Here is a 144,179-nt window from a genome sequence, read left to right as displayed (position 1 = left end):
GATATGCCGACGGATCTGGGGGTGTCATTAACATAACATTGACACCCCCAGCCGTCCGCATAGGGCAGTGTGAACTGCCGGCGGGAGGTATGCGATGCGGGAAAACGCCGCGGATTCGCGGCGTTCCCGCATCGCAGCAATGTGAACCTAGCCTTAATGTGTTTATTAATGTTTAAACAAAGCAGAAGCAAGTTCAGGCACAGTAAATGACAATGTCAATAAAATACAGTGCCAGATAAGTAGAAAAAAAAAAAAAAGAAAAGGAAAATGAAAAGATCACAGAAATGCAATGAAAAAAAAAAAAAGTATGCCAAGTAACAAGCAACAGTACGTGAGTGAGCAGGTACAGCATATTCTCAATAATAGCCAAGAGAGGCTATAATAAAATATTGTTTTTATTTTATTTCATATACAGGTTAGTAGACACTTTAGTATCAGCTGTCAGAAAGCAGACAGGATTTTGGCAGAATCTCACTGCTGTACAAAATCAGTTACAACATATCCACCATCTTTTTTAGATGGGAATGAGGTATAACTACTAGCAAAAGCATGAAGGCATAGGACATTCCCCCTTAAAGGAGAATTAACCTAAAAAGAAGATTAGTTAAACCCACAAGGGCTTTTTTTACCACTACTTTTCCTTTATATTGGCTGTTGAAATTTACAAATGAAGCAATTTAGATTTTGGATAAAATTTTTTAGCACTGGGAAACACTTTTTGAAAGATAAAAAGTGCATTTTATATACAACTATATAGATCAGACCAAGCGGAGTGACACATGAGGAGGAAAGAGGGACAGAGCTCCAAACCAGGGACAGTTGGGAGCTATGTTACAGTATAAGCCACTTGACACACAAATTTGCTTTGACATAGAAGAGCAGGTAACATAATCCATGTACTCCACTGCCAAGCAGTATTATTTCAGCACCGTCAATTTATGTAGTGCTTTACATATGCATTGTACATTCACATCAGTCCCTGCTATCAAGGAGCTTACAATCTAAGGTCCCTAACTCACATTCATACATACACATACTAGGGCCAGTTTAGACAGGATCCAATTAACCTCCGAGCATGTCTTTGGAGTGTGGGAGGAAACCCACACAGGTACAGGGAGAACATGCAAACTCCAGGCAGGTAATGCCATGGTTGGGTTTTGAACCAGCAACCCAAATGCTGCATCGTTGAAAGTGCTAACCACTACACCACTGTGCATTAAGCACAGACTGCTTATATAATGACCGAGTCTTTGTGTACAGAATACAGAAACAAGCTTTGTAATATAGCATAGCACACCATTATTGCATATTATATTTTATTCTGTATTTTGAAAATCGAAACCACTTTTTTTCTGTGCATATAAATTACTGGGGGTCTATTTTTAAAAATCGTAGAAAAGAAAAATAGAATTTAGGAATTTAAGTCCATGGTAACCTTTTTTTTTTTTTTTTTTTTTACTTTTTTTTCCTCTAGCTCTTGTTCTCGTTTCTCAAGGTTTAGAAATAGATTCCTTCCTGTTTATTTGGCTTCTAAGACCCCATACACTATTAGATTTTATGCAGATTTTTGTCTTCAGATTTACTAAAACCATGTAGTGCAAGGGCCTGCCTGATTGCATACAAATTGAAACTCTTAAGGTTAGACCTTATATTATATAGTTTTGGTAAATCTGAAGACAACAATCTGCAGAAAATCCAATAGTGTGTATGAGGCGTTAGAAGAGTTAAATAAAATTAGCATCTATTAGCATCATATTTCTGGGATGATTTACTAAAGGCATTATGAATCTTCACTAAATAAGTTGTGTGATTAATCATTTTAATTCAACAATATGAAAAGCAAATATATGTTTACTTATTCCATCTGCACATTATTGGGTATTCAAAGAAAACACAGGAATTAGCTTTTTACTTAATTAGATGATTGAAGTGAATTTTCATACAATTTAAAGTGAAGGTTCTCAACTCCTTCAGCTTCATGATCTCAACACATGATTGCAGTCAGTGGAGGGGGAAACATAGCTCCAAATGACTATTAATAATATAAAACCATACCACCAAACTTTTAAACTTGACAGAGAGGGACACCTTGGAAACTTGGTGGGGTGTAGCAGGGCAAACCTGAGGTTCTCAGGACTGAAAACGTGGGTCAGTCTTGCACAATTTGGGAATGTTTGAGAGGTTTGTTAAAGTAGAATTGTGCCAGGCTATGGCCATTTGGATATTTATATATTCTTAATAACCAGGAAAATCATTGTAAATCAAGCCATCACTGACCTCTGTAGCTGCAGCCACTGTGGAGTAAATTATCCTCCAAATTTGCAGTGGAAGCATCTCAGTTTTACTTTCACTTTCTCTAGGCGGCATAGCTCCCCATTCTCAGTAGTAAATCTGCAGCCTCTCAGCTTTATAATTTGCAATGTAAACACAGAGCTGGTGTACAGGAAAAGGGGAGAGAGAAAAGCATACAGTACCTGGAGGGACTCTTTTCATGGCAAATTGTTCTGTCCCTCCTTGCTCCACAGTTGTTCCTATTTTTCTTCTGAAGTTTAGACCTAAGTATTAATGAAAAAAGCACTTGTGGGTTGAATCAATCATATGAAGTATTCTTCATGGTCCATGGGTTGGGAGGCATTCTTTCCTACATACTTTGTAATCTTAGAACGTTGGGAGGCATGAGAAAGATTCATGGTCTGTATTGTTATGAATAGCTCCAAGGTTTCTGTAGATACAAAGGTAAATGAGGGCTTGTTTGAAAACATATTCTCTGCTTGTTAATCCCTTCCTGTCAACGCCTCCTGGCATGTAGAAGGCAGGTATTCGGGTCATGCGACTGCTATGATTGGCTGTCACAGAGGTCACATGATCGGAGAACTCCTGATTGCTGGTATGCAACGGGAGCTTTCTGGTACCTGCCAATGACTGTATTGGAAGTGTACAGGGCACACACTCTCAGTACAGAGGTGTGTTTACATAGGGCCACATATATGCTGCCTTTCAGCGTTAAAGCTCACCCACTAAGAGGGTGCATATATACTCCACGTCGGCAGGAAGAGGTTAAGAGTATGTAAATATCTGAATGCCCATAGCTTGACCAAAGTTCTAATTTAAAGGTAAACTATCATGGGTTTTGGGTCAATTTATATATACATACAGTATCTCACAAAAGTGAGTACACCACTCACATTTTTGTAAATATTTTAATATATATTTTCATGTGACAACACTGAAGAAATGACACTCTGCTATAATGTAAAGTAGTGAGTGTACAGCTTGTATATCAATGTAAATTTGCTGTCCCCTCAAAATTAATAAAACACACAGCCATAAATGTCTAAACCACTGCCAACAAAAGTGAGTACACCCAGTGAAAATGTCCAAATTGGGCCCAAACTGTCAATATTTTGTGTGGCCACCATTAGTTTCTAGCACTGCCTTAACCCTCCTGGGCAGGGAGTTCACCAGAACTTCACAGGTTGCCACTGGAGTCCTCTTACACTCCTCCATGACAACATCACAAAGCTGATGGAAGTTAGAGACCTTGCTGTTGTGCTTATTAAGGACAGTTTTCCCACGCAGTATTTATTATTAAGTCATTTTTAACGAGGATATTTTTAAGATACAAAATCAATCTATATGACACCGTCTATACAAATGAAACGTATTCATGGAGACATGGGATCATACAAAAATAGTTACATTTATTGGTTGACAAAAAAACTAATATTTACATGAAATTAAAATACGGATTGCGTCACATGAACATCTTGAAAATTAATGGAATGATCCGCAAAAATGGGAGTGTAGTACCTTTGACGTAATATCATCATGAAAACTTCTCGGTAGACTCAATAACCTTGTAAAATTGACAGTTAAACAGAATGTCTGTATTTCCAACGTCCAATCATTACTATATTGCAAGTAAGTAAGTAGATAACAATGTGAAATAAATTAGACGTTTGTTTTGTCAATAAAAGTGGCAACTATGCAAAAAGAAAAATATAATGAAAAATGTAATCTTTAGAGAAAAAATCTAAAAGGCGGTTATTGATTCGGGAGAATGATTATCAATAGTAGAATATTCAATACATCAATATTTGAGAGAACATACAAGATAAAATCAACATGACATAATTACTAGGGCTGTTACTGATTAAAATGTTTGCGTTCGATTAATCTTTTTTAATTTTTTTAATCGATTCATCGACTCATTTCGGTTAATTATAACGCACATACAGATCCAACTACTTTTAGCTGATCTCCTTGCATTGCAACTCTGCATTAGTCAGTGGTAAATGTGGTATACACTATATGCAATCACCCGACACTAGTTAGTTTCCACAATCCATGACTTAACTTCACAGTTCACACAAATACGTTTTAAATTCAAACTATAGCACTGATGTAAGTCTTTTTTTCCACAGTAGCATGACAATCCCTCCACCTCCAGTCTAACTAATCACTCTCACCTTATGGTATGGACCCCTGTGCAAACAGGTGGTCATGCAAGCGGGTATCAAAAGGGTTAACACGGACCATAAACTTCTCTCACATCTCCTTAGATCTCAGCAAGGACGCCAGGTCATGAGTAGAAAGAAAAGATCTAAGTGCTCACAGCTTAAGTATAAGATTACATTTTTGTGTTCAAACACAAATTACTCGCATAAAGATGAAAAAAACACCGCATGTAAAGCCGTAAATGTAAATTAATCTTTAATTTCCACAGCCCTAATAATTACCCATTCCAAGATGGCTACTGTTCCTAATGGCTGGTTACCAGAGTTAAGATGGCTGCTGGGGCTTTCCAAAATGGATACTCTTAAAGAGGATTTACTTCCTGCGACCTCCGAGTTCCAAGGATCAGGGTTCAGGAATATTCATGAATGTAAAAATATGTATTTGTGCATGGTGCATGAGCGTCAGTCTGTCTGGGAGTGTGTGTATCTCACAGTGTCCCCCTGAGCCTTCATCTTCTGGGTGAGTCCCTGAGCCTCTTCAGGATGGGTCCCTGATCCGCTCTCTCATGGCATCTTACTTTTTCTAAATAACCTCTTAGACAATAAGATCATAAAACGTATAATATGCTCAGCCCAAAAGGTATGTGTTCCTTTTTCATTGGTAGGCAAGACTTAATAATTAACCTTTTCCAGGAGCCCAATGATTTTAAGGTAATATCACCTTCAACAACCAGGTGTCTTACATGTGTCTGGAGCTTATCTCTTTAACCACTTTCAGACTGGACCATTTTGCTGGTCAATGACCAGAGGTCTTTTTACAATTTGGCACTGCGCTGCTTTAACTGGTAATTGCGCGGGCATGCAATGTTGTACCCAAACAAAATTTGCGTCCTTTTTTTCCCACAAATAGAGCTTTCTTTTAAAGGTATTTGACTGACTCTGCGATTTTTATTTTTTGCGATATAAACGTAAAAAGACCGCAAATTTTAAAAAAAAATTATATTTTCTACTTTTTGTTATTAGAAAAATCCAATAAACTCAATTTTAGTCATACATTTAGGCCAAAATGTATTCAGCCACATGTCTTTGGTAAAAAAAAAGTCAATAACTGTATATTTATTGGTTTGCGCAAAAGTTGTCACATCTACAAACTAAGGTACGTTTTCTGGAATTTACGCAGCTTTTAGTTTATGACTGCCTATCTCATTTCTTGAGGTGCTAAAATGGCAGGGCAGTACAAAACCCCCCCAAATGACCCATTTTGGAAAGTAGATACCCTAAGGAAATTGATAAGAGGCATGTTGAGCCCATTGAATATTTTATTTTTTTGCCTCAAGCGATTGAATAATGACAAAAAAAAATATTTTTTTTTTTTTTACACAAAGTTGTCACTAAATGATATATTGCTCACACATGCCATGGTTATATGTGGAATTGTACCCCAAAATACATTCTGCTGCTTCTCCTGAGTACGGGGATACCACATGTGGTCGACTTTTTGGAAGCATAGCCGCGTACGGGGCCCCGAAAGCCAAGCACCGCCTTCAGGATTTCTAAGGGCATACATTTGTAATTTCACTCCTCACTACCTATCACAGTTTTGAAGGCCATAAAATGCCAATATGGCACAAAACCCCCACAAATGACCCCATTTTAGAAAGTAGACACCCCAAGCTATTTGCTGAGAGGCATGTTGAGTCCATGGAATATTTTATATTTGGCACAATTTGCGGGAAAATTACAAACTTTTATTTATTTTTATTTTTTTTTCACAAAGTTGTCACTAAATGATATATTGCTCACACATGCTATGGGCATATGTGAAATGACACCCCAAAATAAGTTCTGCTGCTTGTCCTGAGTACGGGGATACCACATATGTGGGACTTTTTGGGAGCCTAGCCGCGTACGGGGCCCCGAAAACCAAGCACCGCCTTCAGGCTTTCTAAGGGCGTAAATTTTTGACTTCACTCCTCACTACCTATTACAGTTTTGAAGGCCATAAAATGCCAAGATGGCACAAAACCCCCACAAATGACCCCATTTTAGAAAGTAGACACCCCAAGCTATTTGCTGAGAGGCATGTTGAGTCCATGGAATATTTTATATTTGGCACAATTTGCGGGAAAATTACAAACTTTTATTTATTATTTTTTTTTTTTCACAAAGTTGTCACTAAATGATATATTGCTCACACATGCTATGGGCATATGTGAAATGACACCCCAAAATAAGTTCTGCTGCTTCTTCTGAGTACGGGGATACCACATATGTGGGACTTTTTGGGAGCCTAGCCGCGTACGGGGCCCCGAAAACCAAGCACCGCCTTCAGGCTTTCTAAGGGCGTAAATTTTTGACTTCACTCCTCACTACCTATTACAGTTTTGAAGGCCATAAAATGCCAAGATGGCACAAAACCCCCACAAATGACCCCATTTTAGAAAGTAGACACCCCAAGCTATTTGCTGAGAGGCATGTTGAGTCCATGGAATATTTTATATTTTGCCACAAGTTGCGGGAAAATTACAAACTTTTTTATTTTATTTTATTTTTTCACAAAGTTGTCACTAAATGATATATTGCTCACGCATGCCATGGGCATATGTGAAATGACACCCCAAAATAAATTCTGCTGCTTCTCCTGAGTACGGGGATACCACATATGTAGGACTTTTTGAGAGCCTAGCCACGTACGGGGCCCCGAAAACCAAGCACCGCCTTCAGGCTTTCTAAGGGCGTTACAGTTTTGAAGGCCATAAAATGCCAAGATGGCACAAACCCCCCCCCAAATGACCCCATTTTGGAAAGTAGACACCCCTAAATTTAGGGGTACACTAGTGAGACTAGGTAATAAATGGCGGGTGCCCTGAAACTATAAAAAAATAACTAACCAACCAGCGTCACCTGTAACAGTTATATGGTGATCACTGGTGAAAGGGTTAACTAGGGGGCAATCAGGGGGCTTTATGCGGTAGTATATGGGGGTCCCTGGCGCTATAAAAAGCTGCGGCGAACCTAAATACCTACTTGCCTAACTAGCGTCACCTGTGACACTAATACAGCGATCAGAAAAACGATCGCTTATTAGGCTGGGTTCACACTGGAGCGATGCGGGAACGCCACAAATCCGCGGAGGGTTCCCGCATCGCATGCCTCCCGGTGGCAGTTCACACTGCCCTATGCGAACTGCTGGGAGTGTCAGTGAAATGTTAATGACACCCCCAGATCAGTTCGCATATCGCAGTGCGATCTGCAAACTCGGATTGCATGGTGTGAACACCCATGCGATCCGATTCTGCTGCGGACCAAAAAAAGGGTCCCGTGCGAGTTTGCGGCGGGTGCGGCGCGAATTCAGCCATACTATCTGTATGGCTGAACTCGAATCGCACAGAGATCGGATGTGATTTGCACTGCAGTGCGGTGCGAATCACATCCGTTCTCATAAACCGCTGCAATGTGAACCCAGCCTTAGTGACACTGGCGACAGGGGGTGATCACGGGGTTAAACCTTTATTGGGGGGGTTAGGGGGGTACATTAGAACTAAAGGGGGTTAACTAGGGGGCAATCAGGGGGCTTTATGCGGTAGTATATGGGGGTCCCTGGCGCTATAAAAAGCTGCGGCGAACCTAAATACCTACCTGCCTAACTAGCGTCACCTGTGACACTAATACAGCGATCAGAAAAATGATCGCTTATTAGGCTGGGTTCACACTGGAGCGATGCGGGAACGCCACGAATCCGCGGCGGGTTCCCGCATCGCATGCCTCCCGGTGGCAGTTCACACTGCCCTATGCGAACTGCTGGGAGTGTCAGTGAAATGTTAATGACACCCTCAGATCAGTTCGCATATCGCAGTGCGATCTGCAAACTCGGATCGCATGGTGTGAACACCCATGCGATCCGATTCTGTTGCGGACCAAAAAAAGGGTCCCGTGCGAATTTGCGGCGGGTGCGGCGTGAATTCAGCCATACTATCTGTATGGCTGAACTCGAATCGCACAGAGATCGGATGTGATTTGCACTGCAGTGCGGTGCGAATCACATCCATTCTCATAAACCACTGCAATGTGAACCCAGCCTTAGTGACACTGGCGATGGGGGGTGATCACGGGGTTAAACCTTTATTGGGGGGGTTAGGGGGTACATTAGAACTAAAGGGGGCTAACCCTAATTGCCCTAACAGTTATTACAGTCACAAATGACACCAATGCAAAAAAAAAATGCAATTGGTGTCACTGTGACTGGGGGGGGCAGGGGTAATTGGGGGGGTGATCGGGGGGTGAAGGGGGGGTGTGAGTGTGCCTGGCATGTTCTACTGTGTAGTGTCGTGTTGGTGCAACTCACCGATCATCTCTCCTCGGTGCCGGAACGAAAAATACCGACACGGAGGAGAGATTACATCACTTCCTCTGCCTGTGTTTACATTACAGGAGAGGAAGTGATGCAATGCTTCACTTCCATTCGTCAGGAGCGATCGCGAGGGGGTGGCTATGAATGAATGGCCGCCCCCTCATCCCGGATCGCTCCTACACGGATACCGACCGCCGCTGGCACCGGGGGGGCCCGATCGGGCCCCCCACCCGCGGGAAGGCAGGGACGTACAGGTATGCCCATATGCCTGCCCGTGCCATTCTGTCGACGTATATCGTCGTGCGGCGGTCGGCAAGTGGTTAAATTAATATTTTCTATTTTTATAATGTGTATTAGTTTTTATATTTGTTCTAACGAATATATACATCTAGTATTCAGGGATTCTAGGAACCGACATAATATAAAATACGCTTAGCATAATTTTGATTAATCCCTATTACATTAAATGGTTATATATATATATATATATATATATATATATATATATATATATATATATATATATATCTATAAATGTATATCTATAAAAACTGGTCTATCTATGAAAGACACATGTTGTTATTTGTATCAATCAATATCACACCGAATGATTATCTATATGGATACATGTATAATTCTGGTATATCTGATTAATAATTGTTTATCTAAACATAGTTTAAACTCTTATATAGTTATACTCACGATTATATGTTTTTCATAATGCTGCTTAGTTTCTTAAAACATTTCTACTTATAAAATCACACTTTCATATATATTTTCTTTATAACAAAGTAATTAGATCATCAGATACTAAAATTATAATTATCTTTTGTGACCTACAAATATCATAGATAATCTAAATGATTTATCAAAGATATGGATGGTATACCTTCTTTGATTCTTATAACATCCATTGCAACATATGGACACATGCACATATGCACATGTAAAATAACATATTATATGTCCATATCATATAAAGATAAATGTATTTGTCATTTCACTTTGGTTTTTGTGACTGTTGTCATCCTGGCGTATAATTAACTGGAGTCTCCTGCCATTGTTTTGGGGAACAAGCTGGTGTCAACATCGTGGTTTGACTAGGAAAGCAATATCATCCTCTGATACAATAGGACATATTTACCCAAATTCTCCTTGAATTAAAGGTTTTGTAGTTTTTATTTACCCCCCACAGATAGGTACCCATCTTCTTTGTTTTGTGAAATGGGACCTTATTGTTCCTGCAAGTCTGTTTCAACATGAGTTCTTGTTTCTTGCATCCCAGCTTTTCAATGGTTCATATAAATTAGTCACCTCATTCTGATGGGAAGGGAAGTGTTCTTTTGGGAGCAAAATGTATTATTTCTTCATAAATTCACAACATTGCACTCCTCCACGTTTCGCTTGAGGATGCCCCACAGATGCTCAATAGGGTTTAGGTCTGGAGACATGCTTTGCCAGTCCATCACCTTTATCCTCAGCTTCTTTAGCAAGGCAGTGGTAGTCTTGGAGGTGTGTTTGAGGTCGTTAATATGTTGGAATACTGCTTTGTGGCACATTCCCTGAAGTGAGGGGATCATGCTCTGCTTCAGTATATCACAGTACACGTTGGCATTTATGGTTCCTTCGATGAACTGTAGCTCCCCAGTGCCGGCATCACTCATGCAGCCCCAGACCATGACACTCCCACCACCATGCTTGACTGTAGGCAAGACACACTTGTCTTTGTACTCCTCACCTCGTTGCCACCACACGCTTGACACCATCTGAATCAAATAAATTTAACTTGGTCTCATCAGACCACAGGACATGGTTCCAGTAATCTATGTCTTTAGTTTGCAACAATTCTTTTTTTCAGATCCTCAGACATTTTTTTGCCATGAGGTGCCATGTTGAACTTTCAGTGACCAGTATGAGAGAGTGAGAGCGATAACACCGAATTTAGCATACCTGCTCCCCATTCACACCTGAGATCTTGTAACACTAACACGTCACATGACACCAGGGAGAGAAAATGAGTAATTGGGCCCAATTTGGACATTTTCCCTTAGGGGTGTACCCACTTTTGTTGCCAGCGGTTTAGACATTAATGGCTGCGTGTTGAGTTATTTTGGAGGGAACAACAAATTTACACTGTTATACACTCACCACTTTACATTGTAGCAAAGTGTAATTTCTTCAGTGTTATCACATGAAAAGATATAATAAAATATTTACAAAAATGTGTGGGGTGTACTCACTTTTGTGAGATACTGTGTGTGTGTATATATATATATATATATATATATATATATATATATATATATACACACACACTCCAGATACACTGTTATATTATTTGTTCTCTTAATATTAGTTGCTGTGTTTGATTGCATTGTATCCTAATTGAAGTGATTCAGGCCGCGTACACACGGGCGGACTGTTCGCCCAACTTTGTCCGCTGAACAGTGTTTCAGCGGACAGTCCGCTCGTGTGTGGGCTTCAGCGGACTGTTTCAGCGGACAGTCTGACGAACAAAGTTTTTCGGAATTTCCGTAAGACTGTCCGCCCAAACTTGGTTTCAGCGGACAGTCCGCTCGTGTGTAGGCTCGTTCGACAGACTAAGTTTCGCGCATGCTCAGAAAGGATTTACACGGCGAAGGTTGCATTGCAGTGTATTGGACGTCGAATTTCTCGTCCCATCGTACGTGCCGTTCACGTCATCGCTTTCAGCGGACTGTCTGCTCATCGTGTGTGGTCAAGTCCGTTCATGCAAATTTTGAGCGGACTGTTTGTCGGATTGTCTGACGAACTAAGTTGGGCGAACAGTCCGCCCGTGTGTACGCGGCCTCAGGTGTTGCCAATTTCTAGTCCATAAGAAATTTGTAATATAAAGAATATATTTGAGTTTGACTTTCATGCTTTTTATATCCGATGAGGAATCCTGATTCCTGACAAATCTGAAACTGTTGTAAGTGTATGAGTTTTTAAATCTCTTAATAAATCTACAATGTGCTGCAGATTGGACTTTTTTGTTTATATACAATATATATGTATGCATATATCACTTTATTAGGTACACCTGTTCAATTACTTGGTAACGCAAATTGCTAATCAGCCAATCACATGGCAGCAACTTCATGCATTTAGGCATCTTGACGTGGTGAAGAGGATTTTCTGAAGTTCAAACCGAACATCAGAATGGGGAAGAAAGGGGATTTAAGTGACTTTGAACGTGGCATGGTTGTTGGTGCCAGATGGGCTGGTCTGAGTATTTTAAAAACTGACGATCTACTGAGAAAGTCATCTTTAGGGTTTACAGAGAATGGTGAGAAAAAGACCCACGGTGAGAAAAAAAATCGCAAACCATTCATTATGATATAAAAGAGAAAGGTTCCATATGGGTCGAATAAGGATCTCCATATAGTGTAACATTATTAATATTGTTCATTAACCGCTTAAGGACCGCCTCACGCTGATACACATCAGCAGAATAGCAGGGCACAAGCACGTAGAGGTAGTGTAACATTATTAATATTGTTCATTAACCGCTTAAGGACCGCCTCACGCTGATACACATCAGCAGAATAGCAGGGCACAAGCACGTAGAGGTACGTTGCCCTGTAAGCCCTTGTACACACGGTCGGAGATTCAGACGGAATGTGTCCGATCGGACCGTTTTGTTGGATATTCTGACTGTGTGGGGTCTACATCGGACTGTTTCCGTCAGAGTATCCGACGGACCAAGTTTTCCAACTTGTTGGTAAAATTTTCCGACAAAATGCTCCGATCGGACATACTCCGATCATGTGTAGAGAATTCCGATCGGACAAAGTGCCACGCATGCTCAGATCAAATTCCTACACCAAAGCTATTGGCTACTAGCATGAACGTAGTCCCGCTAACGAAAGTAACGAAATAATGCTATCACGTCGGATTTTCCGACAACTTTGTCCGACCGTGTATATGCAACAGTTTCGGACAAAATCTGTCGGACAAAATCTGTCGGACAAAATACGGCGGACAAAATCCGACTGATTTGGTTGTCCAATCGATCTCCGACCGTGTGTACAAGGGCTAAGAACCCAACCGTGCCATTCTGCTGACGTGTAACGGCGTGAGGCGGTCCTTAAGTGGTTAATGAACAATATTAATAATTTTACACTATATGGAGATCCTTATCCGACCCATATGGAACCTTTCTCTTTTATATTATTATAATGAATTATAATCACTTACCACATATCACTTTTAAAGTGGCAGCCATACCTGAATTAATGTCTTATGGATGCATAATGTCCTACAAATTTTTAGGTCAATAGGTAATCCTATATACTAATTTTGTTTTTTTCTTCAATAACCTTTAGTGCTGCGACTCCATAAAATCCCAGGCCCTCCACAGGTATTTGTATTTATTACGTCTAATCAAACAAAAAAACTTTACTTTAAAAGTGAAAATCTGTCCATCCTTCTATATATACGCTATTGATAATTTATTTTACTCTATAGGGCTCTCCCCTCAGTTTCTGACCCCAGTGTGTCCTCTGGCTCTCCTCAGTGTGCATGCATCCCTCCTGTGTGGAGGAGGGGGACGTGCCACTCAGACACCCGGCCGATCCTCTAGCAGTTGACTGGTATAGATTGTTTACCATCTGTGCACGCTCTCTGGTGATCCCTGAAGTGAAGACTCGGGAGCACCTGTATCCTAGCACATGGTTTTAAAATTTCCAATTATTGAAGTGTCTCTGTACACACCGTTTAAGCATCTGTAAGTTCTGTTTACATTTAATGTCATTGTATATCCTTATGTACTATGATTTGTATCTTGATATATTGTTTCACTATTTCCCAAAATAGGGTTTCTCTTTCATTCTCACCCCTGAAGAAGGAGGGAATTACAGTCTCCAAAATGTGTCGTGTGTGAGAAACCATATAATTGTAGTTCATATCTACATGCCACACTTCATGTATTTTGTTTTTAATGCATACACTCTTATGTTTCTATCTTTTGAAATAAATAACTTATATTTGTTAATATATACCTTCTAAATTTCTTTTGTAAAAACTTTGTGCCTTAAAAGTCCACCAAATAGGGGATCCTTTGTCTTTTTCATCATGGATGTGCAGCCAACAAATCTGCAGCAACTGTGATGCTATCATGTCAATATGGACCAAAATCTCTGAGGAATGTCTCCAACACCTTGTTGAATCTATGCCACAAAGAATGAAGGCAATTCTGAAGGCAAAAGGGGGCCCAACCCGGTACTAGCAAGGTGTACATAATAAAGTGGCCGGTGAGTGTATATACAATGGATATATAAAATATGAAAGAAAGCAGTACAATGAGCCAAGTATCATGGGAATATTTTATTTGGTAGCAGAGTGGGAAGCATTTAATAAATATATGGTTGTAATAAACTGTATGTGGCGTGTGTGGTGAAGTTTCACTTTGCAAAGAATGCAAAAAAAAAACAAAAAAACACGAAATATGAAGTAGATTATGATTTGTTCATCTAATCATTAGTGGGGTCTAATCGACTTTAATTTATTACCACATTAACGAGAAAATTTGAAGCAGCGGGATGGAAAATTTCTATTTGACGCACAAATTTCTAACAGTGTAAAGTCCATTCATTGCAAAATTAAACTGAAAGTAAACAACATCTTTTAAATTACATTTGAATGTTTTGAGAATTTTCAAAGACGTTTTATTTGAAATTCTATCCATCTATGGCCAGCTTTAGAAAGGTAGTGGATGTTACTAAGGAAGGGTATTTTCTTTGAATAAATGCATGGTCAGTTTGAACTATTGCAAACATATTACAAACATTAGGGGTAATTTTACTATATGCTTGCACACTTAAATGTTGAGACATTTGCAGGGCAATGTTTTTGTAAACAGACCCATATAGTATATTAAATACTGTGACTAGAAAGTTTCATGGGTAGGGAATTTACTGTAGTTCATGTATTTTGCATTAATTTTATACAATGTTGGGAACTTTAGAAAGCAAGATTAATATAAGGCTGCTCCAGTTAACCCTTGGTGGATCAAATTTTTTTTTGTTCACATCTATTTTATAGACGATAAATAATTAAAACTTTTTTTTGTTTGCTTTGTTAGTTAATATTTTTACATATTTAACATATATTTACACATTTCACATTTAAAAAAAAAAAATCGATTTATTTAATTTGTAAATAACTTTTAAATGCTTTGTACCATTGCTGACAGCTGAAGTGAAAACAACAGTTGTGGTAGGTATCAGTAACTGGTATCAGCGAGTACTTTAAAAAAAGCATCGGCACTCGTAAATAAAATGGTATCGGGGCATCCCTAATAATAATTCTAGCATATGAATATATATATATATATATATATATATATATATATATATATATATATATGGTAGTTTTTTTCTTTTTGTGTAATGATATTTATTCAAATGCATGATATTTTGATATGCACATTATTGTCGTTGTATAATGGTATTTAGTGATGATGCTTTCAATGATATATGATATTTATTCTGATGCTCAAATATATTTACACACTAATGGCATTTATCATATTTACATAGCTTATATTTTTCACTTGGCTTTTAAATCTTTCACTTGGCTTTAAACTCTTTGGCTGATTGGGTTGGGGTAGTCATTGACGCTGGGTTCACATATGCTGCGCCTCTATTCACCAATTCAGGTACGAATCAAGTCTGAATTTTTGCCTGTATTCGCACCTGAATCAGAACCAAAGGCGCACAGGACCCTTTTTAACTGCAGACCTTGGCTGCCCCAGAGCTGTGTGAAACGTCTCCATTGAGAGCGGGTCACGCTCTCCTGTAGTGCAAATTGGATGCAGGGAAAACAGCATCCAATTCACATGTGTATGAACCTGGCCTAAAAGGATATAAGTATTTAATTAAAGTCCTGTTCTCCCATTCACTAATTTATTTAAATGATGGATTTTTTTTTTTGAAAAAAAAGGTCTTTTGACCACTTTGTTTAATGCTGGTTCCTCCTTTTGATAAAAAAAACCCTGTCTATTATAAAAAAAACTAGTGGACCTCCTTTACTGTTAGGTTTATAGCTCCTATCTGATTGAATCTCCTATATGAATAAATCTCCTACTGTAGATTCTCTTCACATGGTGACTACAGCATATGATTCTTAAACCATCAAGCTTATTTACTTAACTACAATAGGAAAGTTTCAAGGGTCCAGAGGCAAGTATTTTCCACATAACTTTCCATGCACCACCATTTTGAGGGCTCTAGCAGTGCTAAAGAGCCCAGTGCCTGGTTACAATTAACTACTGCTAAAAGATGGGGATCACCTCCTGTAGTACCCACACAATATAAAATGGCATGCAGGTACCAGCACACCAAGGAGTCCAAATTTTAGTGGCAATTTTGTAACATGGATACAAAAATTTATGGCTAACACTGTATACTGGGTTTGTATTGCTTAAGAAAAGGCCCTATTTTTGGAAAATAAATAAAGGTAAAAAAATCTGACATACTGTATATCAATAAGGGAACACTCCAGTAGACGCTTCCAAAGGGACAATCCAATGGCAACTTCCGGGGGCAACAGCTCCACCATTACAGCCGGGTCACCTCTCTTTTAGTTGCATAAACATGGTCACTTATCCAAAAAAGACAAAACATCTCCACATAGTGTAAAACCATAACAATAAGGGTTTAGTTAAAGTTCGGAACACTTACATTCAACAAGTAGTAAAGCGTTTATCAATACATATAATTAGTGCAATGGTGAAGAATATGTAGTATGCAATGGCCTGGACAGGACTCGTGCCTATATTTTCTTTGTTGCTCTTGCACATGAGAATTGAAGCCATATTTCAGGAAAAAAAATATTCAATAAATTTTGTGAAAATGTGTGCTTGCTATTTGTCAAATATCTTTGCCTAAAACAGCCTATTTCCTTTTCTTAACAGCATCAGTAAATAAATCCTGCAAAGTGATTCACTTCCCTTGTTGTATATGGAACCTACAAAAAAAAACAACCTGTCTAGTATAACTAAAGGGAACTGATCTACCAAAATAATATTTTTCACACTTTTTTCTCATGAAATACCTAATCAGGAAATGTCTATTTTTTAAATTGAATATCTGAAGTAGTAAATCGTCTCCAACAAGTTACAATGAGCCAGTATGTGTAACGAGTATTTTGAATCCTTCAGTATTCTCGCACATTTACTTCTTTGAATTCTTTGAAACGTATTCACTATGCCTTGTGCCACACATTTTACAGAGCCTGCCTTCTGAGTTGTTGAGTGAAGACGTTTCAAGTGGTGGAGTCAATAGAACTCTAAAGCAAACAAAAGGAATGAGTAGAGGAGAAACCGCAAAGCATGCAGGAGGTCGTTGAGAGAATCGTTGTCAAGGGAAGAGAAGGCAGTGATGCTTTCCCTTCCTGGTCTCACAGGAGACCTTAGCCCATTGGCTCTTGTTGCTGTCAGTCAAATCCCCTGAGGAGGGAGCGAGTTGTGCGGCTGAGTTGTGCTGTGTGTGTCTATCGATGAACACAGCCTGGCTCAGGAGTAGGGATGAGCCGAACACCCCCCTGTTCGGTTCGCACCAGAACCTGCAAACAGACCTAAACTTCGTGTGAACTTTAGAATCCTATTAAAGTCTATGGGACTCGAACGTTCACAATCTAAAGTGCTCATTTTAAAGGGTAATATGCAGGTTACTGTCCTAAAAAATGTTTGGGGACCTGGGTCCTGCCCCAGGGGACATGGATCAATGCAAAAAGAAGTTTTAAAAACGGCAGTTTTTTCAGGAGCAGTGATTTTAATAATGATTAAAGTGAAACAATAAAAGTGTAATATTCCTTTAAATTTCGTAGCTGGGGGGTATCTATAGTATGCCTGTGAAGGGGCGCATGTTTCTGTTGCTTAGAACTGTCCCTGCACAAAGTGTCATTTGTGCAGGAAAAAAAGTCTTTTAAAATCACTTGCGGCTAAATTGTCGGCTCCCGTATTACAGAGAACACTCAATGAGTGTTCTCTGTATTAGCCGACAATTCATTCATTCATTGATAAAAAAAAAAAAAAGCGTGGGGGTTCCCCTAAATTCAATTACCAGGCCCTTCAGGTCTGACATGGATATTAAGGGGAACCCCGTGTCAAATTTTTAAAAAAATTGACGTGGGGGTCCCCCTAAATATCCATACCAGACCCTTCAGGTCTGATATGGATATTAAGGGGAACCCCGCATCAAATAAAAAAAAAAATTGATGTGGGGGTCCCCCTAAAAATCCATATCAGACCCTTTATCCGAGCACGCAACCTGGCAGGCCACAGGAAAAGAGGGGGGACGAGAGAGCGGCCCCCCTCCCTCCTGAACCGTACCAGGCCACATACCCTCAACATTGGGAGGATGCTTTGGGGGTCTGTGACCCCTCAAAGCACCTTGTCCCCATGTTGATGAGGACAAGGGCCTCATCCTCACAACCCTGGCCGTTGGTTGTGAGGGTCTGCGGGCGGGGGGCTTATCAGAATCTGGAAGCCCCCTTTAACAAGGGGACCCTCATATCCAGCGACGGGGGATCTCTCAGTCCAGCGCTGTCCATGCATCCGTCTTCTGTCTCCACTGCGGAGACACTGCAGAGATCCCAGCGCTGACGTTTCTTATATTAGGAGGGCGGGGCCACCCGTCACCTGACCCCGCCCCTCTGATGCTGGAGTGGGAAGCCAGGGGTTCCCCAGTGATGTGTGGGTGACCCCGCCCCCCTCTGATGTAACGCAGGTTTCCGTTACATCAGAGGGGGCGGGGTCACCCATACGTCACTGGGGAACCCCTGGCTCCCTTCACCAGCGTCAGAGGGGGCGGGGTCAGGTGACGGGTGGCCCTGCCCTCCTAATATAAGAAACGTCAGCGCTGGGATCTCTGCAGTGTCTCCGCAATGGAGACAGAAGAAGAATGTATGGACAGCACTGGACTGAGAGATCCCCCATCGCTGGATATGATCATCCATCGCTGGACCCCGGAGATTCGTCGCTGGATAGCAAGAGTGGATTATCACCGATGGAATCTTTTTTTAATTTTTTTTATTTTTAATAAAGGAATTTTTCAAAAGTGTGTTTGTCTTATTTAACCATTTTGACACTTTCTTTGTGAAATGGTAGGGGTACTTTTGTACCCCCTTACCATTTCAAACAGGGGGGGGCGGGATCTGGGGGTCCCCTTGTTAAAGGGGGCTTCCAGATTCTGATAAGCCCCCTGCCCGCAGACCCTCACAACCAACGGCCAGGGTTGTGAGGATGAGGCCCTTGTCCTCATCAACATGGGGACAAGGTGCTTTGAGGGGTCACAGACCCCCAAAGCATCCTCCCAATGTTGAGGGTATGTGGCCTGGTACGGGTTCAGGAGGGAGGGGGGGCCGCTCTCTCGTCCCCCCCTCTTTTCCTGCGGCCTGCCAGGTTGCGTGCTCGGATAAAGGGTCTGACTCTGCCAAAGAAAGCCAAGCAGCTACAATTTCAAATGGAGTTCATGATTACAGCTAGAGATGGGCCGAACAACCCCTGTTTGGTTCGCACCAGAACTTTCGAACATCACGAAAGTTTGGAACCGAACCCCAGTCTATGGGACCCAAATGTGAAAAATCAAAAGTCACCATTTTGAAGGCTTATATGCAAGTAATTGGCCATACAATGGTTATGGGTGTCTCCGGGAACTGCCCTGGGGGACATGTATCAATGAAAAAAAGTTTGCAAAAAACAATTTTTAAATAAGCAGTGATTTACTTATGGTTAAACGGAAAAGCATAAAAATGAACAAATCCTTTTAATATTTTTTGATATATTGCCGGGGGGGGGTCCCTTAGTCCACCTGTAAAGTGGCACATCTGTACTGTGTATAGAAGCTTCTGCAGCAATAATTGCTTTCTTTATTTTTTAGGCAACAGCTTGGGGGACCTTGGGTATGATGAGGCCACAAAGTAGTGCACTGGAACAAGATTAGAGATTTTTTGGATAAATTCTGGTGTGTCTACCACAGACTTTGGATAGAAGTAATGGGTTGTCGGTGGCACCTTCACACCATAACCCTATAGAGGCACTCTTGATGAAAGCGAGAATTGGCCTTGCTGTCAAAAATTGCAATGATGTGCACCTGTCAAACAAACAGGGGCAGAGAAATCTGCTGTTCTTTCTCCCTGACTCTGTTCCAGGATCAGGCCGCCCTGTAACCCTGTGCTGTCTGTTAGTCCAGGAAGGGGCCCCTCCCAACAGGAACTCCAAAGAGAACTGTTCTTCTTGTGCTGTTTTTTTTTCTTCCTCTGTTTGTCTCTGTCAGCAGGCCATTACGCTCCCTCCTGACAGAACAAAAGAAAGAAATGTATTTTGAAGTGATGCATAGGTTCTTGACATTGGTGTTTCTGTGAGCAGGCCATGACCCTCTTCTGAAAGAAAATTTTGTAAAGTATGTTGTTGTGTTTTTGATTTCACAGGACCCCTTCGGATGGGACGGCTGTCCATCTATCTACGACTGGAACTTGCTGGTAGAGTATTTCTATTGAGGGGGAAGTGCTCTGGCTCAAAATGTGATGTTGTGTTATGTTGCTGTTAGCTACAGGGACCTGTAGTTAGGTGTATAGTAAAATGTATATGCTGTAAATACTGGAAAAAAATATATCATTTTATTTTTGTACATATTTATTTGTGAATAGCCCTGTCCCAGTTTGTTCTCTTTTCCCCTTCCAAAATTGTATTGTTTTATGCGATGCCCTTGCTGGGCCCAGGAGCCTATTTTTGTAAATTTCTAGCTAAGGCACTAGCTGCATGTTGGGGGTAGGAGTGTAGCACCCTCTAGTGTGCTAAAAGGATAGTGTATGTTTTTTTTCTGAGAGTAGGTAAATTTACAGGCTTGTCTGGCAGCCAAGCCTGGGTATGTTTTAATCTGAGTTGGGAGTGACTCAGAGTAGAGCTGGGTGACTAACAGGCAGCATCACCAAGACCTCCCACTTCTTTCCAGAATGTTCTAGTGTTTTCTGGAAAGGAAGGAGGAGAAGGGAGGTGGTGCTGTCTGGGGTGATCTAAGGAGCCCTGACCAATCCCCAATCTGGATTGGCAGGGGACAAGCCTCCTTAAATACCAAGGGTCAGCCCAGCTGGGGAGAAGTTGTTTGAGTGGAAGCTGGAGATTGAGTGTTAGGCTTTAGGCTTTCAGGGCCTTTGAGGGAGCTCCCTAGTCTGGGGGCGAGGGGGGTGACCTTGGGCCTGGGGCTCGGGTGTGGACAGGACCCTTCTTACGACACACAGATGTGCCCCGGACATGTGACATGGGAGCAAGAGAGGACAGCAGGAGAGCACTGCTAGGCAAAGTCTCAAGGAGAGGAACATCAGGTCGCATCCAAGAGGGCTGGTGAGTGACCCACAGTTGAGAGAGGCCTGGGAGGCACACCTGAGAGGACTAGGAGAGTGCAGTCTGGGATTAGCGCAGAGGAGTGGACTGAGGTGTCATGGGCAGTGGAGAGAGGCAGCTGCAGCCATGAGGGCTAGCAGGGCCTGAAGATGTGGTACAGGGCTCAGTAGCCATGTGAACTGCTAGCACTACAGACTACCACTGTCCCTGCCTGCAAAAGGCATCCACCTTAGACCTGACTGCGTCAGTGTCAGGCCTACTAATCAGTGATAGCTGGTCCGGGAAGTATTCCTTTAAATATCGTGACTGTGGGGTGTCCTTAGTATGCCTGTAAAGTAGCGTATCTTTCCCGTGTTTAGAACAGTACCACAGCAAAATGGAAAAGACGTCATTTAAAACTGCTCACGGCTGTGATGAATTGTCGGACCCTAGCAATATAGATAAAATCATTGAAAAAAAATGGCATGGTCCCCCCAGTCCATTACGAGGCCCTTTAGGTCTGGTATGGATATTAAGGGGAACCCTGCACCAAAATAAAATAAAAAATAGCGTAGGGGTCCCCCCAAAATCCATACCAGGCCCTTCAGGTCTGATGTGGATTTTAAGGAAAACCCAGAGCCAGATTTAAAAAAATAATGGTGTAGGGGTCCCCCCAAAATCCATACCAGACCCTTATCTGAACACACAACCTGGCAGACCACAGGAAAAGAGGGGGTGAGAGAGCACCCCCCCTCCTGAACCGTACCAGGCCACATGCCCTCAACATGGGGAGGATGTTTTGATGGGGACAAGGGCCTCATACCCACAACCCTTGCCCAGTGGTTGTAGGGGTCTGTGGGCGAGTGGACCCCCTGATCCCGGCCCCCCTATGTGAATGTGGATCGGGTACATTGTACCCCTACACATGCACCAAAAAAAGTGTCAAAATGGTAAAAATGAGAGTAGACCGATGGACCGAGAAAAAAAAAAACTGAAAAAATTCTGCTTCCATGGGAGGCTTCCTCTGACTTCAGGCTTTCTGCATTGACAGCTGTTATATAGCGGAGGACGGGGCCACCCAGTGATGTAAATGTGTGACTTTGCCCCCTTCTGACATTATGTGATGTCAAGTAACGTCAGAGGGGGTGGGGTCACCCATTTACATCACCAGGTGGCCCCACCCTCAGGCCCCGCCCTCCGCTATATAACAGCTGTCATTGCAGAAAGCCTGCAGTCAGTGGGAGCCTCCCATGGAGGCAGAGTTTTTCCAATTTTTTTTCCCGTCAGATGCTGTGAAGATAAATTGGCATCATAAGACACTGTTTTTTTTAATAAAGACTTGTCCCAAACTGTCTCCTGTCATTTTTACAATTTTTACACTTTTTTTTGGTGAATGGGTAAAGGTAAAATGTATGTTTCCGATACCCATTCACATGGGGGGGGGGCGGATTTGTGGGGGTGAGGCTCTTGTCCCCATCAACATGGGGACAAGGTGTTTTGGGGGGACCCCAAAGCACCCTCCTCATGTTGAGGGCATGTGGCCTGGTCAGTAGGGGGGGTGCTCCCTCGTCCCTTTTTCAGATAAGGGTCTGGTATTTTTTTATTTTGGCTCGAGATTTTTTGGCACAGGGTTCCCCTTAATATCCATGCCAGACCCAAAGGGCCTGGTAAAGAACTGGTAAAGGGGAACCCATACCATTTTTTATAATGATTTTTATCTATATTGCAGGGATCCGACAATACATTACAGCCGCAAGCAGTTTTAAATGACATTGTTTCCTTTACAAATTAAATTTTGCTGCTCTCATTCATAAAACTGCCGTATAAGCAGCCTTACATAGTGTGGGGCGTGGACTCAGCCCTCTGAGCCATGATTGGCCAAAGGCTCCCTGCCTTTGGCCAATCATGTCTCTCACAGCAGAGCACGCTGTGATTGGCCAACGCATGCAGGTCAGGTGCATGCTTTGGCCAATCAGCAGCCGTCAATGCACTGCGATCTTGCAGGGCATTGATGGCCTCAACGTTCAATATGGTCCTTTCCAGGGGCGCTCGAATTTTCTCCAACTCGACTTGAACATCGGGCTCATCCCTACTGAGCCCGATGACAGACGGACTACAACACTCAGCAGCCCTCAAGAGGTTACTGCTACAATTTCATGAACAATTGTATACATTAATTTAAATACTTCAGTTTTTCTTGGACGTAGAAAAGAGTGTGTGGTATTCTCAAAAGGTGCAATCGGTTTGATGGGGATGCCCAAAGGTTACTGTTCAGGTATCTTCAATTTCAATTTTTAATATGTTTATGTTTTTTCCAGTACTGTCATTATAGATATTCTCTACTAAAATGAAAGCCATTAGAAGAAAAGCACGATTTCACAATTTCCCATTTGTCTTCATCATTGTGTTCTGTATTCTACGATCTGCAATTTGCTTTATCTGTCCCTTATTGCGGTCTGTCAGAAGGACAGAAGAGTACATTATTTGTGCCTCCGCAGACATGCTGGATACTCTGTAATTGATTATCTTTCCATTATGTTTCTGCACTACTATCTCTCTGGAATGAAGTAAGATCCAATTGCTTATTAGAAACATTATCCCTATGACTAGGCTCTAATTTCATTGATATAGGGGCATATACATACTACACTAAAGTTCATATAAGGGCTTGCATAAGAACATCTTGCACCTACAATATTTTCAGAACAAAAATAGTAATACAAAAACAAATAATTTCATAATATTACCAATTGTGCACGACCATTGGCATTCATCAGTTATCTTGGAACAGGCACATACATTTTTTTTTAAAACACAGCTGCTGTAAAAAAAAAAAAAAAAAAAAAGGATGACATACAGGGTTAACATAAACTTACCACTTGAAATGGACCTGAAAGTGTGCCTTGGTCTAACGTACCGTATACCAAAATAAGGGGGCATACCCTAGATAAGAAATGAGAAATTAAATGAAATGAATATGAAATGAAGTGAAATGAGTACTTTTGTGAGGAGTATGAATACTCTGAGAAATGCCCTAAAAAGGGGATGGGAGGGTGGGTATCGCACACAGGAACTGACAAGGAACACAGCCGAATGGGCTGATTAAATACCCCTCCAGGCTCCTCCCATAAATTCAGGCCACCATACTGGCCTTCTTATTTATGGTTTAGAGCCCTACGGCCGATACGGAAAAGGATGACATACAGGGTTAACATAAACTTACCACTTGAAATGGACCTGAAAGTGTGCCTTGGTCTAACGTACGGTATACCAAAATAAGGGGGCAAAAACATTCCGGTAGGGGATAGTTCTTAATTAATTGAGTTTGAGCATTGAGTGAGTTTAATAAATGCCTGAGCTATTTCCACTTGCAGATTGTGGCTATACCGGGCGAAGCAGGCAGACTCCCACCTGCCTAGCCTTTCAATGACATGGTCTGGGACCCCGTGGCGGGATGCTGCTGAGGCTGCCCCAATGCGGAAGGAGTGATGGGAGTACCGGATAGGGTTTAGGTGAAAGTTGCGTAGAAGTACCCTTATGTGTTTCATAAACTGACCAGTACTCAAGGGCTTTGACGAGAAAGGAAGAAGGGGACTGGAGTCCGACTGTTGAGGGAGTAATGTCGACAGTTGGTTGAGTGTGGCAACTGGACACCCGCTATTTTCGGTTCTGTAAAGTGGATGTCTACCCTGGAGCCTACTTGCTGCTCTTTAGAAACTGCTAGGTGAAGTACGAAGTGATCTTTGTAGCGGACTAAGTGGTGTCTACGTAGCTCTTGGCCTGCTGGATTGCTGCAGGTGAACTTTCCAGGTCGCAGGGACCCGTAGTAGGCCAAACACCTGGCTGCTTGTAGGACCATGCTAGGGGGGAGACCAAACGAAGAGGTAGTCAGGATGGTCGGTATACCCTTAAGGATGTCACCCGTTTGGGTAAGCATTTGGCACTGACCACCGGTTGGAGTTCCTGGACTTCACGTAGCAAGGCTCAAATAGCGTGGGGCATGAATAAGGAAGGTTTGCGGGGTCCCACAAGGACAAGAAATGTTGCATGCCGGCTAGGTAGAGCCGAATGGTGTTATGGGATAGGGCTAGCTGGGTATGACAGTATGAGATAAAGGCCAGTATCTGCTTGATGTTAGAAGTTTCACAGGAGTGGTGTGTCAGGAATTTTTGAAGGTCCTCCAGGCCGTCTGGTAGGCTTGAGGGTGTTGCTAGAAAGTGAGACGTTGATGAGCTTGGTCGCTGTTTGCAGATCTTGTGCTAAACAGGGGTTTAGCTGAGACCGACCAAGGATAATGGCTGATACTGGATTGGCTCCTGGCACCTGTGCAAAGAAGGTGTAGTTAAACACGACAGCGCATCTGCTGCGAGATTGCTCTTGCCCGGGAACAATGTACAGTCAACTTTAAACTGAATTTATAATGACAGCTGTACCAGCCTACACAGGAAGGACATGTCTTCTTATGCCGCGTACACACGATCAAACAATCGGGTGGAAAAGTCCGGCAAACTCAAGTCCACCGGACAATCCTCTCGTTTGTAGCCTCCGGCAGACTTTTTTTACCCGAAAGTACGACGGACTTAGAAAGTAGTTTTGCACTTCAATCTTCCCGCCAGACTTGCATTTTTTGAATACTTTTGAAATACTTCTGAAGAGAAGAAGAGAAGAACAGAAGAACAGAAGGCGGCGACGACGACAGCGGCGACAGAAGACCGAAGGCGCGGTGGCCCGGCAAGAAGAACTGAAGAGGGGGGCAAGACCCCCAAAGAGGGGGACAAACCCCCGAAGTCGGAAGAAGAGGGCGGCGGCGAGGAAGAAAGCCGGGCTCCTCCGCTAGTAAAAGAGCTAGAAGAAGATAGCTGAGGAGTCCGGCGAGAAGACCCCCGAAGACGGAAGACCCCCGGAGCTGTGCAATAAACTATTTTAACCCTTGTGTGTTGTTTTTTTTTACAGGTGAATGGGTAGGGGTACATTGTACCCCATACTCCTTCACATAGGGTGGGGGGCCGGGATCCGGGGGCCCCCTTATTAAAGGGGGCTCCCGGATTCCGATAAGCCCCCCGCCCGCAGACCCCTACAACCAACGGCCAGGGTTGTCGGGAAGAGGCCCTTGTCCTCATCAACATGGGGACAAGGTGCTTTGGGGTGGGTGGGCCGCGCAGCCCCCCCTTCCCCAAGGCCCCCCCCATGTTGAGGGCACGCGGCCTGGTACGGGCTCGCTCGTCCCCTCCCTTTCCTGGCAGGCCGGGTAGCGTGCTCGGACAAGGGTCTGATGTGGACCTGGGGGGGACCCCCACGCCGATTTTTTTCAGTGTTGGGTTCCTCTTTAAGTCTATACCAGGTGGCAGGGCCAGCGACGTCTCCTTCGCAGGCCCCGCCTACCTGGAGACGTGCTCAAAATGAGCGGACTTTCCTCCGCGTGTGTGGGCGAGTCAGTTCATTTCAAAAGTACGGCGGATAGTACGGCTGAAAAAGTGCCGTGTGTGGGCAAGTAGCCCGTTCGGTAAGTCCAGCGGACAGTCTGGCGGGAAGTCCGCCGGACTAAGTCCGCCGGATAGTCGGCTATGTGTGTACACGGCATTAGGGATTTAGACCTGTCTTTGCAATAATCTCTGCTGGTTGTCGGTGGTGAAGGCCATAGTTTGCCCTGTTCAGCAACGACCCCAGAGCTGCGCGGCTGTTACTATGGGACAGAGCTGCCATGACGGGGTGTAGCTAAAGAGGGAGGAAATCCGGGTAAAGCCGGGGTTTAGGAATATTTCTGGAGGCCATGGTCCTGTATACCAATGGTGGCCAAAAATTGCAGCGAAGCCTGTGATGGTCGCTACATCTGTCACTACCTGGGGTGATAGGGGCGAGATAGACGGTATGAACATTGATATACCGATCTACGTAGTACGGAACCTCTGACATTGAAAGGTCCGCGGCTTCCAGATTAAGGATCTGACAGGGGTCCTGTGTCTGGGAGGGAAGGCCAGGAAGTATGACATAAAGATCAACCTTAGGGAATGACCATATTGCAGAACTGAGCATTCTCAAAACAGACTGAAGCTGCTTCCTGGTACACTCCTGTGTATGGGTGAAGTGTTGAAAAACTGATCTGATAAGGTCAGCTTGTCAAGGGGGAGGCTGGCGTGCGAGGATATTTTACATGTCCCTAAAGATGGCAGTTGTGATGGGCAAGCATTTGGTGTTAGCTACGGGCTGATGCTTCTGGATGCCAGGTAGAGGGGATCTTACTGTATAGGCCGTAAACAGAGATGGCTCACTGGGGTCCTGTAAGGATAGAAATGCTGGATGCTGGCTAGATATAGCCTGATAGTGTTACGAGAAGAAGCCAGCTGCGTGTGGCAACTTGACCGTCAGGAACGGCGAGTGGCCCGTATGAAAATGCCACTGGGGCCAAGTGGCAAAATGAGTACCGCTGAAAATGATGTGTGGCTGTCTGAGTGCCACCGAAAGTGCTTGCAACGATTATAAGTTATGCTAAGTTGCGCGCCTAGCTATGATAGCAAGTGTTGTGCTTAAATGTGTGCTTGCAACGATTGCAAGGGAGTTAATGTCACTGGAGATTTGATTGTAGTGGCTGTGAGCAGTATGACTGCATGTGCTTGCGAAGACTGAAGAAGTTATGCCAGGATGCGTGCTTGCTACGATTGCAAGAAGTTATGCTAGGATGCATAGTTAGCTAGGTCAAAAAAGACAAAAGTCCACCCAGCCCACGACAATAAATCAATGATTAAACAAACAATACATTGCACAACCCGACATACCCAATGCTACACCCACAGCTGATCCAGAGGAAGGCAAAAAAAAACAGCAGAGCATGCTCCAATTAGCTACAGCAGGGGGAAAAATTCCTTCCTGATCCCCCAAGAGGCAATCAGATTTCTCCTTGGATCAACCTACCTATAATATAGTACCCCGTTATATTACGTACGTTAGGAAAGTATCCAGGCCTTACCCAGAGCAATGCTCTGAGTCAGCCAGAACTGCTTGCCAGCAAGGAAGCAATAAGTTTGTGCCTGGGGCTTGCTAGCGACAACTGCAAAGTTTATGCTAGGATGTGTGCTAGCAACCATTGCAAGAAGTCTATGCTTGGATGCGTGCTTGCAACGGTTGCAAGAAGTTATGCTTCATGATTTCTTGCACCAGGGCACTGAAGGTTCTAGTTAGGCCTCTGCATACTAGCACATTATGCCTTTACTTTGCAAGCAAGGGGGGAACTTTTTTATTTTACTTTACCAAGCTATGCTTGAGTTCTTTAAATTGTGGTGCTAGGGTACATGTACCTAGTATGTGATCACAGATCTGTAAACCTCAAAAAAAGTTTAAGGCTGGGCTCACAGCAGTGCATGCAGCTCACAGCAGGAGTCCGGTGCATCTCCATTCACCGTTTCAGGTCTGATTTCAGCACGAATTTTGGGCTGAATTTGGACCTGAAACAGACCCCTGCGCAATTCACCCGAGAGCTGGTCACAATCTCCTGCTATGCGAATTGGATGAGGTAAAAACCCTGCATCCAATTCGCATAGATGTTAACCCATAGGTTTGTTAACCCATATATATAAAACTATGCCAGCCCCTCTATTAGAGGCTGACATAGCACACTGTGTCATTAGTTTTACAAAACGAGTGTTGCAAATACCTAATTTGAGCTGTCTTCAGGCCGGTAACATGACTCACAGCCGCTTTCCAGCTCTGATGAATGGCTTCTGTGGGAGGGGCCATGATCTCCCCCTGACGTCAGCTGGAGAGATCCCGTGGCCACTCATCTCCTCCACAGAAGCTGTGTATCGGAGCTGGAAAGCCACGAGTCACGTGACTGGCCTGAAGACAGCTCAAATTAGGTATTTACAACACTTGTTTTGTAAAACTAATGACATAGTGTGCTATGCCAGCCTTTAACAGAGAGTGAAAATGTCATGATTTTATTTTACAGTATAAGCAATGGTGGCAGGGGGCGGAGTTGGACTGGGCACAGACATGGAGAGAGATGACAAGGAGGAAGGAGAGGAGGGAGGGGGGGAGAGAGGAGAGCAGAGGGGACAGAGTGTGATGGAAGGACGTACTATGACTATGGTGATCAGGGAGGAGCAGCCATGGTCATCGTGGTTTATTTAACCACTTAAGCCCAGGACCATTTTCCAGCTAAAGGACCAGGCCCCTTTTTGCAATTCGGCACTGCGTTGCTTTAACTGACAATTGCGCGGTCGTGCAACATGGCTTTGATCACCTCTGCGGTTTTTATTTTTTGCGCTATAAACAAAAATAGAGGGACAATTTTGAGAAAAATTCAATAAAAAATGCAATATATTTTCCTCAGTTTAGGCCGATACGTATTTTTCTGCATATTTTTGGTAAAAAAAAAAAAAAAATCGCAATAAGCATTTATTGATTGGTTTGCGCAAAAGTTATAGCATCTACAAAATAGGGGACAGTTTTATGGCATTTTTATTAGTTTTTTTATTACTAGTAATGGCGGTGATCAGCGATTTTTATTGTGACTGCGACATTATGGCGGACACGTCGGACAATTTTGACACATTTTTGGGACCATTGGCATTAATACAGCGATCAGTGCAATTAAAAATGCACTGATTACTGTAAAAATCTCACTGGCAGTGAATGGGGTTAACCACTAGGGGGCAGTGTAGGGGTTAAGTGTGAGTGTGTGTTTTTTTACTGTAGGGGGGCGTGGCTTGGCGCGTGACATCGCTGATCGTCTTTCCCTATGACAGGGAACAGACGATCAGTGACAGGCTCACTAGGAAGAATGGGGAGAGGTTTGTTTACACTTACCTCTCCCTGTTCTTCAGCTCTGTGACCTGATCGCGGGACACCGGCGACAATCGGTCCCGTGGGCACGGTCAACAAGGGCAACATACCTGCACTTGCCTGTGCCCAGCCGTGCCTTTCTGTCGACTTATATCGGCATGAGGCGGTCCTTAAGTGGTTAAAGAGGGCATGCAGGAAGTGCAATGTTCATGTTTTTTTTTTACAGTTTAGAGGGGGGCAGATTACACAGTACAAGCACTGTGTAATCTGCTTTAAGCGACCAGAATCTACATATTTTTACACTTTAAAGTGTTACTAAATCCACAACAGTAAAATCAGTTTGTATATGCAGCATAGCATGCTTGTTATACTCACTGTGGAATCTAAGGAATTAATCCTCTGCATTGTGTAAAAAGGTTGTTTTAACCTGTATACACAGATCTTCCCCTCCCTGAACTGTCTATCTGGGAAAGGCAGCTAACAGAGGCAGGGTAGCCAACCTGGAAATGCTCTGTTGTGTCTTTTATGCTGGAGAGAACATTTACTTGTTCGCAGAGCTAGCCAGGTCACATGACATTGCCATCACACATGTGAGTGCGTATACAGGCTGTAGTGGAAATCTCCTCCTACCTGAACTCTCAGCACTGAAGAAATTGCACAGTTTATCATGTAACTGTGGTATAAAGATCATCCAAAAAGGTACAGTATATAGTGGCAATATTTTAATGTAAAAGATTTATAAGCTGTGGGGTGTGTAAAAACATGTGCACCCTAAACACTGCACATCCTTTCTCCAGATGCACCACCACCTCCCATCGTATCTCCACATACCCCATACAACCAATAATATCAGAGCTATATCCCTTAGGAATGGTTTTGTAAAATTGGCAAGCAGTATTACAGTATGTATAAGAACAGATTGAATATGCTAAAATGGGTAAACACGAACAATTTCTACACTAGAATTTCCCTTAGATCATCTCAAGGACACAGAGGGAAAAAAACTGACTGGCAGCAGGGCAACAATGTCTGAATACTTTATAATCATGTGCTGCCACAAAATTAAGGGTTTCTAAGTTCAGTTGGGCGTAACTTTTTTAAACTTTTTTTCCACTAAAACTTTATTTAAATCCCATAGGGAACAAAAAGTTCCTTTGTGATTTAAACGTTTGGTGATAGATTCTCTTTCATTAGACATTAGGGATCTTTCAGGCCAATTATATTTCACCTGCCTTCCACTGAAACTGAGGCTGGATTCACACCTATGCAGTTTTAGTGCTTTTTGCATTTTGCAGATTTGCACTACAGTCCATTTAACATGGTTTCCTATGGAACAATTTCTGTAGTGCAAATCTGCAAAATGCAAAAAGCACTAAAAATGCATAGGTGTGAATCCAGCCTAAAAGAGTGCAGATTGTACTCCATTCGCTTCAACAGAAACTGGAAGTGATGCTATACGCGTTCTTTGTAGCTAGGGGAGACCAGCGAATGGATGTTTGTTGGTCTTCCTCCCCTACACCCAGCGACAACCACCATGTGGGTCCTAGGCCCACAGATGGGTCAGCAGATCCTGGGAAGCATGATAGATGGCCACAAAAAGCAATCGGGTGGCTGCACAACCACCAGATCACTTTCCTCCGAAAGCCCATAGTCAACTTGTGGAATGGACACACAGCTGACTGTGCTCTGTCACATTCTCTGGCTGTCCACCACATTTTTGTCACTGCCTCACCTCTGCATTCTTTCTAATTGGACTATTTGTTATCAATATGTAATTTTCTATGGCTGCTTGGCATGAAGTGGAGATCTGGTCAACATGCTACCAAATGTTTGAATGTTAGTGCAGTCTGACATATCATTGGCATACATCTTACTAGGTCCAGCTTGCAGATATCACTGGCTGCTGGACTTTCGATGCATGGCACTTCTGCATGGCTGCTGTCCTGCTTGCAGCGTGGACTCTTCAAGAGCGATGACAGACTCTAATCTCACCCTCTCTTGCTATGCTCTTTCAATCAATTTGTGACTGCAAGTACTGCTCTGTAGAACAAAAAAGAGATATGCATGGCACCACATGCAACAAGGATGAAATAGTGGGCTCAATCAATTATATCTTCTTCTGCTGTTTTCTCCAGTGTTGGTGGTGATTAAACACAGTGGCATTGCAGTTGGGAGAACATCAGGATCTATGGTTTTCTGGGTTACTGGGAAGATGATTGGAAGCTGCCAACCCATGCTACTCTGTCAGCCATCTTGAGTCAGGCAGAGCCTATTTAAGGCCCTGGCTCCCAGGTTTGGTGGGCATTTCACATGTGGGTAGTGTAGGGACAGGTCACCCTTCTGACTTGGACAGCAATTAAGGCCAGGGAGAGGTTCCAGGTGAATAGGGAAAGGATAGGGATACACCCTCCTTCCTGGAGACCTCCCCATTGAGGTATAGACTGCCCAAGCCACATTCCGCCCCTCAAGACACCACTGATACATTCTGTGAGTGTTCCTGGTTGGACTCATTCCTGCCAGGCTTGTTGTGAATTATTGAACTCTGACATTAGCACAATTTATGCTCTCTGCAACCAGACTATGATTGTTAACTGCCGCAGCACTACTCTGCACTTCCCCACATGTGGATAGTTTGAGGGGGCTGGCTGGATAAAGGCATAGTGCCTTCAGTTTCTGGGGAGGTACCATAAACTACATTTCCCCAAACTTTTAGGGGAATTCATCGATGAGCTGGGCATGCATCTGGACAGTTGATATGTTGACATCTAGTGGCAGTTTCGGACCACTGTAAATCCTTCATTTGATTTTGGTAACTTCCTCTGCCCTCCCTCACTGTTTAGTTATAGTCAGTTTAATCCTAGCTAGACCCTCCCCACTTCTTTCATGTTCCCTCAATCAGTGTTAGTAATACACAGAGACAGCCAAATCAGCAGGCGACCATACAGGTAAGTATCCACATAATCAGCCAAATAATAATTGTGGGTGATTCACAACTGAATGCTGTGCAGATCGGACCCACCCACAATAACAAGTGTGATGTAAGCACATCACCTGTTCATTCTACAAACTAATGTAAGGCCGCGTACACACGGGCGGACTGTTCGCCCAACCTTGTCCGCTGAACAGTGTTTGGGCGGACAGTCCGCTCGTGTGTGGGCTTTCAGCGGACAGTTTCAGCAGACAGTTGGACGGACAAAGTCTTTCGGAAATTCCGAAAAACTGTCCGCTGAAACTGTGTTTGAGCGAACAGTCCGCCCGTGTGTGGGCTTGTCCGCTGTACTTTCGAAATGAGCGGACTGTTCCCGCTCGGAAAGTCCGCCCATTTCGAGCGCGTGTACAGGTAGGCGGGGCCCGCGAAGGAGACGTCGCGGGCTCCGCCGCCTGGAATGGGCTTAAAGGGGAACCCCAACGCCGAAAAAAATCGGCGTGGGGGTTCCCCCCAAGTCCACACCAGACCCTTGTCCGAGCACGCTACCCGGCCGGCCAGGAAAGGGGGGCGAGCGAGCGCGCCCCCCCTCCTGAGCCGTACCAGGCCGCGTGCCCTCAACATGGGGGGTGCCTTGGGGAAGGGGGGGGCCGCGCGGCCCCCCCACCCCAAAGCACCTTGTCCCCATGTTGATGAGGACAAGGGCCTCTTCCCGACAACCCTGGCCGTTGGTTGTCGGGGTCTGCGGGCGGGGGGCTTATCGGAATCCGGGAGCCCCCTTTAAGAAGGGGGCCCCCGGATACCGGCCCCCCACCCTATGTGAATGAGTATGGGGTACAATGTACCCCTACCCATTCACCTGTGAAATAAAGTACAAATAAAAACACAACACAGGGGGAAAAAATATTTTATTGCACAGCCGGGGGTCTTCCGTCTTTGGGGGTCTTCTCGCCGGACTCCTCCGCTATGTGTGTGTAGCTCTTTTGCCAGCGGAGGAGTCCGGCTTTCTTCCTCCCCGCCGCCGGCCTCTTCTCCCGACTTCGGGGGTCTTGTCCCCCTCTTCGGTTCTTCTGCCGGGCCACCGCGCCTCCACCGCGCCTGGTCCGGTGGCCCGGTCTTCTGTCGCCGTCTTCCGTTCTTCTGTCGCCGCCTTCGGTTCTTCTGCCGGGCCACCGCGCCTTCTTGTAGCTCTTTTACAGGCGGTGGCCCGGTCTTCTGTCGCCGTCGCCGCCTTCCGTTCGTGTTCTTCTTCTTGTTCTTCTTGTTCTTCTCCTGGAGATGTTGACTCGACGAGCTCTCCGGCCGGAATGCCGGGGACGCGCTGTGCGGTCACTTATATAGTGACAATGGGGCGGGGTCACATGGTATATGTCACATGGGTTGGTCACATGGGTTGATGTCACATGGGGACTATGACATCGTAAGGGGGCGGGGTCACCATGTGACATCAACCCATGTGACATATACCATGTGACCCCGCCCCATTGTCACTATATAAGTCACAGCGCAGGGCGGCTCTGGCATTCCGGCCGGAGGGAGCGACGTGTCAACATCGCCTGGAGAAGAACAAGAAGAACAAGAAGAAGAACACGAACGGAAGGCGGCGACGGCGACAGAAGACCGGGCCACCGCCTGTAAAAGAGCTACAAGAAGGCGCGGTGGCCCGGCAGAAGAACCGAAGGCGGCGACAGAAGAACGGAAGACGGCGACAGAAGACCGGGCCACCGGACCAGGCGCGGTGGAGGCGCGGTGGCCCGGCAGAAGAACCGAAGAGGGGGACAAGACCCCCGAAGTCGGGAGAAGAGGCCGGCGGCGGGGAGGAAGAAAGCCGGACTCCTCCGCTGGCAAAAGAGCTACACACACATAGCGGAGGAGTCCGGCGAGAAGACCCCCGAAGACGGAAGACCCCCGGCTGTGCAATAAAATATTTTTTCCCCCTGTGTTGTGTTTTTATTTGTACTTTATTTCACAGGTGAATGGGTAGGGGTACATTGTACCCCATACTCATTCACATAGGGTGGGGGGCCGGTATCCGGGGGCCCCCTTCTTAAAGGGGGCTCCCGGATTCCGATAAGCCCCCCGCCCGCAGACCCCGACAACCAACGGCCAGGGTTGTCGGGAAGAGGCCCTTGTCCTCATCAACATGGGGACAAGGTGCTTTGGGGTGGGGGGGCCGCGCGGCCCCCCCCTTCCCCAAGGCACCCCCCATGTTGAGGGCACGCGGCCTGGTACGGCTCAGGAGGGGGGGCGCGCTCGCTCGCCCCCCTTTCCTGGCCGGCCGGGTAGCGTGCTCGGACAAGGGTCTGGTGTGGACTTGGGGGGAACCCCCACGCCGATTTTTTTCGGCGTTGGGGTTCCCCTTTAAGCCCATTCCAGGCGGCGGAGCCCGCGACGTCTCCTTCGCGGGCCCCGCCTACCTGTACACGCGCTCGAAATGGGCGGATTTGCCTCCTCCTTACGTGGGCGAGTCCGTTCATTTCAAAAGTTGAGCGAACTGTTTGCCCAACCTTGTTCGTCAAACAGTCCGCTCGTGTGTGGGCAAGTCCGCTCATGCAAATTTTGAGCGGACTGTTTGACAAACTGTTTGCCGAACAAGGTTGGGCGAACAGTCCGCGCGTGTGTACGCGGCCTAAGTGATCACAATGTATTTCTTTAAAGAGAGAAAACAGCATTGCCCGGATGTACAAACATGAAAAGCAAAGAAACAATAGGCAAAAGGGAGCATTCTTGGGTGGGCACAAAAGAGAGAAAGAATGAACTTTAAAAGTAAATGAAAAGCATTTTTTTACAAATCAAGGAAGAACCTTATTAATGATATAATCTTCCTCCTAGCTGGAGTTCAACTTAAATATCAAGTAAACAGATTGCTTGCCTGTAACAAATTGGTTTACTCTACTACAGCAATCCACTCATTTCTGCACGGCTTAGTATACCCACTGCTACATCACATGGCTATAATATAAATAAAAATGACAACTTTTCTAATTTCATTGATCCAGTTGTAATATATTGATGATCTATCTATAATGACGGTCAAAAGAGGAGAGTGAACAATGTGCTTTACTAAGTCCTGAACAGTGTGACCTTTCCCACAAGTCCAGCTATGGTTATGATATTTATTTTTTACTTTCATGACATAATTTTCTTGTTCTCAGCATGACAGATATCAGTGTGGCAGCAGCTCTCAATAAAATGTATTTTGGTATAAGCTACTTGATTCTTGCAACTAAATCGATAGGTTTCATTTTTACGATATCTCACTATAATGTCTAATGTTTTTTTAACCACTTGCCGACTGCTGCACGCCGATATACGTCGGCACAATGGCAGTGGTGGGCAAATGGGCGTTCCTGTACATCCCCTTTAATTTGTGGGGCTAGTGGGCAGGCGTGCCGCATACTGCGTGACCGTGTCCTCCGGTGTCCCGCGATTGTGTCATAGAGCGGCAGAACGGGGAGATACCTATGTAAACAAGGCATTTCCTTGTTCTGCCTAGCAACATGACAGACATCTACTGCTCCCTGTCATTGGGAGCAGTGATCTCTGTCATGTTGTAGTGAGCCCACCCCCCCACAGTTAGAATCATTCCCTAGGACACACTTAACCCCTTGATTGCCTCCTAGTGTTTAACCCCTTCCCTGCCAGTGTCATTTACACAGTAATCATTGCATTTTCATAGCAGTGATCGCTGTATAAATGACAATGGTCTCAAAATAGTGTCAAAGTTGTCCGATGTGTCCGCCGCAATGTCGCAGTCATGATAAAAATTTGCAGATTGCCGCCATTACTAATTTAAAAAAAAATAATAATAAAAATGCCATAAATCTATCCCCTATTTTGTAGACGCTATCAATATACCAATCAATATACGCTTATTGAGATTTTTTACCAAAAATATGTAGAAGAATACATATTGGCCTAAACTAAGGGAAAAAATTAGTTTTTTTATATATTTTTTCGAGATATTTATTATAGCAAAAAGTTAAAAATATTGCTCTTTTTTCAAAATTGTCACTCTTTTTTTGTTTATAGAGAAAAAAATAAAAAACACAGAGGTGATAAAATACCACCAAAAGAAAGCTCTATTTGTGGGGAAAAAAGGGAAGTTTTTGCTTTGGTGTAACGCCACACAACCGCACCATTGTCAGTAAAAGCGACGCAGTGCCGAATCGCAAAAGTAGCTCTGGTCAGGAAGGGGGTAAATCCTTCTGGGGCTGAAGTGGTTAAATTAAATTGTCATTCTAGCAACATGGCGATGACAATAAAAATTAGAAAGGGGGTTTACAGTTGAAAATAAAATCGCTTTCATAAAAATAAGAACCAATTAATTAAATTCAGCATAAGGGTGAATATTAATACAGAATAAACATCAGTATTGTGCATTACAGCCCTTTAAATGCAACTCTAAAGCCTGAATTCCTGAAATAAATGGAAGGAGTATCCAAAAATAGATTGTGATCCAAATCCTGCTGTGTAAAATCAGTCACATGAATCCATGAAGATAATGGAGCTGAGCAGGCTTAATGATACGAACTTCACTATTGTGGGAATGCGGGTTGACACCTGTTTCTTTTTTTGAAATATAAGAGCTGAAAAACAAATCTTTAATTTAAACAGTGTGTCATGGCCAAAACCGGGTATTGCAACTTGGAGCACTTATTATGGAAGAAAAAAAGAGTGGCAATTGGTGGCATGGTTGATGTCAGGGGTGGGGTAGGGGTAGGTAGGGTAGCAAAATTGTGAGACAAGTAGTGGCAGTGTTGGACTAAGGTACTTGCGGCCCACCAGAGAAAATTAGGCCGGACAGCCTGCAAAAGATCCATGCAATGATGGAGACTGGGTGTCACTTACTTTAAATAGCCATTGTTTAACTGAAATGTTTTATTGTTAGCACAGAAATTTTTTTTTTCAGAAGGAGGATGACTGAGTCTACCTGCTATCCATTGTAACTGTGCCTGCCAGGATCTTTGGAGCCCTGCAGGAGTCTCCTCTATATGAGTTCTCCCATTACAAACTCCAATGTTACCTGTAGCCATAAACAAATGCTAAACACACAAGCAGTGTGAGAAGAACAGAGAGCCAAAGCTACACATCTCGTTCTCCTCCACAGCATTTGTTGACAGTGGCTCCCGAGCAGTCCCTCATTGATGTGGAGGAGGCAAGGAGGCTTTGGTTCTCTGTTGCTCTCATGCTGCCTGTGAACAGCTACATGTAACGTAGTTCCAAACAGGAAACATAGAGGAGACTCCTGCAGGATGCTTTAAGTCCTGGCAGGCACAAGGGCACCAACAAAGCAAGAGTCTGGCAGAGAAGCTGGGGAAGAGGAGTTCTAAAAAGCTCAGAAGAGAAGAATTAAAAAAAACTGTAAATGTGTGTATGTTCTCATTTATCAAAAAATTACTTTAATATCACTTTAAAGTTGTACAAAAGATTATAACACTGCCAACGATTTATATGTGTGACAACTAACCTGACCGAACCGCAGTTTTAGCGATATTGATGTAAATCAATAAGGGTTGGATGAGAGTTGAGATTAGCGCAGGTTCACAGTATTCTACAACATATATGTAATCTTATAAATAATTATATACCTTATTGTGTAAATACTACTAATTAAAAAAACATTATACAAACAAAACCCTAATAGCTAAAGTGCAACAAAATGTGAAAATCAATACTGTATGATTTATGAAAAATCTAAATTTAATAAATAATATTAGCCTACTAAATAAATGGCAAATAAAGTGCAAAAATGCAACAATTTTCAAAACACCATATTATATATGGATACAAAATTGTGCAAATAAGCTAATAAAAAAGTGCTAAAATTGCAATGTGATCATCAAAATTGTAGAATTACTGCAAAAAAATAAAATAAAAATATAATCACAAATATATAAACATTGTGAGTGATACGGCTCCCATATGTATCACACCAGATTTATAAAGTGACAATGTGCATCCAGGGCCTTCTTTAATATTGATTGGACCCTGGGCAAATATTTTCTTGGGGGGCCCCCCATGCAATTCTGCTCTCCACCTGCTCTGAGACATACAATAAATAGCAGCTAGACTTAAAATCAGTTTACTGTATCAGATCAGGCAGCAATTGCGATTGGTTGCCAGTGGTTACAGCATATCATTACTGCTTAATGACTGGTTTCTAGAGGTTACAGCACACATTACGGCTCACTGATTAGTTGCTAGAGGTTACAGCAAATGATTTCTGCTTGTTAATTGGTTGCTAGAGATTACTGTTAAGTAATACTGCTCACTGATTGGTTTCTAGAGATTACAGCACATCATCTCCTCACTGCAGGGGAGCATGATACATATATGAATGCCACCTTTATTTACACATCAATGCTGCCAGCCGCATCTATTTACTTATTAATGCTGCCAATATTTACATATGAATGTCGGTTATTTACATGTAAACACAGGGTCTGCAGGTAAGTCATCTGTAGACAACAATAAGGCAGAGCTGGGCAGCATTAGTACAATCACTTCACACTGAGATATCAGGACACAGTACAGGACTAAAACTTCAAGGGACAAGGGAATTTACACTGGGATAGTTGGCAAGTATGAGGCAGCTGCTTTGGGCCCCTCAACAATGACAGGCCCCTTTTGCCCTGCCTTAAAGACGGCCCTGTGTGCATCAACCCATTATATATATATATATATATATATATATATATATATATATATATATATATATATATATGTGTCTGATGTAAAAATATGCATGCAATATTTAAAAAATGCAAGCAATATTAAAAGATTTAATACTGCTGCCACATTTTTTTCATAATATCCATGACTATATATATAAGCATATATATATGCTTTTTCCATGAAAGTTTGTCACAAAGTTGAACTTCTTTAACCTTCTTTAGATTTAATCTGCTTTGGCAGTGTAAATGACAGTATACGTCAGTTTATCCTGTAACAATCTTTTTAGAATCTCCACCAATCTCATTTGCTATCTCTGGATTACCTAAAATCCTCCAACCTCACTTTAGTGTGCTTCTAACAAATGGTCTGTCATTAAACAACAAAGTAAATTGGTAAATCTATAGGTTTCGTATGGAGATATACACAGATATATGTGTGTTTGATCAAATGTCTACGCATGAGAGGCCCTCATTTGTTGATGTGACGTTTTGCAAAAACACAGTATCACATTTGAGAAGTACCGATACACTAATGTGCATTTGAGCGTATATATAGCCAAAAAAATGAAATCAACGCCACAAAAATTAAAAACTAAGCAAAGGTTGTAAAAGAGTATATGACAGACCCCCAAACATTTGTCAAAAATATTACTAGCAAAAAAGATAGAAAAAAAGAAACCATGAAATCAGACCGAGACAAAAGTACAGTTAAATCACACTTGTTTAATAATAAAAATAAATAGAACAAACATAGTCAAAACATAGCCAGAGTTCAGGAACCGCAATAGATAGTCAGACAAGCCAAACGTCAGGGAGCCGGAGATGAGTGTAGTAAAACAGCAAGCAGGATCTGGAAACAGAAGGAATGTCAGCCAAGCAAGTCTTTTAACAGGAATGCAGGAGAGTGTCTCTGTGATGTTGACTAACGCTGGCCATACACGGTTAGAAAATTGTTTCGAAAAAACTTTTGCAATTAAAAAAATCTGTCGAACGTGCATACAAGAACGCCATCATTGTATCAATAGATGCTGCCCAATATTCAATATATTATCTATTGATAACAACATAAACAGTACATTTTTCCTTGATCGATTATATGATCAGCGGAAATGATGTAACAAAGATGCGACCTTTGAGAATCCTCACGCTGAAACCCGTCAGATATTGTTGCTGTGCACGACACATCTGTCGTTGGAGGTGTCGTTATAGTAGTGTCGGCATAGTCGTGGATTGTGGTCCAGCTATGGATGCTCAGAAGAAGAGAAAGCTAGCAATTGCTATGCTGGCAATAATGCCATTGGATAAGGAGGCAACAAAAAAGAAGCAAAGAAAAGCAAGATTTTGGAGCAAGAGCAAGGCTTCTGAGGAGGGAAGAATTTTCCCATATGTCCTTGCTAACCAACTTGCGGGAAAGTTGTCCTGACAACTACCGTAACTATCTCAGAATGTCCGAAGAAGCTTTCAACTTTCTACTTGAACAGGTCCTCACATACAAAGACAGATTCCTTAATGAGGAAAGCAATCAGCCTAGAGCAAAGACTTATAGCAACTCTGCACTTCTTAGCAACAGGAAGAACGCTTGAAGATCTTAAGTTCACAAAAGGGATATCAGCACAGGCACTGGCCTGATTATTCGAGAAACATGCTAGGCTATCACAAGTGTCTTAAAAAGAGAGTATTTGAAGGTAGGTTAATTTGTCAAAACTATTTTATTTTTTAATTGTAACCATAAACCTTACAGAAAAGATAACCTCACCAGGTTGTTTATTGTGCAAAATATAATGAACAAACAAGCAGACACAAAACTATAGGTTTGTGAAACTTGGATCCTGTGTCATGGAACTATTTTCTTATTTCTGTCCTGGCATTTTTCTTTGCCATGTGTTTTCTGTCTGTGAGTGGGAGGGTATGTTCAGATTGCGTTGCCATGTGGGTTGTGGTTGCAATTGGGAGTGCATACTGTGTTGGCATATATTCGTTTGCCAAATGCTTTCAGGTGGTGAAGGGGTGTGCATATGTCATTGCCATGTTGGTTCCGCCAATGATCTGTTTTGATTTAGCACTGGCCAGTTAATTACATGCTGAGATGCAGGAGAATTAATACCTGCAATATGGGTCTTAAATGTAGCTTGCTTTATCTATTATTTCAGATTTTTGGTGCTGAAAGCGGTACAATTATTTTGCATGGAAATTTGGCATTTTATATGGTAAGCCTGTAATTCTTAGGAATAACTCACTTAAATCTGTCCAAACCAGAGTCTAGTAGACATCCTGGTTATGATAAAGTTTGAAAAATGAAACATACATTATAATATAATAAATAACTATAAATAATTATAACAAATAATAATATAATAATAATAATAAAAATCATTCAATTATGTAATCAAAAACAATGAAATTTGCTTAGTTGCAGAATTGTCGCTGTCATTAGATTTAGTATTTGATGACGAATTTCTCCACAAATCGCTATCGCTCAATTCTGCAAGTGATTCTAATTTATTATCACTGTTTTCTAGCTGGTCTAAAACCACTTTTGAAATAAAGGGACACTTTTTGGTTGTTATGGACAATCTCCAAATTCCAGGCAGAAAAAACAGTATTTATAATATAAAAGTGCATGCAGGGCACTGGACATGCAGGGCACCACTAGAGACAAAGGGGATGTGTAATTTTTTTATACAGTACTGTAATCTGTAAGATATGTACTGTGTTTTTACTTTTTTGAATTTGGCGCCGGTCTCTATCTCCGTGCGTCGCAACGTTCGCAGGGAACGGAGCCCGGCAGAACTCGGCACTGTGTGAATTGAACGAGGAGAACAGCTCGCACACACAGCGGGGAGACATCGCAGGATCCAGGGGACAAGATAAGTAAGTTTCCCTGTATCCTGTGATGCGAGGATACCGCTAATGGTACTGAAACTCCTCCCCGAGCCAGACTCGAGAATACCACCAGGGAGGTTAAAGGCTCAATAATTTGTCGCTGCTGGGGAGACACCATGCAAAGTCTTGCAGCAACCAGATTTCCAAACATATCGCAGTCATCTGCTTCTTTACCAGGTTCTTCAGATGCTACCCTGAGAAACCTTTTGGTATCATACTCATCTGCTTTCTCCTTTTGCCACATTGGGGTGGTCTGGCCTGTTGTGTTTGGGATGTTTCAGGAGTATTATGTTCCTAGGGGAATAGAAAATCATGATGAATGCAGAAACGACACATGAATAATTACATAGCTTAACCGTAATTTTATATATATTTTTTAGTTTACAACTTGCCCTGAGGATTGGCATGGAATAACAAAAGATTTTATGGATATGTGGAACATTCCTAATTGCGGCAGAGCCATTGATAGTAAACACATCTAGGATTATGCTGCCAGCACACTCAGGTTCATTTTATTATAATTATAAAGGCTACTTCAGCATCATACTCCTGGCAATTTGCAATGCCAAATATGAGTTTATCTATTTGGACATTGGGAGGAATGGCCGGAATTCCGATGGTGGAGTTTTTGAAAGAACAGAATTCCGAGGACGTCTTGCAAATGCAGAATTACATTTACCACCTGAAGAAGAGAATGCAGACGGGCTAAAATTTGTTTTTGTGGCAGATGATGCATTCCCACTGCTGCATAATATTCTAAATCCATACCCTATGCAGAACCTAACCCAAGAACAAAAAATATATAATTACAGAGTCTCGAGAGCCAGATGTGTTGTGGAAAATGTCAATGTCAAATAGGTTCCACATATTTCACACAGCCATCCATTTGAGTTTGCCCAAGATTGATGCGATAGTGGAATGCTGTTGTGTGCTTCACAACTTCCTGCCTTGGCAAACCAGCAACTACATGCCTTCATCTTCCACTGACAGAGAGGACCTATTGACAGGAACCCTAATCCCTGGAGAGTGGAAATCAGAGAGCGGTGCACTGCCAAACCTAGCACCTGAACGGCCCCGTTTGCCAACAGCTTCAGCTCTCCAAAATAGGGAGAGTTACATGGATTTTTGGGAAGAGGGGCTGTTTCATGGCAAAACAATATATAGGGGCCTGTTTCCTGCTCAATATGTTCTGCCAATTAATTTTAATTAGCATAAATGTTTTTGCACAAATGACACATGTATCCTTGCTAAAGATATAATTTAATAAACAGTTTGTGTATTATTTTACCTGTGCATCAATGTTTTATTCATGGTAAAATATTTCAGGTGATATGTGTGACTCAGGGGAAATAGGGTCCAAGGAGCAGCGATTAGTTCTTGGGGTCTCCAGACATGAGAGAAAACGTAGGTGTCATGGTTATGCAATAGAGTTCGTCTGCTTACCTGTCTGCATGTGTTCATTTCTAGAGACCAGCCGAGCTTCACCTGACTGCTTTTATATCCTTCCTCTGGCATGGCTCCACCCTAGCTCCTATCAGACAACTCTATATTAACCTGTGCACTGCTAGCCTATCCTGCTGATCAACCTTTGTGTGTTAGCTTCCTGTTTCCTGCCGCGTGCTCTGCTACTTTTTTCCGTTACCGACTTTGGCTTGTCTTGACTATCCCCATTTGCCTGTGACCCTGACCTTTTGGCGTGTACCCGACTATTCTTGTCTGCTTGTGGCCCCGACCTTGGCTTTGTCCCTCACCATCCCTATCCTCCTGTTGCCTACTGCGGGAGTGAGCTGGGGGACCCTGGGGGTCGCGACCTGGAGCCAGTTGCAGCCAAGTCCATCCTCACCACTCAAGGCTCTGGTGAACACCTGCTGGCTCTTAGACTCCGCGCCCTGGGGAATCTTACGCTCTAACCCCAGTGGGATCTGTCCCCCGTCTGCAGCAGTCAGCTGTAGGGTCCACAACCTTGCGGTGCTCCCCTAAACCTTACGGTGTGCATCTGTCACCTGGGCTCTAGGTGACCTGACAGTAGGCTCTCAAAATACCACAATCGAGGTACATAGACATCATCAGCTCCAGCACCAGATCTTTTGCCTTTGACATCTAACACAGAAGCATGTGGATTATGGTTTTCAATAAGTCAGCTAATTTTGGTATACCTCATCTTGCAACTGTCTATTGGAATAGTCCTTTGATGTCACATTTCAGAGGCATGAATTTTCCCGGTACAGATCAATAACTTGTGGGAGGAAATTTGGGGAGGTAAATTTGGTTGCCATTGCAGTAGGGAAATGTAAAAACATGATACTAGTCATGAAATATAACAGCATAACACCAAAACACTATATGACAGAATGCAAAGTCAAACAATATGTATTTTTATGCAACACAACTAAATGTAGAGCAGGTGGTTAATAGTGTTTAATCTTGTTTGTGTATTCACTTAAAATAAGCTTCTATTAAACTGAGCATCATTATTGCAAAATATCTACCAACTATTCCCGGAATTCCAACACCACCACAAACATTACCAACATCACAAACGTTTCTGTGAAATTACAGTTTCTTTCTAATGCAGGGGCGTACAGCTGCGATCTATGACCCACCCCGTCTCTTTTCTGGCATGTGCAGAAGGAAGATGGCAGAGATGGATGAGGACAGACATGTGCCCGTCGGCAGCAGCAGCAGCAAAAGCTCTGAGAGGAAGTTTAGTCAGCCTACCTGTCCTAGTAAGTCTACAAAAGGCAACAAACATGTCCTTTGATGAGATGGTGGAGATGGCAGATATCCTAATCCACAAGGATTACGATGGGAGAAAGGGATCCTAACTGAGGCCTAATGCCAGAAAAGATAAGATCATGGAGAAGGTGGCCCGTGCCCTGCAAATTAAGTTTGGGGTGAGGAGGACAAAGGAACAACTTCGCAAACATTGGTCGGATCTAAAACTGAAAGGGGGAATCAGTTTGCGAAAATCAATATATATATATATATATATATATATATATATATATATATTTATATTTATATAATATATATATATATATATATATATAATTATGTGCTGTACGTTCTGCCTACCTTCTGTGTCATGTGTGTTCTGTGTCAGAAAGAAGGCCCTGCTCTGTGCAGAAATCCCTGCAGTGACCCATTTTTAAAAACAGTGACTAAGAGTTTGCAAAAAGCTTTACCAACATATATACATGTTGTTAGGCACTTGATTGCATTTCATTCCATACCCTGGGTGCTAAGATGTTTCTTATTGATTTTGGAACAGGAGAAAAAAGAAGAGCTGCTCAGCAAGTGACTGAGACGAATGTCACAGCAACTGATGACACACAAAGCAGCCAGACGGAGAATCCTCAAGAACAGGAGGTGATTTTGGAGTTTTTGGGAAATGTCGGACCACTTGTAAGTTGGTAATACCATTAATGTTTTGGAATTATGCATGCCTGGATCACTAATGTTTTTGTTTTTTGTTTCTGTAGGAGAAATGGAGATCTATGGAAAAGACCATTTTACCAGTGCCAGTACACGAGTACTCATCAATAAGCTTATCACTTGCAAGGCTGTGCTTCAGAAAATTACCGACCAATGCCAAGTTGTACAGACCAGGATCAATGGTGTTATTGATATGTTGGGGAAGGTGTAATTTTTTGTGCATATTCTAAATTATACATGTTAAAGAGGAATTTCCATTTGAAAAAAATAAAAGTCAGCAGCTACAAATACTGCAGCTGCTGACTTTTAATAATCGAACACTTACCTGTTCCAGGGTTCAGCGATGTGGGGTCGAAGCTCTGCTCGTCCCCCCCTCTGCTCGGCGGCGCCGGCAGTGCAACTGTGGGCACCTGGCTGTAGCTTCACAGCCGGGTACCCACTGCGCATGCGCGAGCAGCGTTGTACCGTGATTTGCGCAGTCATCTGGGACCTGCCACGTGTCCCAGATGACTGACAGGAGGGAGGGAGCAGAGCACTTCCTGTGCCGAGGGGAAGTGATGTCACCAGCCCAGGCACTGAAGGAGGCAGACTATGAGGGACGCCCTAGCAACAGGCATTTAGAGGTAAGTTAAAAATGATGTGAAATTATTACATACAGCAATGTAATCTGTAAGATTACATTATACTGTATGTATACTGTGTGTTTCACTTTTTGAATTTGGCGCCGATATCCGTCCCCGTGAGTCGCAACGCTCGCAGGGAACGGAGATCGGCTCCATGATGAATCAAGCGGAGGACGAGCCGCTCGTACAGCGCGGGGACATCGCTGGATCCAAGGGAGAAGGTAAGTAAACCTCCTCCTGCATACAGCGATGCGGTCCCGAGTCTGACTCGGGGTTACCGCTTTTGGTGTAAAACTTCCACCCCCGAGCCAAACTCAGGAATATCGCCAGGGGGGTTAATAGGGATAGAGCTACTTTGAGGAGTTGTAAAGGTAAAATGATGATAAAACCTTCTGTGTGTAGCAGCCTCCCCATCGCCCCCTAATTACTTAACCTCAATTTCTATGTACCGTGTAGGTGCATCTTAGGTTACAAATACAGCAGATTATGGGTATGATTTAATAAAAATGCACACAGAATCCGGGCCAGCTGTGCATAGCAACCAGCCTGCTTATATGTTTTTTTTGTTATCACAGCCTAATAGAAAAAGTTGAACAGAAGCTGATTTAGTATGCCCAGCTGCACCACATTCAGAGTGCTTCAGTTCAAGTAAATTTACCATCTATATTTTCAAATAGGTAAAGTGTATACTGTAGTATAGTGTTTATGGCACCATGTCTCTCTGCAAATGTGACAATCGTTTGAGCACAGAAAAGACATATCTAATGGCCAAACGTTGTGTCTCAACCCATTTGTTGCCTGGTCTGCGAATATGGCAAAAAATGTTTTTAACAGGTGTTGCCTCATGTGTTTTTTAACCAGTTCCCAACCAGCGCACGCCAATGTACGTCGGCAGAATGGCACGGGCAGGCAAATGGGCGTACCTGTACATCCCTTTAAATTTGCCGCCCTGCCATCGGGAGCCGCGCGCTCCCGTGTTGGTCGGGACCCCCATGAGTCCGGTTGCGGGGCCCGCGGACTCGACCGCCGCGGGCATACCCACGATTGTCTCATGGGGCGGCCGAATGAAGAAATGCCATTGCAAACAGCATTTCTCCATTCTGCCTAGCAACTAGTGACGCTGATCTCTGCTCCATGTGATTGGAGCAGAGATCAGTGTTCACTAAATGAAAGCCCAGCCCCCAACAGATAGTAACACACCCCTAGGAACACTTAACCCCTACACTGCCACCCACTGGTTAACCCCTTCACTGCCAGTGTCATTTACACAGGAATCACTGCATTTATATAGCAGTGATTGCGGTATAAATGACAATGGTCCCAAAAATGTGTCAAAAATGTCCGATGTGTCCGCCATAATGTCGCAGTCACAATAAAAATCGCTGATCGCCATTACTAGTAAAAAAAAAAATTATTAATAAAAATGCCATAAAACTATCCCCTATATTGTAAACGCTATAACTTTTGCACAAACCAATCAATAATCGCTTATTGCGATTTTTTTTACCAAAAATATGTAGAAGAATACGTATCGGCCTAAACTGAGGGAAAAAAATGTTTTTTTTTATATATTTTTGGGGGATATTTATTATAACAAAAAGTAAAAAATAATGCGTTTTTTTCAAAATTGTCGCTTTATTTTTGTTTATAGCGCAAAAAATAAAAACCGCAGAGGTGATCAAATACCACCAAAAGAAAGCTCTATTTGTGGGGAAAAAAAGGATGTCGATTTTGTTTGGGAGCCATATCGCACGACCGCGCAATTGTCAGTTAAAGCGACGCAAAAAGTGGTTTGGTCTTTGACCAGCAAAATGGTCCAGTCTGTAAGTGGTTAAAATGCATTTTGAAATTCAGACAATGTAATGGGTACAATATTTTCTATTTGCCAATGTGAATGAAATGTCAACTAGAAAGATCTTTCTGTTCGTTGCTTGTCGGATTGACTTCCGGGGTTAAATTATAGCATGCTCCTGCGCTGTCGATTTTTAAAACTATTTTCGATCGATTAAACCATTTGAAAATCAATAGTTTTTATGAAAAAAATCCAACATGTTTGGTTTGTTTTTTGGGCACAAAATTTGCATTTCGAGAATCAAAATGTAGCCACTAACATTTTGATCATCGAACGATCGAGCGTATCAAACGTTTTTCCAAACGATTTTCTAACCGTGTATGGCCAGCATTAGGTGAAGGCAGAGATCCTCTGGGCTGGACGGCTTAAGTAGGCAGGACTGATGAGCAGGATATCATCAGCAGCTGGGTACCTGTGGAGAGATAGGAGCTGGCAAATTAGCCGACAGCTGAGCGGCCAGCTCAGAGAAGGAAGGGCTGAGCCCATCCCTGACATCAAGTCTGAACATGTAAGCCCTTTACTAGATAGTTTTGAGTTGGTTATTGGGGACAGGGAGAAGGCAAATTTAATAAATCTGAAAACTAAAGTAAACTGCACTTGTGTAAATGTATTAAACTTGTGTATAGCAGCACCACTGATCGCATAAATAATGACTTTAGGGCCGGTTCACACTGCAGGCGCGGCGAGGCGTCTCCGACTTGCCTCGCCGCGACCTGCGGCGACCTCAGCGGCGACTTGCAGAGGACTTCTGTATAGAAGTCAATGCAAGTCGCCCCCGAAGTCGCCCAGAAGTAGTACAGGAACCTTTTTTCTGAGTCGGAGCGACTCGAGTCGCTCCTCTCAGAACGGTTCCATTGTACAGAACGGGGGCGACTTGCGGGAGCGAGGCGAGGCGAGTCGTGTCGCCTCGCATCGCCCGCTGTGTGAACCGGCCCTTATAGCAAAAGTGTTGGCTAAACAAAAAAATATATATAAATATAAATATACATATAAATATAAATATAAAACAATGAGTCCATGTGTCTTCCATCTGACATCAGTGTAATGCCTTCACTTTGATAAAAAGTGCACAAATGATGATTCATTCAATTCCTCCACCTTGTGATAACCACCACCATAATAAAGGATGTATTCTTACCAGAGCATATTGACCATTGACCACCTATTATAGGAGGTAAAATAAGGCTTGTGTATCTTATATGTTCCATCCACGCTTGCTGTTCTACATCAAAGAACAAGAGGAATCGTCCAGCAGTCACCTCTGAGTGGTACTCCTCCAATCCCCAAGCAAGATGTCCAGTGGGATGCGTCAATATTAATATAAAGGCCAATAGTGTAAAATCTTTAAAATCTGCTTCATTTAAGTAACCCATAGAATGCCATTACATGAGTACAATCTTCCTCGATCCAAAGACAAGGACATTGGTTCAATCCAAATGTGATGACAGGAGATATACCTTTTACTGACTGGTTTTGTTTCAATAGAACATCTTCCAGGGCATTTGTAATGTTTAGAGACTTTTTCATGACTGGTGTGGTACCATTGGATTGGCGTAGGGCCAATGTTGTACCAGTTTTTTAAAAAGGGGTCAAAGTCTTTACCAAGTAAATACAGACCAGTTAGTTTAACCTGTATAGTAGTGAAGATACATGAACATTTTGACAAAAGACCAAAAAAGTTTTTGCTAGAAAATAATATTATAAGCAATAGACAGCATGAATACATGAAAGACCAAAGCTATCAAACATATCTGATTTCTTTTTATAAGGAAGAAAGCAAAAACTTAGATAATAGAATGGTTGTGGTTATAGCATAGGATTATGTATATGGAGGTTTTCTGTATGTTTGTTTTTTTCTATCGGTTAAGCTAATGCTATTTGATTTAACCCTGTGTCTGTGTATAAAAGTTTTTTAGCTTTAGACAGAGTTTTAGTTTTGCCCTGCGACTTGAAGTCCCACATCTGTCCTACTTCAATGAATGGGAATCTGACTTTGATCCCGACAATGCAGGCACTTTGTGTCTAGTATAAATCTTTAGGGGGAAGTCCATGCCAAATAATAATAAAAAAAAACCCGCCATGGCCTCCCCCTCCAAGAGCATACCAGGCCCTTCGGTCTGGCATAGATTTTAGGGGGAACCCCCAATGTTGAAAAAACAGCGTGGGGTCCCCCCAAAATCCATACCAGACCCTTTTCCGACCATGCAGCCCCACCTGAACCGTACCAGGCCACATGCCCTCAACATGGGGCGGGTGTCCCCATGTTCATGAGGAAAAGGGCCTCTTCCTGACAACCCTAGGTTGTCAGGGTCTGCGGGTGGGGGGCTTATCGGAATCTGGAAGCCCCCTTTAACAAGGGGGCCCCCAGATCCGGCCCCCCCCCAATGCAAATGAGTCTGGGGTACATTGTACCCCCACCCATTCACTTAAAAAAGTGTAAAAAAACGCAGTACACAGGTTTTTAAAGTACTTTATTAAGAACCTTTCCGGGCACCCATCCCCCCATATTGAGGACATGTGGCTTGGTACGGTACGGGGGGGGGGCCTCGCTCTTCCCCATCCCTTTCCTGATCTGTCAGGGGCTGCATGCTCGGATAAGGATAATGTATGTTTTTTTGGGGGGGACCTTTTTTCAGCGTGGGGGTTTCCCTTAAAATCCATACCAGACCGTAGGACCTGGTATGCTCTTGGAGGGGGAATCCACACGTTTTTTTTTTTTTTTTTATTTGTCGTGGAGTTCCCCTTCAAGATCATCAGGGCACAAGTCTCCTGTCAAAGTTGGATCAGTTAAAACGGCGACCCGACTTTGAACAGACTTCAGTGATATTCAATGGGCTGAAGTAGGATCAAAGTTGAATCAAAGTAGTGAAGGGAGCCTTTTCAAAGTCGGACCGACTTGTGTAAGACCAGTTAAGACAGCTCTCATAGGAAAACATTGATTTTCACACATCATGCAACATGAGATCCCAATGTCAGAGAGTTTGTCGTACCAGTGTGAACCCAGCCTGAGGGAGATTTACTAAACCTGGTGCACAGCAATATGTGAGTATAGCCTCAGGTTCACATAAATTGAAAATAAATTACAAGTACCATCATCCAGAGTTCATAATGTAAAAGAATTGGCTAGTATAAAAATGCCGGGGCAGCCGCTCACACATAATAACCAGCCAGCTTCCAGGTTTTATTCTCAAAGCTGCATTGAACAAGCTGAAGGTAGAAGCTGATTGGTTACTATGCACAGCTGCACCAGATTCCGTGTGCACCAGTGTCAGTGAATCTCCCCCTATGTGTCTGGGTGACCATCATCATGAGAAGAGTGATGATGAGAGGAAACTCAAAATGTTTAATATTACTTGACCAGGAAGTGTGGGGAAATCATCCAATGAGGAAACCTGTTCCAGTAAAAACTAAGGCCGCGTACACACGGGCGGACTGTTCGCCCAACCTTGTTCGGCAAACAGTTTCATCAAACAGTCCGCTCAAAATTTGCATGAGCGGACTTGCCCACACACGAGCGGACTGTTTGACGAACAAGGTTGGGCAAACAGTTCGCTCAACTTTTGAAATGAACGGACTCGCCCACGTAAGGCGGAGGCAAATCCGCCCATTTCGAGCGCGTGTACAGGTAGGCGGGGCCCGCGAAGGAGACGTCGCGGGCTCCGCCGCCTGGAATGGGCTTAAAGGGGAACCCCAACGCCGAAAAAAATCGGCGTGGGGGTTCCCCCCAAGTCCACACCAGACCCTTGTCCGAGCACGCTACCCGGCCGGCCAGGAAAGGGGGGCGAGCGAGCGCGCCCCCCCTCCTGAGCCGTACCAGGCCGCGTGCCCTCAACATGGGGGGTGCCTTGGGGAAGGGGGGGCCGCGCGGCCCCCCCACCCCAAAGCACCTTGTCCCCATGTTGATGAGGACAAGGGCCTCTTCCCGACAACCCTGGCCGTTGGTTGTCGGGGTCTGCGGGCGGGGGGCTTATCGGAATCCGGGAGCCCCCTTTAAGAAGGGGGCCCCCGGATACCGGCCCCCCACCCTATGTGAATGAGTATGGGGTACAATGTACCCCTACCCATTCACCTGTGAACTAAAGTACAATAAAAAACACAACACAGAGAAAAAATATTTTATTGCACAGCTCCGGGGGTCTTCCGTCTTCGGGGGTCTTCTCGCCGGACTCCCCTGCTATGTGTGTGTAGCTCTTTTGCTAGCGGAGGAGTCCGGCTTTCTTCCTCCCCGCCGCCGGCCTCTTCTCCCGACTTCGGGGGTCTTGTCCCCCTCTTCGGTTCTTCTGCCGGGCCACCGCGCCTGGTCCGGTGGCCCGGTCTTCTGTCGCCGTCTTCCGTTCTTCTGTCGCCGCCTTCGGTTCTTCTGCCGGGCCACCGCGCCTTCTTGTAGCTCTTTTACAGGCGGTGGCCCGGTCTTCTGTCGCCGCTGTCGTCGCCGCCGCCGCCGCCTTCCGTTCTTGTTCTTCTTCTTGTTCTTCTTCTTCTTCTCCTGGAGATGTTGACTCGACGATCTCTCCGGCCGGAATGCCAGAGCCGCGCTGTGCGGTCACTTATATAGTGACAATGGGGCGGTGTCACATGGTATATGTCACATGGGTTGGTCACATGGTGACCCCGCCCCCTTACGATGTCATAGTCCCCATGTGACATCAACCCATGTGACCAACCCATGTGACATATACCATGTGACACCGCCCCATTGTCACTATATAAGTGGCAGCGGAGCGTGTCCCTGGCATTCCGGCCGGAGAGATCGTCGAGTCAACATCTCCAGGAGAAGAAGAAGAAGAACAAGAAGAAGAACAAGAACGGAAGGCGGCGGCGGCGGCGACGACAGCGGCGACAGAAGACCGGGCCACCGCCTGTAAAAGAGCTACAAGAAGGCGCGGTGGCCCGGCAGAAGAACCGAAGGCGGCGACAGAAGAACGGAAGACGGCGACAGAAGACCGGGCCACCGGACCAGGCGCGGTGGCCCGGCAGAAGAACCGAAGAGGGGGACAAGACCCCCGAAGTCGGGAGAAGAGGCCGGCGGCGGGGAGGAAGAAAGCCGGACTCCTCCGCTAGCAAAAGAGCTACACACACATAGCGGAGGAGTCCGGCGAGAAGACCCCCGAAGACGGAAGACCCCCGGAGCTGTGCAATAAAATATTTTTTCTCTGTGTTGTGTTTTTTATTGTACTTTAGTTCACAGGTGAATGGGTAGGGGTACATTGTACCCCATACTCATTCACATAGGGTGGGGGGCCGGTATCCGGGGGCCCCCTTCTTAAAGGGGGCTCCCGGATTCCGATAAGCCCCCCGCCCGCAGACCCCGACAACCAACGGCCAGGGTTGTCGGGAAGAGGCCCTTGTCCTCATCAACATGGGGACAAGGTGCTTTGGGGTGGGGGGGCCGCGCGGCCCCCCCTTCCCCAAGGCACCCCCCATGTTGAGGGCACGCGGCCTGGTACGGCTCGGGAGGGGGGGCGCGCTCGCTCGCCCCCCTTTCCTGGCCGGCCGGGTAGCGTGCTCGGACAAGGGTCTGGTGTGGACTTGGGGGGAACCCCCACGCCGATTTTTTTCGGCGTTGGGGTTCCCCTTTAAGCCCATTCCAGGCGGCGGAGCCCGCGACGTCTCCTTCGCGGGCCCCGCCTACCTGTACACGCGCTCGAAATGGGCGGACTTTCCGAGCGGGAACAGTCCGCTCATTTCGAAAGTACAGCGGACAAGCCCACACACGGGCGGACTGTTCGCTCAAACACAGTTTCAGCGGACAGTTTTTCGGAATTTCCGAAAGACTTTGTCCGTCCAACTGTCCGCTGAAACTGTCCGCTGAAAGCCCACACACGAGCGGACTGTCCGCCCAAACACTGTTCAGCGGACAAGGTTGGGCGAACAGTCCGCCCGTGTGTACGCGGCCTAACAGGGAAATTTCCCTTAGTTTGTAATGTTTACCACTCATTTCTTGTTGCATCTCTGTGGCAGGACGTAAATGGGAATTCTCCCAAATGGGACACAGATATCAAAAAAATAAATTATAAAGTATTCTTAAGCCTTCCCAACTCTATCCAAAAAAATAAAAAAAAATAATTGGCTACATACATACATACACTTTAATGATTCCACAATGGTCTCCATAATTAGAGTAAACCTCATTATGAGCACAGTAGGTTGTCAATACATTGTACAGTGTTCCTGGCCCAGATATCAGATTCCTTTTCCTTGATGCCACCCCATGTTTCTGTTCTATTACTCTTGCTGTCCGCCTGATTTTTTAAATAACCATGCCTTGGTTTACTGTTTCTGTATTCACTGCTCATTTTTTTCAGATAACTTTGTTTTTACCAGCACATATTACCAGCACATATTGCTGCCTCCCCTTCTAGCCTCACCACCATTTAGAGAGCTCATATTATTCTTAACACACAATGCATTGCCTTCTGTGAATGGGAGAAGTATCCATTCAAAGTATGCCTTGTATTGTGCTTTCTGAATGGCAGAGAGGGCAAGAGTGGCCGAGCGAGAGGTACAACTTTTCAGACTAGCAGCGGTGGTTGTTAAATCTCATAGTTCCAGAAGATAGCAACTTTAAAAGGAGGACCGGAGGGGAGGATTTTTATTAAAAAAAGCAGCCTGCAAGTAATGGGATACACCCCATTACACATAATTAATGTGTTTGGTGCTGTATTCCAAAAAATACATTGGGCTCATACACTTGGAATATTACCCCATTTAAATCTATGGGGGTCACTGCAGAGGCATGGCCTGTGCTGAATAAGACTTCTGCCTGAAAAGATTAAGGTAAGTAATCAGCTGGATGAGGGATTTCTAGGTTTAGGGGCTGAGGACAGAGGACTAGTGCACTTTTTACTGGAAGCACACTCCTTCTTAAAGTGGTATTTAAGTCTCATTTAGACCCCTTTCACACTCAGGCACTTTTCAGGCACTTTTTAAAGCTAAAAAAAAAAAAAATCTCCTGAAAACTAATTTCTATTAAAATCAAAATCAATTAATGCTTTTGCACTAGGGCTGTGCGCTGGCGGGGCAGTGAAAAAACTCCTGCAAGCAGCATCTTTAAAAGTGCCCCTCTCCATTGAAATGAATGGGAACTGCATGAAAAGCGATTCAAAAGCGCCTCAAAATATTTTTCCTGACGCATCATGGCAGCACACACACTGGGTTGTGACTCCGCCTCCACAACCTGATAGGACTGGTTAGCTATAAGATTTGAAGAGGAGTCCACCGTTGCATTCTCCTTTTTTTCCTCACCTGAATAGGACATCACGTTTGCAATCGGTTAGCAATGGAGCCCCTTACCGCACTACCCCAGCTAGGTTCGGCCTCTCCTACCTGGAAGCCCCTGTCCGTACGGTCTCTAAATGAGCTATAACGCAGGGGGCCCCACTCTGATGGTCTCAGGGGCAAGACAACAAAATCAACATACAAGATCTTTAAAAGACAAAACCTTAAAAAGGTTTTAATAGTTTGCAGCGGTCTCCCTCCTATCTGTTTTGGTTCCTACTTACTTCCCAGGCATGCCTCTCTTTCTGCTTGTTTTTCGTTTTTCTCTTTTCTTCACTTTTTTCTCCTTTCTTTTCGCTCTGGGCACGCTGAGCCCTGTAGTTCCACAGCGCTGTGACCTCTCCATCATGGCGGCCGCGTTCGGACTCTCGGCGCTCAGGAAGTGACGTTTTCCCCTTGCCCTCTGCATTTGCCAGCATCCAAGATGGAGCGGGGCGGCGCGGCCGGCCAGTGCGCATGCGCGGCGGTGACGTCACTCCTCCGGCGACGGCGGGCTATTTAAAAACTGACTTTTTTGTTCTAAAGTGCTGCTTGTGTTTTCTACACCATCTACCATCCTGGTCTTTGCACACAGCCTGCTGCCTTGCAAGACAAGTCCTCCTTGATCTCTGGTAAGCCTTTTTCTGTCATCTTTTATGTTACTTTACCATTTATTTCTGTATCAGCACCTTCTGCCCATACTCTGCATTGGCTCTTACACTGAAAAACCTCTGGTCACAGGTGTACTCTATTCTTCCCTATGGAGACCGCTGCCTTAGTAGACCATCCCAGAACTACAAGGTAAGGGGACGTATGGATTGGTAAGTAGTGAAGAGGAGAAAAAGAGAGCACTGCCATTAATACCTTTCATTTTGGTAGCTCTGGCAGGTCATCGGGGTCATCCCATTCTAAAAGAAAGGAACGTTCCCCCTCAAGACACTCTCACTCTCGGCGTAGTCGGTCAAGGTCTTCCCGTCATCACAGAGAAGCGTCATCCTCACACCGAGAGGAGCACCATACCCGTCCTGCGGTTAATACCTGCTGGGTCTGTGGAGCGCAAGCATTACCTAGTAAGCTTGTTTGCCAAATCTGTCTGGAGGAAGCAACTCGAGACAAAGAAGCTGACGCAAGAGAAGCTTCCAATATTATAAGAGACTCGGTTAAAGAAACAATTTTGCAGGTGACAGCATATGATCCAATCAGGTCATCTAACTCAGCCTCAACTTCTCACACCCCTCAGGATCCAGATGACTCCCCAGAGGATGAGGAACCCCTGGCCCCTACAGTTTTCGACTTCGCATTAATAAACCCATTTGCGAAATCAGTTAAGGAGGCGATCGGTTGGGAAGAAGAGAGAGACGTCCCACCTAAGTTACGGAAATATTTCCCTAACCCAAAAAAAGACCCTGAGGTCTTCCCCTTTATTGAGTAGCTAGAGGAGCTCATAAAAGATGAATGGCAAAAACCAGAAAAGAAGTCCGGCTTGAATAACAGATTAGCAAAGCTCTATCCCCTAAAAGAGCCAGCAGTGAACCCTCTTATCTCCGCTCCCGTGGCAGACTCCTCACTGATGCGTTTAGCGCACCATGTAACCCTACCAATAGAAGATGCCGTAACTTTTAAGGATGTGATGGATCGCAAGATCGACCTCGACCTTAAGAAAGCCTATTCAGCAGCGGGGGGGGGGGGGGCCTGTAGGCCAGCAGTTGCTCTAGCAGCGGTCGGTAGAGCCATCACCTCCTGGACGTCTGGCGTTGAAAAATTAATTGTGGAAGCAGCAGACCAAGACAAGATTATTTCAGCACTGCAGGAACTCAGCCTTGCGGGTCATTTCCTAGCAGAGGCGGCGGTGGACGTTATACGGTCCTCAGCAAGAGCGATGTTAGCCTCAGTAACTTCCAGAAGAGCTCTCTGGCTGAAACCTTGGGTTGCTGACGCAACTTCCAAATCCAGCTGGTGTAAGATCCCTTATGATGGCACTAACCTTTTTGGTTCAAAATTAGATTCCGCAATATCAAAGGTCACGGGGGGAAAATCGGGTCTAATACCGTCAGACAGAAGATCCAAACAACAGAAAAATCCGCCCTTCAGACGACACTTGCCAGAAAGGTACCGGGACGTAAGATCTTATAGACCCGGGAAAGAATTCAAACGGAATTGGCGAAGCACACAACCCTCTTTTGTGAGAGTCCAAAAATCAAAGACAACCATTCCTGGAGACCAACAAAAATCTTTTTGATGCCACGCATGCCCAGCCCGCAATAGTAGGTGCGAGGCTGAGGCTTTTTGCCCAAGTATGGATAGACAAAATAAAGGACCCCTGGACGATATCCACCGTTCAGCAAGGTCACAGGTGGAAGTTCAAGCAAAAACCGCCAAAAAAACACTACAGGCCTACCAAACTACCTTTTTTGCGCCTGAAACGAAAGCTTTTGGTCAAATACATTATGGAGTTACTCCAAAAACAAGCAATCATAGAAGTTCCACAGGAGCAGAGAGGAGAAGGTTTTTACTCTCCCCTTTTCTTGGTGTTAAAGAAAACAGGAGACCTGAGGCCTGTGCTGGACTTAAAAAAGTTGAACCAAATGATTCTAGTCGAATCGTTCAGTCTCCAATCAATATTACTAACAATAGGAGAGAAAGATTGGATGCTCTCAGTCGATTTGTCCGACGCTTATCTACACATTCCAGTGCATCAAACCTTTCAAAAGTACCTGCGCTTTGCGATAGGCAGGCAACACTTTCAATTCAAAAGCCTCCCATTCGGGATATCGACGGCACCCAGGACCTTCACAAAGGTGTTACTTCCGGTTATAGCACTATTGAGAGAGAGGGGTCTAAGAGTCCTACACTATCTCGACGATATTCTTCTTCTAGCAGACAATCGAGAAACACTTCTACGACATCGTTCAATTCTGATTTCCACACTCCAGCAATTCGGGTGGATAGTGAATTGGAGGAAGAGCAGCCTGGTCCCAGTACAGAAAATGGTCTTCCTAGGAGCCGAATTGGACACCAGATCCAACACAGTAGGGCTTCCCCAGGAAAAATGTTATCCTCTTATCCGCAAAGTAAAAAAGCTACTGTCAGTAGACCACCTATCTGCAAGAAAATGCTTAAGCGTTCTGGGCTCAATGTCATCAACCTTTCTAATGGTTCAGTGGTCCCAATGGAACTCAAGGGTATTCCAGAATTCGTTCCTAAAACAATGGAACGGGGTGTCAATGTCACAACAAATAACAATCACCAGGACAGTCAAGGAGTCAGTACGATGGTGGACTCAAACCAGCAGTTTAGCACGCCGTCGTCCTATCGTTCATCCTCTCCCAGAAATAGTAACGTCGGACGCCAGTTATCTTGGGTGGGGAGCGTATCCTCTAGACCGGGGAGCACAGGGCCGCTGGCCCTTCTGTCCACAAGGGATAGTCTCAAACGTTCTGGAACTCAGGGCTGCATGGCAAACACTTCTAACTTTCAGTCCCCTTCTTTCAGGGAAGAGTGTCCTCCTGCGCATGGACAATACAGTGGCTGTAAATTATGTCCACAGGCAAGGGGGCACCAGAAGCAAGGTCCTAATGCAGGAAGTTCGACCTATAATCGAGTGGGCTCAAGTCTACCTGACGGATTTGAAGGCAGTATACATACCCGCGATTCACAACCAACTCGCGGACGACCTAAGTCGAATATTTATTTCAAACAACGAGTGGTCTCTCAGTCACAAGGCCTTTACTCTTCTGACATGCAAATGGGGCGTTCCCGATATGGATCTGGCAGCAACTCCAGCGAACCGCAAATGTACTCGCTTTTTAGCAAGGACCGCCTATCCAGCAGCAACAGGGATCGACTGTCTCCACCATCCTTGGGAATTTCGCCTAGGTTACATATTCCCTCCGGTGCCCCTGATAGCCAGGTTTCTGGCCAGACTGAGGAGTTCGTCTTCCACAGTAATAGCAGTGTTGCCTTCTGGCCCAGAAGACCATGGTTTCCGACCATTCTGCAATTGAACACAGAGGAGCCTCTCCCACTTCCGCTGTTCCCAGACTTGCTCTCACAAGGGAAATTCCTACACCCGTCACCAGAGCGATTACACCTGACGGCTTGGAAACTGAAAGGGAAAGGCTGCTAGATCAGGGTTGTTCATTAAGAGTAATATCCACCTTACAACAAGCAAGGAAGGAATCGACAAACAACATATATAATAAGATTTGGAAGAAATTTTCCGCAATAGCCCAACTACAGTCCTGGAACCCCCTTTCTCCATCAGTCTCGCAGGTGTTAGAATTCCTACAACTAGGTCTAGAGAAAGGATTAAGGTCAAGCACCTTAAAAGTTCACGTCTCTGCCATATCCGCAATGACAGGAATCAAGTGGGCTTTAAACCCCCTCATCATTCAGTTTCAGAAGGCATGCCTAAAAATAAGGCCTCCCAGAAAACCAACTTTTCCGACCTGGGACCTGTCCATCGTTCTGGAAGCTTTAATAAAAGAACCTTTCTCGCCGGTGGGATCAGTATCCCTATGGGACTTGACACTAATACTATCATTTCTAGTTGCAATCACATCGGCCAAGAGGGTCTCCGAGCTGCAAGCTCTATTAATCAAAGAACCACACCTAGTTTTTTTCCCAGACAGGGTTGTACTCAGACCTTCGGAACAGTTCGTGCCAAAGGTAGCATCTAGCTTCCACTTTAATCCGGAGATCAATCTTCCTGTTTTTCTCAACACAGACGGAAATCCGCACCCTCTGGACGTGAAGTCTGCAATCTCTGCCTACCTGGAGGCTACCGCTCCATTCAGGAAGTCAGAAAATCTCCTGGTCATTCCGCATGGCGCCAAAAAAGGTCAAGCGGCTTCTTCAAGGACAATATCTTCATGGCTGATTAAAGTCATCAAGAAAGCATATCTAGTTCAACACCTTCCAATACTGGAAAACCTGAAAGCGCATTCAACGAGGGCGATGGCGGCCTCATGGGCAGCGTACAGTAGAGTATCACCAGAGACTATTTGCAAGGCAGCAACTTGGTCATCAAAAACCACATTCATGTCGCACTATAGAATAGATCCGGCTCAATTAACTACGGTTGAGTTCGGGAGATCAATTATTCAATCAAATTCATCCATATCTTGTACTTGAGTAAATAAAAAACTTCTGAAAGGCACCCTCCCATGTAGCGAGTTATTTCCCAGTGTGTGTGCTGCCATGATGCGTCAGGAAAACGGAAAATTGTATACTCACCTTTCCGTAATTTTCCTTTCCTGACGCATCCCATGGCAGCACACTGAATCCCACCCCTCTAAGGTGATAGTTACTGAGAATGCAACGGTGGACTCCTCTTCAAATCTTATAGCTAACCAGTCCTATCAGGTTGTGGAGGCGGAGTCACAACCCAGTGTGTGTGCTGCCATGGAATGCGTCAGGAAAGGAAAATTACGGAAAGGTGAGTATACAATTTTCAGTTTTTTTGAATCAGGTGACCTTCATAAATGTGCACCGCTAACGCCTCAAAAGCGTTTGAAAAGTGCCTCAAAAGTGTTTTGTGGGGAGTTTTCAAGCACCCCAGTGTGAAAGCAGCCTTACAAAAGCTGCTGACAGGCAGAGTTTTTATAAGACCCCTTTCAAGCTGAGGCATTTTTCAGGCGCTTTTGGGCTAAAAATAATGCTTTCACACTGAGGCGATGCGCTGGCAGGACATTAAAAAAACTACTGCAAGCAGCATCTTTGGAGCAGTGTATACACCACTCCTCCACCGCTCCTGCCCATTGAAATTAATGGGTAGCGCCACTGAACTGCCGGCAAAGCACCACTGCAGGGATTTAACCCTTTACCGCCAACACCGCCTTCCATAAATGCCTCCCTCCTTACCTGTCAGCAGTAATGTGATCTGAGCTACATGTGCGCAGCTCAGACCACATTTATGGCACCCCCTGTGTGCCGTGGTGATTTCTGTGCACATGCATGGGAGTGAGGTCACCGTGGCCTGGCCATTCAACTGGTCAAAAACACGGAACATGGAAGGAAGGCCAGGTGAAGATACTAGCATGGGGATTGGTAACAGAGCAGTGTTGGAGGGCTCAGTTTGACAGGATAATCTGTCATAATGTGCTAGTATTTCTCTAACTCAGAAAGTCAGTAAGGGCTCAGTGAAATTATGAGAGCATGTTTACTTAGTAGTTAATGCCGTTTGGAATAGAAACCATGAACTGAAAGGTGCAAAGATCACATCTAAACATCTAGATCACTTTTTGGTAAATTTATAAAGCAGTGAATATGACATTCACCAAACATTAGTTTCAGGTGAATCTTCTTTCTGCTTGTGCTTAAATTACAGTGGTTGATTCCCTTGCAGTGATACTTGGTGAATGTCACATTCACTGCTTTATAAATATGTCCTAAGATGAGAGGCTAATGTGAATTCAAAGAAATGTGGGAAATGTGATGTGTAGACTGTAGCGTTTTGAACTGGAACCTTTTTATTCATTTTCCTGGTAATAACCAGTTTTAGGCCGCGTACACACGGGCGGATTGTCTGCCCAACTAAGTTCGGCAGACAATCCGACAGACAGTCCGTTCAAAATTAGCATGAACGGACTTGACCACACACGATGAGCAGACAGTCCGCTGAAAGCGTGCGTGATGACGTGTACAGCACGTACGACGGGACTAGAAAAACGACGTCCTATACACTGCAATGCAACCTTCGGCCGTGTAAACCCTTTCTGAGCATGCGCCATACTTAGTCCGTCCAACTTGCCTACACACGAGCGGACTGTCCGCTGAAACCAAGTTTGGACGGACAAAACCAAGTTTGAACGGACTGTCTTACGGAAATTCCGTAAGACTTTGTTCGTCAGACTGTCCGCTGAAAAAGTCCGCTGAAGCCCACACACGAGCGGATTGTCCGCTGAAACACTGTTCAGCGGACTAAGTTGGGCAGACAGTCCGCCCGTGTGTACGCGGCCTTACAGAAACCTCTGATAATGAACAAAAGGTTCTAGTTGTTGAAAGCACAGCTGTGTCTCAGGCATGGTCAGTTTATCACTTTATTACTATATTTGTGTTTTGCCATTTTTTTTTTCAACATTTTTTAACACATGGACCTTATCACAATTTTTTTTTCATTAGCATACTTGTACTTTGCTTTTACAAAGCTGTTCCAAATAAGAAAATTAAATTTGCGATCTTAAGTTACATCAGCATTCTCTGGGAAACATTGTCTTGTGGTATTCCATGATGCAACGGTGACATCCTGTAAATAACTGGAAGAAACTAGGTTAATATTTCCAATGCCTTACTCTGCGGTTTGTTACAGAAATCCTATTCACTGTATGCTTTATATATTATTTAGCATACAAATACTAGATATTGATGCTATATCTGTAGCTAATGTTAATATTTTAATACAAAAAGACAAATTGCATAGTTGCAACACTAAATATGATATTCTGTCATTTACAGCACTTTTTGCTTATAGGGTACACTGGTCTGTATTATAGGGTGCAAACTACTATACTTTTCCACATGGCATATTAGTGTACTTTTCCACATGGAATAAACAAATCAAAGGTAAATAAACAAATCCACTTGTAGATATTGTTTTCATTTTTTATTACAGCTAAACACAATAGACCTCAGTGGCAATCACTGACTTTACAAAGAGGAATACCAAGCCAAGAGAAGACAATGTGGGAACACCATATGGTAGATTTTCACAATGGATGTCATCACCACCCACTCTTATAAGCCAGCTAGGACATCTCCTTGGGGCACCCTAATGCTGAAGGACATTGATCTGGTATCAGTGTAATGCCGTGTACACACGACCGGAGTTTTCGACAGACTAGGTCCGACGGTCTTCCTGATGGACTTTTGGCAGAGTTCCGATGGACTTTCCGAATGAACGGACTTGGCCACACACAAGTACACCAATATCCGATGGATTTGAACGTGATGACGTACGACCGGACTAGAAAAGGAAGTTCATAGCCAGTAGCCAATAGCTGCCCTAGCATCGGTTTTCGTCCATCGGGCTAGCATACCGACAAACTGATTTTTCTACCGGACTCAAGTCCTTCGGAAAGATTTGAAACATGTTTTATTTCTAGGTCCGTCGGACTTTTGGGAAAAAAAGTCCTCTGAAGCCCATACACGATCGTAATATGCGACGGATTCATTCTGTCGGACCTAGTCCATTGAAAAGTCCGGTCGTGTGTACGCGGCAGGGGTACCAAACTCTATGCCAGTGGGCTATTTTCTTTTTGCATGCCCTTAACTATGTTTGTAGGTAGTCTTTTGTGATTATTGATACAACGGGGTGGATTTACCAAAACTGGAGTGTGCACAATCTAGTGCAGCTCTGGAGAGAAACCAATCAGCTTCCTGTTTTTTTTTTTTTCAGTTAGAAACTGATTGGCTACCCTGCACAGCTGAACCCGATTTTGCACTATCCAGTTTTAATAAACCAATCCCAATATATTAATGTAGCTCAATTTATAAGAAAAATTGCAAAATTGCATATACTTCTGTGACAACAATGTCTTCAGTTACTGAGCTATTAAACTGAAATGTTTAAAAATGGAGATTAAATATGAATTATCATGAGGTATGTAGGTCATGAAGAGTCCTTGAACAGACCTTGCTGCTTACACATGCGTTCGCAAATGTTTGCTAACTAAACACCTGTTTTTAATTCAGACTGTTGGACGTGTTAATTCGGTTGGTAAGCAGATTGGTTGGTGAGTAGAGCTGGGAATTTTATCTGGTTTTGTCTTTCAGGTACGTAGGTCCTACAAGAACAAGGACCAGGATATAAACACTGCAGCATTTATTCTTATTTATGTTCTTGTTGTGCTTGTTCTTATATTGAAGCATACCGCTAAACTCTATAAAGGTAAAAACTGTAATAAAGTAAAGCCAACCCCTATTCAGATTATGCTTTTGATTTTGGCCACCTGAGAGTGTATAACCTTACAAAACAACAGTACATCTAGGGTGTGCATCATATATTAAACAATGTTCTCCTGCTGGATACACAGCAATCTGTGTAGACACACTGCCATTCTGTGTGTAGGAGAGTCTAAAAGTATATTTAGATCAATGATGGATACAATATATGGGTTTAGTTACATTGTGACTAAGTGCAGCTGGAGGAAAGCAGCTAATTATATTATAATTACTTTGTTATATTGCAACCAGTGGCTACAAAACTGTGTACATAAAAAAATTGCTGTACTTTTTATTCTTTTTATTCTTTTTGTTTAATCACTTCCGGACCACCGCACGCCGATGTAAGTCCCTCCTTTGAGGGCGGATATCATTGTTATGGCAACAGCTAGCTGCCATAGCCCCAGTATCCCCATGTTCGGCCGGTGGTCGGGTACAAGAAAAAAGTGGTCTCTGCGGCGGATTCACCGCGAGATCACTTTTATCAGTGGGAGGGGGGGGCCCGGTGCCCTGTGCTGCTTACCAGGGCCGTCGGCAGTGGCGGAGGTGATTGGATCCTTCCAGTGGCAGTGCATGGAGACGAGTGAGGGGAAGGCGGCCCCCACCCATCTCCATGACACTGCAGGGGGGAAGTGACTCTTAAAGGGCCATTTTTTTTTTATGACAATTTTTTTTTTTATTGCATTTTAGTGTAAATATGAGATCTGAGGTCTTTTTTGACCCCAGATCTCATATTTAAGAGGTCCTGTCATGCTTTTTTTCTATTACAAGGGATGTTTACATTCCTTGTAATGGAAATAAAAGTGACAACATTTAAAACAAAAAAAAGTGTAAAAATAAAAAAATAAAAGGTAAAATAAATAATACATTTTTTTTAACGCACCCTGTCCCGCCGAGCTCGCATGCAGAAGCAAATGCATACGTGAGTAACGCCCGCATATGAAAATGGTGTTCAAACCACACATGTGTGGTATCTCCCCAATCGGTAGAGCGAGAGCAATAATTCTAGCCATAGACCTCCTCTGTAATGCAAAACATGCAACCTGTAGAATTTTTTAAATGTCGCCTATGGAGATTTTTAATGGTAAAAGTTTGTCAACGTTCCACGAGAGGGCACAATTTTGAAGCGTGACATGTTGGGTATCAAATTATTTGGCATAACATTATCTTTCACAATATAACAAAAATTGGGCTAACTTTACTGTTGTCTTATTTTTTAATTCAGAAAAGTGTATTTTTAAAAAAGAAAAGTGCACTTGTAAGACCTCTGCGCAAATATGGTGTGACAGAAAGTATTGCAACAACCGCCATTTTATTCCCTAGGGTGTTAGAAAAAAATGTATAATGTTTTGGGGTTCTAAGTAATGTTCTAGCAAAAAAAAAAATGTTTTCAACTTGTAAACAGCACATCTAAAAAAGAGGCCCGGTCCTTAAGTGGTTATTAAAAATGATATACAATAAAAAAATAAAAAAAATTGCTATGGTTTGTACCAGAAACATTATTTTGGTGTTGTAATAAATGGAAATTCACAATAGAATACGTATTTGTTACTATATTAAAGTTGGGTACACACTATGAGAAAAATCTAGTGAATGAGCGTCCAATTTTCCTTGTTTCACGGCAAGTCAGAACCGAGGAAGAAAATAATGTATGAAAATTCTCATATGACAAAGGCTTTTTTTTATTGTTTATTGTTTCTGATCATGTGCAGTCTTTCATTTCTGATTTTTCACATAGAAACATTGTGCGAAAACGGTACACATTACACAAAAAAACGTTAATTCGGTTCATGTACGAGAAAATCTTTGGAATTTATCCCTTTCTGTAATTTTCATCTGCAAAGTCTGAATCGGATATCGAAAGTGTACCCCCCCTTAACACTTGTTGCACAACCAGGGCCGTTTGAAGGAATTTGGGGGCCCCAAGCAAATGGACATGGAGGCCCACCCCCCCCCCCTTGCACGCACGCACGTACAGTGGACCCAGTATATCTAACGTTATCTAATGAGGAGAGCAAAAAAGAAAGATTTACCATAGCATTCTTTCCATTTCCTTTCTTTACCATCCCATTTCCATCTTATTACTTCTTTTTTGAATCAGATAATATTCATTAAAGCTTTTTGCAACAATTTACAAAGCAGAGAAAAGACTCTACAGTAGACGCTATTGTAGAAGTCTTTTCTCTGCTTTGTAAATTTTTGCAAAAAGCTTTAATAAATATTACCTTATTCAAAAAAGAAGAAATACGATGGAAATGAGATGGTAAAGAAAGAAAATGGAAAGAAAGCTATGGTAATTGTTTTATTTATGATACCTATCATCCAGGTAGCTTAGGGTCAGCAAATTACCATATTTTTCATACTAAATGGGTCTTGATGACTAGAGTAATATTATTCCTGCGCTATCAAGTGTAAATGCAAATTAGACTGCTGGACTGCAGGATGAAGGAACAGGAGCTCGGCCAAGCTACAGGCCGCAGCATTTATAGGAAGCGGCGGCGCAGGAAGGGCCCGCCCTGCTGGGGCCCCAGGCCAGCTCAGGGTCCCAAGCAATTGTTTTGTTTGCCCGTCCTGTTGCGACAGACCTGCCCACATAGTATGTACACCTACTTCCTATATGTGCTCATGGCTCTGCTTTAAAGTCTTTCCAGATGTCTCAATTCTCAAAGCCAACAGATACAATAGCAGATCTTCCTCAAAGACCCCCTTGTGTATTATTTTACCACCTCATGTCTGAGGCAATTTGTAATTTTCACCCACATGCTAAAATCTGCATTATTTGCTTGAAAATGACCCAAACATTATATATTTTCTGAAGCCTGAGGCCCTGTAGAATAAAATAGTGGCAGTTGCAATTGTTTCATTCTAGTGCACATAACCACAATATAATACTTGTTTTTTTTTGTAAAATATAAATGATGTGTAAATAGATACCAAACATGTCAAGACTCAAAACTGCACGTGCCCATGAAATGGCAAAATATTACAATGTCTAGAATTTTTCATAGGTAACCACTTGGAATCCAGAATGTTTTAAAATGGCCTAAGGATGTCAAGTGGTAAAACACAGGGATATTTTGCTTAAAATTGTACTCGCACTTTAAAACACTTGTGTATGAGCATATTAATCATTTATCACCATGTTACTCCTTTACACAGTTGTTCCTTCATCCATAGTACCACCAGATGGTCCCTATTACCCTTAGCAACTGCAAATTTAGAAGTTACTTTCCTATTAAAAGCTATTGAAATTATATTAAAAAAAAAAATCATAGAGAGCAACATAGAACTCCAAATTATGAAATAAACGTAAAAGATCCATGCATAGATCAGTCATTTAATGCATTTCAGACCTTCACAGTGTCCTACTACAGACATAAATGGTATATGACTGCCTCTAAACTTCCTTCCTTATATGACACATAAAGAACATTGAATATTTAGTGCAATGTTATATCAATGCATTTTATGATTATTTTCGGGCCTTTATGGATCTATAGACAAACTTAATAGCTTTGGTTAACATCTGAAAACTAAATACCTAGATTTTTTTGTGATTTTGTTAGGCTGTTCACTGATATAGATTCGTACCTTTATCTGTATTGGTTAATGGTGCACCCTTGCTAAGGTAAGGATCCTTGGGTGCCAAGGAGTGCACTGAAAACATTGTCTTTCTTTGTAAATACAAAGTATACACACATTTCCCAGTATATTGCAATACAATTATTTTAACAATAAAAGCATTCCATTTTACAAACTCTCCACTGTTTTAAGACATATTTGCTAAGATTTCAAACATATAATACAGTAGCTCACATTTAATGAACTTGAAACTTCTTAAAACATATGAAGAGCACATACTGCCCACCATTTTGGAAAGCCCCCTCCTAAGACCTCAGAGTCTGCACATCACATGACCAGCAGTGCAGATCAAAATAATAAGGCCCTCTTCACTTTATGTCTTCACATTGCAGTACCGCATACATGTTCTCTCTAATATAAGTCTACTGTGTAGCTCAAATCAGTTGTGGATAGCCAGCCGCATTATACTGTGATCTATGTTTGGACTGATAATATAGGATTGTTACCTCCATAGCACCAGAATTACATTGATTGTATTTACATGTAGAAGAATTTTACTTCACTCAGAGGTATGCTTATTCTAGAGAATACTACTGAGCTGACTTACCTTATGTGATATTAATAGCTTTGATGAAACTTCTTTGGATTCCAGTGAAGGTGTATCCCCTGGGCAACACTAAACAATAAATACTACTAGTCTCTTTGGTATTATATGTTTATTATTTGATTTATGCTGTCAAGCCCACTCATAAAGAAACTACCACCCATCCACTACTTGGCAATGAGCAACATATTCTGGAGGGATCCTTTTTTCTCCGTAGAAGATGTTCGCTGCATAGGGAAATGGTCAAGGGTACTACATATGGGTAGATATCTTGTTTGAACACTGTTTACCATGTTGTATTCATATATCATTGGTAATAGTACTGTTTTCTATAATTTTATTACTATATCAAATAAATAAATTCCAATACTATTGAACCTTCTATATTATTTTGAACACGCCTCCTCTAAATCCAACTTATTCTAAACGATAAGCAAACACTCAATTTTACTTCTTGTATTCTTCTTTTAAAAAGGGATAGTATATTCTTCTCCTTCTTTCTGAGAACCTGATAAATGAATGCAATAGTGGACATTTGATATGGTCTATGCACAGTATAACACTTTATTTGCTGTGTCTCTGTATCTTCTACTCAGGAATGGAGCAGGGTCTTTCATATGGTTGCTCTTCCCCCCCTTAACCACTGTGCCCTGGACCACTCCAAACCCCCACCAAAGTTTAACTGTAGCATTTATGTTAAAAATAAAGTGCGCCAACTCTGGTGTGGAGTGTTTTCCTTTTTTATAATTCAAATGATTGTCTCTGGAGATTAAACATTTGGTTAATAAGTTATGTACAGACTGCGTTCCCATGTTTTCTGGTGATTAGGCAGTGAAAACCCCACATGAAATATCACCTGCTGTCTGGAAACTACTGGAAATAACGAATATGTATGTATGGTGAAAAAGTATTCCAAGGGCCTGATCAAATAATAATGTTTTCTCGCATATACAGTGCCTTGAAAAAGTATTCATACCACTTAAAATGTGTCCACATTTTGTCATGCTACAACCAAAAATTGTATGTGGTAGACCAACACAAAGTGACACGTAATTGTGAAGTGGAAGGAAAATGATAAATGGTTTTCAAAAATGTTTTACAAATAAATATGTGAAAAGTGTGGCGTGCATTTGTATTCAGCCACCGTTACCACCAATTGGAACCAATTGCCTTCAGAAGTCACCTAATTGGTAGAGAAAGTGTGTACTTTAATCTCAGTATAAATACAACTGTTCTGTGAAGCCTACAGGGGTTTGTTAGAAAACCTCAATGAACAAACAGCCTCATGAAGGCCAAGGAACACACAAGACAGGTCAGGAATACAGTTGTAGAGACATTTAAAGCAGAGTTAGGTTATAAAAAAAAAAATATCCCAAGCTTTGAACATCTCACGGACTGATCCATCATCCGAAAATGGGAAAATGTAAAGAGTATAGCACAACTAAAAACCTACCAAGACATGGCCATCCACCTAAACTGACAGGCTGGGCAAGGAGAGCATTAATCAGAAAAGTAGCCAAGAGGTCCATGGTAACTCTGGAGGAACTGCAGAGATCCACAGTTCAGGTGGGAAAATCTGTCCACATTAGTCGTGTACTCCACAAATCTGGCCTTTATGGAAGCGTGGCAAGAACAAAGCCACTGCTGAAAGAAAGCCAAAAGACGTGCCATTTACAGTTTGGGAGAAGCCATGTGGGGAACACAGCAAACATGTGGAAGAAGGTACTCTGGTCAGAGGAGACCAAAATTTAACTTTTTGGTCTAAAAACCAAACGCTATGTGTGGTGGAAAATTAACATTGCACATCACCCTGAACACACCGTCCCCACCGTGAAACATGTTGGTAGCAGCATCATGTTGTGGGTATGCTTTTCTTCAGCAGGGACAGGGAAGCTGGTCAGAGTTGATGGGAAGATGGATGGAGCTAAATACAGGACAATCATAGAAGAACCCATTAAAGTCTGCAAAAGACTTGAGACTGGGGTGGCTCACCTTCCAGCAGGACAATGACCCTAAACATACAGCCACGGCTATAATGGAATGATTTAGATCAAAGCCTATTCATGTGTTAGAATGGCGCAGTCCAGACCTAAATCCAACTGAGAATCCACGGCAAGACTTGAAAATTGCTGTTTACAGACACTTTCCATCCCATCTGACAGAGCTTGATCTATATTGCAAAAAAGAATGGGCAAAAATGTTACTCTCAAGCTGTGCAAAGCTGGTAGAGACATACCCAAAAAGACTTGCAGCTGTAATTGCAGCAGAGAAAGGCGGTTCTACAAAGTATTGACTCAGGGGGGCTGAATACAAATGCACACCGCACTTTTCAGATTTTTCTTTGTAAAAATTTTTAAAAACCATTTATCATTTTCCTTTAACTTCACAATTATGTAAGAATAAAATAAAAAAATTATGTTAATTCTTTTATATATACTATACTCCTACTCTTAAAAATAACTTTCTTTTTGCTTTATGTATGGAATAAGCATGATAAAAATAAAAAATAAAAGATTACAAAAAAAAACTTCACAATTATGTGCCACTTTGTGTTGGTCAATCACATAAAATCCCAGTAAAATGGTTTTGGTTGTAACATGATAAAATATTGGAAAAAAATTCAAGGCACTGTATGTTAAAGCGGAGCTCCACCCAAAAATGGAAATTCTGCTTTAAGTACTGGTGACCCTGTCATTTTTTTTGGGGGGGGCGGGTACCCAGTTTTGACAGGCACCCAGCTCCCACTTCCTCCCCTTTCCCCCTCCCTGCAATCTTCTGGGACACGTCACAGTTCCTAGAAGATTGCCCAGCCATTCACAATGTGCAGCACGGCTTGCGCATGTGAATCCACATCCGGGCGCCCACAGTTACAATGCCGGCGCCGCAGGGAGGAGGGGGAGAGAAGCGAGGTTCTCGCATTGCTGGTCTGTGGGACAGGTAAGTGTGTGTTTATTAAAAGTCAGCAGCTACACTTTTTGTAGCTGCTGACTTTTAAATAGGTGGAACTCCACTTTAACAAAAAATTCTGAATGAATCCTGTGCATGCTGCTATTTTCTAACTACATTCTTTATTTCGTTTGTACAGATGGCCATTGCAAGGAATAGGCCAGAGTGGATAAACATAAACTGGCAAGTGCAATTGAATGTGAGCAGTAGCACATGTTTATAAAAAAATGCAAACAGCAACCCTGATTAAAAGCAACAAACGGATGGTGTAAAATTGAAAAAGCATAAATGAATGTAATTGTTTTTCTCATGTTTAAATAGGCTCCTAAAAATGTGTACAAGAATTTTTTTTTTTTTTTTATGAATACCACAGTTTTGCTACAAAGTAAAAATATGTTTTCAAATGAAAAATAATCAGACTTAGGGCCTGTTCATTACCAGGCTATCACTGTAATGTTTATAGCAGCATAAATGTGAATGGCACCCTGATACATATTCATAACATACGTGTGCTGCAACACACTGCAGAGCAGCACAAAGCACAATTTGTTGTGGGTTTGCACTCAGCTGCAATAATATGTAACCAGCACCTACAGTATTTGTTCATGCATTGAGGTGTGTTAAAGATCATTCATGTGTGATGTGCATCAATGAATGAATATGCATGTGCTGTAGTGCACTGTGTTGTGGTATGAATGAGCCATTAGAGACCCTTGATCCTTATTCGTATGAACAAATGTGTTGTCTGTGCACAGAGGAGAAGGCCAAATTCCAAAAAAATCTAGATCACAATTGGTGCATGCTCAGTTACATTTTGTTATCACTGCGCATTAAATACCATTGTGACCATTTATAGTATTGTTACTAAATACTGTGACTATTTGACCAACAGTCCATATATTTCACATTACCATTTCTTCCTTTGCACACATAGTTCAAACCATCAAGATCACTGAGGGTATTATGCAAACATTTAGGATAACGACATCTTAAAAAGAGGTTAATTGAAGCTAGCTAATCCAATCAATAAGCCAGGTATTCCAATCAGTAAGCCAGGTATTCCAATCAATGAGCCAGGTACAGTATTCCAAATGATTCCAACCCTGTATGACAGAAGCACTCAGAGCAAGTAGCACAGTGAAGATATCAAATGAAATTGGAATTAACCCTTTCACCGCCAGAGCTGTTTTTGCGTTTTTGTTTATTTTATTTTTTTTGCACACATGTTTAAAAAATAATTTTAGGCCTGAAGATTACACAAAACCCACAAATATTATTTATTTTCTGAAAGCAGAGAATAAAATATTGGTAGTTGCAATTTTTTATGTCACGCGATATTACCGCAAAGATTTAGGAAATGCAAAATTTCTGTAAAAATACACGTGAATTTTAGGGCTAACAAACACAATAAATTAGCCAATTTTTTGGTAAAATATAAAAGACGAGGTTGCGCTGATTAAATAGATACCCAAAATGCCAAACCTTAAATTTACATGTGCCCGTGAAGTGGCGACAAACTTCAGTACCCTATATTTTCTAAAGGTGACACTTCAAAAGCCCCCTATAGGTATCCGTTTAGTGTTACGGAGGAGGTCTGGTGTTAGAATTATTGCTCTCACTCCGGCGTATGCGGCGATATGTAACATGTGTATCGCAATCAACGTTTTTCCCTCACGCATACATTTACAGTCGTGTGTGTGTATATGTGGAGGGGAGGGAACTCAAAAAAAAATTTTGGGGGGGGGGGGGTGGGGTTTTGCATTTCAATTTTTTTGCAAAAACATTTTAAAAAAAATATTTTCTGCAACTTTTTTTTTTCATTGCATAGGCGTTGCTTTCCGGGTCACAAGAAGAAGGGGAGGAGAGCGGACATGTGCTCTTCTCTTTCCTCTCTACCCACCATGGAGATCCTGGGCCTGCTGATGGGCAAGTGGAGCCCGGTAAGCATGGCGGGGTGGGTGCAGCGGCGGGGGGGGCAGGTAACGGGGATGTGTGCGAGCAATCGAGTGGCAGCTGAGCCGCAAGCCTTTCAGTTTCACACACAATCCCGATGCTGTAACCACCAGATTGTGTGTGATACCCCCTGCTGTTGGCGGGAAAAGGGTTAAACCCAAAACCTAAAATAATATTATAATAATATATGTGAGACACGACCCTGGTTGAATGAGCACAGAAGGCAAAACAGACAGCAGCATTGTCAGTCTAGGGGAGGAAATATATTAGTGTTCACATTGGAGCGACTTGTAATGCAATTTTACAGGTCAAATCGCATGACAAGTCATACCCTGCTGTCAGCAATGGCACTGTACAAATCGGTCCGATGTTGACTTTGTGGTACCAAATCGACTAGTTCCTGCACTACTTTGGTTGATTTCAGGTGCCGTTGCACCTGACATCACCAGCATGCATAGCATACTAGCTCACTATGAAATACTTACCTTAGATTGAAGCCCCCGTAGCGGTCCCGGTACAACACTGTGGCCAGTGACATGTCTCCCGGAGTCATTTCTGGGTATCGCAGACTCCGGTGCTATGATTGACCAGAGCTCCGTTGACGTTGGTAATGGCACAGCAGCTAAAGAAGCAGCGTGACCTTCTTCAGTGCGCATGTGCCGATGACTTTGGCACATGCTGATACAGTGAATATCTCCTAAACGGTGTAAGTTTGGGAGATATTCACAGTACCTACAGGTAAGCCTTGTTATAGGTTGTTTACAACCACTTTTAACCACTTTAAGACCATCCACCGCACATATACTGTGGCAGGGCGACTCTATTGTGTGAAACAACGTACCTGTATGTCATTTTGTTTATTAGATACTGCTTTCCCGCTGGTCCAGTGGACTTGATGTCTGCCAGCCACCCACGATTGCGGTACAGAGAGGCAGAACAGGGATCTGCCTATGTAAACAAGGCAGATCCCCAGTCAGACAGGGAACAACATTGAGATCTGCTGTTCCTAGTGATCAGAACAGTGATCTCTATCATGTTCCAGTGAGCCCATCCCCCATACAGTTAGAACACACCCAGGGAACACAGTTAACCCCTTGATCGCCCCCTAATGTTAACCCATTCCCTGCCAGTGTCACTTATACATTGATCAGTGCATTTTTTTAGCACTCATGACTCTAATAATGTCAATGGTCCCCAAATAGTGTGCCACTTGGGGTCATATTTGTCTGCCGCAATGTCGCAGTCCTGCTAAAAATTTCAGATCACTGCCATTACTAGTAAAAACATAAAAAAATTGAAAGTCCATAAATCCTGTATTTTGTAGAAGTTATAAAACGCTATAACCAATCAATATACGCTTATTGCGATTTTTTACCACCGCTATTCCTTTATACAGGGCCGGTGCTACCACTAGGCGGACTAGGCAACTGCCTAGGGCGCACTGCCGTCTAGGGCGCCCGGCCGCCGGATATTCTAACCCCCTCCTACACTCTCCAGCCACTCTGACATGTGTCAAGTCAAGCAGCACCAACTCCCGCCCGCCCGCCCCGCGCGGCTCTCTGCTCTGACTGACATTGTGTCCAACAAACACCCTTGACCCCCCTCCCTCCCCCGTAGGGCGTCTCTGCCCTGTGTGTCCAGCAGTCATTCCCCCTCTCCGCTCTGACATCACGATGTCACATAAGCTACACACTTCTCCTGAGTCCCGCCCCTCCTGTGTGCTCCGTCCAATCCACCTCCAACATGTGTGCCACGAGCAGCTTCACACTCCTCTCAAGCCTCGTCCCTCCTGTGTGCTCCATCTGTGAAGGGGAGGTGGGCGGGAAGATTAAAAACAAGCAGCCGAGCCAACAGCCACACTGAAAAACTGCTGAATGAACTAGTGAGCCCCCGGGGACCATTCCAAGTGAGCACTTTCACTGACCAGACCCTGCTCCCTTCTCTCTCTCTACTCCACCTCTCTCTCTCTCTCACCTCCCCCCTCTCCCACTCTGACCCTCCTCTCTCTCACCTCCCCCTCTCCCTCTCTCTGACTCTCTCTCACCTCCCCCCTCCCTCTCTCTGACCCTCTCTCTCTCTCTCACCTCCCCCCTCTCTCACCTCCCCCTCTCACCCCCCTCCCTCTCTCTGACCCCCTTTCTCTCTCTCTCTCACACCTCCAGGGCCAGATTAAAAACATTGTGGGCCTGGTGCTGAGGATTTTGGTGGGGCCTTTTATAAACAATAAATAAATAAAAATGCTAACTATTTTTTGTTATAACAAATTAAATTAAAGAGAGAGAAGGAGGATGAGAGAGAGAGAGAGAGGGATGAAAGAGGTGTGAGGGGTAAGGAAGGGAGGATGACAGAGAAAGGGGGGGGATGAGAGAGAGAGGATGCACATGAGGATGTGTGTGAATGACTTTAACGCAGCCTGGCCAAGGCAAATGACGGAAGGCACAGAACCCAGAAGGAAGACCGGGTGAAGGTGGAAATGCCCGGGCCCGCCGGATTGATCACAGCACAGCACTGGAGGGCTCAGTCTGACAATTTAAGTGTACCCTAATGTGCTAATATGCTGGGCATACTTGTACATTATGGCATAACCTACCCAAGGGCCTCTAAAAAGTAGTACTGTTAGAAAAGTTTACTACCGCTTTACTATCACCGGAGCCTCTCATGGGGCCCCTACTGACCCTGTGGCCCTTGGGCAGTGCCAAAGTACATGGTTGTCAACATTTCAAAAATATTTTCAGGGACGCTTTTTTTACAAGTGCTATATTTAGAGTAGCCGACATCCCCCTATGTTCCTCTATACATCACAATAGTAATTACAAAATAAAATAAGTACTAATAATGGGGCATAACAAATATGAGGACTGTGAGATTTCCTTTAGTTGAACTGACAAAAGTGCCCATTCTAGAGCTGGTAACATTGAGGAACATATAATTTTAACATATAATTTTAACATATAATTTTAAAGAACAATTTTTGTAGGTAAGAGGCATAGGGGAGGAGTATGGATGGTATAAAAGTGGGAAGTATGTGCAGGTGAGGGAGAGGAATGTGGAGGGTCTAACAGTGGGCCCTATGTACATGAGAGGAGTGCAGAGGGTATGGCAGAAGGCACTATGTACAGGAGAGGAGTGTGAAGGGTAAGACAGTGGGCAGTATGCACAGCAGAGGAGTGTAGAGGGTATGACATTGGGCACTATATATAAGAGAAGAGTGTGGAGGGTATGACAGTGGGCACTATGTACAGGAGAGTAGGACAGTAAGCAGTAATTACAGGAGAGGAGTGTGGAGGGAGGGTATGACGGTGGGCACTATGTATAGGAGAGGAGTATGGAGGGTATGACAGTTAGTAGTATGTACAGGAGTGGAGGGTATGACAGTGGGCACTATGTATAGGAGAGAAGTGTTGGAGGTATGACAGTGGGCACTATGTATATGAGAGGAGTATGGAGGGTATAATAGTGAGTAGTATGTACAGGAGAGGAGTGTGGAGGGTATGACAGTGGGCACTATGTATAGGAGAGAAGTGTTGGAGGTATGGCAGTGGGCACTATGTATAGGAGAGGAGTGTGGAGGGTATGACAGTGAGTAGTATGTACAGGAGAGGAGTATGGAGGGTATAGCGGTGGGCACTATGTATAGGAGAGGAGTATGGAGGGTATGGAGGTGGGCACTATGTATAGGAGAGGAGTATGGAGGGTATGGCGGTGGGCACTGTATAGGTGAGGAGTGTGAAGGGTACGACAGTGGACACTATGTACAGGAGAGAAGTGTATGACAGCGGGCACTATGTACAGGTGAGGAGTGTGTAGGATATGACAGCGGGCGTTATGTATAGGAGAGAAGTGTGGAGAGTATGACAGTGAGCACTATGTACAGGAAAGAAGTGTGGAGAGTATGACAGTGGGCACTATGTATAGGAGAGAAGTGTGGAGAGTATGACAGTGGGCACTATGTATAGGAGAGGAGGATGAAGTAATCTGGGAAGGAAAAATGTAAAGGTTTGTGGAAGGATGTTTAGGGACTGCGTAGTGGTTAAGCGGGCCAGACATGGATTGAAATGACACCAATTAAGCAGAGACCAGCCATAGTCGATCTATGTATGGGCTAGCTGGTTTTACACAAGTCAACCTATTAACCGACTTGAGTACAACCAGCCTGTCAGGTTTTCCCCAAAACAATCAGTGCTGCCAGCTATAGTTAGCAACACTAATCATTGTATTCACTGGCAGAACACAATAACACTGCGGGAGTGATTGCCCCATTCACAGGTTAGCAGGTGAGAGGGTGTGTGGGGACAGGCTGGGGAGAGATACTAGTCAGTCCCTGGGTAGGCACTGGTTAGTATCAGAGCCAGATACACACAGGTTACATACACCACGATCGTTAGAGCAAGAGCAATAATTCTAGCACTAGACCTCCTCTGTAACTCTAAACATGTAACCTGTAAAAAAATGTAAACATTGCTTAGTACACAACAAAAAATCGTGATAACTTTAGTGTTTTTTTTATGAATGAAACAGTTTCTTTCCAACATAAAAAGTTGCAAAGACCACCATTTTATTCCATAGGGTGTCGGCTAAAACAATATATAATGCTTGAGGGTTCTGAGTAATTTTCTAGCATAAAAAAAATGATGATTTTTACATGTAGGAGAGAAGTCTCAGAATGGGCCTGGTTGCCAAGGGGTTAATTATCATAAGTAATATACAAATAATTATTATAAGCACTGTGAGTTCCTCCTCTCAGTCTGCCGCTCTGTATGTAGCTTCTGACAGGCTGCGCAAGGAGCCCCGTATCTCCGGAACCATAGATGATAGCAGTCCCATATTTTAACCAGTGCTGGAGTGGGTCTTTAGCTACCTACCCCCAATATATATATATATATATTTTTTTATCTTGAGAAAGGGGCCTGGAGCTGCAGCTCCAATAGCCCCTATGTTAATCCGGCCCTGCACACCTCCCCCTCTCTCTCTCACCTCTCCCCCTCTCTCTCCCTCTCTCACCTCCCCCTCTCTCTGACCCCCCCTCTCACCTCCCTCTCCCACTCTCTGACCCCCTCTCTTTCTCTCTCCCTCTCTCTCTCTCTGACCCCTCTCTCTCTCTCTCTGACCCCCCTCTCTCTCTCTTACTCTCTCTCTCTCTTTCTCTCTCTCTCTCTCTCTCTCCCCTCACTCTCACCTCCCCCCTCTCTCTCTCACCTCCCCCTCTCTCTGACCCCCCTCTCTCACCTCTCTCTCTCACCTCCCCCCTCTCTCTCCCTCTCTCTGACCCCCCCCCTCTCTCCCCCCTCACTCTCACCTCCCCCCCTCTCTCTCTCTCTCACCCCCCTCTCTCTGACTCTCTCTCACCCCCCTCCCTCTCTCCGACCCTCTCTCTCTCTCACCTCACCCTCTCTCTCTCACCTCCCCCTCTCTCTCTCACCCCCTCCCTCTCTCTGACCCCCCTCCCTCTCTCTGACCCCCTTTCTCTCTCTCTCACACCTCCCCCTCTCTCTCCCTCTCTCACCTCCCCCTCTCTCTCCCTCTCTCTGACCCCCCTCTCTCTCTGACCCCCCCTCTCACCCCCCCTCTCTCTCGCTCTCTCTGACTCTCTCTCACCTCCCCCCTCTCCCTCTCTCTCTTTCTCTCTCTGACTCTCTCTCACCTCCCCCCTCTCCTTCTCTCTGACCCCCTCTCTTTCTCTCTCCCTCTCTCTCTCTGACCCCTCTCTCTCTCTCTCTGACCCCCCTCTCTCTGACTCTCTCTTTCTCTCCCCCTCACTCTCACCTCCCCCTCTCTCTCTCACCCCCCTCTCTATCTCACCTCCCCCTCTCTCTCCCTCTCTCTGACCCCCCTTTCTCACCTCTCTCTCTCTCTCACCTTCCCCTCTCTCTGACCCCCTCTCTCTCTCCCCCCTCACTCTCACCTTCCTCCGCTCTCTCTCTCTCACCCCCCTCTATCTCTCACCTCCCACCTCGCTCTCCCTCTCTCTTACCTCTCTCTCTCACCTCCCCCTCTCTCTCCCTCTCTCTGAACGCCCATCTCTCTCCCTCTCTCTGACCCCCCTCTCTCACCTCCCCCTTTCTCTCTCTCACCTCCCCTCTCTCTCCCCCCTCTCTCTCCCTCTCTCTCTCTCTGACCCCCCTCTCTCTCTCTGACCGCATCTCTCTCTCTCCCTCATTTCCCCCCTCTTTCTCACACACTTCCCCCCCCCTCTCTCACCCCCTTTCTCTCTCTCACCTACCCTCTCTCTCACCTCCCCCTCTCTCTCACCCCTCTCTCTCACCTCCCCCTCTCTCTCACCCCCCTCTCTCTGTCCCCCCTCTCTCTCTGCCTCTCTCTGACCCCCCTCTCTCTCTCTCTGACCCCCCTCTCTCTCTCTCTCTCTGACCCCCCTCTCTCTCTCTGATCCTTCCCTGTCTCTCTCTCCCTCATTTCCCCCCTCTCTCTCTCACCCCCCCTCTCTCTCACCTCCCCCCCCTGCTCTCTGACCCCCCCTCTCACCCTCTCTCTGACCCCCCTCTCTCTCTCTGCCTCCTCTCTCTCTCTCTCTCTGTCTCTCTCTCTCTCTACCTCTCTATCTCTCTCTCTCTGTGTCTCTCTCTCTCTGTGTGTCTATCTCTGTCTCTCTCTCTCTCTCTCTCTGTCTCTCTTACTCTCTCTCTCTGACCCCCCTCTTTCTGTCACCCCCTGTCTCTCTCTTCCTGACCCCCTCTCTCTCTCTCTCTCCTGAACTCTCTCTCGCTGTCTCTCTCTCTCTCTTCCTGACCCCCCTCGCGCTCTCTCCTTGCCAGCACTGGAAGTAGCTTTATTCCAGTCTGTTCCATCTCCTGTTTTAACTCCTTCCTTCCCATCACCTGCCTATACATTGATGTATAACAGAATTACTTGATTAAATTTATCCAGTTAAAGTGGTTTTAAAGCAAAGCAAAATAGTTATTATACTGCAGCTTACCAATTCTTAGATGGGTGGCTGCATTAGTTTTGTTTTTAGGTTTACTCTTTTATAGTCACCTGGTGATCCTTCTAGTACGTCTGTTGTTTTTTCAAATGAACGAGCTGTCTTGCAGATGTAGCAGTTAGAGGGTTGAATTAAGCCATTTAACCTGGCAAAGTCGGTGGAGCCAGGGGCGGAACCAGAGGGGGCGGCAATATTAGCTTTCGCCTAGGGTGTCAAAAATCCTTTCATCGGCCCTGCCTTTATATTGGCTTTTAGAGTTTACAAATGCAGCAATTTAGAAGTCAGATGAAAGGTTTAGCACTGGAAAACACTTTTTGATAGATAAAAAGTGAATTTTATCTACAACTATATAGATCAGACCAAAATGAGGGACAAATGAGGAGGAAAGAGGGACATTGCTCCAAATCAGGGACAGTCACTTGATATCAGGGACAGTTGGGAGCTATGCAATCAGGAGACAGAAGTAGTCTGCCTGTGAACAGAATAGCCAAGAGGTAAAGAAAGCTTCTTGAATAGCCAGTTGGCTGCAAATTCTTATCATGCTGCATAACCCTTGTGAGCTTTATGCTATGCTGGTAAATAAAAGTTATTGAAACACTCTCTGTTTAAGACAGCATGGAGCAAGTAGCAGAGAAATCATCCCATGTTTACTGCTAAGGATGAGCCGAACACCCCCCCGGTTCGGTTCGCACCAGAACTTGCGAACAGACCTAAACTTTGTGTGAACTTTAGAACCCTATTAAAGTCTATGGGACTTGAACATTCAAAATCTAAAGTGCTAATTTTAAAGGCTAATATGCAAGTTATTGTCCTAAAAAGTGTTTGGGGACCTGGGTCCTGCCCCAGAGGACATGTATTAATGCAAAAAAAGTTTTAAAAACTGAAGTTTTTTCGAGAGTGTCTTTATTAAAACTTACTAACTATGTAACATGTGGTATCGCCATACTCAGTATGCATATGCTGTGTGTGAGCAATAACTTGTTATTATGACAATTTTGTGGAAAAAAAATAAAAAATTCTTAATTTTCCCAAGAATTGTGGGAAAAAAGTACAACTTAAAAAAAAACTCATTATGCCTCTTGCTAAATACCTTGGACTGTCTACTTTTCAAAAAGGGGTCATTTGGGGGGTATTTGTACTTTTCTGACATTTCAGGGCCTCAAGAAATGAGATAGGCCGTCAGTGCATCAGGTGTGATCAATTTTCAATGATGTGCACTATAACTTGTAGACTCTATAACTTTCACAGATACTAAATATTATCATTTAATTTGGTTTATTTTTACCTAAGAGATGTAGCCGTATAAATTTTGGCCCAAATTTATGAACAAAAATGACATTTGCAAAATTTTATCATAGAAACTAAAAAAAAGTGTTTTTTTCTTTCAAAATGTTTGCTCTTTTTCACTTATGTCACAAAAAATAAAAACCCAGTGGTGATTAAACACCACCAAAAGAAAGCTCTATTTGTATGAAAAAAATGATAAAAATGTTGTTTGGGTACAGTATTGCATGACTGAGTAATTGCCATTCAAAGTGTGAGAGCGCTGAAAGCTAAAAATTGGTCTTGGAAGGAAGGGTGTATAAATGTCCTGTATTGAAGTGGTTAAAAGAGTTAGCGATAAAGAGGTCATGGAGAGAGGTGAGTTTGTTACAGACAGAGTGGGCTTTCTAAAGGGCGCAAAAGAAAGGGAGTCCGGTCTTGGAAAGAAGAGAAATGGGAACTAAATTGTATGGATTGTGGATGTAGCCAGAGGGTGCAGAGTAATGGGTGTATTGAGTACAGTAAAATGGAGGTCCATGGCTTGGGGATATATCTCTAGAAGTATGGAGAAGCAAAAGCATGAGGGAGGTAATGTGGGAGAGCGATTTATATGAAAGGACATGTCCCAGTGTCCTAGAGTATTTTTATGAGTGTGGATTTATAATTAACAGGAGATGGTGGGTGCAGTAATATGGAGAGGACAGAAGTGAGAGTGATATATATAAGCTGTGGGGGGGGGGGGGGGCAGAAGAGTGCTGAAGGAGAGTTAGTTTAAGGATAGAGGACACAGCTGTCAGATGGAGTGGTAGAACTTGCATGTTGCAAGGAGAATGAGCTGAAGGGGTAAACAAGGTCACCTATAGTCTGTGTTGTGTTTTTTCAAAGTATTGTCTTGTGTTCATTCGCTTTGTGCATTCGCTGAAGTGCAGAGTCAGAAGTGCTCCCACTTTGAGAAAGAGCCCCACCTGCAAATGCCTCCCCCATAAGATGCTTAGATTAGATCAGGAGGTAATAAAAGTTAGTTAGTTAAACAGAGCAAAATTCTCACTTCAGAAACAGATTAGCAAGAGGATACTAAAAGTTAACAAGCCATAATTCTGGTTAAGACAAGGGAGAAATGAAAGCATTGCAATGTGGACAGGTCTACAGATGGTTAAGCAAAATATAACATACCAGCATTATTACATAGACACAAAAGCAAAAGCAGGTCAGTTCGTGTCAGATTTTTCGCCGCACTATTGCAGTCCCATTATAAGTTGTTGATCGCCACCATTAGTAGTAGAAAAAAAAATTCAGTATATATACACCATAGTTTGTAGGCACTATAACTTTTACACAAACCAATCATTATACGCTCATTACATTTTTTTTTTACATGTAGCAGAATACATTTTGGCCAACATTTTTGAAGAAATTCGATTTTTACATTTTTATTGGATTAGTTTCATAGCAGAAAGTAAAAAATACTGTGTTTTATTTTTGTTTAAAAACCGCATGCAATCTGCTTTAGTGAATGGAGCCGTCTGTCACCAGTCAGTGTCCCTTATCAGTCATATGATAATGCTGTACTGCACTGGTGACAGTACATAAAAATTGTATTGTCATTTTTTGTCAAAATGGAAAAATGAAACTTTAAAAAACTTGCCATTCTTACTACATACCTCAGACTGTCTACTTTCCAAGGAGGGGTCATTTGGATGTATTTTTTTTTACCAAAGACATTTAAAAGAATACAACTTTTACATGTTAAGACACGTTAAGAATTTTGGCTTAAATGTATGAAGAATTTACATATTAATTTTTTTATATTGGATATGCTTTATAACAGAAAGTAGAAAATATTGTTTTTTCCCCTAAATTCTCAGTCTTTTTTCATTTATATAATAATAATAATAATAATAATAAAAAATCACTAGCGATAAAATACCACCAAGAGAAAGCTCTCTTTGTGTGCAAAAAATGATAAATGTCATTTGCGTACAGTGTTGCATGACCGCTCAATTACCAGTTAAATTAGCGTAATGACGAATAGCAAAAAATGTCCTGATCATGATTTGTAAGCTAAAGTGGTTACATTTTTTTTTTTAAATAACAGCGTGCAGATCCCTTGATCCCCGATATACACCAGACCCTTATCTGAGAATGCACCCTGGCAGAACAGTAAAGGGAGGGATCCCCCCCCCCCCCTTATTCTGAACCATATCAGGCCACATACCATCAACATGGGAGAGATACTTTGGCAAGATGTTTTTGAGAAGTCCTTTATTTAAAAAGAACTCCCCCAATGTATCTTCGTCAATCACGATGAACAATGTCTGCCAACCTGCATGGAAAAGAATAACCATCGCCTGCTTACATCAAACCACTCCCTTGCATTGACTGACATATCCCTTTCCCCACTGCTGAACCACTACCTATATATAACCACATGCATCTTTCCTAGAACCATCCAAAAGTCCTCTCTACTCTCTGAAGAAAGGGGAATTTACTAAATTAAGTGAATTTTCCCTTCACCTCTTCCCATGGAATGGTAATATTTGGCTCATGAGTGAAGCTGCAGGTGGCAGAAGGAGGTCCCCCTCCCTCCATCTGCTGCCCGCTGCTTGTCCTGTTTCAGTATAGATGAGACCTGTTGCTTAGGATGCCCTAGACAGAGTGAGAGGAGTTTCAGTTGTTTCTCTCCCTCTGTGATATGAGAAAGGAAGCAAAAAGGATTTAGTTACTTTTGGTTTCGGTTTTTTGTGCTTGTAAAGCAGCCAATCAAACCAAACTCAGTTTAATTGGCTGCTTTGAAATACAGAGATCTGGGGTCCATATAGTGGACCTGTCACGGCCAATGCTATTACAAGGGATGTTGTTCATCCCCTGTGATAGCAATGAAGTTAAATAAAAATAAAGGTACAGTGTCAAAAAAATACATTTAAATAAAATAAACACATTTTTTATAGCACTCCTGTGCTAATGCAAATGCGAGCACATGTATAGGTCCCATATGTAAACAGTGATTGCATCAAATGTGTTCTAGCACAATAATTCCTGTGTAACTAAATGAGTAACCTGTAAAGACTTTTAAAGTGTTGCTAAAGCGTAGATAATTTTATGTACTGTAGTTGGTTGTCATTCCAGGGGTGTGCACAAGTTTAAAGCGTGGCATGTTGGGTATCCATTCATTCAGTGTAACATCATCTTTTATATTTCACCAAAAAACAAATGTCCAGGTGCATAGAAAAAATTCCAAGCAAACAACCAAAGAAGTAAATGGAGCTGTGGTTGCTGCTGTCCAAAACTCAACCAACGAGATGACAATAAACAATCAGAAAAAAAGACATTGCTGACTAACAATCAAACAAAATCCTCAGGTATGAAGCAGAGACTCTTATTTAGAAAAAATTGAAGGTAATCCTCAAGGTTTACAGCAGTCTATAGATGGTCATACAGAGACTTGGATGAGAAGCTGACAATACTTGGAGGCTGGAGCCACATGGATGTCACAGGGGCTCAGGAGATAACCTGAAGAAGGGGCATGGCCTCAAAACATGTAGTATCTCCAGTCAGCAGTGTGTGCTCCCTCTTGTTCCCCTGGTATCAGCAGCGTTTGATCGGCCTCCGCAGTAGGGTTTTGCCCATATCTAAGGATCTCCATGGCTGACGCCAGGCCTTGGCGTTACTTCCGGCCACCAGACGCAGTCCGAGCGGGCCGTTGGACACTGGCCCCTACAGTCCTCGTGGCTACAGTTGCAGCCCACCCCCTCCACCTGACTCCTGGCCATACTGTTCTGGTTGGGCCCCTTGCCAGAGACGCTCCTGCATTCTCTGCTCCATGGCTCTGTGTATTTTCCCCTGAGCCCCTGTGACATCCATGTGGCTCCAGCCTCCAGGTATTGTCAGCTTCTCATCCAAGTCTCTGTATGATCATTTATAGACTGCTCTAAACCTTGGGGATTACCTTCACTTTTTATAAAATAAAGAGTCTCTGTTTCATACCTGAGGATTTTATTTATGATTGTTAGTCAGAGCTGTCTTTTTTCCTGATTGTTTATATTTCACCCAAACATTGGGTATTATATTGTGCTGTATGCACTAGAATTCATTAAAGTGTATTTTTTGCAGAAAATTTGCCTTCAATAAAACACAGCGCAAATATCATATGACATAAAAAATTGCAACAACAAACCATTGTATTCTTCAGGGCCTCTGCTTAAAAAAAATCTCTCTCTCTCTCTCTCTCATATATATATATATATATATATATATATATATATATATAGAGAGAGAGAGATAGATAGATAGATAGATAGATAGATAGATAGATAGATAGATAGATAGATAGATAGATAGATAGATAGATAGATAGATAGATAGATAGATAGAGAGAGATTTAGATATCTGCCTATATATATTTAAGTAGGATTAAGAAATATAAAGTTAAATGTGGTTTAACTGATTCCAGCTGGATCTATTACTGTGATTAAGGAGTCTGTGATTCTGATGAATGTTATGTGAAGTGTGTTACCAGTTACAGATATGAGATTGTGAGAAAGGGCGCTAGCTTCATAGCCCGTAACGTCGACTGCCATTTGTACCTGGTACTTTTTTGATATTTCTATCTGATGTAATCCTTTTTGGAAATAAAATAATTTTGTGCAGCAATCCGCATCGTTGTATCTATCTATCTATATATATATATATATATATATATATATATATATCTATATATATACATATATATATATTTGACCTGAACTGGAGGTGGCTACTAAAGGAATGAGGTGAAGTGTATCCAATGTGAAAAGAAGCCTTTATGCTCTTCTTTCCACATATAATGTTTGGATTTATATTATATTTTTAAACATCATTATTGTTCAGCATTGAAGTTACTTTGTGGATATATTTTCTCCAATTAATTAATATTGTCATTTTATCTCATAAAACACTAAAGATTTACATATAATCTGTAATTCCCATAATCACAGGCTCAGTCTCATATACTGGCACATTCTTATCCTTGTTGGGTAAGAAAAATGAACTCGCTTTACTCCAAAAGTGTTAAACAAATTATCTTATTCTGACGCAATACACATACACATTTACCTAATTTACACTGGCCAGATTTATACTAACACCAAAAATTACAGAGTGGGTGGCTTACAGGAACTGAAAGATCCTCTTAACTCTTTTCTCATAATTGATTCCTGCTTGTCACATAACAGCAATATATTGAATTGACAAAAAATGAGAAGTATGTGGTGACGTTAATCTCACTTAATGAATCCTTTATTGAGCATACTTACTGAGTCACTAAGCTCAGCTACATGGAGAGAATAGGCTCATGAATAAAACGGTATCAGTGTGATGAAAAGAAAGGCAAGGCAAAGCTAAGCCTACATGAAAACAGTAGCCATCGAAGTCTGTGCTGTCATCTTATTTTTTTCATTATATTCTCTTTTCCTTTTCTTTTTCCTTGCTCTCTTAAGACAATATGAAATGTTATATCTACCACTCCTTAGCTCAGTTCAGACACCCGCTGGAAAAAGTACGTCAAAGAGCTGGAACAGATTAATCAAAGCCCTCCCTCTGCTCCACTGTTATGTGTAGCAGACAATATTTTTATTGGCACGGTTAATTTCCAAGCCTGGAAGGCAGAATTGAATGATCGCTTTGACTCCACTAAGAGTATAGAAAAAAAAAACCATTAGGCATATTTTGCTTACTATAATAGAACATGTACTATTCAGTGTTTCATTTCGATCCTTTAGGTATATTTGGGCTGCCAGTGAATGGACCACAATTAGACACTCTAACCCATTACTTACAGAAGTAATTATAAAGTATTCATAATTTGGCTCTAAAAAAAAATAATTAAGCACATAAAAATACTCACTTTGCAATAATGTACAACGTATACATTTGTTTCTAATAATGTAATTTTTTAACATAATATAATTTTCATATATTGCACTGTTATTTTTACTATATTTGTCACAAGCAAAGAATTTACAAAAAATATAAATTAACACACTTGTCACATGCATTTTGTTTTATATCCATAATAATAGTAATATTAAAACAAAAAAAAATACACAAATTATTAATAATATGTGCATGTGCAGAAACCAATAACAACCAATCAAAATCTACCTTTTAACTAATCTGAATACAGTAAACAAATCAAACTTGACTTCTATTAGTTTCTGCACTTTGCATATAGTGATAGTACATTGCATTAAAATAGAAATCTGACATTGGATTAAAATGTAAAATACTTTTATTTATGATCATCTATATTTTTAATCAATTATATTATTTAGACAATTAAAAATGTTTTGTGAAGGTATCCCGTTTAAACAAAAAAAATTATATTACTATAATAGATACATACAAATTCCTGTATAGCATATGTTTTACTCAATATATTATATTTTTAAAATAAAGCAGGCACTTGATAGGCATTAATCCTAGAAACAGGGTTGGCCTGGCTAATGTAATGAATTTATAGGAGGTGACATCAATATACCGACTGAGATTATATTATTATGATCAAGTCGATTGCGATATACATGTTACATATCGCAGTGCATGCAAGAGGGAGAGCAATAATTCTAACACAAGATCCCCTCCATAACACTAAACTGATACCTATAGGGGGCTTTTGAAGTGTCGCCTGGAACTACCACTATTTTATTCTTTAGGGTGTCTGCTTTCAGAAAATATAGAATGTTTTGGTGTTTTGTGTAATCTTCAGACCAAAAAATGATGATTTAAACGTGTGCAAAAAAAGCAAAAACGTCTCTGACAGCAAAAAGATTAACCGCTTGCTGACTGCCTCACGCAGATGTACGTCAGCAGAAGGGCTCGTACAGGCAGAATCACATACCTGTATGTTGCCCTTTAAGAGGCGGCCAGCGGGTGCGCCCATGGCAAACTCTGTGAGTCGGGTCGTGGGTCCCACAGACTCAATCCCCACGGGGATACCCGCGAGCGCCTCACGGAGAGGAATAACGGGGAGATGCTAAAGTAAACAAGCATCTCCCCGTTCAGCCTAGTGACAGTGTCACTGATCTCTGCTCCCTGTGATCGGAGCAGAGATCAGTGACATGTCACACACAGCCACGTCCCCCCACAGTTCTAAACACACCCCAAGACACACTTAACCCCCACACTGGCACCTAGTGGTTAACCCCCTTCACTGCCAGTGTCAATTACACAGGAATCAGTGCATTTGTATAGCACTGATTGCTGTATAAATGACAATGGTTCCAAAAATGTGTCAAAAATGTCTGATGTGTCCACCATAATGTCGCAGTCATGATAAAAATCGCTGATCGCTGCCATTTAAAATTTTTTTTTTTTATAAAAATGCCATAAAACTATCTATTTTGTAAACGCTATAACTTTTGCGCAAACCAATCAATAATCGGTTATTGTGATTTTTTTTTACCAAAAATATGTAGAAGAATATGTATTGGCCTAAACTGAGGAAAAAAAAATTTCTTATATATTTTTGGGGGATAGTTATTATAGCAAAATGTAAAAATTTATGCATTTTTTTCAACATTGTCGCTCTTTTTTTTATAGCGCAAAAAATAAAAACCGCAGGGGTGTTCAAATGCCACCAAAATAAATCTCTATTTGTAGGAAAAAAGGACGTCAATTTTGTTTGGGAGACACTTTGCACGACCGCGCAATTGTCAGTTAAAGCGGCCGAACGCAAAAAGTGCTCTTGTCAGGAACGGGGGCTGAAGTGGTTAATATATCAAAAGTGGATTTTGAACTTTTCTTTTCTTTTCTTTTAAATATGTGGCAGCTGTCATTTTAAAAAGTGAATAAATATCCAAAAACCCAATTAAAGTCAATGTGTATAGAAATGCCTGTACATATGAAAATTGAAACAAATGTGTTGGTGTGCTTCGTAATCTCAAACAATACCAAAAAAACTGTTACTTGCTGCACTCAACATGTTTTCCTAAGGCTAGCCATAGATGAGAAATTTTTGTTCTTCAACCAGCGGGTTGAACGAAAAAAAAAAAGACTTGATTTCTCCATCCACACATTCAAAGTGGATGGGGGAATCCTCCCCACAGCTATTGTATTCTAACAGCCAAGAGAGACCTCAATGTCATAATATACACTGATCAGCACTGATCAACTGGCGAAAATCCGACAGAGCTTGCCTATACATGGATGGAAATTTGGCCAGTCCCTGCTGAACTGGCCAAATTTCAATTCATGTATGGTCTTCTTTGTATCTTTACATAGTATGAAAAATCACTCATAAAAATACTACAACATTAACCCCTTAATGAAGATGGTCAAAACAACTTTTAATCTCTAAACACAGTTTTGCAAATAAGGCATGTGTTAGTAAAAGTGTACATAACTTTGCAGCTATCCAGGTGAAATTTACTTTGTTTTCATCAAAATACATTGGGCTTTCATTTGACGGTACAGTAAATGTTAATGTATTTTTTTTGAATATTTGTTTTTCAAAGGATAGCTGTCCAAAAAAATTGTAAAAAAAAAAAAAAAAAAAAAAAATGAATATTTTTTTGAACTTTAGCAGAATGTTTAAGGCACCACAGAGAGGTAAAATCTCAGAAATTATTGTTCATTACAGTTTATGATTATCATTATAAAAATCATTGATGCACATATAAAATGTTTAAAACCACGTCTTGCTACAAGACAATAAAAATGAAACAGGTTTTTATTACTACCTTATCAAATTATTTGTCACAAATTATTACATCAAGTTATACATTTGCAGAGGAATACATATTCATTCAGTATTATATATTATTATATATACGTATTATTATTAGTGTTATTATAATATATATATACATATATATATATATATATATATACATATATATACATATACAGTATAGTATGGCTAGTACCGTATATACTCGAGTATAAGCCGAGATTTTCAGCCTCTTTTTTGAGGCTGAAAGTGCCCCCTCGGCTTATACTCGAGTCACCGCTGTCTGACTGCTCGATCAGCGTATCGAGCAGACGGACAGCGGCCATTCTAAAATTCAAAAGCCGTGCCTCCGTCTCCGCCTCCGCCTGTGATAGGCGGAACACTGAATTTCCCAGCAGTCAGTGTTCCGCCTATCACGGACATCCGCTCATCCTCGTACTACCGACGAATATGAGAGGATGTCCGTGATAGGCGGAACACAGGCTGCTGGGAAATTCAGTGTTCCGCCTATCACAGGCGAAGGCGGAGGCGCGGCTTTTGAATTTTAGAATGGCCGCCGAGAAGAGCGGCGATCCTGGAAGGACGGAGGAGGCTCGGGACGACGGCTCGGGACGGAGGAGGCACGGGACGGCGGCTCGGGACGGCGGCTCGGGACGGAGGCTCGGGACGGCGGCTCGGGACGGAGGCTCGGGACGGCGGCTCGGGACGGAGGCTCGGGACGGCGGCTCGGGACGGAGGCTCGGGACGGCGGCTCAGGACGGAGGCTCGGGAATTGACTTTGTGGGTATTAGTCTAGCAGAGCTCTGTGCAAGGAGCAGTATAAAGGTAAGAAAAGGGATCCTCCCGTCAAGTTCTCCTTAATTATTTTGCTGATAGCGATTAAGAAAAGTAAGGGCTGTTTTAGAAGTTAATTGATCAACCTCTGTGTGCATTGTATTGTGTGACTGGTATAAGTGTAAAATGATTTCATAAACACTGGTAAGCTTTAAAGTGCAGCAAGTCCATACAGGATTTCTACACATACTAATTGGCATTGTAGATTCAAAAACAAACAAACTATAAACTATGTCCTTATTCTCCAATAATAATCCATACAAATCCCCTACATAATGGCCGGTGATCTATTTTTTCATGAAATAGTTTCTCACTGTGGGTTTTGCTTCCTTGTAATGCCAAATCTTTCCTTTCCCCCATATCTTTTTGATTGGAGCAAGCAGTGCACATTAGTCGTAGTCACACAAGGCTGCACGGACACACACACACAAGGCTGCACGGACACACACACACAGGGATGGATGGATGGACACACACACACAGGGATGGATGGATGGATGGACACACACACAGGGATGGATGGATGGATGGATGGACACACACACAGGGATGGATGGATGGATGGATGGACACACACACAGGGATGGATGGATGGATGGACACACACACAGGGATGGATGGATGGATGGATGGATGGACACACACACAGGGATGGATGGATGGACGGACACACACACAGGGATGGATGGATGGATGGACGGACACACACACAGGGATGGACGGACACACACACAGGGATGGACGGACACACAGGGATGGACAGCCATGTCTCACCCTCGGCTTATACACGAGTCAATAAGTTTTCCAGTTTTTTTGGGGGTAAATTGGGGGCCTCGGCTTATATTCGGGTCGGCCTATACTCGAGTATATACGGTAATTAAAATGTAGCCTTTGCCCTCCTGGAAATGTTAAAGCTTGTTTCTTTCTGAAGCCAATATCTTTTTTAAATGCAAGTCTATTGAAACAGCAAAAAAAGAAAGAAAAAATATGTTTTTCACAATATGTTATGTATTTCATTATTTCTTTATTTAAGCACCTCATCCATGCAACTCTGTACTTCTCTTGAAGGACTATGGTGGTTAAAGGATCTTTTGCATCACTACTGTGTATTGCACCAATGTAGGAGTTGGTGGATAATACTACAGAATACAACGGAGGAGCAGGCATCTAACAAACCAGGAAGTATGCCAAGTATGGAAGTTGCATGAGCTACTGCAGCTCTTTAAAAGAGCAAAGACTGGCAGCGTGGGTAGGGAGATGGGAAAGTGTTCATTATTTTCTGTTCAGACTTTTTAATGTATCGAGTTGCTTTAATCAATAAGAGCAGCCTGAGGAAATGGCTTAAAAAATGACTTGTTTAGTTATCCTGAATAAAAACATACAACACGTGCACTTTACTTACCGGTGAATTAAGATATTCTCTTTTTCATAATTTCATAAACTTTGGACAATGTTAAATATTTTAAAAAACACGTCTACATCTTTTTTTTACTTTTCTTATGCCGGCCATACACGGTTCGAATTTCGAAAGAATTTTCTTTCGAAAATCGTATCTAAGAATTTTCGTATGAATTTCGCACCATTAGTGGGCTGCAGCAACAGCCGATTTTCGTGCGGAAATAAAATTTGAGGAATCGGACATGTTGGAAATTTTTAGAAAAACAAACGATTTTCTAATTAATGATGGGAGAATCGTGCGAGAAACGTAATAAGAAAAGAAAATGTACGGAGATAAAAGAAAATGTACGGAGATAAAAGAAAATTTACGGAGAGAAAAGAAGATTCCCAGCTAAGAAAATTCTTTTCTGTAGCAACATGAGGTGAAATTGAAGGCTTGGTCGGCCGAATTTCGAAAATCAATGGTGGCATCATCGGATCACAAAAAAAACGAATTTTCTGATTTTGAAAAGAAAATTTGTTCGAAATTCGACCGTGGCCTGCATTACTTTAAAAAAACAAACAAAAACAAAGTATCAATTATAGTATTTGTACAGTGTCTATTTAAATGGTAGATTATGGGTAATCTGGATAAATAAATGGTTGAAAAATATATATGTTTAGTATGTTACATGCCAACATTTTTTTAGTTCTGTAAAGACAGTGTTGTGATTAGGGATGAGCTGATGGTTCGGTAAGAAACCAGTGTTGCTGGTGATTCTTAAATTATTATTATTATTATTATACAGGATTTATATAGAGCTGACAGTTTACGCAGCGCTTTACAACATTAGGGCAGACATTAAAATACAATACAATTCAAGACAGGGGGAATCAGAGGGCCCTGCATGTTAGAGCTTATAATCTAGGAGGGAGGGTCAAGTTATACAAAAGGGTAATAGCTGTGGGGGATGAGCTAATGGAGAAAATAGTGCAGTTGTTAGATCGGCAGGATAGGCTTCTCTGAAGAGGAAAGTTTTCAGGGATCGCCTAAAAGTGGATACATTTGGAGACATTCTGACAGATTGGGGTAGTGAATTCCAGAGGATGGAAAAGGCTCGGGAGAATTTCTGGAGGCGGATATGGGAGGAGGTGGTGAGGGAGCTAGAGAGCAGGAGGTCTTGGGAGGAACGAAGTGGGCGATTAGGTTGGCATTTTGAGACTAGGCTAGTGATGTAGCTGGGGGCAGAATTGTGGATGGCTTTGCAACTGTTAGTATTTTGAATTTAATTCGTTGGGCAAGTGGCAGCCAATGGTCCCAGTTTCTGTTGCCTGGTCTCCTGATACACCCCTGTGGAATAATCCCCTCATATTTCCACTGTTCCTGACCCTCTGATTTGGAAAAGAGCAGGTGTTTACACCCATACTTATATCTTCTCAGCAGGAGAGTTCTGTTCCTTCAATATACTGAATGAGAAATTTGACCTCCCTAATTGGTATTTCTTTAGATACCTCCAACTGCAACAGGATGTCAGGACCCAATTCTCCCAAGTTCCTATCCTCCAAAAGAGCTCATTAGAATATCTCTTAAAGGCTTCTGATCTTGATAAGACCCTCTTTTTCTGCCTATGCCTCATCTCACAACTCATTATTGTACAAAGACGCCTTCTGTGTTTCTGAAATGGAAAACCAATATTCCTACTCTTTCTGAGGAGGAATGGGAAGATGTGGTGGCTTAATACATCAAACTGATAATATCTGCTGAGGATAAGTTTATTCAATAAAATTCTTACAAAGGATATGTTGTACTTCTCAGAGGCTCCACCACGTAAATCCCACTCTTTCTTCACTCTGCAACAACTGTCATAATACTGCTGGCACCTTCCATCATATGTGGCACCTTCCATCATATTCTGCTTGATCTCCACCCCCACCCCCACACCTTTTTATTTTCTCATGTGCCCAGTGTTCTGTGGTGGTACTTCTCAGCACTTTATTATTTCCTAATTGTTCTTACCAAGCTTCTACAGATTTCACAATTATACTCATTTTGTACTCGAATGTACTCGAATGTATGGTAGTTGAACTGTGGTATTATCTTCAGTTATTGATATGTTGTAATTTAGAAATTTTCTAATAAAAACATTTTTTTTTACAAAACAAAAAACAACTAATGTTGCTATAAAAATGCAGTAGCCATAACAACTATATGTTATATAACTTTAGACAGACCAGTTAAAAGATTCTGATTAGCTGTCATTAAATATTTCACTTTTAACAGCTTGCTTTGCATTTTGCACTGCTTTACTAAATACGGCCTATAAGGGTTTAGAGGGGAGAACAGCCGGCTCATATGCAGTTCAGTTAAAGTAAAAGGTGTTTTATTCAGCATAAAGGCAAAACAAGCGGAAGAAACATCAGGCTTGTCTTTAAACGCAGTTCCCACACTGGTATAGTTTCTGCGGCAAACAGGCTTATAGGCAATACTTCACAGCTCTAGCCAGAGCTACAGGCCTTTACAAAGTTTACAGTGCCTTGAAAAAGTAATCATAGTCCACATTTTGTCATATTACAACCAAAAGTGTAAATGTATTTTAGTAGGATTTGAAGTGATAGACCAACACAAAGTGGCACATAATTGTGAAGTGGAAGGAAAATGATATAAATATTCAAAAAGTGTGGGGTGCATTTGTATTCAGCCCCCTTTCCTCTGATACCCCTAACTAAACTCTAGTGGAACCAATTGCCTTCAGAAGTCACCTAATTGGTAAGTAGAGTCCACCTGCGTGTAATTTAATCTTAGTATAAATACAACTGTTCTGGGACAACTCCAGAGGTTTGTTAGAGAACCTTAGTGAACAAGTAGCCTCATGAAGACCAAAGGAACAGACTAGACAGGTCAGGAATAAAGTTGTGGAGAAGTTTAAAGAAGGGTTAAGTTATAAAAAAATATCCCAAGCTTTAAACATCTCACAGAGCACTGTTCAATCCTTCATCCAAAAATGGAAGGAGTATTACACAACTGCAAACCTACCAAGACATGGCCATCCACCTAAACTGACAGGCCAGGCAAGGAGGGCATTAATCCGAGAAGCAGCCAAGAGGCTCACGGTAACTCTGGAGGAGCTGCAGAGATCCACAGCTCAGATGGGAGAATCTGTCCACAGGACAACTGTTAGGTGTGCACTCTACAAATCTGGTCTTTATCGCAGAGTATCTAGAAGAAAGCCATTGTTGAAAGAAATCCAAAAGAAGTCCAGTTTGCAGTTTTCGAGAAGCCATGTGGGGTACACAGCAAACATGTGGAAGAAGATTCTCTGGTCAGATGAGACCATCATTTAACATAGTGACCTAAAAGCAGAACGCTATGTGTAGAGGAAAACACTGCACATCACCCTGAACACACAATGAACCATGGTGGTGGCAGCATCATGTTGTGGGGATGCTTTTCTTCAGTAGGGACAAGGAAACTGGTCAGTTGATGGGAAGATGGATAGAGTCAAATACAGGGCAATTTTAGAAAAACCTGTAAAGTCTGCAAAAGACTTGAGACTGGAGTGGAGATTCCCCTTCCAGCAGGACAACCACCCTAAACATACAGCCAGAGCTACAATTGAATGGTTTAGATCAAAGCATATTCATGTGTTAGGATGGCTCAGTCAAAGTCCAGACCTACATCCAGTTGAGAATCTGTAACAAGACTTGAAAATCGCTGTTCACAGATATTCTCCATCCAATCTGACAGAGCTTGAGCTATTTTACAAAGAAGAATGGGCATAAATTTCACTATATAGATGTGCAAAGCTGGTAGAGACATACCCAAAAAGACTTGCAGCTGTAATTGCGGAGAAAATGGTTCTACAAAGTATTGACTCAGAGGGAATGAATACAAATGCACACCGCACTTTTCACATATTTATTTGCAAAACAATTTTGAAAACCTTTTATCATTTTCATTCCACTTGTACAATTATGTGGCACTTTGTGTTGTTCATTCACATAAAATCCCAATAATATACATTTATGTTTTTGGTTGTGACATGACAAAATAGCTCACCCAGCAGATCACAGTCCACAAGTGGAGCCTTCCACACAGCAACGCTGATGTCTTTCTCACTGCTAGCAAACAGCTCACCTGACACTTTCAGACCAGCTGACTAGTAACCAGGTCAGAAGGGAAAGTACTTGCCCTCTTCAGTTAACCCTCTCTTAACCCTGCCCCTAGGCTGACTCTCCACAGCCCCTTGATATTTCATGAACATAAATATGCATGGCCATGTCTATTCCATAGGAAGATGAATCTGCTACTAAATAATTCATAATTATCATTATTCTTTGGCAGGGCCGTCTTTAATATTGACTGGACCTTGGACAAACATTTTCTTGGGCCACTTCTTCCATGAAATTTCGCTCTCCACATGCTCTGAGACATACAATAAATAACAGCTACCCCAAATCAGTTTGCTGAATCAGATCAGGCAGTGATTGTGATTGGTTGCCAGAGGTTACAGTGCATCATTACCGCTCACTGTCTGTCTGCTAGAGGTTACAGCACACATTATGGCTCGCTGTTTATTTTCTGGAGGTCACAGCACATGACTTCTGCTTGTTGATTGGTTGCTAGAGATTACTATACATCAATACCACTCACTAATTGCATGTTAGAGGTCACTGCACATTATTACTGCTCACTGATTGGTTCCTAGAGGTTACGGCATATTCTTACTGCTCAATGATTGGTTGCAATAGGTTAGTGCACAGCTTTACTGCTCACTGATTGGTTGCTAAATGTTACAGCACATCATCTCCTCACTGCCTGCGCACCATGGACTGGGGAGGTGAGGGGACCCATCAATAGACAGAAAACTCCTAGGTATCCTAAGACTCTTGGAATCAGTGGCAATGCTGGGGGGGTGTGTGGGGGGGGGGGGGGGGTTGATCAGTGACAATGCTGGGGGTGGGGGTTGATGAGATCAGTGGCAATGGTGGGAGCATGGGATTAGTTAGGAGGCAGTACACTGTTACAGATTCTGAATCATGTAGAGCAAAGCTGGAAATCTTTGACAAGTATATAGTGGGGATTCTATTAATGTAATGGAAAATTTACAATGGCCACCAATGTTAGGGTGGATTTACACTGACCATCAATGTGAGGGGGAATTTGCACTAACCACCATGTAACAGGGGATTTTACACCACCCACCAATAGAAAAGAGGGATTTCTACACTGATACCAATGTAATAAGAGCATTTACACCAACCGCCAGTGTAAGGGGGAATATACAATGACCTCCAGGTAAGGGGGAATTTACACTGACAACCATTGTCAAGGAGATTTATGCTGATCACCAATGTAAGGTGACACTTCTTTAACGACCACCAATGTTAGGGGGGATTTACACTGACCACCAATGTAAAGGGGGATTTACACTGACCACCAGTGTAAGGGCAATTCTGCTCTTACCACCAATGTAAAGGGAAATGAACACTGATCACCACAGCCTATAAAAAGGGATTTCTACACTGGCCACCAATGTAGGGGAGACTCACCACCAATTTAAAGGGGGATTCTACATGGACCACCGATGTAAGGAAGGATTTAAAACTGACCACAAATGCAAGTTTGGATTTTTTTAATGATTACCAATATACAGAGGACTTTCTACACTGGCCACCAATGTAATGGGGATTTACACTGACCACTAATGTAATCGGAGCATTCACAGTAACCAGTAATGTGAAGAGGGATTTACACTGACCACCAATGTAAAGGGGGCCTTCACACTGGCCACTAGTGTGAATGAAATGATTGCACACCAAGCCCCAATGTAATGAGAAGATTTACACAGACCACCAATGTAACTGAGCCTGGGTCCACATTTGTGTGTGTTGGGAATACATGCAAAATCACTTTCCTGAGAGCACAGAAACATGCTGCCCTTTAGCAGATACACAGCAGTGCCATTGATTGTTAATAAAAACCCTATGTTTTGGCTGAGATGTGCGTATTCACATGCACAAAAATTCAGGGTGCTGTGGCACCATGTTATTTTGAAGAAGGGTTCCACCTCCAATTTGCTTATCTTTACAGAACAGGCTGATATTAGGCTTAATGACTATAGTTGTAGGCAGTGGCGGTGCATCCATGAGGGCTCAGATCTCCCCTGCCACTCCCTCTAGCACCAATAGATAGAGCATGCATTGCATGACTCTATCTATGGCAGCCGCTGTCACCCCCTATTCAGGCACTGGCCCCTTTTCGGGCACCAGGCACCTGAATTACAGTGGCGGGGGGTGTTTTTGAAGCACCGGATTAGAGCCATAGGCTCTAATAGTTGCCCAAAATGGTGACCTGCAAGCGCCATGCTGGATGCTCGCAGGTCACTCAGCTGTGATAGAAAAGCGAAATTAATATTCGCTTTACTAAAACTAAACCGCCTCTCCGAACATCAGGTGCTCAGGTCTGTTACCCGTCACCTGATTGGCTGAAACTATCAGATGTCCAATCATAGCAGAGGATGGGAAGAGAGGACGGGAGAAGAAATAGAGGAGCATCGAGGAGCTGTCCCACTGAGACAGGGTAAGTGCAGACGGCGGGCGGGGGGGCACATTGGCAGCACTTGATATGGCACAGTGGGAGCATTTGATGGGGCACAGTGGGAGCAATTGATGGCACAGTTTCACCATTTGATAGCACAGTGGGAGCATTTGATATGGCACAGTGGCTGTGTTTGATGGCACAGTGGTGGCAGTTGATGGGCACAGTGGCTGCGTTTGAAGGCAAAATGGCTGCGTTTGATGGTACAGTGGTGGCAACTGATGGGCACAGTGGCTGCATTTGATGACACAATGGCTGCGTTTGATGGCACAGTGTCTGCGTTTGATGGCACAGTGGCAGTAATTGATGGGCACAGTGGCTGTGTTTGATGGCACAGTGGCTGCATTTGATGGCACAGTGGCTGTGTTTGATGGTACAGTGGCTGTGATTGATGTTTTTTTTTTTTTTTATTTCAGTTTGTTTGCGCCCCCCCCCCCAAAAAAAATTTTGAGCACCAGCCACCACTGGTTGTAGGCAGGATTTTCAAGTATGCTCCTTTACCTCTCCAGGGGCAGCATTCAGCAAAAGTGATGGTAGATATGACCTCAGGGGGACATTATATACATATGAATGCTGCTTCTACAGTATTTACATGTAGCGCTGACATCCTCGCTTATTAATGTGTTTTTTCATGCTATAATTACAAGTTCATGGACATTTTTTTTTTGGTTTAGTATTTGGCACCATCTAGCGGCCAAATACTGGTACTGAACTTGAATTTTTATTGCTTTGAAGACACCACAAAAGACATATACAGGAAGTGACTGTTGTTTTGATCAGAAGGTTGACCTTTTTACCCAGGAGGCTTGATGACCTACTCATGAACACTTTCTCTAGCAGTGCATACTGGGTAGGACATAAAAGAAACCCGAGCGGCCATTTTAGGTCTCTTGGGATTGCATGGCCTGCCTATGAGGATCTGTGGGGAGGCTCTCCCAAAAACAGGGGCCCACAGCCTTTGCAGAGCGCAAACCTTGCTTGTTTGTGCGAGTGATCTGATGCAGCCAGAGAGACAGTGACCAGATTGGAGAGATCCAGGGACACTTGTTTGAGCATCAGAGGACCTGGCTCACCCAGAGGAGTGGAAAGGAGTGATGGGGCCAGCTGATGGAGAAGCAAGCTGCAGTCACCGGACTGGAGCTCTGATCCAGTTGGTGAGCGGGTTGCGGCCCACAGTTTGTCACACGCAGTTAGACTCATACACAGGTCTCACTGGGATTTATAGTTCCATGGAGGAGGAGCAGAGCAACTCACACTTAGCAGGTTTGAGGCCTACCTACTCTGACATCCCAAGCCTTGTAATATAAGTACTGAAGTTATACCAGGAGCCCCTTTACCTCAACTTATCTTACTTTAACCTGTGGATTACAAATCACAAGGAATTATTTTAGCTAGCGAAGACAAGAAGACCAAAGACCAAGTACTTTAAGTGAGATCCTGGGTATATATATTGTTTGAAATTGTTTATATTGAATTGCATTGTGCTGTCGTCCTATGTTGGGATGACAGCACAATTACTGTAATCACCGCTTTGAATATTTTCACAGTAAAATACACTGTTGTTTAAGCATCCAGTTGTGTGGCGTACTGTTTTCTCCCAGCAGGTGGAGCCAGTGGATCCTGAGGTTATAATACAGGTACCTTGCATTTTATTATGTTGTACTGTATTGTATTGCACCACAGCTGTGTCAAGGGGATAGAAAGCCAAGTTAGTGGGGTGTTGTTACCAGAGTGCAGCCCCAAATCAAATCAGCCGCTCCTTTGGGAGTCAGTGCTACATACATATCAACGCCGCAGTCCACGACTATATACATATTAATGCTGCCGCTATTTACATATCAATGCATGTTATTTACATGTAAACACAGGGTGTGCAGGTGAGTCATCTGTACATGGCAAAAGGGCAGAGCTGGGCAGCAGCAACAGAACCTACTACTACACTAAGATATCAGGACACAGCACGGGACTAAAACTTCAAGGGATAAAATAATTTAAACTGGGATAGTTGGCAAGTATGAGGCAGCTACTTTGGGCCTCACAGCAATGATGGGGCCCAAGACAGCTGCCCCTTTTGCCCTGCCTTAAAAATTGTCCTTTTCTTCGGTATTGTAGACATGCAGCTTGCTGCTGTAATACTGGCTGCACCACTCCAAATCCCCATCAGACAGAAGCATCCAGTCCCCCACTGCTGGAGACATAACTACCTATACCTGCCTACCTACCAATGCATGTTTAAGAACTCTATGTTGTTGATTTTTCAGTGCAAATAAAAAAACAGGATAGATTGTACAAATTATTATAACACATGTAGTCCATAATGTTTTTTTTCTATTACAGGAACTCTGTAATAAGAAATCTGCAGAATTCAGCATGACAGCCAGGCAATAAATATTTTAGGAAAAATTCAGCAATTGCAACGTACATATTTCTCTTATAATAGGTTTCCTATAAATGGAAAACTCAACTTCGGTTATAAAATGAATATATCATACAATATATAATTCCTACACAAGTCCTATCGTATTTATAGCAGTTATGAACTTTGAGCTTGCTACAGACACCCCCCAAAAATGTCATCCAAATACACAGGGCATTTGTCATAATACCAGTCCACCTTCCCCTATCACTCTTGCTGCTTCTGTGTGAAATGGAGCTTCTCAACAGTGTTCAGAATAGTACTATTTACAAGCTTAGTTGAGAAATACATTGTAGAACCACTATTATTAGATTGTATTTTCCATTTCATGTATATACAGATCAAAAGGGTAACTTTATATTTTTTGATCCGTCAGCTTGATATTTTCATATGTTTGTTAAGTAGCCATACAAGCAAAGTAAATGTGTTCCTATTTAACCCCTTATAAACCCCTAAATTAACTATAATCAGCTATAATTAGCTAATTCATCCCATTCTCCCCTTAGCTATTATTTGGTATTTTTTTCAGTTTTTTTTAATGTATTAATTGTAGCACTAACCCCCAAAGGAGCTGCTGGTTAGATTTGGGCCCACCGTTACCTTCAGTTTTCCTAGTTGCACGTCTAGGGGTGTCCCGTGGTAAATGGCCCAGTAACTTAAGAGACTGACAACAGATCCACTTGAATGGATTTTATTTGCAAAACGTAGACAATGAACAGTCTCATAAATTGGGATCAGAGGGTTGGAAAGGAAATTCAGGTACTCTTAGTGTCAAAGTCAAAATGTTGAAGAACTTGCTTACTTTGACTGCATCCAGAGAATAGCCATTCGCAACTGGATGATCACTCAGGTTGGACAATCACTCTCTCACAAGGCCTAGAAGCCAACAAGATGCTTACGCAGGAACCAGTCTCTGCCACAGATGTTGTTGTAGAACGTACAAGATAATGTCTCTGCCACAGACGTTGTTGTAGAACACGTATGGGAACTAGGCTTGAAAACATTTGTAGGATACCTGGATCTTTCAGCCAGCTTGGCGATATCCACAAGACCGGATTCTCTTGGGTAACTCAGCCCTTCCAGGCTCTTACTAAGAAACCAACCCATACATGGTCTTCTTCTGAAGAGTCCTCCCCTGGAATGCTTGAAGTCACTGGATCTCTCCCAGACCGGAGACGGCACCCAACCACCTCAAAATCCTTCTTTAGTTTCCTTGCCTCGGGCTAGCCAGCCCCGAGACATCAAAATCGGGTGGATCCGCACCCCAAGCCATAGCCTTCCTGGGGGCTGGTCAGGAGGACCAGGACCATGAAGTCAGCACATCATTCTGGACCGGAACTCCGAACCACGTGACGTCCGCATCTTAAATACCCTCTCCCAGAAAGCACAGTGAGAGTGCCACTCCCACTGGGCGGGCTCCAAGGGAGAGTAACTTAAACACCTAACCAGACCATAGTTCCATGCCTGCCAGAAGAGACAGTGCCCCCTGTGGCCAGGCTGAACATCTCACACTCCAGTCAGACTGATGCTGAAGTCTAAATTTAGACAATTGTACCCAAACCAAACTGCAGTTTAGGCATAACTTTAACTTTGAAAAAACGCATAGCACGTGCTCTCCAGGAGCCGCCGCTAGACAATATTAAAATGTTTTTGTCATATTTCTTTTGTTCATTATTTTTTTTTAGTCTTGCACTAAAAATACACACACACACACACACACAAAAATCTTAATTTGTAAATAACTGCCATGTTTGTACCAGAATTGTAATTTTAGCGACACAATATAAAGGTACACAGTATAGAGTAAAATTTATTAAATTTATTTAATTTATTTACAGCAACACTGTTTTTTAAACTAACACTAAAAGTAGGAAACATATTTTTTTAGTTTTTAACTTTTTTGTTTATGGGTTCCAAGAAAAAAAAAATTAACATTGTCAAAATAATAAATAAAAACAAAACATGAATCCAATTGGCTAAGTGATGAGTGTACTCAATCACTTATAGAAAATGGTGACCGATTCCTCCTGGTGGATGGGATACCTCCAAAGCTTGATAATCACAGTACACAAAAAAGTGGGGGAGGATGGAGCAAAGAGATGTGCATGTAAAACAATAAGGAGAGTCAACAATGGTATACCTTTTGAAAAAATTGAAAATAACTTTATTGTAATTTCAAAGTAGTGGGTAAAAATTGTCCAGCATGGTGGACAATAACATCAATTGTAGAGTGTTTCCCCAAATAACCTCTAATATAAAAAACACATACACATGCAATATTGACAACGTTTTTGGTGGCAAAGAGAGCCACAAATTTAAATTACATATTGGTTCAATCTGAATTCACTAAGAGACCCAATAGGAATTGGCTAACGGATATGCCTAGAATTAAGGTAATGCACCCCTGTGGCAATTGTGTGATGTGTCACTATGATGATTGCTCTGCAGTGTTCTCTGATTCAACCAACAAACATGAATATGAAATTCAATATTTCATCAACTGTGCGACCACACGGGTACTCTATATTTTAAAAATTGTACGTGGACAAGACGAAAGGGCAATTACAGATTAGGATCAGCGAGCACCTCAAAAGCATTAAACTGAAAAAGGAGACACCGGTGGCACAACATTTTCTACAATTCCATGAGGGTAAATCCTCAGGCCCGAGGTTTAATGGCTCTTTTGTCCTCAATCTATCAGCACACAGAGGTGGTTTTGATAGTGTACCAAGTAAAATCTTGGATTTTCAGGCTCAACACTTTACAGCCTCATGGCTTAAGCAATGAGCTGAGCCTTAAAGTTTTCCTTGAGCCATAAAATCTGTATAGAGAGAGGAAAATTAACCTCTATCTCATTTATCGAATCAATCCAATCTACCAATTTAATCATTAAAAAATCTTTATTTGAGTAAATTGGTCAAACTTAAATAAATATTTGATGAAACAAATTCCATACTTGTGCAGTTTCACTGCGACCTATTTATAGGGTGAATACTCAGCAATATAGGATTAAATTTTGCTGTAGGACCCATCTATTTATGCTCTACTAATGGATACCAACTAATGTGTGTGACATTGTACTGCTTGGACTGTTTGGACTAGATGAGCCACATGGCCGGAAAAACCTCGGAAAAACCCTGGAACACAGCAGAGACACGCTGGACTACGAGTGTATATCAATTTGACACTCCATGTCCTACAAGCATTGGTAGCATGGATACACACAGTGAAAAGATCACCTGAGCAAGCACGGACTGGACATCATTTTGATGGTTCCATTTCCCATGACGGAATTGGTGAGCCTTTGGGCTATGTTTTAAATGATACCATCTCCATTTGTTTGTTCCTCTCCATATACTGCAGAAAGTGAACTCTGAATGATTCAATCTACAGTGCATCTTACCATGCTAACCAAGTCGCATGATGCTGCAGCTTTGAAATCAAGCGAATCATTGTGTTCCAATAGGATAATCAGTTTATTTACTGGTCATTTACTAACTCTATATCAGGACATAGGTCTAAATGATGAACAACACATAGACCTAAAAGTGTGTGTTTTTTTTTCACTGCGGACTCTGCTTAATCAATAATCTTTATCATTACCAGAAACCTTTTCAATCAATGAACATTTACAGCAATATCAATTCTGTTTTAGAAAAGCCATATGTTTACAAATCAATTATGATCAGCTTCCTGGTTATATCTTTCCATTTATAGCAGCTCCGTTTAGGTCCATTGGTCTAGGTATGCATGGGTATGTATGCATGCTTTCAGTACTGGTGTGTTACATGTGACAACATTGATTTGTCAATATTGCATGTGTGTGTGTTTTTTTTATATTAGGGGTTATTTGGGGAAACACTCTACAGTTGATGTTATTGCCCACCATGATGGACAATTTTTACCCACTACTTTGAGATTACAATAAAGTTATTTTCTATTTTTTCAAAAGGTATACCATTGTTGACCTTCCTTATTGCTTTCCATGGGCATCTCTTTACTCCATCCTCCCCCACTTTTTTGTTTACAACACAATATCACCAAAACAAAGCTTTGTTTGGCAAGAAACAAATTACATGGTTAATGTATTACTTTGTAGCCTTAAGAAAGGACAAATTGATTGCAGAATAAGCAGGTCCCTGGCATAAATATAAAAAATTCTCTGGTTCATAAGGGGTATACAGGAGTGAGAACAAATGTGGTAAACAATAGCAAAAATGTTATTTACAATTCAATCTAAAGTTCAATGTAATTTTCCAAAACCTCCAAAACACAAATGTAGTTGCTCACAATATTTATTTAGAAGAATGAACAGAGCTTGAGGTACAATTTCAGGTATCCTCTGCTCTGTTCTTGGGTTTATTGCACTTTGAGACTTTCCTCATAGTGATTTGCGCATGTGGGGTGCTGTAGATGCAATTTTCCTTGTCAACAATATTTTATTTAGTACAATAAAATATACACTACAGATACATTATATAATGTATAATGACAGAAACAATGTCGTTCAGTATTAAATACTTTGGTAAGAGTACAAAACAGTAGATAATTATATAGAATCTGATGTATGAAAGTTTTCTGAACTGACAAGAGTTGATGGGGTGACTGCCAGGTATAAGGCTATATCTATAAATTGAAGAGCTTAAAAATCATAAAAGAGATTGAAAGAAAGGTTAGAGAGAAGGAAAATAAGGAGCGGGGGGGGGGGTCCAATGGGTTGACCCAAGAGACACACCAGGGTATAGTATGTTTAATGTGAGTAGGTGCAATTTTCATCTTACTTACAACATTGAGACTAATCAAAGAAGACCCTGTCACTTACCTGTGAGTGTAAAGAATTTGCTGGAGAGGCCTATCACTACCTTCAGAACAGAAGCAAATGAGAGGCTACATTGAAGTTGGCTAAAATCATTAAAATATTTGTAACAGGCCTAAATGTAAAATAATACATTATGATCCTCAATTTGCACAAGTATTCAGCAAACCAATTTTAAACCTATGACGCGTTGGTATCATACACCGTCTCTGCTACATAAATTCTTCCCAAACACTACTGACCATTGTTGGAGATGGCAGGAGGAGCGTAGAACGTTGCTACACATTTTTTGGTCCTGCCCCAGACTTAAACATGATTGGGAAGAGGTCTGGAGGATTGTTAAAAAATGTGCAGATCACAAGGTTCCAGATGATTCAGCTTTTTTTCTTCTTCCTTTCTCTGCCAATCCAGCTAAAAATTAAAAATTACAATTACAATTAGCCGTCATCTCCAGAACTCCACCAAGTCTTGTAATCACCTTACTTGGAAACATTCGCAGCCACCGACCATTGGTCTCTGGCTTAATAAGGTGGAAGAAATAAATATGATGGAGGATCTAGTCCTCACAGCACAGCATACGTTACATAGTTACATACATAGTTACATACTGTACATACATAAGTGTGAAAGGTATTCTAAAACCTGCATGTTATAGAGCATGTTTGTCTACTCTGAGGAGGGGAAGGCCCTTTTTGATGCATAGATTGCTGATTGAAAGTAGCTCCTGGGTTCTCCCACTGAGACATACTACTGGTTTATTTTATTCAGTCCCCCACCCCTTCTCCTCCTTCCTTCTATGCCCCCTCGTTTTTCCCTTCTTGCCTTATCTTTCTTTCTCTATTTACATTTCTCATTTGTCCTCTTAATAATTAACCCCAAAAAAAAAGGTTGGGTAGTGCTTGTTTTCTTATGGTGACCAGTCCCACATTCATTTTAGGTTGCTATGAGGGAATAGTAAGTTTATACCTGACACATATATATTCTGAAAGTTGGCTGACCCCTCTTTATATCTAGATGTAATTTAGAAGACAACTTCTATTGGGCAACAAGCACTCTGCAATTCTATTTGAGTGGTTTTACCGTGATTTGTCGGGTGACAATCGCAGCAACATCAAACCATGATTTGGGTGCCGATGAAAGTAACAGGGATCGTACGTTCGTCCCGCGTTTTGCAGCTATTTGAAATAACGGGCAGAGGAGGAGAAGCAGCAGCACTCTGATCTTCCCAGTGACACAATGGCGTTGGATTGTCTCACTGGGAAGATCAGAGTGCTGCTGCTTCTCCTCCTCTGAGCTTCTATGCAGCTGAGAACAGAGGGAATGTGATCAAGAAAAGGGAAAAAAGGTATTTATATTTTTTTATATCTATACACAAATGTTTTGCCTTTAATTTCTACTTTAACCTGAATAGGTTGTTTTATAAGGGGATCATTTACAATCACTTTAAGCTCCTAAGTATTATCTTTATTCCAGAGAAGAATTTAACCGCTTGCCGACCAGTGCATGATGATATAAGTTGGCACAATGGCATGGCTGTGCAAATGGGTGTACCTTTAAGTCCCCTTTAAGACTTGCCATTGTAGGGGGGGTGGGCTGCATACTCCATGACCGCGCCCCGCCATAGAGCTGCAGAACGGGGAGATGTAAACAAGGCATTTCTCTGTTCGACCTAGTGACCTGACAGGGATCTACTGCTCCCTGTCATCAGGAGCAGTGATCAATTTCATGTCAGTGGTAGCCCACCCCCCCACAGTTAGAATCACTCCCTAGGACACACTTAACCCCTTGATCGCCCCTAGCGTTTAACCCCCAGTAATCAGTGCATTTTTATAGCACTGATCACTGTATAAATGACAATGGTCCTAAAATAGTGTCAGAAGTGTCCGATGTGTCTGCCATAATGTCGCAGTCACGAAAAAAATCACAGATCACCGCCATTACTAATAAAAAATGAATTAATAATAAAAATGCCATAAATCTATCCCCTATTTTGTAGACGCTATAACTTTTGTGCAAACCAATCAATATATGCTTATTGCAATTTTTGTTTTACCAAAAATATGTAGAAGAATACATATCGGCCTAAACTGAGAAGGAAATTTGTTTTTTTTATATAAATTTATTATAGCAAAAATTAAAAAATATTGCTTTTTTTTCAAAATTGTCGCTCTTTTTTTGTTTATAGTGCAAAAAATAAAAACCACAGAGGTAATCAAATACCATCAAAAGAAAGCTCTATTTATGGGAAAAAAAAGACATCAATTTTGTTTGGGAGCAATGTCGCACAGCCATGCAATTGTCAGTTAAAACAATGCAGTGCCGTATCGCAAAAAGTGCTCTGGTCAGGAAGGGGGTAAATTCTTCCGGGGCTGAAGTGATTAAACACCAAACCCAGTATAATTCATGAGGCTATTGTAGGGCAGGTCGGGGTAGATTTAAATGAGCCCACTTCTAACTCCTCAGTGAGGACATCATGAGGTGGTATTGGCGCATAACGGATCGATTGGACAGATTATTGGGAGGGGCTGGGGAGGACCCAGAGGTCATGATACATGTTGGTACCAATGACCAAGAGGAAGGTGGAGAGTCGTAAAAAAACTATTTCAGGGACTTAGGGAATAGATTGAGGAAAAAGACCTCCAAGGTAGTTTTCTCTGAAATACTACCTGTGCCTCGAGCCACACCAGAGAGTCAGCAGGAGCTTAGGGAACTGAACAAATGGCTGAGAAACTGGTGCAGGAAAGAGGGGTTTAGGTTCCTGGAGAACTGGGCTGACTTCTCAGTCGGAAAATATTAGAAATGGCAGTGAAACAGGGACATGTAATCATAATGGGGGACTTCAATGATCCCAATATCAACTAGGCAGAGGGAACAGCTCACTCACTAAAGGTCCATCATTTCATGAATGTTTTACAGGACAACTTCATGTCCCAAATGGTGGATTTACCAACTAGAAAGAATGCCCTTTTAGATCTTTCAATTAAAAACAATCCAAGTATGATTTCAGATGTGGAGATACGCGACAGCTTGGGATCTAGCGATCATAGGATGACCGTGTTTACCATAAATCACAGGAAAATTAGGCATATGGGTAGTACAAAGCACTAAGTTTCAAACAAGCTAATTTTCCTGAACTACGGTCATTGCTACACAACATTAATTGGGACCAAATTCTGGGGACATTGAACACAGAAAAGAAATGGGAATGCTTTAGGAGCATATTAAATATAGGTATCAAGCAGTGCATTCCAATGGGCAATAAATATAAAAGAGCAAAAATGAAACCTGGGTGGTTAAACTGTAATGTGAGTAGCCTCATCAAGGAGAAAAGTATGGCCTTTAAAAAATATAAAGGGAATGGGTCAACGCCAGCATTTCTGCACTACAAGGAATGCAACAAGACATGTAAAATCACAATCAAGTTGACTAGAAAATATTACGAGAGACAAATAGCAGAAGAAAGTCAAAATAACCCAAAAATGTTTTTTAGATATATTAACAATAAAAAGACAAAAACGGAGCACACTGCACACTTAAAAGATGAGGGGGTGAGGATAGTTACGGATGACACAAAGCTGGCCTGCACTAAATCCCTTCTTCTCTACAGTTTTTACGCAAGAAAAAGAAGGGTTTACCATCAGCGACTGTAGTGTCAGTGACACAACACAAGACATACCCACGTGGCTAACAGAGGCCAGAGTCAAAGATAGACTTAGTAAGCTCAACTCAAATAAAACACCGGGACCAGATGGCATACACCCGTGAGTCCTCAGAGAACTCAGTCAAGTTATAGCCAGACCATTGTTCTTGATCTTTGTGGACAGCATAATGACAGGATTGGTACAAGCTGAAGGGCCTGGTATGGAATTTGGGGGACCCCCACGCAATTTTTAAAAAATTTTGTTTCGGGGCTCCCCTTAATATTCATACCAGACCTAAAGGGCCTGTTAATGGACTGTAGGGGAATCCCATGCCGTTTTTTCCAATGACTTTTATGTGTATTGCCGGGACCGACAATTCATTACAGCCGCGGGTACTTTTAAATTACTTTTTTTCCTTTAGAAATGTCATTTTGTGCAGGGACTGTTCTAAATACGGGAAACATGCACCACTTTACAGGCATACTATAGACACCCCTCAGGTATGTAATTTAAAGGAAGATTTTATTGTTTCACTTTAACCACTTCCCGACCAGCGCACGACGATGTATGTCGACAGAATGGCACGGGCAGGCATATTGGCGTACATGTACGTCCAATATTCGTTGCCGCCGTGCCATCGGTAGCGCGCCGCCGGCGGCGTGCTCCCGCGCTGGTCGGGACCCCCGTGAGTCCGGTCGCGGGACCCGTGGACTCGATCGCCGCGGGCATCCCCGCGATCGTCTCACGGAGCGGCCGAATGGAGGAAATGCTGTATAAACAACATTTTCCCATTCTGCCTAGCAACTAGTGACGCTGATCTCTGCTCCATGTGATTGGAGCAGAGATCAGTGTACACTAAATGACAGCCCAACCCCCCCACAGTTAGTAACACACCCCTAGGAACACTTAACCCCTACACTGCCACCCACTGGTTAACCCTTTCACTGCCAGTGTCATTTACACAGGAATCACTGCATTTATATAGCAGTGATTACTGTATAAATGACAATGGTCCCAAAAATGTGTCAAAAATGTCCGATGGGTCCCCCACAATGTCGCAGTCACAATAAAAATCGCAGATCGCCGCCATTACTAGTAAAAAAAAAAATAATAAAAAATTATTAATAAAAATGCTATAAAACTATCCCTATTTTGTAAACGCTATAACTTTTGCACAAACCAATCAATAATCGCTTATTGCGATTTTTTTTACCAAAAATATGTAGAAGAATACGTATCGGCCTAAACTGAGGGAAAAAAATGTTTTTATATATATTTTTGGGGGATATTTATTATTACAAAAAGTAAAAAATAATGCGTTTTTTTCAAAATTATCGCTCTATTTTTGTTTATAGCGCAAAAAATAAAAACCGCAGGGGTGATCAAATACCACCAAAAGAAAGCTCTATTTGTGGGAAAAAAAGGACGTTAATTTTGTTTGGGAGCCACGTCGCACGACCGCGCAATTGTCAGTTAAAGCGACGCAGTGCCGAATCGCAAAAAGTGGTCTGGTCTTTGACCAGCAAATTGGTCCGGTCTGAAAGTGGTTAAGCGTTATTAAAATCACTGCTCCCGAAAAATCTGCCATTTTTAAAACTTTTATTTGCATTGATACATATCCCCTGGGGCAGGACCCAGGTCCCCAAACACTTTTTATGACAATACCATGCATATAAGCCTTTACAATTAGCACTTTGGATTTCTCCATAGACCTTTCGAATTTGCAGCAAACACCTCAAATTGTTTGCTATTCGGCAAACAGGCGAGCACCCGATGTTCAAGTCGAACTTTCATCAGGCTCATCCCTAGTCTGGAGTAGTGAATGGGCAGTAGTGAATGTCTTGGGACCAATTCTATTCAACGTATTCATAAATGACATAGAAGATGGGATAAATAGTTCAGTCTCAGTTTTTGCAGATCACACAAAGTTAAGCAGAGTAATAAACTCTCATCAGGACATGGACATTTTGCAGAATGGCCTTAATAAAATAAAGGGGTGGGCAGACAAATGGCAAATGAGGTTTATTGTGGAGAAATGTAAAGTAATGCACTTGGAGTCAAAAAACATAAATGTAAAATATTCACTAGGTGGAGTACAGCTGGGGGAGTCAAGGATGGAGAACGATCTAGGGGTACTAATAGGTACCACCTCATTCCTTTAAACCCGAACACATATGAATTACACAGGTTCTGGGGCTAATTTAATGCAGATAAGACACCAAGTGAGTTTAATCACCACCTTAACCACTTCAGGACCGCCGTATTGCCATTGTACGTCAGCACAATGGCACAGGCAGGCACAATCACGTACATCTACGTGATTGCCTTCCAGCGGGTGGGGGGTCCGATCGGACCCCCTCCCGCTGTTTACGGCGGTCCGATTCGGTCCAGGAGCGCTCCGTGATGAGGGGATGGCCGTTGGTTTTCGGCCACCCCCTCTGGATCGCTCCTGGCCAATGAGAAGCTTCCTCCCCTGTGTATTGTTTACACAGGAAGGAGGAAGTGATGTCATTCTCCTCGGGGCGGTCTTTTTGACCGGACTACGAGGAGAAGACTAAAAGTAAGTGTGCACCAACACTACACTGACATGTAGGTACACACAGGCACACAAACCCCCCCCGATCCCCCCCCCGATCGCCCCCCGCCCCCCCTCCCCCCCCAGTCACAGTGTCACTGATTGCATTGATCATTTCTTTACTGATCAATGCATTCAGTGTCAGTTGTGACAGTAAAAACTGTCAGGACAGTTAGTGTTAGGTCCAGGGTAGCCCCCTATCACCCCCCAATAAAGATTTAACCCCCTGATTGCCCCTAGAGTTAACCCTTTCACCCCCTTTTGCCAGTGTCACTAAGCGATCATGTGTCGCTAGGTAGCTAGTTATTTTTTTAGGTTCACCGCCAGGTTTTTATATCGCTAGGTACCCCGATATACTACCCAATAATGTTTTTAACCCCCTGATTGCCGCTAGTTAACCCTTTCACCCCCTTTTGCCAGTGTCACTAAGCGATCGTTTTTCTGATCACTGCATTAGTGTCGCTACAGTCGCTAGGTAGCTAGTTATTTTTTTTAGGTTCACCGCCAGGTTTTTATAGCGCTAGGTACCCCGATATACTACCCAATAATGGTTTTAACCCCCTGATTGCCGCTAGTTAACCCTTTCACCCCCTTTTGCCAGTGTCACTAAGCGATCATTTTTCTGATCGCTGCATGTGTCGCTAGGTAGCTAGTTATTTTTTTAGGTTCACCGCCAGGTTTTTATATCGCTAGGTACCCCGATATACTACCCAATAATGGTTTTAACCCCCTGATTGCTGCTAGTTAACCCTTTCACCCCCTTTCACCAGCGATCACAGTATAAGTGTCACTGGTGACGCTGGTTAGCCAGTTAGTTATTTAGGTTCCCCGTCAGGTTTTTATATAGCGCCAGGGACCCCCATATACTACCTAATAAAAATTTGAACCCCCTGATTGCCCCTAGTTAACCCTTTCACCACTGATCACCGTATAAGTGTTACGGGTGACTCTGGTTAGTTTGTTTTTTATAGCATTTTATATTCAAATCCGGAAGGCAGTGCTTGGTTTTCGGGGTCCCGTACGTGGCTAGGCTCCCAAAAAGTCCCCCACATGTGGTATCCCCGTACTCGGGAGAAGCAGCAGAATTTATTTTGGGGTGTAATTTGACTTCTGCCCATAGCATGTGTGAGCAATATATCATTTAGTGACAACTTTGTGCAAAAAAAAAAAAAGTTTGTAATATTCCCGCAACTTTTGGCAAAATATAAAATATTCCATGGACTCAACATGCCTCTCAGTAAATAGCTGGGGTGTCTACTTTCCAAAATGGGGTCATTTGGGGGGGTTTTGTGCTATTTTGGCATTTTATGGCCTTCGAAACAGTGATAGGTAGTGAGGAGTTAAATCAAAAATTTGCACCCTTAGAAATCCTGAAGGTGGTGATTGGTTTTCGGGGTGCCGTGCGCGACTAGACTCCCAAAAAGTCCCACACATGTGGTATCCCCGTACTCGGGAGAAGCAGCAGAATGTATTTTGGGGTGTCATTTCACATATGCCCATAGCATGTGTGAGCAATATATCATTTAGTGACAACTTGGTGCAAAAAAAAAAAAGTTTGTAATATTCCCGCAACTTGTGGCAAAATATAAAATATTCCATGGACTCAACATGCCTCTCAGTAAATAGCTTGGGGTGTCTACTTTCCAAAATGGGGTCATTTTGGGGGGTTTTGTGCTATTTTGGCATTTTATGGCCTTCGAAACTGTGATAGGTAGTGAGGAGTTAAATCAAAAATTTGCACCCTTAGAAATCCTGAAGGTGGTGATTGGTTTTCGGGGTGCCGTGCGCGACTAGACTCCGAAAAAGTCCCACACATGTGGTATCCCCATACTCGGGAGAAGTAGCGGAATATATTTTGGGGTGCAATTCCACATATAACCATGGCATGTGTGAGCAATATATCATTTAGTGACAACTTTTTGTAAAAAAAATTTTTTTTTTTTTTTTTTGTCATTATTCAATCGCTTAGGACAAAAAAAAAAATATTCAATGGGCTCAACATACCCATCAGCAATTTCCTTGGGGTGTCTACTTTCCAAAATGGGGTCATTTGGGGGGGATTTGTACTGCCCTGCCATTTTAGCACTTCAAGAAATGAGATCGGCAGTCATAAATTAAAAGCTGTGTAAATTCCAGAAAATGTACTCTAGTTTGTAGACGCTATAACTTTTGCGCAAACCAAAAAATATACGCTTATTGACATTTTTTTTACTAAAGACATGTGGCTGAATAAATTTTGCCCTCAATGTATGACTAAAATTTAGTTTATTCGATTTTTCTTATAACAAAAAGAAGAAAATATCTTTTTTTTTCAAAATTTTCGCTCTTTTTCCATTTATATTGCAAAAAAAAAAAATCGCAGAGGCAATCAAATACCATCAAAAGAAAGCTCTATTTGTGGGAAGAAAAGGACGCAAATTTCGTTTGGGTGCAATATTGCATGACCGCGCAATTACCAGTTAAAGCAGCGCAGTGCGAAATTGCAAAAAGACCTCTGGTCCTTAAGGTGTTTATTGGTCCGGAGCTGAAGTGGTTAATCAGCCACAGAACCCATGTAATTAATATGTGTTCGGTTTTAAAGGGATGAGGTGGCAACTCTACTAGTAGGTGACAGGTTGTGCAACAGCATGCAGTGCCAAGCTGCAGCTGCTAAAGCCGGCAGAATATTAGCATGCGCAAAAAAAGGGATAGACTCCAGGGACAAAACCATAATTCTGCTACTTTATAAAACTCTGGTCTAAATCTTTAAAAGATATTTAGATGTACATTTTAAAGGACACAATATACAGGGATATTGGAAAGCATTAAAGACACTGATACACATGCACCACACAGATTGAACCGGATGGACTATTATCTTTTTCCAGCCTTACCTATGTAACTATGTAATTATGTATGTAGTATAGACCTACTGAGGTTTACTACTTGTATGCTGGCACTACCCATCAGATGTTGTAATCGAACTGCTAAACGATAGCTACAAGAATAAGGGAAAGCTAATCCTCCTATTGTCTTTGAGTAATTGCATCATACATAGGCGGATCTTAGCTTGTTCCTTTTTCAACAGAAAAAAAACTATTAAAATTACATTTTGTATCCATCACCAAACATTGTGCAGGTTATAAAACATTTTATGAAACAATACATTTACATTTTTCAGCTCAATACCTTGTGTTTTGCTCAAGATACATTTTAGATGAATGTCCCATAGTATTATTCAACTGCATTATCACTTTTCATTCTTTTGGTACCATAAAGATTTTTGAATAAAATGTGTTCTCATCTACAAATGCATTCAATATATCTGAAAAAGACATGCCATTTTAAATGTAACCTTTTCTTTTTACACTGTACTAAAATGTTTAGATTTTAGAAGCAGGCAGAAGGTTCACAGCAGCAATAGGTATACATGTTGAGAACGCAAAATACCAGAAATTCAGCAGTCAAGTATGCCTGCTGTGGAGTATGTTTAGAAATTTACATTTAATATGATTTTTTATTATTTACACTTTACTTGTGTAAAGGTCACTTCAAATTATAACTGGAAAGATAACTAAAGGGGAATTAACATCAAAGTACAAATGTTCCTTATTGAATTAATACCTTTTGCAGTTTTCTTCTCAGTTTTGTAAGTATAAAAAGAGTCAGAATGTGCCACTATAACAAACAATCAGATCGCAGGCGTTAATTTTAATTGGTAGCTTTTTTGCTCTGTTTTGGTTTTAGCCCTGGTTCATACCAGTGCCTCTTTGAAATCATGCTACTTCAGTGTGATTTCAAAGCTGCAGATCAGTGTGATTTGCACCTCCGATTTCATTGTGGCTTTTGACTTCATTTAACAGAAGTCTATGCAATTTCCAATGAAATCCCAGAAAGGAACTTGAGTTGCAATGATTTGAACATTTCTATTGCCAGTAATGGGGTGCGACTTGTCATGCTATTTTGAACTGTCAAATGGCATGACAAATTGCAGTCTAGGTTTACATTGCTGCAGGTTAGACATCAGGTGAGTCCAGCTGGACTCGCAACGATTTCAACCCGGCAATGCAGTCTGACTTCAGGGGTAATTTGACAGACATCTGTGTGGGTTCCTACTCCTTTAAAACATCATAGAAAGCCCACCGTGTGTCCCTGGAGCCCATGCACATGCACCCGCCGGGCACCTGTGATCGCTCGTTACAGAACCAGAATGGGGATGTGTGTGTAAACACACAAATCACAGTTCTCTCAGGGGAGAGCAGACCGATCGTTTGTTCATACTAAGTATGAACACTGATCGGTCTCCTCCCCTAGTCAATCCCATCCCCCTTACAATTAGAACTCACCTAGGGAACACAGGTAGCCCCTTGATCACCCCCTAGTGTTAATCCCTTCCTTGCCAGTAACATTTATACTGTAATCAGTGGCTATTTTTAGCTCTGATCACTGTATAACTGTCAATGGTCCCAAAATAGTGTAAAAAGTGTCCCATCTGTCTGCCGTAATGTCGCAATCCTGATAAAAATGCGAACATTGTGGAAGTGGGGCAAGGTTATATAAAGGGGTCCTTCGCGGGAATCTCCTCACAGCTGGTCAGATTACAGCAACAAGCTCCCCATCCCCCCACACTTGTCACAGGCACTTTATGTGGTTTTGTCACCCTTCAAAGTTAAAAGGGGACTTGTTTTTGATATAAGGTATTGCTTGAGTCCTGAAGACTGAGCTGTTTATATTTATTATTTACAAGTGAGAATTTTATGAATTAATAAAATAATTGAATGGATTTAAGTTATTTACAGTTTACGCCAATAAACGTGCCTCGGCCAATTATATTCCAAGTGCGTCGTGATTGTATTTATTTATTAAAGGTATTGAAGGAGGGATAGGTATGGCCTACATTTCCATGGCCCATGCAGACAAAAGGCCCTAGCACTTTACAGTTCACTGTGCGTTTTTGTAAAATACAGTATATTGTGATTAACTGAAAATAAAGTGAAAGTGTAACCCCTGTGCTAACACTTAATAAGTAAAAATAAATGGTGAAACAAAAAACAAAGGAACAGGTTGCTGCAACACCTATAGTGTTACCACAGTGATCAGTAACAGTTAAGGTGAAGGTTGGAGTTGTACAGCCTAAAAATTGTACAAACTAAAATATAACCTAGTGGTTCATTGATGTGAGCTGAAGAGGATGCACTGATGGGCACTGAAAGTCTGCACTGAAGGCGCACTAATGGGCTGCACTAATGGACACTGGTAGACAGCACTGATAGGCACTGATAAGACTGCACTGACGGGCACTGATAGGTGGCACTGATGAGCACTGATGAGGCTGCAGTGATAGGTGGCACTGATTGGCAGCACTGATAGGTGGCACTGGTGGGCACTGCTTAGCAGTGCTGATATGCACTGGTAGGTGGTATTGGTGGGCACTGGTAGGTGGCATTGGTGGGGGCTGCTTAGCACCAGTGAGTGTGGAGTGTGCTGTACTGATGTCCCGTTTACTCCAGATGGTAATCAGATTTTTTTTTTCTCCTCACACTGTCAGCACGAGAAAAAAAAAGCAGAATACCGGCACTGTTTACATCACGAGATCAGCGGTGATTGACTGACAGCTGATCACATGGTAAGGGGCCAGGATCTTTGATCAGCCAAGTCTCATTGCGAGGCATCTCATGCACAGGAGAATGTACATGGACACCCTCTCGGCAATTTAGTCCTGTGCTGTAGCCATCTTTTGGTCATAGCGTGGGCGGGAAGAGGTTAAATAAAGCTTATATGAATTCCATGAAGTAGTCTGGTCAGTCAGGATGGAGAAAGCCCTCCTTATACTCCCCAAATTGTGACTCCAGATTGTGGTGATGGTCCGTTTACAACGCCAATCTCGTATGCATATATATTAGGATATAAAACAAAAAGTGCCTCCCATAGTGAAGTATGTTAAAAGCAGGAATTTATTAATATATAGAAAGCCACTTACATTAAAACTGTATCTGGGATCTAGATTGGTGGCTGGTGCAGGCTATTTATATCGTGGGGACACGAAGTGTAATCGTCGCCATTTTGTTAGAGCTGCAATCGTGGATATCCAGCGGCCATTTTCTATGTGACCGACATCATGTTCACTAGAGGTTTGTATATAGTGCCCATTATGTTGTAGGCTCCACTAACATTCTACTCAAAGCACTGATGGCTTAAAAAATATGCAACTAAGGGACTAAACTAGAATAAATAGAATCATATAAAAGTTGATTAACCACTTCTTTGTCCATTGTCATATGATGTCCTCGGCTTCCCGGCGGTAGAGGGGGCATGCCTGCCATGTCACTGAGGAGCCAATGCGTGTGCCCGGCAGCCGCGATGTCCACCGGGTACTCGCGATCGCTCGTTACAGAGCAGGACCGTGGATCTGTGTGTGTCAGGGAAGAGGAGACAGATCGTGGGTTCCTAGTATATAGAAACACTGATTGGTCTCCTCCCCTAGTTGGTCCCCTCCCCCTACAGTTAGAATCACTTCCTAGGTAACACATTTAAACCATTGAACTCCTTCCCTGCCAGTGATATTTATACAGTAATCAGTACATTTTTATAGCACTGGTAGCTGTATAAATGTGAATGGTCCTAAAATAGTGCCAAAAGTGTCCGATATGTCCTTCGCAATGTCACAGTCACGATAAAAAAAATATTGCAGATCGCCGCCATTACTAGTAAAAAAAATAATAATAAAAATTACATAAATCTATCCCCTATTTTGTAGGCACTCTAACTTTTGCACAAACCAAAAATATGTAGAAGAAAACATATCGGCCTAAACTGAGGAAAAAAATACAGTTTTTTTTTAAATGTAGATATTTATTATAGCAAAAAGTTTGGTATATAGCGCAAAAAAGTGCAAAAAAAAAAAAACCCGAAGGTGATCAAATACCATAAAAAGAATGCTCTATTTGTGGATAAAAATGTAATTTGGGTACAGTGTTGCATGACCGTGCAATTGTCATTCAAAATGTTGCAGCGCTGAAAACTGAAAATTGGCCTGGGAAGGAAGGGGGTGAAAATGCCCTATATTGAAGTGATTAACCTAGTCATCCTTCTCAGGGCTCTTTATTAGCTTTTCATGCCTGTCTCATACTTCTCTAATCCTCACCCCTCTTCCCCTCTCCTCCATCTCATTTCCCCTCCTACATTTTCCCCCAACCTGACCCTCCTCCAAAACCTAGATAGCTCTTTATCCCTGTGCCTCCCCCCCAAACATAAACGCCCTGTACCGTGCACCTCTCCCCCCATCCCCGTCTTCCTGTCTTGGCTACTAAATCGCAAAAAACTAAATCAAAGCATAATGTAGCTGGAACTTCCAGATCCATTATGCTTTGATTTAGTTTGTTCCTGTCTGGGCTGTTGAAAGGACATCCTAAGCAACAGAGCCTGGATTGGGTGTGCCGTTTACCATCCTCCTAGCAGCTGCACTGATCAGAGCAGTGTTTTCTGTGTTTTGATCTGGGCTGGGAGTTGCTCAAGATAGCAGCTGGTAACTCACAGGCAGCATCACTAAGATCTCCCTGTTCTTTCTAGAGCTTTGTGGAAGGTACTGGAAAGAGAGGAGGAGAGGAGAGGTGGAGCTGCCTGGGGTGTTCTAGGGAGCCCTGACCAATCCCCAAGCTGGATTGGCAGGGGGCAGGCCTCCTTAAATACCCAGGGTCAGCCAAGCTGGGGAGTTGGAGTTGTTCAGAGCTGGAAGATGGAATGCTAGACTGTTGGGCCTTTGAGGAAGCTCCCCAGTCTTGGGGGGTGACCTTGGGCCCGGGGCTTGGGTTTGGACGAGGCCCTTCAAGAAACAATGAAGGCGCATTGGACACAAGGCACAGGAGGAGCAAAGAGGATAGCAGGAGAGAGCATTGCCAGGCAAGGCTTCAAGGAGAGGAACAACTGGTCACAGCCAGGAGGGCTGGTGAGTGACAAGCACAGTCAGGAGGACTGGGGAGGCATGCCTGAGAGGACTGGGAGCATGCAGTCTGGGATGGATGCAGAGCCAGTGGAGTGGACTGTTGTCAAGGGCAGTGGAGAAGGGCAGGTGCAGCCAGAAGGGCTGGCAGGACCTAAAGATGGGTTACTGGGCTTAGTAACCAGAGATAGAACAGCTAGCACCAGAGACTATTTGCTATACTATAGGGGCCCACAGTCCCTGCCTGCAAAAGGCTGTTGCTAAGGGCCTACCTAAGTCAGAATCAGGCCTAACCCCATTGTGCTAGCTGTGCCTGGAACCTTAGAGAGGAAGCGATGTGCAGGAGGTGAATGAAGCGAACCTTAGAGAGGAAGCTATGTGGAGGAGGAGAAAAGGAGTGAACCTACTGAACTGTACATAGCTGTCCCAAGCAAATTTTCGATTATTTTTACTGGGCACCCCATATTTCCCCTACCCCATTCAAGTTCAATTGCCTCAAAAAAATACAAAAACAAAGCTGATGGACTGTTCAGTGTCTTGGAGTGTCTGGGACATGAATGCTGAGCTGGGCAGGGTGACAGGTGGGCCACAACACTTAGCAGGCCCTATGGGGGTACTGCTACGTACTGTATATGTTTTGGGATATGCCTGTTTCTTTGATATATCACAAGTAACACTTTGTCATTGCACCTCTTCTAAATATTGCTCCAGGCTATTAAGTATTTTACTGTACTTCATGATTGTGGCGGTTGCGGCCGTGATTATAATTCATGTTATATATCTTTTTGAAAATCAATAAACTTTTTGAAAAAAAAAAGAAAAAAAGTTGATTAATCATTTAAAACACTCTTTGAACAATGTGAGATCCCAGAAATGATATGTGGGGTGTGTACATTAAAAATTTACAGGACTTAATATCATAATAAAACAATCTCAGTTGCTGCATTAAAAGGAATGCATGAATAAAACTATGCTACTATGTTACCTCTAATGACACTATTATTATTTATGGTTATTCCCATTTTATCTATGCTGATTTCCATCATATTGATCTTAAGTACAGTACAGTTCCTAATTCATTGATTAATATAGTCTACCATAACACCTAGATGTAATTATAAGTACTATAGTAGAATAGTTCTATTCATGAATTCCTTTAAAGAGGAAGTAAACCCTGATGAGTTTACTTCCTCTTTCATTCCCTGCAAAGGTAAAGCATAATGGACTACTATGCATCGCATAGTAGTCCATTATGTGTCACTTACCTGACACAGGAGCCAGCGAAGTGACCACTGTCCCTTGTAGTCCGGCGCATCCATCTTCTCAGTGGGTCTCGCTGCTCCGCCGCTGTCATTCGGCGAAGCCGCGATGACGTCACTCCCGCGCATGTGCACGGGAGCCACCACTCGCGGCATATCACCATTGACAGCGGCGCGCTCAGTGCGCCTGTGCGCCGCTGTCTATGGCGCATGCGCCGTAGACAGTGGTGCCTGTCTTTCGGCAAATATCTCCTAAACCGTATAGGTTTAGGAGATATTTCTTAGACCTACAGGTAAGCCTTAATCTAGGCTTACCTGTAGGTCAAAGTTGGTTGTAAGGGTTTACAACCACTTTAAATACGAGACTGGCATTTTAACCACTTAAGGACCGCCGCATGTAAATATACGTCGGCACAATGGCACGGACAGGCACAATCACATACCCGTACGTGCCTGCCTTCCAGTGGGTGGGGGGTCCGATTGGACGCCCTCTCGCTGGCTGCGGCGGTCCGTTTCGCTTCAGGAGTGATCCGGGATGAGGGGATGGCTGTTGGTTTCTGGCCATCCCCTCTCGATCGCTCCTGGCGAATGAGAAGCTTCCCCTGCCTGTGTAGTGTAAACACAGGCAGGAGGAAGTGATGTCACTCTCCTCGGGCGGTCTTTTTGACCGGACTGCGAGGAGAGAAGACATAGTAAGTGCACCAACACTACACTGACATGTAGGTACACATAGGCACACTGTCACCCCCTGATCACCCCCCGATCCCCCCCTAAACCCCCCCCCCCCGTCACAGTGTCACTGATTGCAGTGATCATTTATTTACTGATCACTGTATTTAGTGTCAGTTGTGACTGTAAAAAGTGTCAGGGCAGTTAGTGTTAGGTCCAGGGTAGCCCCCTACCCCCCCCAATAAAGATTTAACCCCCTGATTGCCCCTAGTTAACCCTTTCACCCCCTTTTGCCAGTGTCACTAAGCAATCGTTTTTCTGATTGCTGCATTAGTGTCACTGGTGCCGCTAGGTAGCTAGTTATTTTTTAGGTTCACCGCCAGGTTTTTATAGCGTTAGGTACCCCCATATACTACCTAATAAAGGTTTTAACCCCCTGATTGCCCCTAGAGTTAACCCTTTCACCAGTGATCACCGTATAAGTGTCACTGGTGACGCTGGTTAACCAGTTAGTTATTTAGTTATTTAGGTTCCCTGTCAGGTTTTTATATAGCGTCAGGGACCCCCATATACTACCTAATAAAGGTTTTAACCCCCTGATTGCCCCTAGAGTTAACCCTTTCCCCCCCTTTTGCCAGTGTCACTAAGCAATCGTTTTTCTGATCGCTGAATTAGTGTCACTGGTGCCGCTAGGTAGCTAGTTATTTTTTAGGTTCACCTCCAGGTTTTTATAGCATTAGGTACCCCCATATACTACCCAATAAAGGTTTTAACCCCCTGATTGCCCCTAGAGTTAACCCTTTCACCAGCGATCACCGTATAAGTGTCACTGGTGGCGCTGGATAGCCAGTTAGTTATTTAGTTATTTAGGTTCCCCGTCATTTTTTTATATAGCGCCAGGGACCCCCATATACTACCTAATAAAGGTTTTAATCCCCTGATTGCCCCTAGTTAACCCTTTCACCAGTGATCACCGTATAAGTGTTATGGGTGACTCTGGTTAGTTAGTTTGCTTTTTATAGCATCAGGGCACCCACCATTTATTACCCAATAAAGGTTTAACCCCCTGATCACCCGGCGGGTGATATCAATTAGGTTTTAGGGTCAGATAGGGTCTGCGTCGCCCCAGGCAGCGCTAGGTTAGTGCCAGTACCACTAACACCCACACGCAAAGCATACACCTCCCGTAGTGGTATAGTATCTGAACAGATCAATATCTGATCTGATCAGATCTATACTAGCGTCCCCAGCAGTTTAGGGTTCCAAAAAAAGCATTGTTAGCGGGATCAGCCCAGATACCTGCTAGCACCTGCGTTTTGCCCCTCCGCCCAGCCCACACAAGTGCAGTATCGATCGATCACTGTCCCTTACAAAACACTAAACACATAACTGCAGCGTTGGCAGAGTCAGGCCTGATCCCTGCGATCGCTAACGGGTTTTTTTTGGTAGCGTTTTACATTTAAATCCTGAAGACGGTGCTTGGTTTTCGGGGTCCCATACGCGGCTAGACTCCCAAAAAGTCCCCCACATGTGGTATCCCCGTACTCAGGAGAAGCAGCAGAATGTATTTTGGGGTATAATTTTAACATATGCCCATAGCATGTGTGAGCAATATATCATTTAGTGACAACTTTGTGCAAAAAAAAAAAGGTTTGTAATATTCCTGCAACTTGTGGCAAAATATAAAATATTCCATGGACTCAACATGCCTCTTAGTAAATAGCTTGGGGTATCTACTTTCCAAAATGGGGTCATTTGGGGGGGTTTTGTGTTATTTTGGCATTTTATGGCCTTCGAAACTGTGATAGGTAGTGAGGAGTGAAATCAAAAAATTGCACCCTTATGCTGCGTACACACGATCAAAGAAGCGGGTGGAAAAGTCCAGCAAACTGAAGTCCGCCAGACAATTCCCCCGTGTGTAGCCTCCGGCATACTTTTTTGACCCGAAAGTACGGCGGACTTAGAAAGTAGTTTTGCACTCCAATCTTCCCGCCGGACTCGCATTTCGGCGGACAATCCGGCCGTGTGTGTGCCAGTCCGCCGTACTTTTGAAATGAACAGACTTTTCCCGCCCAGAGAAAAGTCCGCTCATTTCGAGCGGGTCTCCAGGTAGGCAGGGCCCGCGAAGGAGACGTCGCTGGCCCCGCCACCTGGTATGGACTTAAAGGGGAACCCCAACGCCGAAAAAAATCGGCGTGGGGGTCTCCCCAAGCCAACAACAGACCCTTGTCCGAGCACGCTACCCGGCCGGCCAGGAAAGGAGGGGCGAGCGAGCGCCCCCCCTCCTGAGCCGTACCAGGCCGCGTGCCCTCAACATGGGGGTGCATTGGGGAAGGGGGGCGCGCGGCCCCCCCACCTCAAAGCACCTTGTCCCCATGTTGATGAGGACAAGGGCCTCTTCCCGACAACCCTGGCCGTTGGTTGTCGGGGTCTGCGGGTGAGGGGCTTATCGGAATCTGGGAGCCCCCTTTAATAAAGGGGCCCCCGGATACCGGCCCCCCACCCTATGTGAATGAGTATGGGGTACAATGTACCCCTACCCATTCACCTGTAAAATAAAGTACAAAAAAAACCACAACACACAAGATAAAATAATTTATTGCACAGCTCCGGGGGTCTTCCGTCTTCGGAGGTCTTCTCGTCGGACTCCTCCGCTATCTTCTTGTAGCTCTTTTGCTAGCGGAGGAGCCCGGCATTCTTCTTCGTCGCCGCGGCCTCTTCTTCTGACTTCGGGGGTCTTGTCCCCCTCTTTGGTTCTTCTGCCGGGCCACCGCGCCTTCTTATAGCTCTTTTACAGGCGGTGGCCCGGTCTTCTGTCGCCGCCATATTAAAGGGGGCTCCCGGATTCCGATAAGCCCCTTGCCCGCAGACCAGGACAACCAACGGCCAGGGTTGTCGGGAAGAGGCCCTTGTCCTCATCAACATGGGGACAAGGTGCTTTGGGGTGGGGGTCCCCCCCTTCCCCAATGCACCCCCCATGTTGAGGGCACGCGGCCTGGTACGGCTCCCGAGGGGGGCGCTCGCTCGCCCCTCCTTTCCTGGCCGGCCGGGTAGTGTGCTCGGACAAGGGTCTGTTGTGGACTTGGGGGGACCCCCACGCCGTTTTTTTTCGGCGTTGGGGTTCCCCTTTAAGTCCATACCAGGTGGCGGGGCCAGCGGCGTCTCCTTCGCGGGTCCCGCCTACCTGGAGACGCGCTCGAAATGAGCGGACTTTCCTCCGCGTGTGTGGGCGAGTCCGTTCATTTCAAAAGTAGGGCGGATAGTACGGCGGACTTAGTACGCCGTATTAGTCCGCTGAAAAAGTGCCATGTGTGGGCAAGTAGCCCGTTCGGAAAGTCCGACGGACAGTCTGGTGGGAAGTCCGCCAGTCTAAGTCCGTCGGATAGTCGGCTACGTGTGTACGCGGCATTAGAAATCCTGAAGGCAGTGATTGGTTTTCGGGGTGCCGTACGCAGCTAGGCTCCCAAAAAGTCCCACACATGTGGTATCCCCGTACTCAGGAGTCAATATTTTTGGGGTGCAATTCCACATATAACTATGGCATGTGTGAGCAATATATCATTTAGTGACAACTTTTTGTAAACGTTTTTTTTTTTTTTTTGTCATTATTCAATCACTTGGGACAAAAAAAAAATATTCAATGGGCTCAACATGCCCCTCAGCAATTTCCTTGGGGTGTCTACTTTCCAAAATTGGGTCATTTGGGGGGGTTTTGTACTGCCCTGCCATTTTAGCACCTCAAGAAATGAGATAGGCAGTCATAAATTAAAAGCTGTGTAAATTCCAGAAAATGTACTCTAGTTTATAGATGCTATAACTTTTGCGCAAACCAATAAATATACGCTTATTGACATTTTTTTTACTAAAGACATGTGGCTGAATACATTTTGGCCCCAATGTATGAATAAAATTTAGTTTATTCGATTTTTCTTATAACAAAAAGTAGAAAATATAATTTTTTTTCATAATTTTCTGTCTTTTTCCTTTTATATCGTAAAAATTGCAGAGGCAATCAAATACCATCAAAAGAAAGCTCTATTTGTGGGAAGAAAAGGACGCAAATTTTGTTTGGGTACAACATTGCATGACCGCGCAATTACCAGTTAAAGCAGTGCAGTGCGAAATTGTAAAAAGACCTCTGTTCCTTAGGCTGACAATTGGTCCAGGGCTTAAGTGGTTAAAGGGACCTTCACCGTTTGGGGAGGATAAGGAGGGTTTTCTCCACCCTGACTGACCAGACCACTTCATGGAATTCATATAAGGTATTGTTATGCCTTATTTAAGGTGGCAGTTCTGTGAGCACATTGGTGACCCACAGTGGTGGAAGAACAATACACTTTAGAATATCACTTTAAATGAACTGTATGTAATCACCTAACATGACGGAATTCACAGTTATATTTGGACATTATTATTATTATTTGATTGATCTTTGCACTCAATTTGCATATTTCGTTGCTCTATGATTTGAATTTTTATGTGATGGATTATATTCACCTGCATTATTAGTAAGGCATGATATGTGGCTTATGGTTGTATATATTGTATATTTAAGATACAGTGTATCATGGGGTAATATTTTAGTTTGTACAATTTCTAGGCTGCGCAACTAAGTGCGTTGTGATTGGCAACCTATCAAAAGTTTTAAAAAAAAGATTAAAAATATTTGAGTTTCAAATCTAACCATTGCAAAAGAAATGACTGATACCTTTTTCCTTTTCATTGAGTTGTATTATCACATGTTCAAATAACATTAGCACCTATTTACTGCAGCAACTCCACTATGCTAGCTTACCCCATCATTACTTAAAGAGGAAGTAAACCCTGATGGGTTTACTTCCTCTTTCATTCCCTGCAAAGGTAAAGCATAATGGACTACTATGCATTGCATAGTAGTCCATTATGTGTCACTTACCTGACACAGGAGCCAGCAAAGTCACCGCTGTCCCCTGTAGTCCGGCGCATCCATCTTCTCGGTGGGGCCTCGCAGCTCCGCCGCTGTTATTCGGCAAAGCCGCGATGACGTCACTCCCGCGTATGCGCACGGGAGCCGACACGCGCGGCATCTTCGCCGTTGACGGACCTTAATCTAGGCTTGCCTGTAGGTCAAAGTGTGTTGTAAGGGTTTACAACCCCTTTAAAGGGGTTGTAAAGGTAAATGTTTTTTCACCTTAATGCATTCTCTGCATTAAGGTGAAAAAACATCTGACAATGCCGGCCCCCCCAGCCGCTCCGTTTTACTTACCTCACCTCTCGAAAGTCCCGCACTGGCCCCCGACTTCCTCTTCACCATTCAGCCTGGCCGCTGATTGGCTGGAGTGGATGGATTGAAGGCAGCGCAGCCATTGGCTCGCGCTGCTGTCAATCACATCCAATGACGCGACGTGCCAGGGGCGGGGCCGTGTGATACAGCGAGCGGCTATAGCCGCCGGCTGTATCACGGGAGCGCGCCCGCAGGTGCTCGCATGAAAGTGAGAAGTACCTGCGGGAAGAAGCAGAGACAGCCACCGAAGGACCCCAGAACAGCAGGTTTGGTGCCACAAAACGAGGTGCACAGTTGAGGTAAGTATAACATGTTTGTTATTTTAAGGAAAAAAAAAATACCTTTACAATCCCTTTAAGGGCCCTTTCTGTGAATGGAATTGATTTGCTAAAACTGAAGAGTGCAAAATCTGGTGCAGCTCTGCATAGAAACCAATCAGCTTCCAGGTTTTTTGCCAAAGCTTAATTGAACAAGCTGAAAATAGAATCTGATTGGCTACCATACACAGCAGCACCACGTTTTGCACTCTCCAGTTTTCGGAAAGTAATCCCTATAAGTCCATTTAAAGTGAACTTGATGTTAGTATTGACTATATGTCTGCAGTCCACCATGTTGTTTTCTTTAGAGAAAATAGAAAATAGAGAGTATAATTTTAACAACACACATGTATGCATGTGCACTGTTTCCAGAGGAATAACACAGAAAGGACTGAAACTAGTAGAGCTAGTTTATATGCCATATTTGACGGCATCTTCAGAAGTGGCCACTGATGTTGGCCTATTTGCAATAATCAGCTCAAGTTTCTCATGTGCATTATGTTTTATGAGCGCTCCATCTAGTGGCAAGTTGGCACATCTTCATGTGAATGTTTTAGCAGCAATCTGACCCATGCTGAAATCATATTTAAAATGCAGAAATGTACACTTTGAAAAGAGTTTGTGGCAGTATTGCTTGGAAGGACAGGATTTTATATTCTCATTTAGTCATCACTACATCTAACAACAACTATAGGGAAAGAATTAAAATCTCAGCATCTCCAAACTACATGCAGACATGTTACACAACCAATTTATTTGTCAAATTTATAAACATATCTCTATTCTTTCTTCATCATAAATCAATTTAATATGCACATGGTTATCTGTGGGAGCTTACTGCGGACTCCATATGACCACCAGTGGTGGAAGGTGTGGATAGGTGGTTATATAGTTATAGGATACTATTGTGACTTTTTATTAATAACATGATTTGAAAGCGATTGATACCCCCACGCATAAATAATGCATTGCTCTCATCTGTTAATACAGTATATTTTAATAAACCTCTACATTATGCGCTGTATATCTTATAAGCAATATCCCATATACACTCTACAGGATGCCAGGGATGGGCCATGAATGGGAGCTTGTGGGTCATGCTTTTCTGGGTTTTTTTGACTTCTGGATTTTTTTCCCCTTTTATTGGTTGAAATATACTTTTTTCAAACAGACTAACTATGTAACTATGTGACTCTTGTCTGGGTTGCGGTCTCTTTAGGTGGACAACAAGAGATAGTTGGAGTATTCTCACCCATGCACAGTAAGGTGTTCTGGAGTTATATTCAAGACCCTCTGCCTCACCCACAAATGCATACAAGGAAACGCTCCTCAATACCTACGCGAGAAGATAACACACTACACACCCAATCACAGTCTCCGATCATCCAACCAAAACCTCCTCCTCATTCCCAAATCACGCTACAAATCAAAGGGAGAAGGTAGATTCGCAGTCCAAGGACCACGGCTATGGAATGCTTTTCCAACTTACATCCGTATGGAAGGAAATCATCAGGCCTTCAGGAAAAAACTCAAGACCTATCTATTTTAAGATGCTAGACAACACAGGACAGATTGAGCTCCTTGATTCAGTTCGCATTGCAACGCTATACAAATCATTCATTCATCCATTCATTCATTCTTATGGTAGAAAAGGGGAAATTGATTTGCTGGTTTCCCTGGATTGTTAAGTCCTGATATGGGACCTAGAATTCAAAGACATTTTGGGTGCAAAAAAGCCTTCAACCCTGGCTATGGGTACTTTGGTCCTGAAAGAGTTATCCTACCAGTGAGAGAGGGCTGAAAATGGCAGTAAGCAGCCAGCAGGAGTCCCTGAGCTGTAGTGTGGAACAGCACACAGTTCTGAGAGGGCTGTATATCTTCTGAGACACTAATAGGATCCTAGGGCCCTTTAACTGGACCCTTGAAGCAGGCAGGAACTTTAAAACCCTGTTGTGGGACTGGTTTCTGCTGGCAGTGAGTTTTATGTTGTGTATCAGAAGTGTCAAGCAGTTTAATTTACCTTTTTGGAAAATAAAGACTGATTTGCTTTTACCAACAAGGGTGACTGGTAATTTGAACTTTCCCAAATATCACACCACATACACCGATCAGCCATAAATTTATGACCACCCACCTTATTACAAGTAGATCCAACTTTTGCTGCCAAAACAGCCCTGACCTGTTGATGTACACCACTAGACCTCTGAAAGGTATGTGTGGTGTCTGGTAGAAAGACTTCAGTGACGAATCCTTTAAAGAGGAGGGCCAGCTTAAAAATTTTTTTTTTTTAAAGTCAGCAGTTGCAAACACTGTAGCTGCTGACTTTTAATAAGCAGACTTACCTGTCCAGGGCACCCGCGATGTCGGCCGCCCAAGGCTGACCCGTCCCTTGGCTCTCGGGTCCCGGCGCCACCATTCCAACTAAGGGAAACAGGCAGTGGAGCCTTGCGGCTTCACTGCCCATTTCCTACTGCGCATGCGCGAGTCGCGCAGTGCTTTGTGAATGGGGCACGCTGTGTTCTGGGACACACAGTTCCCAGAACACACAGCGCCCCATTCCCCAGAAGACGCCACACGGAGGAGAGAAGAACGAACATCACCACGGAGTAGGAAAAGGCAGATTAGGACAATATGCCTAGCAACAGGGATTTCTGGTAAGTTTAAAAAAAAAACAAAAAAAAAACATTTTTGTTTTCTGATTTTTTGCAAAATTTTCAGGGTGGCCCTCCACTTTAAGTTCTGCAAGTTGCGAGGTGGGGCCTTCATGGTTCATATTTGTCTTTCCAGCACAACCCACAGATGCTTTATGGATTGAGATATGGAGTTCCTCAAACCTTGAACCATTTTAGCATTTCCATAACAACTGCCAAAAGAGAATAACATTCCCATGAAAGGGTGTACTTGGTCATCAGAAATATTTAGGTAGATGGTACATGTGAAAGTAACATCCACATGAATGGCAGGACCAAGGTTTCCCAGCAGAACAATGCCCAAAGCATCACATTGCCTTTTCTGGCTTGCTTTCTTCCTGTACTGCATCCTGGTGTCATCTCTTAGGTAACACATATGCACCCACCCATCCATGTGATGTAAAAGAAACATGATTCATCCGGGCCACCTTCTTTCATTGCTCTGTGGTCCAGTTCTTTTGATCACAAGCCCATTGTAAGTGCTTTGACAGTGGGCACCCTGATCAGTCTGTGGCTACGCAGCCCCATAGACAACAAACGGCAGTGCCTATCAGCTTCATGGATAGATAACCAGTCATTGGTCATGGAGTTATGGCTGATCAGTAAACATTATAATACTCAGTTATTCAAAAACAATGTCCAAGTTATCCAATAAAAATTATATAAGTTACCCAATAACTTGTTAAATTTGGTCATTTGCAGCACCACAGATGGCTTTAACTGTAGGTAAAGCTGGGGAGAATGAACCACACTCTAATGGAGGAAGTCTAAAGCAGACTGTAGATGGAGGGACATACGTTAAAGAGTAGCTCCACTTTTGTGAACAAATGTAAATAAAAAACTATATCGCATTTACAGTACTATACAATTGTGAACAAGCTACAGTATGTTGTATTTTAACAATATTAAACATTTTATTTTCGATTCATAGTGCTGCTAATATTCTGTAAAATGAAATTCAATATGACAACTTGCAAAAAATGGTAATTTTCTGCTTGTGTGATTGGCTCACTGATTTCCGTAGAAGTCTACACTAGGATTAAAGTAAGATTAAAATGAACCAGACCATCCTATTCAGAATATGCTTGTGATCAGTCTTATTAAACAAAGAGCTACAGTTTTTCTCCAGAGTAACAAAATGTAGCAATCTGCTACAAAGTTTGTTATAATCCCTACAATGTACATTGATCACATAGAGGAGATTGTTTTTTCTCAACAAAAAATTGAGTTACTTTATACCTGCTTCAATACCAGCATACATACAATATATCACAAAAGTGAGTACATCCTTCACATTTTTATAAATATTTTATTATATCTTTTCATGTGACAACACTGAAGAAATTATACTTTACTACAATGTAAAGTACTGAGTGTACAGCTTGTAACAGTGCAAATTTGCTGTCCCCTCAAAATAACTCAACACACAGCCCTTAATGTCTAAACTGCTGGCAACAAAAGTGAGTACACCCCTAAGTGGAAATGTCAAAATTGGGCCCAAAGTGTCAATGTTTTGTGTGGCCACCATTATTTTTCAGCACTGCCTTAACCCTCTTGGGCATGGAGTTCCCCAGAGCTTCACAGGTTGCCACTGGAGTCCTCTTCCACTACTCCATGACGACATCACAGACCCGGTGGATATTAGGGACCTTGCGCTCCTCCACCTTCCACTTGAGGATGCCCCACAGATGCTCAATTGGGTATAGGTCTGGAGACATGCTTGGCCAGTTCATTTTGTGAGATACTGTATATTAGGGATGAGCTTCGTGTTCGAGTCGAACGTAAGTTCGACTCGAACATTGGTCGTTCGTGCGTTCGCCGTATTCCGAACGTTTGGGCCGTTCGCGGCAAAATTCGTGTGGCCCACAATGCACTGCGATGGCGCAATGCATTGCTGGCTCACGATTGGCCAAGCATGCACTGTGACCCCGCATGCTTGGCCAATCACAGCGCCAGCAGCGAGGAGAGCCATGGTTGGCCACAGGCATCCTGCCTGTGGCCAATCATAGCTCAGGCTGTGTAGTGCACGCCCCACACTATATAAGGCCGCCTTTGAGGCGGCCTCGTGTAGTGTGTTGGCGTCTGAAGCAGTGGGTGTTCTGTGTACCTTCAACACAGTTACACACCAATCGTTTTTGGCTGATTTACTATCTTGCTCTTGTGTAGTGGTTACTGTCTGTGCCCTGACCGCAGTATACACCACTATATTCACCTCACCTATATAGCTAGTGATCTAGCTTTAATAATAGAGCTTGCAGTCAGTAGTGTTAGTGCGTGCTGTCTGCGTGCTCTGTACCCAGTACATCCACCTACATAGCTGTTCTCTATTTGAGCCCAATTGCCATCTGCAGGAGTTATTGGAAGTTGTGTGTGCTTCCAGCACAGCACAGCACTGTATACATCTGTATATACCCCTTTAACTCTGCTGTTTTCTGGTTATTGTCTGCGTGCCCTGACCGCAGTATACACCGTGATATTCACCTCACCTATATAGCTAGTGGTCCATCTTTAACAATAGCGCTTGCAGTCAGTAGTGTCACTCAGGAGATAGTGCGTGCTGTCTGCGTGCTCTGTACCCAGTACATACCGCTATAATCCACCTACATAGCTGTTCTCTATTTGGGCCCAATTGTCATCTGCAGGAGTTATTGGAAGTTGTGTGTGCTTCCAGCACAGCACAGCACAGTATACATCTGTATATACCCCTTTAACTCTGCTGTTTTCTGGTTATTGTCTGCGTGCCCTGACCGCAGTATACACCGTGATATTCACCTCACCTATATAGCTAGTGGTCCATCTTTAACAATAGAGCTTGCAGTCAGTAGTGTCACTCAGGAGATAGTGCGTGCTGTCTGCGTGCTCTGTACCCAGTACATACCGCTATAATCCACCTACATAGCTGTTCTCTATTTGGGCCCAATTGTCATCTGCAGGAGTTATTGGAAGTTGTGTGTGCTTCCAGCACAGCACAGTATACATCTGTATATACCCCTTTAACTCTGCTGTTCTATAAAAAAGGCCTCTGCAGGAGTTAGTGGGTGTTGTGTGCCTACAGCACAATATAAACTACCCAACTACTGTTTTACCCAACTCCCTTCAGGCCATTACCATGTCTGGAAGGCCAGCAAGGAGAGGCAGACAGGCGCGAGCCGATAAAAGAGGGCAAGCAGGCTCTGTGTCTAGAGACAACAGTGCTGGTCGTGGACGCGGTGCATTGTCATCAGCACGTGGCCATGGGACATGCTTGTCCTTCTTTTCTGCAGCTGGACATGTTGAACCGCAACATGCCAACGACTTGGTAGAGTGGATGACCAAGCCCTCTTCATCCTCCTCATCCTCTCTCACCCAGTCTCAGGGTAGTAGCAAAGCAGCTGCCAACGCATCGTCTTCCCTCCTCTCAATGTCATCATCAGTGACTCCTTCCCTAGACCCACCACGTCCTCCTGAGGAGTCTCCTGAACTCTTTGAGCACAGTGTTGGGTACATGCTCCAGGAGGATGCCCAGTGTTTGGTGGGCTCTGATGATGACACTCAGCTAGAGGAAGGCAGTAGCGTGAGCGCAGAGAGAGAGGATGCTCAAGAAGCACAGCAATCTGGCAGTCATGTTCCACAAGCTGCAGCATACTGCCAGGTTTACTACAGCGATGAAGAGGGAGGGGATGATGAGGGCACTGACTCCACGTGGGTGCCTGGAAGGAGGGAGGAGGAGGAGGAGGAGAAGGCACATGTCCAACGAGGCAGGATGCCCTCCGGGGGCCAGCTTAGGGGCAGCACACCGACTGAATCACACTGCAGAGCTCCGCCTGCGCAGAGCGCTTCCTCTGCGCGTTATTCTAAAAGTTCTTTGGTGTGGGCCTTTTTTGAGACGAGTGCATCAGATCGCACCGCTGCTATTTGCAACATATGTCTCAAGCGTATCTCACGTGGCCAAAACATCAGCCGCTTGGGCACCACATGCTTGACCAGACATATGTTGACCTGCCATGCAGCTCGTTGGCAAGCGTACCTCAAAGACCCACACCAAGGAACAAAGCGGACCTCTCCTTGCTCCTCATCAGCTGGCATCTCCAACCCCACTAGACCTTCAGTCCTCTCTGAAACCTGCTCTGAGAGGAATGAAGGTGTAGAATTAGGTGTGTCACAGCCAAGTGCTTCCGGGAACTCTGCTAGTGGTACATCCACATCCGATTATAGCAGGCAAATGTCCCTGCCCCAGCTGCTGGACCGGCGGAAGAAGTTTACTCCCAGCCATCCACATGCCCAGCGGTTGAATGCTAGCTTGGCTAAATTGCTAGCACTTCAACTGCTGCCTTTTCAGTTGGTAGACTCGGCCCCCTTTCGTGAGTTTGTACAATGTGCGGTTCCTCAGTGGCAGGTCCCCAAACGCCACTTTTTCTCACGGAAGGCGATTCCGGCTCTTTACCGGCATGTGGAAGGCAATGTCCTTGCCTCGCTGGACAGGGCGGTCAGCGGTAAGGTGCATATTACCGCTGACTCATGGTCCAGCAGGCATGGACAGGGACGTTACCTGTCTTTCACGGCCCATTGGGTCACTCTTCTGGCTGCTGGGAAGGATGCAGGACAAGGTGCAGTAGTGTTGGAGGTTGTTCCGCCACCACGCCTCCAAAATGCTACTATTGGTTGTGACACACCTCTCTCCTCCACCCCCTCCTCTTCTTCTTCCTCCATGGCCTCTTCCAGTGCTCTGTCCTCAGAACCAGCGGTGCTCCGTAGGCGTTCCAGGGGCTACGCAAGTACGCAGGCAAAACGATGCCATGCCGTGCTTGCGCTGGTTTGTTTGGGGGACAGGAGCCACACTGGGGCGGATGTTTTGTCAGCTCTGCAGGGGCAGGCCGAGAGGTGGTTGACGCCACGCCAGCTTAAGCCAGGAATGGTGGTTTGCGACAATGGCACCAACCTCCTCTCCGCCCTCCGACAGGGACAACTGACCCATGTGCCCTGTGTAGCTCACGTCCTTAACCTGGTGGTGCAGCGGTTCTTGGGCAGGTACCCCGGCTTACAGGATGTCCTGAAGCAGGCCAGGAGAGTCTGTGTGCATTTCCGCCGATCATTTAATGCCTGTGCTCGGCTGGCTGAGCTCCAAAAGGAGTTGAACCTGCCCAAGAACCGCCTTATATGTGACATGCCCACCAGATGGAACTCAACATTGGCCATGCTGCAGCGGCTGCACACGCAGCAGAGGGCCATCAATGAGTACCTGTGCGACTACGGCACCAGGACAGGGTCAGGGGAGCTTGGTTTTTTCTCACCACGCCAGTGGGGCATGATCAGGGATGCATGCACTGTCCTGTCACCGTTTGAGGAGGCCACAAGGATGGTGAGCAGTGACAGTGCATGCATCAGTGACACTGTACCTCTTGTCCACCTCTTGGAGCATACGCTGCGTGGAATAATGGACAGGGCACTTGAGGCAGAACAGAGGCAGGAAGAGGAGGACTTCCTTGCCTCTCAAGGCCCCCTTTATCCAGACAGTGTTCCTGCTGTGCCACCCATCACACAGGAAGAGGGTGAGGAGGAGGAAGAGGAGGAGGAGAATGATTGTGTCAGCATGGAGGTGGAGGCTGGCACTCAGCATCAGCATCAGCAGCAGCAGTCTTATAGGGATGATTTACAGTCCCAAGAAACACGTGGACTTGTACGTGGCTGGGAGGAGGTAGCTGCGGATCATGTTGTCCTTAGTGACCCAGAGGACTCCGGACCGAATGCCTCAGCTAACCTACGCTGCATGGCCTCCCTGATCCTGCAAAGCCTGCGGAAGGATCCTCGTATTCTTCGGATCAAGGAGAGGGACCATTACTGGCTGGCCACTCTCCTTGATCCACGGTACAAGGGTAAGGTTGCCGACCTTATCTTGCCATCGCAGAGGGAGCAGAGGATGAGACATCTCCGGGAGGCCTTGCAGAAAGCTCTGTGCAACGCGTTCCCAGAGACTGGGAGGTCACAAACTCCTGGTCCTGGACAACGTGTTGCTGAGGCATCAGTCAGAAGGAGCGGTGGAGAAGGTGGCCGTCTGACTGATGCTTTCAGACAATTTTTTAGTCCGCAGCCCCAAGGTATGATTGGTTCCAGCACCCATCGCCAGCGTCTAATTTACATGGTGCAGGAATACCTAGGGGCAAGGTCAGACTTGGACACCTTTCCCACTGAAAATCCTCTGGCTTACTGGGTCTTGAGGATGGATCACTGGCCAGAGCTTGCACAGTATGCAATTGAGCTACTGGCCTGTCCTGCATCCAGCGTTCTTTCGGAACGCACCTTCAGTGCTGCTGGTGGCTTCGTTACCGATCACAGGGTGCGCCTGTCCACCGAATCAGTTGATCGACTGACCTTCATCAAGATGAATCAGTCTTGGATCACCCACAGCTACCAAGCACCTGAAGCTGATGTAACCGAATAATTTTTTTTTAAATACCACATCCCTTCAAGACTGCCTATGCTGATGCTGAGTGACTGTCCTGTTATGTTGATTGTCTATCCTCTTCCTCCTCCGCTGATATGTTGGAAGAACATTTTTGGTTCTGGGTGATGCCAGCAGCCCAATTTTTCTGCCCCTGTTTAACAGGGGCGTTTAAGTACAATTTTTGATGCAATGCTTTGCAGCAGGGCTAATTCCTGCAATAAAACTAGAGTATATGGCAGAGGTTGCAGTGTGATGGCACCAGTGCCTAAGGCCCAATTTTTCTGCCCCTGTTTAACAGGGGCGTTTAATTACAATTTTTGATGCAATGCTTTGCAGCAGGGCTAATTCCTACAATAAAACTAGAGTATATGGCAGAGGTTGCAGTGTGATGGCACCAGTGCCTAAGGCCCAATTTTTCTGCCCCTGTTTAACAGGGACATGTAATTACAATTCTTGATATAATATTTCACAGGAGGGCCCCTTCCTGTGCCCACCCAGAGTAACGGTGAGGACTTATAGTGTTGTGGCACCAGCACCACAACCACCAAAGGTCAATTTTTCTACCACTGTTCAACAATGGCATGTAATTACAATTCTTGATATAATCGTTCACAGCAGGGCGCTCCAGCGCCCACCAAGAGTCACTTTGAGGGCTTACAATGTTGTGGCAAAACCAACACCTTGTTCCGCCATTTCTGCAGAGCATATAGGGCAGGCCCCTACTTTCAAACATCCAATTTACAAACATCTCCTACTTGCAAATGGAAGGAGACAACAGCAAGTGAGATGAAAAAAGATGAACGACAAAACAAATTATACAGGGGTGATAACCCTTCCCTATGTTTTCCAAAAAGCTTAAAAATAGTTTTTTTGACTGGAGCTACATTTTAAAAATGTACCAGTTGAAAATTACAAACAGATTCAACTTAACACAACAAACCTACACAGTCCCTGTCTTATTTGCACCGCCTGTATACTGCTGTTCTGAGTATATAGGGCCTGGGGGCCACACGCATTTCCTTTTTTTAATATGGGTACGGGGTTCTCCTTAATATGCGTACAAGACCCAAATAGGCTGGTAATGGGCAGGGAGGGCTACCCATGCCATTTTTCTGAATGATTTTCAACCATATTGCAGGAACCAGATATAACATTAAAACCGCAAGCAGTTTTAAATGGTGTTATTTCCGTTTAATGTCATTTTGTGCAGGGACTGTTCTAAACACGGGAAACACGTGGCACTTCACAGGCATACTACAGACACCCCCCAGGCACCATATTTAAAGGAATATTTCATTTTTTTTTTTCACTTTAATTGTCATTAAAATCAGTGCTCCCGCCAAAACGGCCGTTTTGAAAACTTTTTTTTGCATTGACCCATGTCCCCTGAGGCAGGAGTCAGGTCGCCAAACCCTTTTTAGGACAGTATCTTGCATATCAGCCGTTAAAATTAGCACTTTCCATTTCGAACGTTCGAGTCCCATAGACTTCAATGGGGTTCTAACGTTCGTTACGAACGCGGGGTCCGTTCGAAAGTTCTGGTGCGAACCGAACCGGGGGGTGTTTGGCTCATCCCTACTGTATATATATATACACGGCCTCGTATTGAAGCAGTTATACTGGGATCATGACTGCAGCTACAGTCATGATCCTGGTATTACATAGTTACATAGTTACATAGTAGGTGACGTTGAAAAAAGACACAATTCCAACCTATGTGTGTGATTATATGTCAGTATTACATTGTATATCCCTGTATGTTGTGGTCGTTCAGGTGCTTATTCAATAGTTTTTTTGAATTTATCGATGTTCCCTGTTGAAACCACTCCTTATTGTTTTTAGATTTACCGATTGTGCACATTGTAAAATTATTCCTAGCGCCCACCCCCCTCCCATCGCCTTTACCAAGCTCTCCCCCCAGAAAGTGGAAATGAGGAGCATTTTGTCGCCTCCGGTTTCTTTGTTTATAAGGTAGACATACTTGATATAAAAAATGAAAGAGCATATTCAGGCTGTATAAAAAACGAAGTCAGCACTAGGGATGCTGACACTACGTGTTTCGTCATATACCAACAACGTCAGTATATGACAAAATGCGTAGGGAGGAGCTTGGATGGGACGTGACGACAGTGTATGCTGAGACAAGGCGGCCATCTTGTTGGTGGTTAGAGCCTGCATTCAATGCCTGTTTATTACTCTGAGCATGTGAGTGTACTATTGTTTGTTATTTCAATTAAACAACCTTAATAAGAATACTACACCATGAGGTTCTTTCACCTTTGTTACATGGGTTGACTTTATGTGTGGAGTTATCGTTTTAAATATGAGGATCAAGCGTGGGGACTGACATCAATCCTGCTTATATCTGGCTATACCTATTAACGCTGAATCGATTGTGGTCATTTGAAGGATCTTTCTCTCATTCAGTGGCTATTTGTCCCCTATAATAAGGGTCCAAAGCGGAGGGTAAGAGGCAGTATGTCTGAGTGCCGGTGATGGTCAGGGCTGATCCTAGGCAGTGTGCATGGGGTGCTCCGAACCCGGGCGCCACAGAGGTGGGGGTGCCAAAGCTCCAGAGTGCTGCTCCCCTCCCTGTTCCTCAACTGTGTCCAGAGGTGGAGAGGTGGAGCACATGTAGCGGGTACTGCGGTTCCCCATCCCACCAGCAACTGACAAGAGCGCATACCGCTCCCGCTGTCCCCGGAATCCATGCTGTCTGAGTACCGCTGTGGAGCCTAGTAACAGAACACGTTCCAGTACTAGACTCCACTAATCTTTCTGTCCGGTGCACATGGAGCAGTCTACTGTCTGCCCCGCCCCCTCTGCATGTGTTGGCTCTTCTCTTCTGGGTTGGCCAGAGCTGTTGCCAATCGTCCAGTGCACTTTCAGAAATGCTGTTCGAGTGCCGCCCTCCTAGTAGCCAAAGATGCCATGGATGCCCCGCACCCTGCAACGTGCATGGTGCTTCTGCTCCCAGCGCGCCCAAGCTACAGTGATCTATTGGACAGATACTGATCTATAGGGACACCTGCTGTGGGGGGGGCTCTGATGGGGGACACCTGCTGTGGGGGGCTCTGATGGGGGACACCTGCTGTGGGGGGCTCTAATGGGGGGACACCTGCTGTGGGGGCTCTAATGGGGGCACCTGCTGTGGGGGGCTCTGATGGGGGACACCTGCTGTGGGGGGGCTCTGATAGGGGACACCTGCTGTGGGGGGCTCTGATGGGGACACCTGCTGTGGGGGGCTCTGATGGGGGGACACCTGCTGTGGGGGGCCTCTGATGGGGGACACCTGCTGTGGGAGGCCTCTGATGGGGGACACCTGCTGTGGGGGGCTCTGATGGGGGACACCTGCTGTGGGGGGAGCTCTGATGGGGGACACCTGCTGTGGGGGGGCTCTGATGGGGGACACCTGCTGTGGGGGGCTGTATTGGGGACACCTGCTGTGGGGGGCTCTGATGGGGGACACCTGCTGTGGGGGGGCTCTGATGGGGGACAACTGCTGTGGGGCGGCTCTGATGAGGGACACCTGCTGTGGGGGGCTTTGATGGGGGATACCTGCTGTGGGGGGCTCTGATGGGCACTTTGATATAAGCTGCATGTGCCGCAGGTCACTCTCTCCCCAGAATGTCCTTCATTCTCAACTTTAAAAGTTGGGAGGTATGCAGGAGCAGATCAGGGGAGGAGAGACTGTGCCACCGCTGCCCCTGTTTTTAACGGGAAGAGGGCTCTCTGTGTTTACTGCTCACCCCCCTCCCTCTTCCTGTCAGAGGAGGAGAGCGAAGAAGCCAGAGATTGGAGCGCCCGTGTCTGAGTGGAGAGAGAGCAGTTGTGGGCTCTAAAAACCCCCCCTCCCTCTCCTCCTCCCACTGCTGTACTACATGTCAGCTGCCCGCTATGTTTCTTCTCCCTCTTTCATAATGGCCAAGGAAGAAATACAATAAAAAGGGAGCAGAGAATAGGATTGTGGGACATGTAGTCCTGAGGACTGGTAGCCCCATTTTGACCCGGAAACTGCAACCCACACAGCATGCTCAGCTGAATAAGAGAGGGGGAGAGAGAGAGAGAGAGCTCCAGGAGCCCGAGAAAGCTTTCGGGGAAGTGCACCCAGGACTCCAGGGAGAGGACAGTGCTGAGGGGATGCCATCAGAAAGAGAACCCCCGCTGCCCTGTGCCACCAGAGGGAAAGCCGCACAGTCTGGTGCCATCCCCGGTGAAGAAAGGAATGGAGTGATTACCAGAATACAGATCTGAGCACCACCCAGCGGAGTCACCAAGGGCAACCCAGAGTGAGCTGACTCATGATCAGAAGAACTGATGTTGCTGTATCACCGGGTCTGGTGAGAGGGCTGGTCGGCCATTATCTACTTCCATCCTTAGGAACTGCAGTCTCTGACCCTCTCCTGTACTGTGTCTGCAGGCTCTGACCCTCTCCTGTACTATGTCTTCAGAATATGACCATCTCCTGTACTATGTCTGCAGTCTCTGACCCTCTCCTGTACTATGTCTGCAGTTTCTGACCATCTCCTGTACTATGTCTGCAGTCTCTGACCATCCCCTTTACTATGTCTGCAGGCTCTGACCCCCTCCTGTACTTTGTCTGCAGCCTCTGATCATCACCTGTACTATGTCTGCAGTCTCTGACCGTCTCCTGTACTATGTCTGCAGTCTCTGACCGTCTCCTGTACTATGTCTGCAGTCTCTGGTCATCTCTTGTAGTATGTCTGCAGTCTCTGACTATCTCTTGTAGTATGTCTGCAGTCTCTGACCATCTCTTGTGTACTCATTTTCTTTATTGTTAAAAGATCATGGGAGGATCCCAGGGTAATAAAGACGTCTTAGGGGAGCATCTCCGTGTTTGAGTTGTAGCCATAGAAACATGTGTAAAGGGGAGGGGTTAGTAAGATGACCACTCCCATGTGGGGGCGCCAGAAATATTTCTGCACCCAGGCATCTGTGACCCTAGGATCGGCCCTGGTGGTGGTTAATTTCATACTTCTCTACTATATCCAACGGATTGTGTGACCACACTTTCTTACTATACCCTATGAACTATATGATCATTATTCACACCTGAGGAACAGAGGGTTTATGAATTGTGTCTCTAGAGCTGTACCTATTTTATATATTGTTTTATTTTTTGTTCATTATATTGTGCTAGCTGCTTGAATGTATTATTCTTATATGAATAATACACTATAATATACTGCAATATACTGCATCAAACATGCAGTAATGCATAGAACTATATGGTGGTAAACTAGCAGTAACGCAATGAAATATATGGCGTTAAACTTGCAGTAAAGCAAAGAAATATACAGCATTAAACTTATAGTAACACAATGAAATATACAGCGTTAAACTTGCAGTAATGCACAGACCTATATAGAACACACGGTCGGAAATTCCGACCACAAAATCCGTCTGATTTTTTCCGATGGATTGTGTTGGAAACTGGTGTTGCATACACGCGGTCGGACAAATCCGATCATTCGGAACGTGATGACATTCATTCTTTACGACGGGACTACGTTCAGGCTAGTAGCCAATAGCTTTGGTCTCGTAATTTGATCTTAGCATGCGTGGCACTTTGTCCGATCGAACAAAGTCGGATCATGTTGTCGGAAAATTTTACATCCAGCTCTCAAACTTTGTTGGTAGGACATTCCGATGGAAAAAGTCAGATGGAGCCCGCACACGGTCAGATTATCCGACAACACGGTCCGATCTGACATTTTCCGTCGGAATGTCTGACCTTGTGTACAAGGGCTTACAAGGGCCCATTGTTTATCATTTTAATATCATTAGGTTTCAGGCCATCCACCTTTTATCCTAAATATTTTTCTGTTTTGTATTGGCGTTGCAGTCTTTTAGCTGCTAAGCTTTCAGAAAATAAAACAGTAATTATTCTGCTCTGACTAAAGTTGCCTGTCCACCAGAATTTAGAAAAATGTTAACACCAAAGGAACCTGGAAAGTGGTATTCTGCTGTACAGTCCGGAGCTTTTTTGGGGTTTTTTTGTTTCAAGAAGAAAATTGGATAAATATGTCAATGAAAACTTTAGACACGTTATATTTTATTTATAAAACACTGTATGTGGTATGCAATATATGGATACTATTTAGATGCATGCACAATATGAGGAAGGAATTTCTCTATAAGAAAATCTTTCCATAAGATATAGTGTAAAATAAATCTCTATCCACTAGGTGGCAATATAACCTCTATTTGCTTTCATTCACTATTCTGTTTAACCAGTAATAGAATAGTCTGCTACAGTCTATGTATAGCTTTTTTGTTATGCCATACACTGTAGTTTTGACCATGACTTGTATGCACGAAAATTATGTTTACTGTTTAAAACAATGCTAGAGTTCCTTTGTTAAAGAGGAAGTAAACCCTGATGGGTTTACTTCCTCTTTGATTCCCTGCAAAGGTACAGCATGATGGACTACTATGCATTGCATTGTAGTCCATTATGTGTCACTTACCTGACACAGGAGCCAGCGAAGTCACCGCTGTCCCCTGTAGTTTTGAGCGTCCATCTTCTTGGTGGGTCTCCGTGGGTCTCGCTGCTCCGGGGCGCTGTGATTCACCGGGGCAGCGATGACATCACTCCCGCGCATGCGCACGGGAGCCGACACTCGCGGCATTTCGCCGCGATAAGCGGCTTACCCAGTGCGCCTGCGCGCCGCTGTCTATGGCGCATGCGCCGTAGACAGCGGTGGCTGTCTTCAGGTAAATATCTCCTAAACCATATAGGTTTAGGAGATATTTCTTGGACCTACAGGTAAACCTTAATTTAGGCTTACCTGTAGGTCAAAGTGGTTTGTAAGAGTTTACAACCACTTTAAAGTAAAAAAATTAGTAA

Source organism: Lithobates pipiens, unplaced genomic scaffold, assembly GCF_037356315.1.
Source record: "Lithobates pipiens isolate NorthernLeopardFrog02 unplaced genomic scaffold, aLitPip1_a1.2 Scaffold_18, whole genome shotgun sequence".
NCBI lineage: Eukaryota > Metazoa > Chordata > Amphibia > Anura > Ranidae > Lithobates > Lithobates pipiens.
This window is presented reverse-complemented; position numbering follows the sequence as displayed.